The 105,017-nt window shown below is 35.9% G+C and overlaps 4 protein-coding genes across 4 annotated transcripts; 1 reads left to right on the top strand and 3 right to left on the bottom strand.

Annotated features, from left to right (window-relative positions):
- Positions 1–4,811: 4,811 nt before the first annotated feature.
- Positions 4,812–13,018, bottom strand: LOC138326694 (glycine, glutamate and proline-rich protein-like). Its single transcript, XM_069272698.1, has 6 exons — positions 12,867–13,018; positions 11,652–11,711; positions 6,844–6,933; positions 6,077–6,189; positions 5,182–5,326; positions 4,812–4,968 (listed from the first exon to the last, which is right to left on the bottom strand). Exons 1-6 carry the CDS (start codon positions 12,919–12,921, stop codon positions 4,829–4,831), a joined length of 603 nt encoding a protein of 200 aa, XP_069128799.1. The 5' UTR covers positions 12,922–13,018; the 3' UTR covers positions 4,812–4,828.
- A 9,761-nt stretch (positions 13,019–22,779) lies between these two features.
- On the bottom strand, positions 22,780–32,787 carry LOC138326693 (cysteinyl leukotriene receptor 1-like). The gene is made up of 3 exons (XM_069272697.1): positions 32,429–32,787; positions 24,520–25,653; positions 22,780–23,657 (listed from the first exon to the last, which is right to left on the bottom strand). The coding sequence occupies exons 2-3, from the start codon at positions 25,623–25,625 to the stop codon at positions 23,333–23,335; spliced, it is 1,431 nt and encodes a 476-aa protein (XP_069128798.1). The 5' UTR covers positions 25,626–25,653; positions 32,429–32,787; the 3' UTR covers positions 22,780–23,332.
- A 12,233-nt stretch (positions 32,788–45,020) lies between these two features.
- LOC138326692 (fucose-1-phosphate guanylyltransferase-like) lies at positions 45,021–81,984 on the bottom strand. Its single transcript, XM_069272696.1, has 3 exons — positions 81,828–81,984; positions 61,576–61,749; positions 45,021–51,180 (listed from the first exon to the last, which is right to left on the bottom strand). Exons 1-3 carry the CDS (start codon positions 81,907–81,909, stop codon positions 49,562–49,564), a joined length of 1,875 nt encoding a protein of 624 aa, XP_069128797.1. The 5' UTR covers positions 81,910–81,984; the 3' UTR covers positions 45,021–49,561.
- A 2,210-nt stretch (positions 81,985–84,194) lies between these two features.
- Positions 84,195–102,649, top strand: LOC138326696 (protein Red-like). Its single transcript, XM_069272699.1, has 18 exons — positions 84,195–84,306; positions 87,935–88,004; positions 88,766–88,888; positions 89,267–89,332; positions 89,461–89,530; positions 91,130–91,227; positions 91,451–91,565; positions 92,207–92,391; positions 93,479–93,528; positions 93,905–94,068; positions 94,534–94,645; positions 95,189–95,243; positions 95,743–96,088; positions 97,473–97,538; positions 99,056–99,087; positions 101,204–101,287; positions 101,403–101,558; positions 102,196–102,649. The coding sequence occupies exons 1-18, from the start codon at positions 84,297–84,299 to the stop codon at positions 102,368–102,370; spliced, it is 1,977 nt and encodes a 658-aa protein (XP_069128800.1). The 5' UTR covers positions 84,195–84,296; the 3' UTR covers positions 102,371–102,649.
- Positions 102,650–105,017: the final 2,368 nt, after the last annotated feature.

The raw sequence follows: 105,017 nt of genomic DNA, 5'->3' as shown, positions 1-105,017 counted from the left end.
TTTCAACACTGTTGACTACTGGCATTTTACAACACTGTTGACTACTGGCATTTTACAACACTGTTGACTACTGGCATTTTACAACACTGTTGACTACTGGCATTTTACACATTTTACAAACACTGTTGACTACTGGCATTTTACAACACTGTTGACTACTGGCATTTTACAACACTTGTTGACTACTGGCATTTTACAACACTGTTGACTACTGGCATTTTACAACACTGTTGACTACTGGCATTTTACAACACTGTTGACTACTGGCATTTTACAACACTGTTGACTACTGGCATTTACTGGCATTTTACAACACTGTTGACTACTGGCATTTTACAACACTGTTGACTACTGGCATTTTACAACACTGTTGACTACTGGCATTTTACAACACTGTTGACTACTGGCATTTTACAACACTGTTGACTACTGGCATTTTACAACACTGTTGACTACTGGCATTTTACAACACTGTTGACTACTGGCATTTTACAACACTGTTGACTACTGGCATTTTACAACACTGCTGACTACTGGCATTTTACAACACTGCTGACTACTGGCATTTTACAACACTGTTGACTACTGGCATTTTACAACACTGTTGACACTGGCATTTTACAACACTGCTGACTACTGGCATTTTACAACACTGTTGACTACTGGCATTTTACAACACTGTTGACTACTGGCATTTTACAACACTGCTGACTACTGGCATTTTACAACACTGTTGACTACTGGCATTTTACAACACTGTTGACTACTGGCATTTTACAACACTGTGACTACTGGCATTTTACAACACTGTTGACTACTGGCATTTTACAACACTGTTGACTACTGGCATTTTACAACACTGTTGACTACTGGCATTTTACAACACTGCTGACTACTGGCATTTTACAACACTGTTGACTACTGGCATTTTACAACACTGTTGACTACTGGCATTTTACAACACTGTTGACTACTGGCATTTTACAACACTGTTGACTACTGGCATTTTACAACACTGTTGACTACTGGCATTTTACAACACTGTTGACTACTGGCATTTTACAACACTGTTGACTACTGGCATTTTACAACACTGTTGGCATTTTACAACACTACTACTGGCATTTTACAACACTGTTGACTACTGGCATTTTACAACACTGTTGACTACTGGCATTTTACAACACTGTTGACTACTGGCATTTTACAACACTGTTGACTACTGGCATTTTACAACACTGTTGACTACTGGCATTTTACAACACTGCTGACTACTGGCATTTTACAACACTGTTGACTACTGGCATTTTACAACACTGTGTGACTACTGGCATTTTACAACACTGTTGACTACTGGCATTTTACAACACTGTTGACTACTGGCATTTTACAACACTGTTGACTACTGGCATTTTACAACACTGTTGACTACTGGCATTTTACAACACTGTTGACTACTGGCATTTTACAACACTGTTGACTACTGGCATTTTACAACACTGTTGACTACTGGCATTTTACAACACTGTTGACTACTGGCATTTTTACAATACACTGTTGACTACTGGCATTTTACAACACTGTGACTACTGGCATTTTACAACACTGTTGACTACTGGCATTTTACAACACTGTTGACTACTGGCATTTTACAACACTGTTGACTACTGGCATTTTACAACACTGTTGACTACTGGCATTTTACAACACTGTTGACTACTGGCATTTTACAACACTGTTGACTACTGGCATTTTACAACACTGTTGACTACTGGCATTTTACAACACTGTTGACTACTGGCATTTTACAACACTGTGACTACTGGCATTTTACAACACTGTTGACTACTGGCATTTTACAACACTGTTGACTACTGGCATTTTACAACACTGTGACTACTGGCATTTTACAACACTGTTGACTACTGGCATTTTACAACACTGTTGACTACTGGCATTTTACAACACATGTTGACTACTGGCTACTTTTTACAACACTGTTGACTACTGGCATTTACAACACTTGACTACTGGCATTTTACAACACTGTTGACTACTGGCATTTTACAACACTGTTGACTACTGGCATTTTACAACACTGTTGACTACTGGCATTTTACAACACTGTTGACTACTGGCATTTTACAACACTGTTGACTACTGGCATTTTACAACACTGTTGACTACTGGCATTTTACAACACTGTTGACTACTGGCATTTTACAACACTGTTGACTACTGGCATTTTACAACACTGTTGACTACTGGCATTTTACAACACTGTTGACTACTGGCATTTTACAACACTGTTGACTACTGGCATTTTACAACACTATTGACTACTGGCATTTTCAGTCGGCTGTTATACAGGCATATACATGTATATATGACTTTATATTTTACATTCAATATTGAAATTTTAAGATCTATTTATGTCTTATACAGCTATGGTCATGTAAGGACGGCCTCCCATGTATGTGGTATGTTGCGTGTATGCTGTGCGAGGTGCGTGTTTTGGGAGACTGCTGTATATTCGTGTTGTGTCTTCTTTTATAGTGGAACTGTTGCCCTTTTTATAGTGTTATATCACTGAAGCATGCCGCCGAAGACAACAAGCAACACACCCCACCCGGTCACATTATACAGTGATATTGGTGTTTTTGCTGAAGGTATATATATATATATATTTATAAATACTGATGGGTTTGATGTAAACACTGGATGTATTCCTGCTTTAGGAGACATGATGCTTTTGCTCGGCAAACGGTAAATATGATGGACCTGAATTCGTTTATTCAAACCTGCGTGTATTAATAACGATATATCGATTGGTCTTTAATGATCCAATTGTTAAACTTGACACCTGTGGGTAGTTGTAACTCATCCCTGTCTAAGACGAACGTTTTCTTTTACAGCAGACACATCCACTGTCAAGTGACAGATAATAGGAGTAACGCAGTGTGTGTTGGGACTTCAACCTTCAGTGGCGTCGGTAGCAGGAAATGAATGTGCACGCCAATTGTAGTCCGAGCGCCGAAGGCGCGAAAATTTTGGTAATTGTGGGGATGGAGGGGGGTCCCCCCTGAAAAAAAATCACCATTTAGAATGACTGAGATGAATTTTACGACGTATTTTTTATGATTTTAAAGCGTTCTTTACGTGGTAATTTTTCGAAAAAATAACATTGAAAACAGATTAATTCATATTGCAGATTGAAAGTTACCTACATTTAGAAATTATAATTATAAATGTCGTCCTATCTTTATGCTAACATGTACTGTATTTTTGCCAAACACGGCCGTGTCTTTGGGAACTTTCTTACTACATTGCAATTAAATGGTACAGCTGTAGGCCTAGAGCAACTTTGATAATTTTGTAAGAAAACAGAGTTTTAATAGATAGCCAATTTCTTTATGCATGCAGGTGCACGTGCTGATAATCTCATTCGATAATTTCTACACATAAAAACGCATAGGCAAAAGTTCAATTGAATGCACAAAGGGGACTAAATGAAAATTGAATACACAAATGTACTCTTTATTTGTGCACTTATTTTATTGTGATAGCGACGACGACTAGTCACATATCAAAGTTCATTGTAATAACATCCTCTTGTTTTTTGCTTTTTTTTGACCAACGGAAATGTCAATAACGGTATCCACGTCTATGGGCATGTCGTGGTGCACATGTAACAGAGCCAGAACCCATGCTCGCTGGTTTTAAGGCGTTTCATAACACTCTAGTAAGCTTCTTTCTGCTGTTGTCGTTGTTGGTGGCATGGTTTTAAGATCTGAAAGATTTTGTGTATATTGGGATATAACTCCTTTTTAGTTACCTACTGTCTTGTTCCTGTCGGGTTATCGGCTTAAAACGTCAACTTTCTGACACGACCTCGCACCAACTTTTAGCGAGTATAATTTTAAACCGTGGAAACGGAACAGAAACATAATCTTCCCGAAAAAGTAAACATAAAAAGTAAAAATAAAAGGCGATTCGGATAACAAATTAAAATGTATAAAGTTAGTCTCGGTTACGTGTAGTTATGACTTTGATTTTTTTTTTTTTTGAGAATTGATTGATGTGTGCGCAGTTGCGTTTTTGCGTCAATGGTAGCTACGCCACTGACCACACCAGGAAGAAAATCCGGTGGTCACTGTCCATCCAGGTAAATGTCGGATGCCTTATCCATAGCTCCATAGAACAAGTCAAACAAAACAGATTTACTGAGATTTCATTGCCACACCATCGTATAAAGATTGTATTATTCTTCGGATATTTCTGACTAAAATTTACCTTACATGCATTGTTGGTTGACTATGCTTCACGTTCTATCAGCAGATAAAGACAGCCTCACATGCATGTAATGTGCTGCGTTTCGGAGGCTGCGGTATATGTTCGTGTTGTGTTGGAAACAAAGCTTTCTTCACCATTCACAGCTAACATTGATTTTAAAGTGAGAAAACCGGGATTCGAATCCAGAGTTGGAAGGCTTATGGTAATATGTCGAGATATCTTAACCACTCGGCCAACGTGGTCCCCTAACCAGGAGCAGAAACTATCACTAGGGGACAGAACCAAGAAGCTTCATAATGGAGACGTTTGTAAGAAGAATGACACTCAAGAAGAAAAGAAAAGAAAATATCCTTAATTTAGTCGCCTTTTTCTTTCATGCACTAGAGACAGGGGAGCAATTCAAACGCCCTACCTGAACGGTATCTAATGTACCAGGACATTTTATATTGTACTTTCTAGTTATTTAACAACGACCTTTATAAGCCATTTGACACATATATTAACAATGATAAATTAACTGAAGCCATATATTTTATTAATGCCATCCATAATGGCTGATGAGATATTGAGCACGTGATACAACGTCATTGCTGTAGTCATTTCCGGTTGTTCCAATGTCAAGGTCACTCCAGGTCTGGACGTTTCCGACTCCAGAGTTATAAGCAGCGATTCCACCTAAAATTCAACAACAACCGCATATATCAATTAAGTGTTACAGGAAAAAGCAATCGCTCAGAGCGGAAAATAAGTATCCTAATTTGCCAAACTACACAGGAGACAGGTGAATGATACATGAACTTCGAAATAAAATGTTACGTCGGCCAATACGATTTATTCCGGTATCCTACGTATAGTAAGTCAGTCGAGGGTTGCCAAATTAGTACTTACCTTGGAGTTGTTGCTCCTTTGACCATGTGGGATGTTTGTGGGCCACCTGATTGATGTAGGGCACTAGGACTTCTTGAACCATCTGGGAAATGTGTGCACAGCTGTCCCATGCGTGCTGGGTACAGCTGTGGTAACGGATGTCACACTAGAAAGAAAATGGTAGGTATACACAGGTAAATAGAGGTTTTCGCGCTAGTAAGAGAATGGTCGGTATACAGAGGTAAAAAAAGGATGTCACACTAGAAAGAAAATGGTCGGTATACAGATATAAATAGTGGTTGTCGCACTAGAAAGAAAATGGTCGGTATACACAGGTAAATAGCGGTTGTCGCACTAGTTAGAGAATGGTCGGTATACAGAGGTAAATAACGGTTGTCGCATTAGTAATATAATAATCGGTATACAGAGGTAAATAGCGGTTGTGGCACTAGTTAGAGAATGGTCGGTATACAGAGGTAAATAGCGGTTGTTGCACTAGTTTGACAATGGTTGGTATACAGAGGTAAATAGAGGTTGTCGCATTAGTAATATAATAGTCGGTATACAGAGGTAAATAGCGGTTGTCGCATTAGTTAGAGAATGGTCGGTATACAGAGGTAAATAAAGGAAAACCAGAAATGTAGAGAAGACAGTGGTCGGTAAACAGAAGGGCATCTAATATAATTACATGTACATTAATAGCAAATGTCACTCTAGAAACAGAATGTTCGGTATACAGAGGTAAATAACGTATGCCACATTAGAAAGGCAGAAGACAGTCGTCGATATACAGCGGTAAACTCCTGCCTCAATCATACATACAAAATAGCGGAAATAACAATAGAGAGACAGATAAGATAATGGTTGGTTTACCGAGGTTACTCCTTTGTGACGTTTCTTAGAAATAAAATTTTACCTGTAAAATTCCGTAAGCATGGTGATGGTCTCCCCATCCATTGGTTGAATGCAACAGGCGACCACCACGTGACTCACGGCTGGCTAAGGCAGCGATCACCGATGGTTGGATACCTGGTAAAATAAGAATGAAGCGAAATATAAGCCATAAACTTGGATTGTATCAATAGAAGTTTTCCAAGTTACTGTTGTTTATCATTTTGATTTTGTTTATCCCATAATATTAATTCTCTCTTTATATTGCGGCATTCAGTTGTTCTGATCTACATTCAGAAAAAAACACCTTATCACCGCATGAAACGACATACATAGCTTTTTGCAATAACATAAAATAGAGACCAGATATTATGTCATTTGTACATTTAAGTAATGAACTGTCATCAATGCAATTGAAAATGGCGTTGCAATGATTGTTTCATTGATTAATTAACATTCTATTAACAGTCAGCGTCAGGTAAGGACCGCCTCCCATGTATGCGTTGTGTAATGTTTATGAAATTGCAACAAGTGTTTCGGTGTTTGAATGACTGTATGTTTCAGAAGGCTGCGTGTCTTCTTGTGATAGTGGAACTCTATTGACTACTTAAATATTGGCCACTAAGAGTAGCTGTAGGTGGTTACACTGGGGTGTGTAAACATATACGACAAGAGGCCCAAGGGTTGCAAAATTTATCACATGGTTTTACAATTGTGAAAGGTGTATTTTATAGTATAAAATAGTTTCTAACTCCATTACACCCACTTCTCACCGCCTAAAGGTGTACGTACAGTAAGTGGCTCCAGCCTGGTCGTAACAAGACTTCTTGTTAAGGAGGTCGTTGTAGTCATATTTAACATCGTTATGAGAGGCAGCGTTACCTGTGGAAAATAAAACCAAAAAAACAAAATGACAAAAATAAAAAATAAAATAAAAATGACAAAAATAAAACAAAAATAAATTTACAAAAATAAAACAAAAACAAATTGACAAAAATAAAACCAAAACGAATTGACAAATATAAAAAAGACAAAAATAAAACAAAAACAAATTTACAAAAATAAAATAAAAACAAATTGACAAAAAACCCAAAACAAATTGACAAAAATGAAACAAAAACAAGTTGACAAAAATGAAACAAAAACAAATTGACAAAAATAAAACAAAAACAAATTGACAAAAATGAAACAAAAACAAATTGACAAAAATAAAACAAAAACAAATTGACAAAAATGAAACAAAAACAAGTTGACAAAAATGAAACAAAAACAAATTGACAAAAAATAAAACAAAAACAAACTGACAGATATAAAACAAAAACAAATTGACAAAAAAATAAAACAAAAACAAACTGACAGATATAAAACAAAAACAAAATGACAGATATAAAACAAAAACAAACTGACAAAAAAAACAAAAACAAACTGACAAAAATGAAACAAAAACAAATTGACAAAAATAAAATAAAAACAAATTGACAAAAAACCCAAAACAAATTGACAAAAATGAAACAAAAACAAGTTGACAAAAATGAAACAAAAACAAATTGACAAAAATAAAACAAAAACAAATTGACAAAAATGAAACAAAAACAAGTTGACAAAAATGAAACAAAAACAAATTGACAAAAATAAAACAAAAAACAAATTGACAAAAATGAAACAAAAAACAAACTGACAGATATAAAACAAAAACAAATTGACAAAAATAAAACAAAAACAAATTGACAAAAATAAAACAAAAACAAACTGACAGATATAAAACAAAAACAAATTGACAAAAATGAAACAAAAACAAATTGACAAAAATAAAACAAAAACAAACTGATATAAATAAAACAAAAACAAAATGACAAAAATAAAACAAAAACAAATTGACAAAAATGAAACAAAAACAAGTTGACAAAAATAAAACAAAAACCAAATTGACAAAAATAAAACAAAAACAAACTGACAGATATAAAACAAAAACAAATTGACAAAAATGAAACAAAAACAAGTTGACAAAAATGAAACAAAAACAAATTGACAAAAATAAAACAAAAACAAACTGACATAAATAAAACAAAAACAAATTGACAAAAATAAATCAAAAACAAATTGACAAAAATGAAACAAAAACAAATTGACAAAAATGAAACAAAAACAAATTTAACAAAAATAAAATAAAAACAAATTGACAAAAAACCCAAAACAAATTGACAAAAATGAAACAAAAACAAGTTGACAAAAATGAAACAAAAACAAATTGAAAAAAACCCCAAGAAAAACAAATTGACAAAAATGAAACAAAAACAAACTGACAAAATTTAAACAAAACCAAATTGACAAAAATGAAACAAAAACAAATTGACAAAAATAAAACAAAAACAAGTTGACAAAAATAAAACAAAAACAAACTGACAGATATAAAACAAAAACAAACTGACATAAATAAAACAAAAACAAAATGACAAAAATAAAACAAAAACAAATTGACAAAAATGAAACAAAAACAAGTTGACAAAAATAAAACAAAAACAAATTGACAAAAATAAAACAAAAACAAATTGACAAAAATAAAACAAAAACAAGTTGACAAAAATGAAACAAAAACAAATTGACAAAAATAAAACAAAAACAAATTGACAAAAATGAAAAAAAAACAAATTGACAAAAATAAACAAAAACAAATTGACAAAAATAAAACAAAAACAAACTGACAGATATAAAAACAAAAACAAATTGACAAAAATAAAACAAAAACAAAATGACAGAAATGAAACAAAAACAAATTGACAAAAATAAAACAAAAACAAATTGACAAAAATGAAACAAAAACAAGTTGACAAAAATGAAACAAAAACAAATTGACAAAAATAAAACAAAAACAAACTGATATAAATAAAACAAAAACAAAATGACAAAAATAAAACAAAAACAAATTGACAAAAATGAAACAAAAACAAGTTGACAAAAATAAAACAAAAACCAAATTGACAAAAATAAAACAAAAACAAACTGACAGATATAAAACAAAAACAAATTGACAAAAATGAAACAAAAACAAGTTGACAAAAATGAAACAAAAACAAATTGACAAAAATAAAACAAAAACAAACTGACAAAAATAAAACAAAAACAAATTGACAAAAATAAAACAAAAACAAACTGACAAAAATAAAACAAAAACAAATTGACAAAAATAAAACAAAAACAAATTGACATAAATAAAACAAAAACAAATTGACAAAAATAAAACAAAAACAAATTGACAAAAATGAAATAAAAACAAATTGACAAAAATAAAACAAAAACAAATTGACATAAATAAAACCAAAACAAACTGACAAATATAAATCAAAAACAAAATGACAGATATAAAACAAAAACAAACTTACAGATATAAAACAAAAACAAATTGACAGATATAAAACAAAAACAAATTGACAAAAATAAAACAAAAACAAATTGACATAAATAAAACTAAAACAAACTGACAAATATAAAACAAAAACAAAATGACAAAAATAAAACAAAAACAAACTGACAAATATAAAACAAAAACAAACTGACAAAAATAAAACAAAAACAAATTGACAAAAATAAAACAAAAACAAAATGACAAAAATAAGACAAAAACAAATTGACAAAAATAAAACAAAAACAAACTGACAGATATAAAACAAAAACAAATTGACAGATATAAAACAAAAACAAATTGACAAAAATAAAACAAAAACAAATTGACATAAATAAAATTAAAACAAACTGACAAATATAAAACAAAAACAAAATGACAAAAATAAAACAAAAACAAACTGACAAATATAAAACAAAAACAAAATGACAAAAATGAAACAAAACAAACTGACAAATATAAAACAAAAACAAACTGACAAAAATAAAACAAAAACAAATTGACAAAAATAAAACAAAAACAAAATGACAAAAATAAAACAAAAACAAACTGACAAATATAAAACAAAAACAAACTGACAAATATAAAACAAAAACAAACTGACAAAAATAAAACAAAAACAAATTGACAAAAATAAAACAAAAACAAAATGACAAAAATAAAACAAAAACAAGTTGACAAAAATAAAACAAAAACAAACTGACAAAAATAAAACAAAAACAAGTTGACAAAAATAAAACAAAAACAAAGTGACAAAAATATATCAAATAAAGATTTTTGTTATATGAATTAAAATATAAAAAAGAAGAAAATTATACTAAATTAGAGTATTTGAATGAAAAATTCTGATAAAAAAAAATCAGAAAAATATACTAAATGAACAGAAAAAAGTGACTCACAAATGACTGTTAATTAGAGCACGCAATATTTGGCTGTTAAATCTAACAAATTATATAAAATAAGGTTTTATGGCTAATGGATGAAATTCAGCGAGAACAAGGTGATGTCTATACCCGAGTTCTTGGATCTATTTACACATGAATGGCGGTTTTGTGATAACTCTAAGCTAACCATTTTATGTTTACTTTTAGACGTAATACTTCAAAGGAGATTTGTATTTGTTATTCGTAGGTTTTCCTGTAACACTTTGATTCAGCTAAACAAAATAATGCGCTCTTGTTTTTATAAATTAGACATGTTTATTTTGTGCTAGATATGTAATTAAAGTGCACAAGAACTTTACTGAACTAGATATTATCCAACTTGAGTGATTGCACGGAAATATATGTTCTATTTTAGTTTCAGTCATCTAGCAGTTTCTAAACGTACGTAAGATGAATCGGTCGAACAGAACTTAGCACAGGAATATAGCCGGCCGATTTTTTTTCTTTTTTTTTTTGTAAATTGAGCTTTATCGGTACAAGGAAACAAGTCTGCCCTGTGCTCACTCTATGGATAGCATTTTGGGCAGTTTGCTAATGGTAGATACTAATTGCTAAAATAAAAATGATTAATTAAGCATTTTTTGCTAAGCCATGTTTTTTACTGAAGAAAGAGAAAAGGTTTGTAATTCTATTTTTATTCAGGTCATTGTAAATACCTGAGCTATAAATCCATATGATTAAAGTTGGAATTTTAAAAGTGCCTAAACATTTGTCATTCCAAGTGTAACCTTTGACCCGTAGCAGGAAATACAATCACGTGTGATAAGAAATATGAGAGCGAAGATTAAGTATGATCAGTTCAAGGGAACTTTTCTTAGTAGATCTATTCATATCTTCATTCCGAAAAACAGAAAAAAATCAGATAAGAAAAATTGATAAGTTGGAAAGATACGTCATATGTTGAATCCCTTGAAAGTAAGACATTTCACCCCTAATTTTTCACCGGTTAAGTGTTAATTATATGTGTACTACCGTATTCGCAGTAAGTAGTACCCCTCTACCTATAAGCGCCCAAGGAGAACTGGAAGTTGTACATTTTGTATAATCGCCCCCATCCTATCTTTACAATAACAGATTAGTTCATCATGAGTACAGATAGAGTTAAATTATAGCTGAATTGTTTCGTCTACAATTTAACATTTGGTTTACTCATAACCCCCCTCCCCCGTTGAAAGTACAATTTTAAGCGCTCTGGGCTTTAATTAATGCGAATACGGTATTTGATTGTTCTATGAATAGCATAAAAACAAACATACCTCCATTGTGCTCTCCGGTTGGATGAAGACGCCTGACGTCACCATGGCACGTGTAGGACGCTGAAATTAGTTAAGTGGAAATAAGAAACAGAAATTTCTTTTACATAACCAATAAGCAAAATATAGCATAAATGTATTGTTCTACATTTCTTATGAAACATATAACGTAAAACATTGACAAATTCCACGACATTGTTAAGTATTTTAATTAATATCGTTGAAATATCAAATCGTTGATCAATACGATTAAGCAGGTACAATATTAACTCTGTACCCATACCCGAGCCAAAGTCACGCACGTTAAACAAATGAACTACATGACCACTGAGAAGGTGATAAAATGATTTTTAGGCAAGACAATTCACCTAATAAGGTAAAGACACTACTGTCAGAGCGATTTGAGCAGTTCTAGCCTAAAGTTGCATTACTTTACGAGCAAGGGACAGGGTTCGGCATACAATAAGTTCGACCACAGTGTGTAATGGCGGACAGCGAGCAAGTGTGAATATTTCACACACATGTCACCACCATAGGCGTTTCAGGCATATCACAGTAAAACTGACTGATCTAATTTCCATTAGAACTTGTTTTATCTGATATATATACAAATTTTAATGTTCTCTTAGACTCCATGGCACGAACGCTGAAATTAGTTAAGTGGAAATAAGAAACAGAAATTTAATTTCCCGGATAATACATTTTCTGGCAGCAAATATGTATACAGTGACAGACGTTAACAAACAAACCTGAACACACTCAATAACGAACACACAAATACACAAACCAGAAAATCCCATAGTCCTCAAAACACTCTTTTCCTCCGAAAATGATAACATCAACAGAAAACAAATAACAAAAACAAGGAGAGCAAAAAGCAGACTGCACAAAAATCTTTATATGGTTACATTCACTTTCCTTAATTGCAAAAAGACCTAAACTTCAAAAACAAAGGATATTGTCCACAAAGTATCGTGGTTATGAAACCACTATGAGATCAAACGAATACCGAAAAAAAGATAATAATAAAAAACGGTATTATGTTTTCAACTGAGGGTCCAGAAATGAAAACAAACAACATTCAAACAAAAGTCCCGAAACCGAAGATAAAAACGAACGGATTAAAAAATACCAAATTCACAAGGAAAAAGGAAAGTACTTAGTACCCAAACAATTAAAAATACGTGCTTTAAAACAACAATTAATTAACATTTATACCTGCCCAGGCGCCAGTGCTGAAAGCAAGAAGCGTTATAACCACTAGGGCATTCATTGTCAAAATCAGTCTGAGGAACCGGTGAGGTGTGGAATTTATTGACCAGGCAGGCTGATTTATAAGGACGACTTGTTATCTCGGACAGATAAAGGGTATATTTGGAATGGCAAGTAACGTTTCTAGAATCATGCACAACGCTATTGGTGTATCTCTATTTGTGTGTCGAATAGAATTAGTTTGTGACCTCTGCTTAGTGCATAAGAGTCAAGGTTAAATAGCTGACCTTAAACTAAAGGCCAATGATTCCCCTCTCGACCTATTTTGATTTCAATAATATGGTTCAATGGGATAGCATTTTGATATCAAAGTTACTGCATGCTTTGCGAAACTTGCCACCAACCCCTATTTCAAGGAATGGAAGCTCACGGGGAAGACATTCGAACAGGAGGGAGGAATGAAGTGGCATTGGACAGGCTTGATTATGGACGACTAGATAGCCAGCTCAATAAGTAGGCTAATTTTCGGAGGTTTCGGGTTCGAGACGTGTACTTGTATCTGCTATTCCTTCTCTCCTGTTACAAAATTGTAGTGCGTTTGTTTGTTTGCTTGTTTGATTATTCTAACGTCCTATTAACAGTCAGGGTCATGTAAGGACGGCCTCCCATGTATGCAGTGTGTAACGTGTGTGAAGTGCGAGGTGCATGTTTGGGAGACTGTGGTATGTTCGTGTTGTGCCTTTTTTATATTGGAACTGTTGCCCTTTTTATAGTGCTCTATCACTTTAGCATTCGCCGAAGACACCAAGCAACACGCCCCATTTGGTCACATTGTACTGACAACGGGCGAACCAGTCGCCCAACCCCTTGTTTACTGAGCGCTAAGCAGGAGCAGAATAGGAAAGATAAAGTCAGTTAGGAAGAAGAGAAAAGATAAGATCCTAAATTTAGTCGCCTTTACGATCATGCGATAGTGGCAGCAGGTACAATTCTAACGCCCTACCTGTAGTGCGTCTTCACCAGTGTACTAAACAAGGTCGGGCGATAAGTCCTGTGACTGGGCTTGGCTTGATATTAAATCTGCACCTTAGCCAGACTTAGCATACAACGTGTAAAAATGTTTGTTGTTCTGGCAGAACCTGGTACACGCGTGTTTTTATCTTTCTATCCTTTTAACAGCAGGAATCTAGTGTTATCAAACTGAATTAGATGCAAAACACACCCAAACACACCCACAATACTATCTAAAATAATATAACGAAGCAGTCGGCTTACTCTATTTCATATGTATGCATAGCATGAGGCAGGGTTAACAAGATTTCTTATGAAAGAGAATGTCTTCTTTTACTACTTCACAACAACTCGATGTTTTTTTTAGTGAGACGAAATATAAACTATGCATCAATGAAAGCCTGTCAAGATAGAAGTAAAAAGGATTAAAATTTAAGTTTATAAAATGGCGGCATTCCTGCTGTAAAAACATCATAATCTAATAATTACGAGCAAACGAATGCCTGGAAAAATACAAAACAAAGTCAGATTTTCCCTAATTGCATGCCGTCATACACTCCATTACGTAACAAGGAAACAGTTATCGGAAAACGCAGTCACTCATTGCAAATCAGTGTTAAACAGAGATAAGTATATATATATGTCTCGGCAAGAAACAGAAACAGAACATTGTCCCTGTAACAAGGGGTTAAAATTGCATGTTGTTCAAATTACAGAGCATAAAAGGCGACTACATTTGGGATAATAACATTTTTCTTCATCCTACCAGAAACTACCACTTTAAACGATGTTTGATGCCAGAGCTTTCAAACCAAAAGTAAAAAGTGTGACAAGTTTCAAGGAGGATGAAAAATGTCAGTAGGCAGAAAAGAAAATATGATATCCTTAATTTAGTCGCCTTTTATGCAATAGGGTCAGCTGTCAAACCATTCTAATGCCCTAATGGTATGTTAATACGATTTAGTTTCTGCACATTGATGATAACACTTAGTGACCTTTAGGTTATTTTCATATTTAATCCAATAACTGTTAAATATTAGTGTTGATGTTATAAAAATAAAACTAATAAAGTGAACATTTCTCGTATCTCAAAGTCACTGGTTGGTGGTTTTACATTTATGGAGATTGTCTTAAAAATGTGTTTTTCCCCTCGAATTTTAGACATATTCAGGTAAATTCGGTAAATTCATAAAGCAAAATGCAAAACAAAAAGTCAGGATTATAAAGAAGGGAAGTAACTCTAATAAATTAATATGAAGTTGCTATTATATTTACCACGAGTTATCTCTCTTCGCATAAAAATCCCTTTCTAGATTTTCACGCAAGACAACATATATACTATATTCAGTATAATTTGTAAATTTTTGTGTATTTTTGTTTTCTATTTACATTTGAAACAAGACAACAAACTAAACAAATAAAAAAGTGTATTACAAGTAGGTAATAATTACTAAACTATTACTATACAGAACAAAGTAAAGATTAACACGTGTAACTCATTTCCTCTCCACTTCTAAAAATAGCTGATTCAAAAAGCAACTAAATTTGGCATATTATGTCTTTCTTCTTCCTCGCGTTTCAATGGACACAATGACCCAATTTTTAAAAAGACATTAATCTAATTAACCAAACCAAGCAGCCCACTTTTGACCTAGAGTTAAAATCTCACCTCTCCGAGGAAGCCTCTTGGTTCTATTCCCTGGCCATTGCCAAGACACATTTTCATATATTTAAATGATTTTTCCTGCGTCTATTAAACGTTCAGCATAAATGGATTGAGACGAATGCATTGGCAGCGTGCAATGACTGAGTGAGGAAAGCAAACAACGATATTAACCATTATAGGGATACAACCTGATTTACTCAACAAAACAACCATCTAATTAAGTACCTAAGTTATTAAGTTTTCTTCTACCTTATTTCTGAATTTTGTCCGGCACATTTCTCAAAACATAATATTATCAAAGTAAGAGATTTTTATTGAAACTTGTGCACGCAACCCTTGTTTTACCGAATCGACAACCAACCTGTCCGCCATTCTCTGGCTTATGATTAGCGACAATTTAGATTTTGTCCGATTTCAGTGAAAAGGGCATCCTCGCTACTCCAGCGGTTCCGATCATTTACGATCTCTAAGAGCAGAGATCGTTAGTGATCGGAACCCCTGAAATATCGAAGATGTGAAAAGGGGCACATAGAGGTTTGACAGGATGCCAAACACACTTTTTTTTCAAAAGCCCGCGTTGCCATTGTATCGAATTAGAAGTGAGGCGAAGGAAGTAAATTAACGTGAATAGATTACAGAACGAATTAAGATCTGGAAAATTGCAGTTTTGTGTAAACAAGTTATAGAATGAACGAGAAAATTATTTGAATGTGAATTTAAGTCATCTTATAAGACTAAAAACAATTATGTACGAGTGTTGAGTCCATGTTCCAAAATCTGTCAGACATCTATATTCCATACATGACTAAGAAATAGTTCTTGTAACCGTAAAAATCCACGTGTTAAAATTATTTTGACATTTTTATGAGAGTTAAAAGCTATACCATCCATTATAAAGATACACGTATCTCGTTAATGTTAAAAAAGTAAAAGTTAAAAAAAATGTCTCCAAGCTATCTCGTATGTCTAAAAACGTTTTGGCAGTATCAAGGGCAATTTAAACACTACAGTACCCCATGTGGTCGATAATTTTTTTTCCTGAACTCCAGAACACCACAAGCCTGTACGTGCCAAGCATTCAAGGTGCTTTCCCTGATTTATACCCGGCGTCAACTGTCTATCAACTATCGTTCTATTCCCAGACCGGTTGTGTTGTTGCAGACCAAGGTTAACTTTTTATGCCAGTCAAACCAATCATTTACTGTCGGCAAACACTTACATGTGACCGTAGTATCGACTAACGTGTTTACTTAACGCACAGTACGGGTTTGATTACAGCAGAGTAGTTTAAAATACGCAGAATTCACTTCCTGGTTCGCTGTTCAAATATTGAAATTCAACTGATACGTTCTCCTGATCAAATCAATGTTTAAAGGGACAATTCAGTCTAAGAGAACATTAAAATTTGTACATATATCGGAAAATAACCAGTTCTAATGGGAATTAGACCAGTCGGGTTTTCTGTGATATGCCAGAAAAGATCATGGTAATGAAATGCGTGTGAAATGTTGAAACTCGCTCGCTGTCCGCCATTACACATTGTGGTCGAACATCTTGTATGCCGAACCCTGTCCCTTGCTAGTAGAGAAATGCTACTTTTGTCTAGAACTGCTCAAATCGCTCTGACAGTAGTGTTTTTACCTTATCAGGTGAATTTTCTTGCCTAGAAAATCATTTTTATCACCTCCACAGTGGTTATGTAGTTCATTTGTTTAACGTGCGTGACTTTGGCTCGGATATCGGTACAGCGTACATGTTGTACCTGCTTAATCGTATTGATCAACGATTTGTATTTACAACGGTATCAATTAAAATACTAAATAATGACATGGAATTTGTCAATATTTTATCTTATATGTTTCATAAGAAATGTAGAACAATACATTTATGCCATATTTTGCTTCTTGATTATGTAAAAGAATTAGCCTGAGTGAATTGTCCCTTTAATTTACTCTTCAATGAAGTTGTGAGACTAGAAGGTCGTTTTTCTTTTTTGTTCTCTCTTCCTTCCAAAATTGAAAAAGGTGGGGAAATAAATATCAACATACCGATATGGGTATAATAAATGATTTAGACGAGGGTAATTAATATACACGTGTACTACATTAATTTAGTCGATACTAATAAATATTTCCTGAGATTAATAATTGTTTGTATGTTATATGTCTTCGCAATCTCTCGATTCACCCGTTGAGATTCATATAACGATATATGTACTACCTGTCGAATGTTTTTGGAGGATACAGGGGTCATACTAAGAACGTGGTACCTAAGGTATATTACACTTATTTCTTCAGGAATACCTGGTTCTATCCTCCTCCCGTGTGTTGCGGGTTGTGAATGCTTGTTTTGGGAGGCTGCGGTATATTGGGGCTGTGTCTTCTTGCCTTTTGATAATGCTATCTCACTGAAGCGTTCTTAGCAATGTATTTTTTTCAAATTACATTTGGTTAGAACAATGAGCTTTTTAATACTCTTCTATCCAACTCACAGGTAAGGTAGCAATTACTCGTTATAGATTAAAACGCTTAATTGATGAACTAAGAAAAGTCTATGCTCTCAATAGTTCTGGCTGTTTTGGCAGTTCAAGGAGCCAATATAGTTTTTACACGTGTTTGTTTTATTATGTAAAAAAACTGCAGTGACTGTTAAGCTCCATGGGCACTTGTATCTTATGATATCAACTATTAAATGAACAAAAACGAATGACATATTACATCGTGCCACAGTAGTGCGATTCATTGTGATAAGACTATAAACAATATACTTTCCTGTCTATGCCATTACACGTTATTTTTGTTTCAGAATAGGAACTGTTGGATGTTAGCAAGTGATATTTCTCAAACTTTAGTCCGAAAAGAAAACTATTAAAAAGCCTTAGGTTACATACAGTTTTAATGGTGTAAGTATGAGTCAGAAGACAGAAAACGTGTGGCTGTTAGATTTAACATTATCCTATCTCTGTCTAGTTGCCTGTCGTATAACTGTCATGTAGGTGCCACTCGATTTTCGCAGTGGTTCGTGTTTATGTCATTAACGGGCCCTGGTTTGAAGAAGTTTAAGTAATCATTTTAAATGTGTTCATACATTTACCTTACGCAAAATGTATAATTATTGGAAGGCTATTCAGCCTGTATTAGATAGCAAGGAAAAATACTCAAAATTGATGTTTTGTTTTATTAATATCGATAACAAAGTAAGAGTTAAAGAATAAGGAAAAGGTTGATTAAATTCATAAAAATGTAGATAAGTAGAAGGAAAGGAAGAAGACAAAATAGATAACAAAATGTGATCAATGACCAAAAGACATAAGGGTAGTTTTTATGATGTCTCGGAAAATCAGCATATTGTTGATTTAGCTATCAAAATCTCAAAAAATACAACACTTATAAAGTAAAATCACTATCGCCCTATAAATTTAAATAATTCACACGATGTAACATCCGTTATTATGGCGTGGTCTTCCGGTGACGTCATTTCCGGGTTGTCTTGAGTGCTTTTGAATCATGATTCGTCAATACCTATCATTAGGAGATGACAGTATTGGAAGAAAAAAATGGATACTAGACGATCTCCGAAGGAGGAAAACTATTTTATTCCTCATGTTACAATTTATATAAATGATATCAATCTAAAATGTTTAAAACCTGTTGACCGTTGTTGAGGTTGATATATTGCGTAATTGTCCTTCCTGGTTTTATTTCTTTTATGATATATCGTTTTATTGCCCTATGGAATATGTCCCTTCGATCGTGGGGTCCGTTTCTTTTTATGTTGCAGGAGTGTTCCAACACTGAGTTAACAATGCATATGTAACTTTAAAGCATATAAATCGGGACCTTTCACTACTTGAGGCATGATTTTGTTTTATTATGTCTTTGTTATGGATTTATAGCTTTTTTTTTCTATTTCTTTTATTTTTCTTGTTGTTGCATAATGTTAAGTGTTGTTAGAGGTTAGGAGTGTTTTCGCGGCAACAGCAAAGTGTTTATGTAAATATAAACAGGGATTGTGTACGTGAATTTTGAATGATAAATTGTAAATCAATTACTGATAAAACCGCCAATTACAAAGTTCTTCAGCTAAATTCTCCACCGCAATTAAAATTGTCGTCACTAGACACTTTTTGAGAGTAGCAGGTAGTTTTAATTATCTCTTGAAGAGTGTTATACAAATAAATACTTCTAAATATCTCTATAATATAACAATAATTTAGATATGTGTGTACAAGTGTTGCCGATAAAGCAGTTAACGCTTAGTGTTCTAGAACATTTGGTTCTGTTTAAAATGTTTTATGTTACCTGACGGAAATATCAACTACTCGACTTTTTTAAAAATGCATTTTGATAAAGATTATTAGAAATTCGTTTTTAGATTTAACAATGTTTGTATTGGTAGGAGAAGCAGAAAACTTCTCTCTTCCTGGATGCATGACTCTCCCTCTCTGTGTACAAGCCCTGTGATTGGTCCATTGGTTTTTATGTCGGTTATTTATATTCTTTTAGAATGTAGGTATTACTGCAGGTTTTGTCATGACAAGGCTTTCTAGTCTTTTTGCTGATTGGTAGTTCGATGAATACCTTAATGTGATTTTAGTCATATAAACTTGTATTGTTATCAAGAACAGTGTATGCATTGTTTTGTAAAGGTGATAGGAAAAGTTGAAAATTGAATAATTGTTACGCACTTTCAACAAATGATACAATGTATATTCAATTTTTTTCTCGTTTAAGTGATAGATATAGCATATTTTAATGTATCCAGTGAAATATGATGCTGTCAATACAATACACATTGCACTTCAAATTTGTGAAAAATGTTTCCATTTGTTTATCTATGCCTGATATGATGTTATGCAAAATTCAATAGTAGTTACAGTGGACCCCCTGAACGCCAACAGTACAGAAAACTCATAATCTGGGCGGAAATGTCATGGAACACGCTTCCGTGACTTTATTTCTTCCGAAAATTCGGAATCTGTATTTGCTCCAGGTCATTTTACATCTTATACGTCAGACCATGTCTTGATAGCAGTATATGTATAATATGAAAAAATACATAATTCCGAAATTGTCGTAATAGGCCGAAGATTTATTCATATCGAAAATTGAACATTTGACTGAGACCATGAAAACAGAAAACTGCTATCCTTTGTTAAAAAACAATACGTTTATGATTTAACTTAGGGAAACCCCCTTTCCTTCCTATTATTATCGGCCGGATGAGATTACAACCATCTTATCATATGACACTTGATGTTTGACATTCTTGACTGATGAAAACGAGATAACTCTTTTGTTTATATTTTGCGCTCGGTTACAATATTTTGTTATGGTTCCATCTTTGCGACAAAATGCAAAGTTGTTAAATAAAAAAATGTAAATATAGACAGAGCTACGTCATTCGTAATTTGTATGGATATTGTTAATCATAAATTAAATAAATTTATACCCGTATCTTATTAATAAGGTTAGTTAATACTGTGTGCATGTAAAAACTATTTCATATGTAATTAATTTGATGATAACTATTTCATAATATAATTAATTTGATGATAACTATTTCATATATAATAATTTGATGATAAATATTTCATATATAAGTAATTTGATGATTACTATTTCATATTCAAGTTATTTGATGATTGTTTTAAATAGACATTGCAAACCACATACATGTATGATTCCTTGTATGATCGAAGTCTACAAGTACAGGGAAAAAATCTTATTGTCTTCAGTCGACCGAGACATCTCTATTACGAAATAAATAATAAACATTGATCTTTGATGTGAAAAAACAGCAATAAGCAAAAGAAACTTCCGTGTGACCATGCATCAGAAAGTCTTTTCGAAATTGATCGGAGATTTATAGATTACATAATTGAGGATGTACAGAAAATTTTCCTCTGATCAGGATCTACAATTGCATATCATATATGGCATGTTAATCCATAATCTGGGTGGGAGGTTCGTAAAGATGTTTAGTTAGGGATTAAACCTAACAGGTGTTCACGCCTATCGGAGTCCTTGGGTGATACTATCAAAATGATTATAGGTCTCTAGGAAGTAAATCAGCAAGTATTCCACTGTACAGTGTATCGTGTTAATGGCGATTTAATTGTTACATGTAGGTGAACAGTTGCCATATCTGATATTTCGTAAATGTATATATTGTTAACTCAGGAGTGGGACGACTGGTTCGCCCATAGTCAGTTTAATGTGACCGGGTGGGCTGTGTTGCTTGGTGTCTTCGGCGGCATGCTTCAGTGATATAACACTATAAAAAGACACAATACGGATAAACCCCAGTCTCACATAACACACACCCTCACTTCATACACGCAACAACACATACATGGGAGGCCGCCCTAACAATATCCTATCTGTTATCAGGACGTTAATTTAATCAAACAAACAAACAAACAAACAAACAAACAAACAAACAAACTAATTAAATTGTACTAACATTATTTTTGATGGATATAATTACGTGCAAACGATCAGGTATTTCCCCAAAATAACACCGGTTGTACATGTAAACATCATGTTTCCCAATTAGGACACCACTTACATTCTTAGAAGGCATTAAATTGGTTAATATGGGGTTTTAAAGTGTGAATCAGGCTTATATGTATATGCCTCAAGTGATATTTAATGTTAATTAAACTTACCAATAGTTAATTAGTGTTCATTAGTTGTAGGATAGAATAACTTATTTAACTGCGTAAGACCTTTAAAATAAAAGACAGAATAATGAAGGGGAGAAAAAAGAGAGAAAAGCAGCTGTCAAAACACACAATTTTTTGTAAGTTGAAAATAAAGATAATGAGAAATTCAGGACCCGTTTTTGTATTGTATCCAGAATAATTTTCTATAGTAAAGATAAAACATCCGGGTCTCATTAAAGCATTTCGATACCTTAATGATGTTAATTAAGGAAACTAATGTGGACTTACAATACATAGGTTACGTACCGACAAAGTGGAATGTGCTATACCATTCACAATAAATGATATTTTCTTCACATTTGTTACATTTTACTTAACTCAATGAAATCACGTGACCAACGTAAGAGTATTGGTTAAATACAGATTATAAATGTCAATTTGAACATACATCAATATGAAACTTTTGAAAATTAATATTGTTCATGAGACGGTAAAAAATCAAATAAAGACTTACTTTTTATCAGCATGTATTATAATGAGAAACAGATTTGGTATGGTGAAAATGATAAAACAAATTTTGTTTTAAAAACATAGTATAGTTTTATTAATGTAATATTAATGTAAATAATTCATGTTAATTCAATACAATCTTCAATGGTTTTTGACTGCTTGATATTCCTCATCATCAAAACCCATTCAATAGCCTGTTATATTCTTGAAAACGTCAACAATCTTATGAACTTTACGTCCATATTTTATGAAGAATAATGGAATGTTTTCTCATACAGACGCTATAATTGAGAAATATTTTTTCGTCAAAACATAAAAAGTGGGATCGAGTGGTAAGAAATTTCTATTCAACAATCACTATAATTGTTCCTATGGGATTAATGTCGTTTTAGGAACATACAATGAACTAATTCGCAGATATTGGTGGAGATAAGTTATTCCGAGTTATTTTAAAAATGAAATTATTCGAAAAAAACAAACACACCAATTCCAAAAAATCACAATAATACTGAAAGATATAACTATATGACATCACATTCGACAAAAACATGATGTCATACACTACATAGAATTGTATGACGTCACAACCTTCGCAGCAGGGTTTATATGGTGCCATCTTTAAACTTCTGCATCTGATAAAGACAAATGAGGAACTGCTCCGTTAAACTGTTCTACTCTTTTTGACCAGGATACTTTTGAGAATTGCTTGGATTTTTCCTGTTTCTTTAGAAGCGACGGAGAACAGCCATTATCGAGACAAGCAGACACTGAAGGAAGATAGTCCCCCTTGTCGGCGTTACTACAGCCTGTGTGTAATGCTGGTGATATCGAATTAGTGTTCCCCTCTGCCTCAGAGGCCGCCATAGCTTCCGAATCCTCACTCGTTATACGGGACGATAACGTACTCTGAACACTGTATCCCGAACTCCTTTTCCGAGTAAATCTGAAAAGTAAAAATGAATTATTTGGATAAGACCAAAAATAGGTAAAAACTGTCTAAAGACCACCCATTGGACAAAAGGAAAGGGATAATTATATAGAAGTGAAATTGTGTTGTAATTGACACTTTCGACACTTTTGTAATGTGGTCATATTAAGTAGGTGGTCTTTATACAGAGGTGGTCGCTATGGCAGGTTTTATAGTTAATGTGTGGAAATGAGAATTAAAAGCGAGACAAATTAAAATAAGACTACACTTGATATTACACTGCACAATCGTTTCCCCCTCCTAGGATTCCCTGTAATGGCTAAATGTGATGATGAATTGAGGAGGTTGAAGCCAAAAAGGTGGGGTCAATATTATACTTCCGCTTTTGACTTCTTTATTTTTGCATCGTAGGTATGTATAGATTAATGATTGTCATTCCTACCTGCGGTATTTTAATCGATTTTAACTGCAATTTAGTAAGTATAATGACGGGGCACCCTAACAAACATAATTGTCAATGGGTAGTGTCATTTTGAAGAAGAAGAAAAAAAAACCCCAAAAACATGAGTGGAAAATGTATAACTTTATATTTGCATGCAATCATATTATTTTTCTTATTCCTTATCTAAATAAAATTGACGAAATTTTCAAACAGACCGAATAATGATTTCAGTGTCAAATACAAAAATGAAAAATTTATTTAGTTTTTATTGCCTATCAAAATTACAATCTCTTTGATGTCGGTTTTGCCATCCAGTTATGGAAGTATAGTGGTAATACAAAACATACGTTATTTATTTGGTAAAAACGACGATTTGTGCAAGACATTGTTAATGAATATATCGGAATAAATAAAAATATTGGTAGAACTACGTACCTTTTTGGTGCACGACACTTCAAAATGCTGCAAAGATGGTCTCTAAACTTGTCGTTTGCCGCAATATAAAGGAAGAAGTTCATAGTATAGTTTGAAAATTGGAAAATATATGTCACAGACCAAGCGATATCCTTCTTGGCGACAACTATTTCGTCTTCACTATGTGTGTAAGAATCCACTATAAAATATACACAGATAGGTAGAGTTGCACACACGAAGTAGGAGTTTGTGAGTAGAAGCATTTTGGTAACCCTGATGCTGTATTTTTGTCTGTTCGTGGCTGCGGTTGTACCGGTGCTGGATGATCGTAGAAACTTTATGGATTGTCGATAGACTCGCACAATGCATATATTCATAATTACCATTAACACTGCGGGTAGAATAGACAGAAAAACAAGATCTATATAAACAAAGACATATTCGTCGAAATAAAATGTCTCATTTGTTAGTGATGTGCAGTCGAGTGAGCCTTCTCTGTCAGTCAATCCGTTTGTGAAGAAGAAATGACCGTTTACACAGATCAGAAATATGAATATCACTATTAAAGCTACAATTTCCTTCTTTACTGTCATAACGCGTATATACCGAAAGGGGAAATTTGTTTTCAAGAAGCGCTCAAATGTGAAACACACTAAAATCCAGGAGGAATACTGCATTGAGATGTAGATCACGAAGAAATTTATTTTGCAACCAGCATCAGAGGTCGTTCGAAGGTCATAATCAAATATCTCCCTGACCCAGTACCGACTGAGTCCAACACATAATACTGTAGCGTCCGTGAAAGCAAGAGGGACAAGGAAAAACAAAGAGGGTTTTTTCCATGCCCGCATTCGTCTGAAAATAACTACGGTTAGAGTATTGCCAACCATTCCCACAATGAACAATATCGGAGACAAGATTTTCCAAAGATAAGATGAGATTTCTTCCAAACGTTTTATTTCAGATGATGTTGATGAATCTGACGTTGTCACATTTGTATTATTAAACAGACTTGTTGTTACATTTACAGTTGAGGTATTGGAGAAATAATCAGATTGCATGGTGCCCCCATCAAATGGGGTTGATGCGAAGAAGTCGGTTCGACCATACACTGTTGTTGTAGCCATCTTCGTAACTGCCTGATCATGCACATTCCTGAAATATAGATAAAAACGAAATCTAATGAATAACGTTAAATATTTGAAAAAAATATATGATTAATGACTAATTATAGTAGGTTTATTGAGTATGAATAAAGACAAATGAGGAACTCGTCATGACTATTTTATACTTTATCAGATATGTCAGTGTTTATATCTATAATGATACCCGCTGAGTGACATGGATATAAAAGATTTGATATCTAATGTTTATGTGCACACATCTATGTAAAGGGAATTTTCCTTGATTGTACGTGAATTACGTCATCACTTTATGCCAAGTATGTGTAAGAATAATATTTTAGGCGGTCTTAATATGTTAGTTTAAACTTGTCGTATTTGTACTGAAATAAGTTGCAAAGTTTTTAAAATATAACACACATGATAATGCGTCTTAAATGTTATACATTGCATACATGTACATCTGTTGATGTACATGTACTATGTTACCAAAACATAACCATTCTTATGTTCGAATATCTGAACAATGAAGATTCCTTTCGGAGTTTTGTCGAGCAGCATTGTGATACTCAGCTATCGCGCGGTAATTAGGAGAATGCCGAAAATCATAAGACGACCCGCGTTATGAAACTTAATGAAACTATTAACGGTGAGCTAATACATTTACATTTTCAATATTAAAAGGTTATGGTACAGATGTACCGGTTGTGCACTTTTACTGCTGGGGTTATTTTTTGATGTCAAATATACCCAAAATCAACAATATAACCCAAATGTTAGTGGTGAATAGAAATGCACTTGTCTCAGGTTTAATGATTGAATATGCAAATTAAAGCGGCATTGTGTGTCATATGGACAGCAGATCGTTATAAAAGGGAACATAGAAAATAAATGAACTCAGTGCTTAAATTATTCTAAAATTTCGAAACATTTTTTATCACATAACTGGCTCGTCCAGCCATTTAAAAATGTGATGCTTGAAGGCTCGTTGTATATCAAATTATTGAAGTCGTTTGATAAATGTTATATCATGTAACCACTTATGCAAGATTCTCTTTTTATACATCTTTTACACCCGGTAAAAGTTGCTTTCAAGTTCATACACCCATAAACTTGGTTGATGAAGAAAATGACACAAATGAGTAAGAATGTTATTTACATATGTATATGGTATGTTTGTAACACCACGGATCACGGTAACACTGCCATATCTTTAACATCAGTATTACATAATAGGACCTTCCCCGAACTTTTTTTATTTTTTTTTAACTTAGCAGAAAATGAAAACGAAAATAAAACTTTTAATCATGTTTGCGTACAAAATCCCACCAGGCTTATTCTTATCAACGGTATAATGCGCTACAGTTATAAATGGCTCAAAGAGCAACTAGCGAATGCATGATGGCTTAAATTGTGTTTACAAATGCAGTTGGAAGTATTTTAAAATCATCTTGAGGACATTTGAAGAAGTGACAGATATGTTACTAAATGTGTGTTGATTTATACCTTTAACACTCTCTGGTATCACAAAAGGGCATTATAAAGCTGAGAAGAATAACACAAACGTTCCTGTCAGTCAGATGCTACGACACTTTGATTTGATTAGTTTAATGTTCTATTAACAGCCAGGGTCATTTAAGGACGTGCCAGGTTTGTTGGTGGAGGAAAGCCGGAGTACCCGGAGAAAAACCACCGACCAGCGGTCAGTACCTGGCAACTTCCCCACATGGGATTCGAACTCGAGTCCCAGAGGTGGAGGGATTATGGTAATATGTTGGGACATCTTAACCACTCGGCCACCGCGGCCCTTCTGCTACGACATGTTTATATTACAAACTCTTGTCTTCATAACAATGCTTAATACAATACTTGACTGAATCGGAGAAAATGTTTTTAAATATTGCCTTTCTTATGAATTGTTCAGAGCTTCATAGTGAATTTTTTGTCAAAACTCTTTTTTTGAGAAAAACAATTTGTGGAAATCTATATAAGGGATCCCTGTGATCGTTTGGTCAATGTGTCTCGACATATTGCCAAAAGCCCTTTACCTCCGGATCGTAAGATCTAATCCCACGTTGGACAGTTGCCTGATACTGGCTATTGGTCGATGTTGTTCTGTGGGTACACCAGCTTTCTGTAACTATATAAACTTGGCACACCCTAAATGGCCATGAATATCGATAGTACGATTAACCAATATGACCAAGTGTTTAGTTTAATAAGTTCGATTAAATAATTTTTTTTTTGATTCCAAGTTCATCTAAGGTTCATTTTTACCAACAGGATGACATGAAGCATATTATTATAATGTTACATAATTCGATACTCGGATACCTCGCGTGTCAAATGGCATTTGCGTTCCTTTAGAGATTGGTAGCATAGGGATGCATAGTGTACTATGAATCCGGGTTAGAATATGGACGCGTGAGATATACACACCTTTCTTTATTTGCAATTTCGAAATCCTTTTTATTGTTAAAGTTGATTTTTATGTCTGGCGTCTTGCGTTACTGACGAGTTTAAAGGGAATTTCGATGTCCCATCGAATATTCATTTTTGCATTAATTATTTTACTAATTTCTATCGTTTCACCGTATACGTATCACATTTGAATTAACAACATTCATCTTTACACAATCGAAATAAAAACCTTAACTGAAATAATATTCCATTCGTAGGATAGTTTGTATGGATAACCTCTACAATAGTGGATTCGGATACGGAAAGGGATGTCCGGAACACTATACAGATTTAGTAAAGAACAATTCCTTTTGTTCACGTGTCCTAATTGATCTGATCATGATTTGGCCTAGCATAACAAACAACATATGCATCGTCATGAAATGAAAAGAAATCAGGATTTTTTTTCATTTTGCTTTTTTTCTGACTTTTCTTTTCATTTGCATCATTGCGCATTTATTTGTAATATGTATGTTTTATATTTAAGCATTGAACGCCTTTAAGTTGGCATTCGTAGCCAAAATGAATGCAAACTGGACAGAGTCAAATAGCGCGCTTCATGTTGAATTTGCCTCTGTCCAGTTTGCATTCATATTGGCTATGAATGCCAACTGAAAGACGTTCAATGCATATATTTACATTTGGTTACAATTTTATGATGAAATCCCAAGGAATTTTGCATATATAATGAATTAATCATTCGTTATCGTCATGGATGGAACAGCCATTTTGAACAGCCGTCTTCCGTGATCGCTGGCACGACAATTGTGACGTGACAATGATAATGACGTCATAATAAGCGCTTGAAGTTCATTGTCTATATGACTGCCAACTGCGCTTGGTAAGGTTACTTAGTGGGACTGCAGTGAAAATGTAAATATAACAGAATATACTTATATTAAACAAAATAAATGAGAAATAAAGATGTGTGTTATTACATTAGTCACACCGAACAAGAGGTTATAATGACTTTGTATAACTAAATCGCATACTTATAGACGGGACACTTATAAATACGATATAAATACATAATACCACATAGTTTGTTCTGTGGTACTTAAATAGATAAATATTATATTCTAGTGTTTGCTCAGGAACGAGTATGATATCATATGTGAGCAGAAACAATGTGACTCTACAAAAAGTGAGAAGACCCTCTAGTTAACACCACAAGAAATATAAGCGCTTTTAGAGATCAATGTGCTTATCCTATATCCTATATATTTTGATGTGACATTTTCTAAATTAAAGATTTTCTAGTTTCAGAAGTCTTCCATATCACGAAAAGATGATACTTGTAGATTTAATAAATTTCACATACATTACTTTTGTTACAAAAGTGAAAACATAATTAGCCATGTTTATGACATCCTCACTAATGTTTTTCCCCAGAAGGCTTGCGCAGGTAAACAGAAGTTTGAAGCCTCATTTGCAATAACACTCAACATTTTTATTAAATATTCAACATTATTTCTTAATATTTTCCTGATATGTGATAATTCATTATATAGATTACACACTCCATAATTTAATTTTGTTGTTGTTTAATTATAATTGAAATAATCCTGTAAATAGATGAATGTTGAGGAAACAAATTACAACGATTTCAGTCGGGAAATTATTCGCGTAAAATTCTTTCTACCCGGTTATGCTACATTGTATATTTTATTTGAATTCTCCATGGTAGGATTGGTATTCCAATAAATTACAATTGAAAGGCATTAAAAGTTATGCTGATAAACGACCAATGCTTTTAGTGCAGATTCATGCTCACCCACCAGAGTAAAACACATAAGTTCTCCACATCGATTTCACTTCTATGATTAAATGCCGTACGTGTTCGTAATGGTAGGGCCAATTCGAGTTTTTATTTTTTATTCTCGATAAAAAGTTACCATAATAGACGTTACAAATTCAGAAAAAAAATCCAGTATTGATAATTTAAAACCAAGGATAATCTTAGTGATGTCATGTACAGAACAACGTAGTGAGACTTAAGAAGAATATCAACGACAATTATTGTTGATATCAATATCTGGTTTTTTTTAAAGACGGATAACACTCCTTTTGCCACAAAAGGTGAGTTTTATGTAACTTTCATGGCATCAAATTAACATTGCAGCTGTTGATTAACGATTGAACGTGCCGTGCGCATGTTTTATGAAGCCCGACAATGCGTAATTATCTTTTTGAAGCAACGTTGTAGCCACTATGAAAAAAATAATTAAAAAAAGACGTTAAATGAGTAATATTTTATCCTAAAAATATTGCTTATTATGTTCAAATTCTTTATAAAATTATGAATATTGAGTATTAATCCAAATCTTGTTGCTGATGAAAATATCACAACAGCTTATTTGCATATCTAATTGATTTCAAATACACGTTACCGTATCCTGGCTGTATTTCTGTCAAATGATAGCAGTAGTAGTAACATGTCATGCGACACATAGTTGTTCGTAAGTTATTTTTGTTAAAGCTAAAACGCCACTCATTCTTGTCGAATAATTCAATACCAAGTAACCACTGAATAGCGTCTATTCATTTGTTGTAATATCCGTCCACTGCGTATATTCAAAGCACATATTGAAACAAATTAAACCCGTGGAACTTCAGAAGATCTCGAAATGCATTATCGTTTTCTCGATTTACATATAAATGTTATCAGATATCTGTTTACACCGATTTTGTTGAATTTTTAGCAAAGTGAGATTACGATGAAATGTTCATTTCATCTAATTGTATTGATAGGGATGACGGTTGATGAATGTTTGATTTTTTACATAACATTTCAGCTAAATCAACACATTTATGTTTATTCATATCACATATCATTACGAAATATTATTTCAACGTGATTAGAAACCATTGACTTTAAAAAAATAATGTAGACATTTTCGTAATCTTTCAAAACTTAAAATACTGTAAACCAACTTTCTTTCGCGGCTACTTATTTTCGCAATTTTCATTTCAAAACAAGTTAGCGCGGATTAACATTCGCGGATTTTCAAATTGTCCGCATTTCTAGCAGAATCATTGATGTAAAATGATATTCGCGAAGATAAACTTTGGCGACTTGGCTTGGATCGCGAAATGTTGGTTTACATTAGTGGAAGCTGAAGAAATTAAACTAATGTACATTGTCATGGAAGATGTTTGATGATTGTGAGTGAATACGAATCAAGTTGTTTTACATGTATGTTGTTATGATTCTAAACTTGCTCATGCAAACTGAACACCAGATCATATGACATTTTAGTAAATCTTAAGTTCTGAATTCAGCATATTAAAACTGTAATTCATGCATGTCCAAACAAATGTATCATTGTTATGTATCTTCTCTTGCAACACGGATGAACGTATGACTACAAAATCATACTGAGTTATCCGAACATCGTAACACTCATAAATTGTATAATGTGTTTTTAATTTATGTCATTTTTAAATACAACATAATAAAACATATTTCAAAATTAATGAATATTGGGAATGGAGTTATATGTACTTGCTACGTTTGAAATAACATAGCTAATAATGGAATGAAAAATGACATGTTCAGTTATATATATTGTTTAATTCTAGATTGGGTTTGGGTTGATTTCGCTTAGGATGTGCGGAAGGCTGTAGTACCCGGAGAAAACCACCGAACTCTAATGATACATGTATGTACTATAACTGAAAGAGAACTGCAGACAAAGTCCATAACGTTATACGTTGTAATTATTAATTTCCCTTCACAGAAAAGAGAAAACTTCCAACTTCAGAAAACCTCTATATACAAAAACTTTGTGTTTGGTAACATGGAATTTTGACACTACCTCACGTTTGGCCTTTGGTTATGCGCTTACCGCTTTGAGAAAGGCTATGAATTCTGTCCCCTGGTCGAGACACACCAAGATCTATAAAAGTTTTAGTTTCTGCTTCTGCTTAGCGCTAAGCATAACGGGAGTGGGACTACTGGTTCGCCCGTTTCATTAATTCTTTGAAATAATATATTCAGTAAGTGTCTAATTGGATTGTTCTTGAAATTCAAATTTATTTCACATAGTTTTTGATTGACAAATCTGAAATATGTTATTTATTATAATTGTTTATGCATTGTGAATGATTGTGCAATTTAAACATGCTCATAGGAACTATTGAACTTGACTTTACGTTAGAACTAATGAAAACAGAAATACAATTCACATTGATTTTAATTTGAAACGTAAATATATTCGCATTATTTGAGTACGGTCATATGACTTAGGGATGAATGCTAACATAGAAATGGCTAAAACTTCTATGATGCGAATTATATATCAACTTTAAAAGATGGAATATGATATTAAGCTCAGACGAATACTTACCTTAATGAGTCACTGCATGTTAAGTTGTCTTACACGGTCCCGTCTGTGCATATCCGTACTAACACCAGCCACATACTGATAATATATTTTATCACTGTGTGTTTATATTAATACTAAAACCGGTCCATACACTCCACAAACATTTATGAAATATTTAGTATTATTCAATTTGCACTGTTAGTCCAGACTGATGTTGAGAACAAGACGAGAATTAAAAATTCTATCTATAGATTAAAGTTGTTTATAGTGATGTACTAACGCGGAACCAATGACGTAAACTGTACTATATGTATAAGGCCTTTTAAATAGTAAAACATCAAGTGCAGCACCTATGGATGTCAATTTAGACCACACGTGATACCGCATGGTTATCAAATGATATACCGCCTCGGTCGTGTTAGAAGACATGCGCGGTTTTGTAAACACGTTTTTCACTGGTTATTAGGCGATTATTACGTAGAATTTAAACCGTTCCTAGTTTCTTTATAATGAATTGTCTGTTATCAGATATCTTTTCTGTGTGTATTATATGTAAATATATATTTTCATACATCATCTTCTACATCAGCACGATTTACCCGTGATAGATAACATACCAGTGTGATATTGTTGACTCTACCTACATTAAGTGATAATTCAAACCTACCTGGAATTTTCAGATTAAATTAAAATTTCAGAGAATTGAATCGTTATCATAAATACCGTTTTAATAGAACTTTAAAAATCATTTATTTTACATCGACTGTGAAACCGGTTATACAAGTTATACAAAATACTTTCGAAAAGCGGGTATAAAAGTGGGAAACTGGAGTTCAATGTAAAAACCCACGTGATTGGGAAGGTGATTCATGACCTTCGTGCTGGAGTTCGACCCCCGACTGGCCAAAAAAAGGCGAAGCGTTTAACCACTACACAGGTCACTATATCCTAAGTTAGTCACTGTATCCTAAGTTAGTCACGGTATCCTTAGTTAGTCACTGTATCCTAAGTTAGTCACTGTATCCTAAGTTAGTCACTGTATCCTAAGTTAGTCACTATATCCTAAGTTAGTCACTGTATCCTAAGTTAGTCACTATATCCTAAGTTAGTCACTATATCCTAAGTTAGTCACTGTATCCTAAGTTAGTCACTATATCCTAAGTTAGTCACTGTATCCTAAGTTAGTCACTATATCCTAAGTTAGTCACTGTATCCTAAGTTAGTCACTGTATCCTAAGTTAGTCACTGTATCCTAAGTTAGTCACTATATCCTAAGTTAGTCACTATATCCTAAGTTAGTCACTGTATCCTCAGTTATTTATTTAAGGGTGCATGTGATATGATATAGATTAATGATAAATAGAATCTTACATAGGTCTGAGATGTGGACAAGGACATCTCAACCCAAGTAAAAGATTTTGGCTGGTCAACCCGAGGCTATGGGAGGCTGTTTTGCCCATTGTCAGTATAATGTGACCCGATGGGATGTGCTTGTCACATTGCTATGTATTCGCTTACTAAACCAACAATTGTGCTAATGTTTGATATGCTTGATGAAATCTTGTGTATAATGCCCAAACATGGTTTGCTGAAAACATACTTTTATTTGGCTCTACAAATGACATAATATTTGAACAGCTAATCTATTGAAGCTTCAGGAAAAAAATCAGATAAAAAATACGGATGGTGGTCGTAAATTTCCATACTTATCCGTGTAAAATGTGAGTAGGATTTGTTAGCAGATCACATGATACGAGTACTTGAGATTTGAAGGGTTCACATGATATCGGTAACGTTATGTTTACCTGTTGCAGGTTGTGAGCGGAATTCTTTTTTATCACAATATCATCGACCATCATGGCATTGCATGTCCCTTTTTATCCGGCGAAATTGACTGGAGTAGTGTTACAATACAAATATTAACCCTGCATTTGATATTTACTCTATTCTGTAAGTGTTAAATTTACGACATGCAATACTTTTTTTTCCTTTAAATAAATCACACTTGGAGTTGCATAAGAGCTCGTTACGTTGTATATTTTCATTATTGTAAATAAATACCATGAAATATAACACTCCTCATTGCACTTCAAATGTAACAGGTCATATAGAATTCATTGTTTGATCTCGATCAAAATGAAATAACCTAACGGATTACATATTGAACTTCCTTCATTAAGGAAAATTGATACTGCATACACTGAATAAAACCTAAAGTATGATATTGTCGTCCATGATCTAATGATTCTATTAGGAACTACTGATAGCCATTTTGCTAATGATGAAGCATTTTGGACGCACGAAGGTCGGAAAACTGGAACACTTGACTAAAATATTAAATGCTCCCAAAAGATAGTAATATTCTTAACGTAAATGATTTTCTATTTTGTATGATGATTCCTTTCTCAATTTACTTTACCTTTAAAACTTTTCTATGTTTGGATAGATATTTCTTTATATGTTAACTTTCTTATAAAATATTTGAATAATATTCTCTAACTTACAATACAATAGCAATACATAGCAGCGATGTTCAGCGAAGTGGGGCTAATCAAATTTTCATTCCTTTGCGTGGGTAAAAGCGGCGATTGCGTGAAAAAGCGAGTAAAGTCAGGGATTGCTGGATGTTATACTATATTATCGATGAATCAAAAGTTAAAAACCTTCTGTATATATGCCTCTTTGATAGAAAACTAGAAGTACGTACTTCCGTTTTTGAGATACTTCGCTACTCTGGCCGGAATAGATAACTTTTACGTGCAACAGGCCCCAGTACGATACAACCGACTGTAAATTATAAACTTAAGATAAACAAAGTGACTATCGAATTCCTGTCAATTTATTACACTATTTTGGTATTTTTTGGCCGAATTTTGGATTTAGTCGTCTTCGACCACCAACAACTTTGGCCTCTTAATATCACTGGCTAGTCCTAGAAAGACCACACATATATTTCATATCTGAACATCAAACGTTTTACAATAAACAAAATCCATTTTGTAGGTATATTTAAGAAAATGTTTATTAAGATAACCTTCTATTGCAAGTCAAGGTGCTGGTCGTCGACTCACCACCACAACATTTCACACCTTGGAAGAAACACAACGAAGGAGACACAGACACATTTGATAATGTTCAAGTTATGTCGTGATTCTCATACTCACGAATTAAGAAGAGTTTGACTTTGAACTCACCATAAAAATTACCAACATTTAACAAAATACGATAGTTAACATACATAGGTCTTAATTTTGATAGTTATTTGTAATTGTAAAAGTGATTCTGTATTGATGTTTCAATCTAAACATACATAAGGCATGACAAAAATTATTTTATTAGTTTTGAAAATAACAATACCAATTAACCCATCAACCCTATACTGCTATTTTATGGTAAAATATCTATTGAATAAACATTGTTATTCATTTTAAAACTAAAAGTATTGACTTCTGGGCTATATTGTAAAAGGAGAACCCACAGTAAATGTATTAAATGTATAAATCAATAGGGGAGATAACTCTATTGTCATTAACGTCCTTTTCAATGAAAAACGAAGGTTCTATGGAGCTAAAAATGGTATATCTTGAAAATGTGTGGTTCAATTTTCTTGAAAATTGACTAAATAAAAGCAACTATGTCACTTTTTAGTTTATTATTTTTCTATAAAAAATGAGCTATAATTTTGATCTATTTTCATTTTTGTGAGAATGTTTTTGGTTATTTATATATCTTTTAACCCAATTTCCACCAAAAAATATCACTAAAAATTTATTATGACGAGAAGTAAAGCATTTTTTCATCATAAAGCATTGATATATATCACATCAATTAAACAGTACATGTACCATAGAACATTTTTAAACATTTTTATTTACGGGGCGGAATTAGTGCAGACTTATGCTGTTTTTCCATGTGTAGAAACTACTCAAAATGACAAATTTGAATATTGATTTAGAAAAAATGGATGGTTCAATTTCTTCGAAACTTTGACGGTCAACAATAGATTACAGAAGAAAAAGATATAAGTCACCTAGTTATGGCACCTATTTTAATGATCGAGATCTCATTGGATGAGAAACATATAAAGGGTTTATCTTCTCTGAAAAGTTAGTTACTTTGGTTATGTTCAGCGCCTTATTTAGAGTCAGGGTCATTTATGGACGTGTCAGGTTAAGAAGGAATGTTTGATTATTCGGAGAACAACCACCAGGAGGCAGTACCACACAAGACGTTGGTTTCGAAGTGTAACCGAGAGGTGGAGGGCTTACATTATGTTGGGACATTTTAACCATTCGCCCACAGCGACCCAGATGAGGAGGGCATACTATATATCGGGACATCGTAACTACTCGACGACGGCGACCCAGATGTGGAGAGCTTACAATATGTCGGGCATATTAACCACTCGGTCACCGCAACCCAGAGATGCAGGGCTTACACTATGACGGGACATCGTGGCTTCTTTGAATTTTTTTCCCGTACTTACAATAATTTAAACTGCCATTTCAATTATTTATTCGTGCATTTCTTTCAGACGAGAATGACAAGTTTGAACAACAAAAACAGATTAGGTACCAGATTTGACAACAATGGGTAGTCAAACGATTACGAATGTTCATGGCGAACAACAACAAGATTATATAAAGTTATTTATCTTCGTTTAATCCTAGCACAAACACGTGCATGTTTGCTGAATCGTTTACCACACAAAAGAAAGTGTTTGTAAAGGTCGTAACAGCAGCATTTGATAACGGTGTAACCACTTCAGTTAATGACTTGTTTCTAATCTACACTTCCTCCTAAATCAGGTTATCAAAGGCCAACAACTGTATGATAATGTCCATTGATTTCTACAGTATCAGTTATTTTGAAAGAGTTAAATGAATTTGCGCAAACTCCTTGAACAGGTATAGCATAATTAACACAACAGTAGTGCATGAGATTAAAATAACATACACATAACCTTTATAAGAATTGAAATTTAGTGATGTTGACAGTGTACATACCACTAAGGTCACTACCAAATTTCAGTTAGCTACATTAAAATGAAGCCAAAAGAGGTCTTCCGCAAAAACGTTGTGTGTCGTTTGTTTCATATATTTGACATTTTTGCTCCCACTAACCTAGAAATATACATGAGCGGCTATGTAATATGAAATCAATTAAACGAGTTCAATAATTTGATATGCCACGAGCCTTAAGCCTATATTACATAGTCACGAATGTAAGATTCTTTTTATCGCATAACTTTTATTAATAGAAGTATAAGTGAAACTTTTTATTTCGTCTCTATATAAAACAGCAGAAATCAGGCTCGGATGTGACGATTCTATCTACAGAGACAATCATGCGACTTCATAATATGACGTGATATCAATATATGACGTCATAATGGTGTTATTACACATGTGTCTTATGATATTTATAAGAATGTCGTATGACATGGCTGGAAGGGTCAATTACGTGATAAAGCAATATCAATTAGGTTTTATCGATAAATCATCGAATATCAAGTGTAATTTAAACTGTAAAAATAATCATATACTGTACGTGTACCTGAGTGTAGTTTCAACATTTTAGAAATACAACATAGATATAATTTAAACGATTGATGACATAAACATATGTCTTACATTGCAAATAAACCATCACATCTTATCAATGTTAATATTTACGTTGTATTGACGATGTTTATTTCTACCAATATTTTTTGTGTTACTGTCACATTTTGTTGTAGCTGAGCACATAAAGCTATTGTCACTGTGTGTTTTGTTTGCTAATCAAGGTACCGATAGGTTGTATGACCACTTCAGACATTAGATTGGTGATATGTTTACATAGTTATATATATACCTATATTATCTATCCAGTCATGACTTCCTCTTTAGCTTATCAAACTCAAAGTACGATTTACTTAATGTACCGAGCGAATATATAGGCTCTTAAATTAGTCTTAATTTTATATACGATTTTATGAAAGGTTGTGTTCAAGCTAATGTTAAAAATTCCATAAAAACTGCACATAGCCCATCTTTTTAAATTTTGTATATCAAAAAGACTGCTAGTTGTCACTCTAAAATAACACTGCCTTTCCTTTTTTTGTGATTTTAAAAAGGCCCCTTAGGGCCTTGAATACTCGTGTTCATTTTCATTAGAACTAGCTGCACAAAAAGTTTTTGGTGACTTGAAAATATCGAGTGCAGGTAGCTTTGGTTTGCTTTGGTTTATTGTCCTATTTACAGCCAGGGTCATGCAACAGAGCACATTTGTTTGTTAGTATACTTAGCTATACATTTCCAGTTTGAGAATCCAGAGTCCGATTTAAGTGAAAATTAGTGTATTATAAACAGTTTCGATGATAAATATAACGGCAACATCTTTGAAAATATTGGTTGCCATGGTGACAAAACGAAGGTCTCTTATTGACTGAATTTTAAACAATACTTGGTTTCCCTTTAATAAAATGGGGGACTCTGATTGGTTGAAATTCAAATATTAGTTGTTGTAATTCTTTTCTAATTTAAACATATTTCATTTAAAATCAATGTAATTCTGTTTCATAATAGGAACAGATAATCTTTTGAGTTTAAGTTGCTGAGTTTTTCCAATTATTATTTGATCTTTTATTTAAAAAAAACCAAACTGTTTGTTTCACCCACGAACATATCTCGGTAGGATTATCGCAAGAATAATGATGTTAGAGTATATATGTGAGTTTACAAGTTATATTACTAATTGTTGATTTATTTGGGCATCTATGGTCAATTTTTAATTTAAAGTCATCTAGGACAAATGTTGACTTTTTTAATCTCATTGGCTACATTTCAGCATTTGAAGTCAAACTAATTAGTCAATACCATAACATTAAGAATGAAGCCCTTTTCATTAATAAAAATAGTTTTTTTAATCAAAAATATTTTCAAAGAGTTGTCACAAAAGTAAAATGATACTACCAAAATGTTGAAGCTACGTATTGCTACTCAAGAGCTCTTGAATATGTTCATGCCTTGTCTAGTTCATATCGTTGGCCTAGGATATTGGGATATCTCACTTAAGCATACAGTCAACGCACATCAAACAGCATAGTAACTCAGTCACATTAAATTGAAAACAAAAACACCAATCGTAGCATTTCCTTCATTGGGAACCCTAGAGTAGAAACGACCTTTGTTATGGACTATGGTGTGTTTCGGCCTGGGACATAGAACCTTTTACAAAGGGAGGATTGATCAACCTATTGACCAAAAACCTAAACCCATCGGCCAAAAATCGAAACCCATAGGCCAAAAACCGAAACCCATAGGCCAAAAACCGAAACCCATAGGCCAAAACCGAAACCCATAGGCCAAAAACCGAAACTCATAGGCCAAAAACCGAAGCGACGTTCGAAAGAAAATTCTTTTTAATTTATATTATTTACAACCTGTATAATGCGATAGCCTGGTTTTACCGGCAAAATTTTCTGTTCCTAGTGACATCCGGTTTAGACTAGTTATAGTGTAAATGAATTCGTACATTTAAACATATTTTTTGTCTAAAGTAGTTTCAAAGTGAATCATAAGCATAATATCGCTGTGCTTTTCCCCACTCAAATTTCATCAGTTTGTGATAAAATGTTTGCAACGCAACACATTTACGGCATTGGTTTATACCCCTATGAAAAAAAATCCCAGTGACGTAATAACCGAAATAAAACCACGTATTCTACCCCCATCTGAGTGGAGATCAAATTTAAAACCAGGGGTATAAAAATCAATGCATTTTGATTGGATAATACCTGTAATAACAATATGACCATATCTCAATAAAAATGAAACTGCAGCATGATTAAACGGAGCACATGCATTGTACGAGAATCTCTACTTAGAGTGACACAGCTAAATTCTTTTTACACTTACGTTGTGAAGAACATTTAAAATTCAGTGTATATGCTAAACCCAAGTCACCCAATTATAATCCCACTGGCTAATGCGTAGAAGAATGGGCTTTGTGAAGTTCAACAATTACGATAATTTCTGTAACAATTAATATCGATTAATTACAATATTTTAATAAAGCATAAGTGGCAAACCAAGTAGTCATTTAAAGCGGCAAACCGAATTGTCATTAATTCACAGCTGATCCAAAATAAATCTAAGTGTAAATAAAATCTTTTAAAAGGGCGTTTTGTGTTTTATACCTTACATAACTTTGTCTTTAAGATATTTTAAATATATATGTAAGGTATTTTATATCTTTTATAAGACACGTGTAATGTTGCATTTCCTCTTGGTTTTTGTTTCCCCAACATCCTTATAACTCATTTTTATATACCATGTGTAAATGAAACGGTCTGATATGTAGTATATACTAAAGATAAAAAGTGAATGAAAATTTCACACCCCAACCCAAAAGGAAAAAAAGCATGGCTTGTAACCTGAAAGTATAGTATACATGTAATTGCACTAATTGGTTTGGTGTTAGATAACAATTTTCGGTGTAAGACATAACATGTCTTAGAAACTGTTTTAAAAATTTAGAACTACCTTGAGCATGAGGTATCGTACTATTGTGGTATCAAAGTAACGTATAATACTAAAATATAAAACTTTCCTTAGCGAACTTTGAGATCAAAGTAAATAATGTGCGAAAGTTTATCTTTGCGGATTATCATCTATGATACATGGAATTTTTATCATTGCAAAAGGGAAATTCAATACCAGTTCGCACCATAACGACAAATTATGATGACGAATTCAATTCATCATTTAAAATGCACGAAACAAAGAATTCCTTGTTGATAATTTTAAACAATTAAATACTTACCATGTTAAGATATTAAATGATCGTCTTGGCAGAGTCAAAGCATGAAATAAACCCCATGTCCCCAAATGATTGTTTTATATTAATGAAGAATGAAAAACCGAAGTCAAAATGAAGCGATCATAATAAATACCCTTTTTATACACTGGGTATCAGTTCACGACTCGAAATTAAGACTGACGGATTAGTTTAGTCGAAAATATGTTTGATGGAAGTTTTGATTAGATAAATGCAATAAAAAATTAACCAAATCAAGGCAATAAGATGTCCATATTTCATCTTTATTGGAACGTAATGGTCTTTGTTTGCTGCATATAACAAAACGAAACTGTTGATAAAAGTTAATAAAGGAGTGATCAGTGCATATTTATCATATTGAGCATTTGAGCAGTTTATCTATATGATGGTCCACCTGTGCAATAGGGATTCCCGGACCAAATATATCGAGCATACCTTATCAGATACTGTCACTAGTATAAACACGAGTACAGGCAATATGTCAATTTCTCTTTCAAAAATGAAAATGCATTGATTAAGTAATACAGTGCGTGTGAGTAATAATATGATCAATAGATCCGAAAGTGACACATGCAGTTTGTTAAAGGTACTTCCTGCTTGTAAATTATTTTTTATTGATCACGATAGTCCTAATCAAAAAATTAAAAACATACACTTATATCGATAGGGCGAAAAACTTAGGATGACTTTGTATAACCACTTGAATATGAATATTATGTAATAAAGAAATGACGAACGATAACAAGAGGTCCATAGGGTTTGTAATGCGAAATAATGTTCTGAATACATTCTGGGCCCCACTCATTCTGATCAAGGGGGTCAGAGAAAAAAATTATATTTATTCTGTTCCCTTTCCTCAGAGGATGTTTCTAGCCAAATTTGGTTACAATCCATGCAGAACTTTAAGACTACATAGTAGCGATTTTAAAGAATTTACCTTTGCTTCCCCTATTTAGCGCCGCCCTTCCTGCCCCCTGGGGTTCAGGCCCACACAAAAGTCTGTTCCACTTCCCCAGAGGATGTTTGTGGCAAAATTTGGTTACAATCCATGTAGAACTCTATGATTAGTAGCGATTTAGAGAATTAACCTCTATTTCACCGATCGGGTCCCGCCCCTCCTTCCCGCCCCTTCTACCCCCGGAGGATCAGATCCAAAATTTATACAAACCCTGTTGCCCTTCCCCAAAGGATATTTGTGGCCAAATCTGGTAATATTCCATGCAGAATCTATGACTACAAAGTAGTGATTTAAAGAATGTACCTATAATTCTCCTATTTGGCCCAACCCCCGTGGTCAGGCCCACACAAAAATTCTGTTCCCTTTTTCCCAGAGAATGTTTCTGGCCATTTGGTTACAATCCATGCAGAACTCTATGACAAGTAGTGATATAAGGATTTACCTCTATTTTTCCTATTGGGCCCTGTCCCTCCTACCCTCGGGGGGTGGGGGTGGGGGTGGGGGTTAGAGCCAAAACTTATACAAACTCTGTTTCCCTTCCCCCCCCAAGGATGTTTCTATAATATTAGATGTACTTCACAATTATTTTAAAACTAAAATGTCTCGAATATTACCGGATATAGATATTACCATCTACTATAACCTTTTCACATGAGAATACTAGTAGCCAGTTACCAATGAGCTGATTGCCAATAGGATTACAGTGTAATTTGGTTCTAGGTTGTTTGAATAGGGATGTTCAGCTTGTTGTACTCAGCCACAAAATCTGAATACCTGGGCCCGGCACCATAAAACTTTCTCTGACAAATATTTTACTCAAGCCTATGGAAAATCATATACTTGAGTAAAAAATCTGTCTGAGAATAGTTTTATGGTTCTGGGCCCAGACCATGATTGTAAAGTACAAATTAAAAGAATTAGAAACTTTAGTAAGACATCTGTTAAAATGGTCCTATACCTAATTTTATATCATGCAATATTACAGAACTTATTAGGACTTCATGAGTTATCGCTCTTTGTCTTCCTTTATCCAACTAGAGTCAGTAGCGATGTTAGTAGTACTACCTAGAATCTTATGTTTTGATATCGATATGTTTACTTTTCGTTTTCATGGTAGCTATAATACAAAAGGATTATCAAGAAATCAGAAACTATAATAATTTCACATTCATATTACGTTTTAATCAGCTCTCTAGCCAGTAACTCTATCGTAAGGAAATTATGTTGTCGTAACGCGAGTAAGTTTACCTTGCATCAATATAGTTATGGATGCCCACACAAGAGCGTCTGTGGCAATTCAAAACAATACATTAAACCGATAATGGTGTTAAGAATGGTTACATTACTACATGTTGTAGAGGGTACTTATGTTAATTTTGTTTCAAAAGAGCAAAATATGTAGAACGTTAAAATTGTACCTGCTTCTACCATTTTATAATAGTAAATGGCGACTAAATATGAAATATTATCTATTGTATTCTTCTCAACCTAACGTCTCGTTTTTAGCCTTGTGTTGAGATTGACCCTTGTGAGGAAATTTCCGGGTTCTGTCCCCTGACCAGGACACATCAGAATCTATGCAATTGGTAGTCTTTACTCCTGCTTAGCGCTCTTCTTTAAGAGTGAGACGACTGGTTTACTTTTTGTCAAAATAATGTGACCAGGCGGGGTGCTGTTTAGTGCCAGACGGCATGCTTCAGCAAGATTATAGCACTATAAACACAAGGAATAAACCGCAGCATCCCAAAACATAGCAGGAAATTGAAGAAAAGGATCGAGGCCTACATGAAATGACGTTTTACATGTTAATCAATAGGACCTAACCAACTAACGTATCTATGGTATTATGACCAGAACAATGCCGATAGCTATTTCTACAATGATGAACACTTGTGTCCCAATGTGTGCTAGTGATGTGAAGATAGCAATGTCATTCTGTGATCATCAAACTGCCTGGTGTCGGTACAAGGAAATTTCTTAAAGCTTTCTCTCAAGCTACCATTCCCCGACACATTTAATATATAAAATGTCCACTACCTTTCCAAAACAGCTTTGGATTTTTATAACGGGAATGTGAAACGTAGATGTATTTTGTAGAATTTGCAAAAATGATTAGTTTACCATTAAAGGGACAATTCAGTGAGGCTAATTCTGCTACATAACCAACATATAACAAGAAATATTGACAAATTTCACGATATTGTAAAATATTTTTATTGATACCGTTGACATTCCAAATCGTTGATCCATACGATTAAAGCAGGTACAACATGTACGCTTTGGGCTTTTCTGGCATATCACATTAACACCAAATTATCTAATTTCTATTAGAACTGGTTTGTTTCCGAAATATATGGAAATTTTAATGTACTCTTAGCTGAATTGTTCCTTGAATACTACATATACAGTAATTATCACCTTCTGAACAATGTAAAAATAAACATTTTCATCGGTCGTAATAGGCTTCCTTCCGTCGTCCTAATTACCGCGCATTATTACAGCGAAATAAATCTTCACTATTAACATAAATTGCGTTGGGAAAATTGAATTTGGTTGGTGTTGTAACCTTATCTTAGGCCACCAGCATCTAGATTTTTATGGTAATGTTGCTTTGAAAAACCATTGTTTTGTTTCGGAAAGGCAGTGGACATTTAAAAGACAAATACCTGTATGTTATAAATACATTGTGTTCTTAAAGTTAATTTACAAATGTATGATGCATAGACATATTGCAAAAACGGCAAACATGTATTATGAGTGGGGAAAAAATGAGGTTATTTTTTAGCTTGAAATTTGCTGAAGTGTGCCGAACAGAAACACAATAATACGCAAATACGTAGAATAATCCACGATCGACCAAACGTGTCATTTTATTCGCTTATATATTGTAGATAAGGTAGTGCTTAAATTCCATATTTAGTACATATATATGATTCTTCAAAACAAAAAGAATATAAATAGGATTTCATAGTCAAGCCTAAAAGTTTCGTAATAAAAATGGCATAACGTTTATAGACTTATCATGTGCTTTAAACAGAAATTAAAACAAGAGATCCCAGAGGGATCTTGGCGCCCACCATAGAATGATCTATGTCTGACAATGGAAAGAAGGATCTTTCCCTGCTTTTCAAACTTTTTCAAATATACAACATATGACATTTAAGACAAATCGCTTTATTGCTTTCTGAGAATCAGCGGTGAAATCCAAGATGGCGACAGGTTGGCCATCGTGTTGACCAATCAGTCCCAAAGGTACTATGCACAACTAAAGTCCAAGGGGAAACTACACATGGAATATGAGAGATATCCCTTCAGTAATTGCAGACAACTAGCAATAACTATCAAAATCCAAGATGGCTGCCTGGTGGCCATCTTGTTGACCGATCAATTCAAAAATGCAATATTCACAACTAGGGTCCTAGGGGAACATACACATCACATTTGAGAAACATCCCTTCAGTACTTTCTGAGAAATAGCGATAACAAACTTTAACTATCAAAATCCAAGACGGACGCCAGTCGGCCATCTTATTCACTGATCAGTCCCAAAATGCAATATGCACAACTCGGGCCCAAGGGGAACGTACATGTGAAATTCCCACCAGCACTTTCTGAGAAATAGTGGTAACAAACTTTAACTATCAAAATCCAAGATGGCCACCGGTCGGCTATCTTGTTGACCGATCGGTCCCAAAATGTAATATGCACAACTTGGGTCCTAGGGGAACCTACATATGAAATTTGAGAAAGATCCCTTCAGTACTTTCTGAGAAATAGCGGTAACAAACTTTAACTATCAAAATCCAAGATGGCCGCAGGTCGGCCATCTTGTTTAGCGATCAGTCCCAAAATGCAATATGCACAACTAGGGTCCTAGTGGAACCTACATATGAAATTTGAGAAAGATTCCTTCAGTACTTTCTGAGAAATAGCGGTAACAAACTTTAACTATCAAAATCCAAGATGGCCGCAGGTCGGCCATCTTGTTGAGCGATCAGTCCCAAAATGCAATATGCACAACTAGGGTCCTAGGGGAACCTACATATGAAATTTGAGAAAGATCCCTTCAGTACTTTCTGAGAAATAGCGGTAACAAACTTTAACTATCAAAATCCAAGATGGCCGCAGGTCGGCCATCTTGTTTAGCGATCAGTCCCAAAATGCAATATGCACAACTAGGGTCCTAGTGGAACCTACATATGAAATTTGAGAAAGATTCCTTCAGTACTTTCTGAGAAATAGCGGTAACAAACTTTAACTATCAAAATCCAAGATGGCCGCAGGTCGGCCATCTTGTTGAGCGATCAGTCCCAAAATGCAATATGCACAACTAGGGTCCTAGGGGAACCTACATATGAAATTTGAGAAAGATCCCTTCTGTACTTTCTGAGAAATAGCGGTAACAAACTTTAACTATCAAAATCCAAGATGGCCGACCGGCGGCCATCTTGTTGAGCGATCGGTCCCAAAATGCAATATGCACAACTAGGGTCCTAGGGGAACCTACATATGAAATTTGAGAAAGATCCCTTCAGTACTTTCTGAGAAATAGCGGCAACAAGAATTGTTAACGGACGGACGGAAGGACGGACGGACCACGGACCACGGACCACGGACGAAAGGCGATTTGAATAGCCCACCATCTGATGATAGCCCACTAAAAATAATAATAAGCACGTATAACTAAGATATAGCTTGATTACTATTATTCTAACGAGTTTTCTATCATTGCCAAATTTCACCAGGGTTGCGTTTATAATTAGCACATACATAATATTTGCACTAACACCTTGTTATGTGTGTGGTCTTGGGATTATAATCATTATGCATAAAGAGGTAGAATCACCAGAATATGATAACTGCTTTAATAATATATATAGTACACAATAGTACACAATATAATGTGTTCCATTGTTTTAAATGGTTGGTTGATAACAATGTTAAAACTTAACGTCCTCATAACAGATAGGGTCAGTTGAGAACGGTCTCCCCGTGTGCAATGGTTTGGAAAGCTGTTGTTTATTTGCAAGTCCCTTTTGGAGGTAGGCTTGGGGGGAATCCTTAAATACGTAAAATCACAAGATTATGGCAACCTCTTATATAAATACTAGGAAGCAATATAAACACTAATTAAAACAAAATTAACAAACAACACTTAAGAGTAATAGATAAGCATGAGTTCATGTCCAAAACAAATAAGTAAATGCTGCAGACTTATAGCTCTTTCTACACATCATAGTTTGGTAATATTGTACAATCTGCTGTATTTGGGGATCAAAAATTCCGCAATTTAGATATGAAAAAAAATGATACATACCTAAACCGCAACGGGTTTTGATTTTTTTTTAAGTGGAATGCAAAACGAGAATTTTGTACAATTGCAAAAGTTATTAGGCAAGCTTAATTATTACTACATGTTGAAATAGATTACACAGGGATTCTTGCATTTGTTTGGAGTTGTAACTTCATCATCGGCCACCGATATATTTTTCTTATGTTATATTTGTTTTAAATATTAACGAACAAAAAATGTAGAGAATATAATTTTTCATCTGTTACAATGTACTTTTTATTTCCCCGACCAACCGAATGTCCTGTAGAATCGCGAAAATTCGTCCTCGCGAATATATTACCGATTATACGGTCTAACACGAATGTGCAGCAAACACACAAATGTGCGGTGATTTTCTTCGTGTGACTAAGTGTCTGTACTGCTTCAATCCTAGTGTTTTTGTAGAAATTATAAAGTTTTTTTTCCATATATATATGCTACATTCTTTATACCAGAACAAATGAATTCTGTGGTTTAAGTAAGTAGATATAAGCAAACGAAAGCGCGTACAGAAAGACACAAGAATGAGGAAAGAAAGCGATAGGGTCTGTTAAAGAGAAATAATGATTTAAATGTACAAGAAATCGCACTAAATATCATAAAATAATAAGAATTGTAATTACAGTCTAAAATGAAATGTTTGTTGTTTTCATGGTTGTTGTGAGACCACGAATATTACGAGAATTCCACGGAAAAGGATGTTTCGCCTGCACAGCATCACAAAAAATAGTTATTTACAGTTGAAGATATTGTTAATAATAAGGTGAAGTTTTCAAGTCCCGTAACTCTTGCAAATATTGATGGATTTTGACCAGTATCGAACCAATTTAAGATCTTATTGATACAAAGCAATATATGCCAAATTTGGTTGAAATCGGACAATAAATACTTAAGTCATCGCACGGAAACAGTTTCCCGGACGCCGCCGAAACCGACACCCACGCCGCTGCCTTGCGTTAACGTTGCTGGCGACAAAAAAATAATAATAATAAAAAAAAAAAAAAACAACCCCAAAAAAAACCCAACGAAGTTTGTGTTTATGGTATTGACAGTCTTGCTCTATCGACTAACCACGAAAGACACACGAATATTTCATGTTTATACCGTATATATGGAATCTCCTGATCGCAAAAATCCGTATAAAATATAATCAGATTGAATCCATGAATGAAATGATATTGATTGATCTACTTTAACGTATATTTTCGAAATCCACCAATATTAGTCGTTCATCCGAAAAAAACCCCCATTAGAAACTGGCATAATACTATTTTAGCCTTTAACTTTGTATTCTGGCCACTACATTGAGTAACTTGACTTAACTTCGGTTCGATCAGATGTGAATTGTTCAATGCATGTATGTAGTAGACATTATCGCAAATGTTGATACCACTGCTGGAAAAAGCAACACCTTAGCCTGGCTTTGCTCGAATATCATGGAATGTCTGACAATGACACAACATGTATGGTAGAATACACATATTTTTTATGATAATGCTATTTAGTAGCAACAAACATTCAGGAAGCAATGTCAGATAATGATTAATTCACTCCTGTAAATTCGTAATGAACTATTCCACTTTAGAAGTGGATGAGTTCGAACGTGCATTTCGGGGTGAACAAATATCATGGCAAACTGAACACAGATGGCATTTGTACCATATCAGATCAACATATTTGGAGATCTTTATCATATCGACAGTTACGTCAAATTTAACAATGAGAAATAAATAAACTATCTTTGGTATGCATGAAAGTATGATCCGAATATAATGCATATTTTCCTGTGATTTAAAACACACGTGTACTGGTATGTGGTGAATTTCTGTTCAACTTGTTCAAAGTCGTCAACTAAAAACGGGCTACGTATCATAAATATTTATGTCCGGACTGTTTAGTACAACAGTTTGAACATGTCTCATGGTATAAATTCTGTCTGTAATGTGTTCATGCCAAATAAAACCATTAATAAGCGGAACTGAGAGCAAAAACGTCCCAATAAATAATTGTGATTGTCAACTCAGGTTTGTATGGCAGTCGTTCATTATTTGATGTCATGATACAGATCGTTTCTATACTTCAGCATGTCCTTGACTTCTTTGGAATGCAGAAGGTCATCCATAGAAACCAGTTTTCTTTCCTTGAGTATATCACTTTTCGTTCTTTTGGTGACAGCGGTATGAATCTGCATGGCTAGTTTCAGAGACTCGGTCATTGAATCGGTAACCGGATGTAGACGTGAAGTCCACAACGAGGCCGGTCCGTTGTCATCTCCTTCACCTTTGCTATTCGCACCAGTTGGCAAGATGTCATCAACGCTTACACAGCAATTTTGGCAGAAAACGTCCACAGTAGCGCCTAGAAGTGGCAGCTGACCGGCTTTATCCCTAGGAACATTCTTCTTGAGATCATCATCAATCTTAAAGAGAACAGTTACATAGTTTGTCGAATTGCCTTGTTTCGTGGAAACAGTGTGAAGAAAGACATTTTGGGGAATCTTAAGAGGAAGTTTAGAGTGTGCTTCTTCTCCGTTGGATTTCTCTTCGGTTTCTGACTTAAGATAACAACAATTGCTAACTATGGTATTTTGACCTATATGTACAGGAACCTCGAACCGACAGTATTCCACAATCGAATTTTCCGGAACAAATGATTTTTGTGGCAGCATGCAATGCATCACACTGCCTGGACTCACATCAGAGAGCTTCATCTTTTTCTTGGTTACCGGTTCATCTTCTTCATCGTCGTCTTCGGTCCATCTGTTAAAAACGTCCTTACCGATACTCATTTCTTGTTGAAATTTTGAGTCGAAACAATAATGATGGATATATTCCTTTGTGGTACCGATATGGATGAATTTTGAGGAATTTAGCAGAAGCAACTGGATGTTTGAGTCTTTCAGTAAGTGGAAAACTTTCTCGCGAGTTGGAATCAAACTCGGTGTGGGTGTCGTTACATTAGGTGTATGTTTGGTGTAGTCAATAGTTGCTTTAGGTCCTAAGGCCTGTAAGAAATCCCCATATGCATCGATTTCGCAAGTAATTGGACTATTTGTTTTGAGGAATTTCAGAAATTTAGCTGCAACATCCATACCGAAGAAAAAGGCACTATCGGTGTACGCTGCAGATCCTTTAATAGAAATTCCATCCGGGAATTTCAATTCTTTACCGTCCAAAATAGCTCCATGCTTCTCCATCGATCGAATTGATGGCTTCTGAAGGACTTGGACACAGTCAGATTGCTGTATATGTAAGGAAGTATCGACGTCGTCAAGAGACTTGACAACGTACACGCCGTGTTTTGTCCCGACAGTTAAAGTAGATGGATGAGCCAGCGCTGTGAATCCCGACTTTGCGAACTCCCATTTGCCCTCAGTACCTTCCTTACCCAGATTATACACCAAGAAATCATCCGCACAACAGACGAACACTCCCGGAGGCATCCTGGGTATTAAAGGGAGATAAGTCGCAAGTTTAACATCTAACATTTGGTAAAATACATTGCCGCTAGGGACGGGAGCGGATATTTTACCTAGGATACTAGTACTTGGCATTCTTTTACTCTGCCCGCCAGCATGGATAAGAATTACACGTTTGTCATATAAAGCTTCTTTGTACTCTTTCTCAAGGAACTGAAGACCAGTGAAGGTCGACCCACCATTTCCTGAAATGTGTATACATGCAATCGATCAGATATATATATATATATGTATAATTATATCTTGTAAATGAAAAATACATTTTTTGCATCATAATCTTTTGTCAGAAAGCTTATTAGACTAAGTTTGATTTACCATTTTTCAAACCTCAGCCATTAAATGACCGAAAGCTTACCTAAGTGTAGCAATAGGGGATATGACACCACATATATTTTATGACACCACATATATTTGACAGAAATTTTACTTACCTGGAACTTCGACACTACAAAATCTATTGAGCAGAAAGTATTAACAGAGATTTTACTTTACTTTGGTCCTGGAGGGTCGGCCAACAGATGTATTGAACAGATAGTATTAAGTAGAGAGTGTGCCTAACTTTGGTCCTGGAGGGTCGGCCAACAGATGTATTGAACAGAAAGTATTAAGTAGAGAGTGTGCCTAACTTTGGTCCTGGAGGGTCGGCCAACAGATGTATTGAACAGAGAGTATTAACAGAGAGTTTCCCTTACTTTGGTCCTGGAGGGTCGGCCAACAGATGTATTGAACAGAAAGTATTAAGTGAAGAGTGTGCCTAACTTTGGTCCTGGAGGGTCTGCCAATTGATTTATTGAACAGAGAGTATTAAGTAGAGAGTGTGCCTAACTTTGGTCCTGGAGGGTCGGCCAACAGATGTATTGAACAGAAAGTATTAAGTGAAGAGTGTGCCTAACTTTGGTCCTGGAGGGTCGGCCAACAGATGTATTGAACAGAAAGTATTAACAGAGAGTGTGCCTAACTTTGGTCCTGGAGGGTCGGCCAACACATGTATTGAACAGAAAGTATTAAGTGAAGAGTGTGCCTAACTTTGGTCCTAGAGGGTCTGCCAATTGATTTATTGAACAGAGAGTATTAAGTAGAGAGTGTGCCTAACTTTGGTCCTGGAGGGTCGGCCAACAGATGTATTGAACAGAGAGTATTAACAGAGAGTTTCCCTTACTTTGGTCCTGGAGGGTCGGCCAACAGATGTATTGAACAGAAAGTATTAAGTGAAGAGTGTGCCTAACTTTGGTCCTGGAGGGTCGGCCAACAGATGTATTGAACAGAGAGTATTAACAGAGAGTTTCCCTTACTTTGGTCCTGGAGGGTCGGCCAACAGATGTATGTATTGAACACATGTATTGAACAGAAAGTATTAAGTGAAGAGTGTGCCTAACTTTGGTCCTGGAGGGTCGGCCAATTGATTTATTGAACAGAGAGTATTAAGTAGAAAGTGTGCCTAACTTTGGTCCTGGAGGGTCGGCCAACACATGTATTGAACAGAGAGTATTAACAGAGAGTTTCCCTTACTTTGGTCCTGGAGGGTCGGCCAACAGATGTATTGAACAGAAAGTATTAAGTGAAGAGTGTGCCTAACTTTGGTCCTGGAGGGTCGGCCAACAGATGTATTGAACAGATAGAATTAAGTAGAGAGTGTGCCTAACTTTGGTCCTGGAGGGTCGGCCAACACATGTATTGAACAGATAGTATTAAATAGAGAGTGTGCCTAACTTTGGTCCTGGAGGGTCGGCCAACAGATGTATTGAACAGAAAGTATTAAGTAGAGAGTGTGCCTAACTTTGGTCCTGGAGGGTCGGCCAACAGATGTATTGAACAGATAGTATTAAGTAGAGAGTGTGCCTAACTTTGTTCCTGGAGGGTCGGCCAACAGATGTATTGAACAGAAAGTATTAAGTAGAGAGTGTGCCTAACTTTGGTCCTGGAGGGTCGGCCAACACATGTATTGAACAGATAGTATTAAATAGAGAGTGTGCCTAACTTTGGTCCTGGAGGGTCGGCCAACACATGTATTGAACAGATAGTATTAAATAGAGAGTGTGCCTAACTTTGGTCCTGGAGGGTCGGCCAACAGATGTATTGAACAGAAAGTATTAAGTAGAGAGTGTGCCTAACTTTGGTCCTGGAGGGTCGGCCAACAGATGTATTGAACAGATAGTATTAAGTAGAGAGTGTGCCTAACTTTGGTCCTGGAGGGTCGGCCAACAGATGTATTGAACAGAAAGTATTAACAGAGAGTTTCCCTAACTTTGTTCCTGGAGGGTCGGCCAACAGATGTATTGAACAGATAGAATTAAGTAGAGAGTGTGCCTAACTTTGGTCCTGGAGGGTCGGCCAACAGATGTATTGAACAGATAGTATTAAATAGAGAGTGTGCCTAACTTTGGTCCTGGAGGGTCGGCCAACAGATGTATTGAACAGAAAGTATTAACAGAGAGTTTCCCTAACTTTGGTCCTGGAGGGTCGGCCAACAGATGTATTGAACAGAAAGTATATTAACAGAGAGTTTTGCCTAACTTTGGTCCTGGAGGGTCGGCCAACAGATGTATTGAACAGATAGTATTAAGTAGAGAGTGTGCCTAACTTTGGTCCTGGAGGGTCGGCCAACAGATGTATTGAACAGATAGTATTAAGTAGAGAGTGTGCCTAACTTTGGTCCTGGAGGGTCGGCCAACACATGTATTGAACAGAATAAGTATTAAGTAGAGAGAGTTTCCCTAACTTTGGTCCTGGAGGGTCGGCCAACAGATGTATTGAACAGATAGTATTAAGTAGAGAGTGTGCCTAACTTTGGTCCTGGAGGGTCGGCCAACACATGTATTGAACAGATAGAATTAAGTAGAGAGTGTGCCTAACTTTGGTCCTGGAGGGTCGGCCAACAGATGTATTGAACAGAAAGTATTAAGTAGAGAGTTTCCCTAACTTTGGTCCTGGAGGGTCGGCCAACAGATGTATTGAACAGATAGTATTAAGTAGAGAGTGTGCCTAACTTTGGTCCTGGAGGGTCGGCCAACAGATGTATTGAACAGATAGTATTAAGTAGAGAGTGTGCCTAACTTTGGTCCTGGAGGGTCGGCCAACAGATGTATTGAACAGATAGTATTAAATAGAGAGTGTGCCTAACTTTGGTCCTGGAGGGTCGGCCAACAGATGTATTGAACAGAAAGTATTAACAGAGAGTTTACCTAACTTTGTTCCTGGAGGGTCGGCCAACAGATGTATTGAACAGATAGAATTAAGTAGAGAGTGTGCCTAACTTTGGTCCTGGAGGGTCGGCCAACACATGTATTGAACAGAAGTATTAATAGAGAGTGTGCCTAATTGGTCCTGGAGGTCGGCCAACAATGTATTGAACAGATAGTATTAAAAGAGGTGTGCCTAACTTTGGTCCTGGAGGGTCGGCCAACAGATGTATTGAACAGATAGTATTAAGTAGAGAGTGTGCCTAACTTTGGTCCTGGAGGGTCGGCCAACAGATGTATTGAACAGAAAGTATTAACAGACAGTTTACCTAACTTTGGTCCTGGAGGGTCGGCCAACAGATGTATTGAACAGATAGTATTAAGTAGAGAGTGTGCCTAACTTTGGTCCTGGAGGGTCGGCCAACAGATGTATTGAACAGATAGTATTAAATAGAGAGTGTGCCTAACTTTGGTCCTGGAGGGTCGGCCAACAGATGTATTGAACAGAAAGTATTAAATAGAGAGTGTGCCTAACTTTGTTCCTGGAGGGTCGGCCAACACATGTATTTGACAAAAAGTATTAAGTAGAGAGTGTGCCTAACTTTGGTCCTGGAGGGTCTGCCAATTGATGTATTGAACAGAAAGTATTAAGTAGAGAGTTTCCCTAACTTTGGTCCTGGAGGGTCGGCCAACACATGTATTGAACAGATAGTATTAAAAAGAGAGTGTGCCTAACTTTGGTCCTGGAGGGTAGCCAACAGATGTATTGAACAGATAGTATTAATAGAGAGTGTGCCTAACTTTGGTCCTGGAGGGTCGGCCAACAGATGTATTGAACAGATAGTATTAACAGAGAGTGTGCCTAACTTTGTTCCTGGAGGGTAGCCAACAGATGTATTGAACAGAAAGTATTAACAGAGAGTTTCCCTAACTTTGGTCCTGGAGGGTCGGCCAACAGATGTATTGAACAGATAGAATTAAGTAGAGAGTGTGCCTAACTTTGGTCCTGGAGGGTCTGCCAATTGATGTATTGAACAGAAAGTATTAACAGAGAGTGTGCCTAACTTTGGTCCTGGAGGGTCGGCCAACAGATGTATTGAACAGATAGTAATTAAGTGAAGAGTGTGCCTAACTTTGGTCCTGGAGGGTCGGCCACAGCCAATAGAATAATGTATTGAACAGATAGAATTAAAGTAGAGAGTGTGCCTAACTTTGGTCCTGGAGGGTCGGCCAACAGATGTATTGAACAGAAAGTATTAACAGAGAGTTTCCCTAACTTTGGTCCTGGAGGGTCGGCCAACAGATGTATTGAACAGAGAGTATTAAGTAGAGAGTGTGCCTAACTTTGGTCCTGGAGGGTCGGCCAACAGATGTATTGAACAGATAGTATTAAGTAGAGAGTGTGCCTAACTTTGGTCCTGGAGGGTCGGCCAACAGATGTATTGAACAGAAAGTATTAAGTAGAGAGTGTGCCTAACTTTGGTCCTGGAGGGTCGGCCAACAGATGTATTGAACAGAAAGTATTAAGTAGAGAGTGTGCCTAACTTTGGTCCTGGAGGGTCGGCCAACAGATGTATTGAACAGAGAGTATTAAGTAGAGAGTGTGCCTAACTTTGGTCCTGGAGGGTCGGCCAACACATGTATTGAACAGATAGTATTAAATAGAGAGTGTGCCTAACTTTGGTCCTGGAGGGTCGGCCAACAGATGTATTGAACAGAAAGTATTAAGTAGAGAGTTTCCCTAACTTTGGTCCTGGAGGGTCGGCCAACACATGTATTGAACAGATAGTATTAAAAAGAGAGTGTGCCTAACTTTGGTCCTGGAGGGTCGGCCAACAGATGTATTGAACAGAAAGTATTAACAGAGAGTTTCCCTAACTTTGGTCCTGGAGGAGCGGCCAACAGATGTATTGAACAGATAGTATTAAGTAGAGAGTGTGCCTAACTTTGGTCCTGGAGGGTCTGCCAATTGATGTATTGAACAGAAAGTATTAAGTAGAGAGTGTGCCTAACTTTGGTCCTGGAGGGTCGGCCAACAGATGGATTCAACAGATAGAATTAAGTGAAGAGTGTGCCTAACTTTGGTCCTGGAGGGTCGGCCAACACATGTATTGAACAGATAGCATTAAATAGAGAGTGTGCCTAACTTTGGTCCTGGAGGGTCGGCCAACAGATGTATTGAACAGAAAGTATTAACAGAGAGTTTCCCTAACTTTGGTCCTGGATGGTCGGCCAACAGATGTATTGAACAGAGAGTATTAAGTAGAGAGTGTGCCTAACTTTGGTCCTGGAGGGTCGGCCAACAGATGTATTGAACAGAAAGTATTAAGTAGAGAGTGTGCCTAACTTTGGTCCTGGAGGGTCGGCCAACACATGTATTGAACAGAAAGTATTAACAGAGAGTTTCCCTAACTTTGGTCCTGGAGGGTCGGCCAACAGATGTATTGAACAGATAGAATTAAGTAGAGAGTGTGCCTAACTTTGGTCCTGGAGGGTCGGCCAACAGATGTATTGAACAGAAAGTATTAACAGAGAGTTTCCCTAACTTTGGTCCTGGAGGGTCGGCCAACAGATGTATTGAACAGATAGAATTAAGTAGAGAGTGTGCCTAACTTTGGTCCTGGAGGGTCGGCCAACACATGTATTGAACAGATAGTATTAAATAGAGAGTGTGCCTAACTTTGGTCCTGGAGGGTCGGCCAACAGATGTATTGAACAGAAAGTATTAACAGAGAGTTTCCCTAACTTTGGTCCTGGAGGAGCGGCCAACAGATGTATTGAACAGATAGTATTAAGTAGAGAGTGTGCCTAACTTTGGTCCTGGAGGGTCGGCCAACAGATGTATTGAACAGAAAGTATTAAGTAGAGAGTGTGCCTAACTTTGGTCCTGGAGGGTCGGCCAACAGATGTATTGAACAGATAGAATTAAGTAGAGATTGTGCCTAACTTTGGTCCTGGAGGGTCGGCCAACACATGTATTGAACAGATAGTATTAAAAAGAGAGTGTGCCTAACTTTGGTCCTGGAGGGTCGGCCAACAGATGTATTGAACAGAAAGTATTAAATAGAGAGTGTGCCTAACTTTGGTCCTGGAGGGTCGGCCAACAGATGTATTGAACAGATAGTATTAAGTAGAGAGTGTGCCTAACTTTGGTCCTGGAGGGTCGGCCAACACATGTATTGAACAGAAAGTATTAACAGAGAGTTTCCCTAACTTTGGTCCTGGAGGGTCGCGATAACAGATGTATTGAACAGAACAGTATTAACAAGTATAGAGAGTGTGCCTAACTTTGGTCCTGGAGGGTCGGCCAACAGATGTATTGAACAGAGAGTATTAAGTAGAGAGTGTGCCTAACTTTGGTCCTGGAGGGTCGGCCAACACATGTATTGAACAGATAGTATTAAATAGAGAGTGTGCCTAACTTTGGTCCTGGAGGGTCGGCCAACAGATGTATTGAACAGAAAGTATTAACAGAGAGTTTCCCTAACTTTGGTCCTGGAGGGTCGGCCAACAGATGTATTGAACAGAGAGTATTAAGTAGAGAGTGTGCCTAACTTTGGTCCTGGAGGGTCGGCCAACACATGTATTGAACAGATAGTATTAAATAGAGAGTGTGCCTAACTTTGGTCCTGGAGGGTCGGCCAACAGATGTATTGAACAGAAAGTATTAAGTGAAGAGTGTGCCTAACTTTGGTCCTGGAGGGTCGGCCAACAGATGTATTGAACAGAGAGTATTAACAGAGAGTTTACCTAACTTTGGTCCTGGAGGGTCGGCCAACAGATATATTGAACAAAAAGTATTAACAGATAGCTAACCTAACTTTGGTCCTGGAAGGTCGGCCATCACATGTATTAAAGAATTGATTTACCTAACTTTGGTCCTGGAGGGTCGGCAACCACATGTATTGGACAGAAAGTATTAGCAGATAGTATACCTAACTTTGGTCCTGGAAGGTCAGTTACCACATGTATAGGTCAGATGACTTACCTAATTTTGGTCCTGGAGGGTCGGCCATTACATGTATTGGACAAAAAGTATTAATAGAGAGCTTAAATAACTTTGGTCCTGGAGGGTCTGCAACCACATGTATAGAGCAGAAAGTATTAGCAGAGAGTTTACTTAAAGGATTTGTGCAGCCAAAATTTTTTTTTTTGATAATACGTCAGGTTATTGCTTTGGATGAATGAAAAATTAAGTCCCACCCAACGAATCGCCTAGCTTTTAGTACTATCGGTTGGTTTTGGTCGTGATTTACGGGTAGTGTCGACTACGGTTCAGAGATAATGAGCTAGGTGGTCACGTGGTCTTGTGATGTCAGAGTAGTCCGCGGCTACACAAGGTAAGCCTATTAATATACATGTATACAGCATATATACGTATACGTTAGTTCTACAATTTGAGTTTTTCGAGTAAATGGTTATTCTAGCTTTATGATGTAGATGTTTTCAGTTTCAAAACATTCCATTTACACCACTTCAAAAATTCAAACAAGCATACGGTATATCAAACTTTAGATTAGATAATCAGTCCAATTTGATAGCAATATCAAAATGATGTTCGCATCAGTCTGGACTGAGATTTAGATAGCATATGATGTAAATTTCAGTGTAATAAAAAAACAGTATAATGCAAAACTATCTTTTTACGAGTAAAATCCCAAAATTTAGCATGAATATATCTAGAATCCGTGTTTTTATTTCAAACTTCTGCTATAACGATGCAAACACGGCACAGTTTTTGAGTAAAAATAAAATGTGGACGGTTATCAGTTATGTGATATTGGAGTAACAGTACCGAAGTTATACCGAAAATAATATGTATATCTATATTGTTGCCTTTGAAACTTTATTCATAATGTTTACTAAAAAGCAGAAATGCATCAATGGTATTTCTGATATATGTTCCTAAATTAAAGTTCAAGTGTGGATTTAAATTCATTATTTCAAAATTATACTAAATCCTTAAAATAGTATATTCATTGTCGACCGTTTTGTATATCATACCGAGATTTAATAGTATAATATATGAACATTTATCGTAAAATCCAAAAAGTTACCACATAAAGTGTTCAAATGAAAATTGAAATTACTTGTATACAGGCATTATAAATAGATATAATATCTTGTACCTTTTTAAAAATATACTAAGTGTTATTTAAATAAGTATATTTAGTGTGATAATGTTGTAACCCTTCTTGTATGACTATACATGTACATTTAGATTCGAAACGGTGAAAATACATGCTTAGAATTTTTTTTAATACCTTAGAAATTACGGAAGATTGCTATATGCCACGATTCCGTAATTACAGTACTAGACTGGACTAATTTTTAAGGTTAAACCTTTAGTTGAAATAGTTCTTAGAACCATTTTTGTTTCTGAATAAGGCACCTTCCATTTTTGTTTTACCTGTGTACGACATATATATATGTGTATGTAATATATATTCCTAGGTATGATCAGGTATATTTTATTTCCATTTGCTTTTACATCTTCATTTTAAAAATGGAGGTGACAATAAAAAAACCTAGAGCATAGATGTACGGGGTTTCCATAATTCAAATCACAATCCAATTAACGGATGTCCTAACCTGATTGACAGTAAGACAATAGCAAATACCCGACATAGTCCAACGAATAGCAAATTGCCCGCGGCCAGGTAATTACAGGTGAGTTTGATGAATGGCGTTGTGTACAGGTAAACAACATCCTGGTCAAGGTATTACATAACCATCAAACCAAATGCATGGCTAATTATATATCTAAAATATCGGTGTATCTACTCGTATATCGATTGAAAATTGAAAGCGACCGCACGGTCTGAAAAAATAGTTTGTTTTGCTTAATATCTCAATTATTTGATCTTTTATAATATCAAAAGTAAATTCTTTCTACCACTTGTTGAAACGTTTTACGGTATTGCAATAAATGTATCTCGATTTATTCCGTTAGCAACACACAACACAATGTTTGTAATGATCAATCATCGGTGTGTACATATGTCAAGCATCATATCCTTGATACTTTAATCAAGGCTTTCTTAAATTGTTACATAAAATTTCATTTTACAGTCACAAACTTTGCAATTCACAATGTATCAAAGATACAGACTACAGGAAAATATTATCTAATTAAAGCTTATTCGTTGCTGAACTTCTCGACAAAAAATCTGAACTTTTGTTTCTGTGTGGATTTTCTTTCATAATTACACGAAGATACCTGCTATTAGAGCATAAATTAGAGTATTTGAAACATCGAATTTCACTCTTTTAGTTATATATATTCGAGGCAAAGTTATTATTGTACGATTAACTTCACTCAAAAGTTATCATAAAAAAATCTTTGATCTGCTTTTCCTGTGACCATCGATGTAAGTGATAGCACATCAGTTATAGTACAGCTATAAGCTACGGACTATTATGACGTCACACGGTTTAGAGCTAGAAAATATGCATAATCGGGTGGTCAGAAAATTTGACCTCGATAACGGCGGTTTACAGGTTACTCCGGTCGCGCGCGGCACGGAGAGGTTTCTACACGTGCTAATAAAGCCATTTCCAGCATAAACTGAAATTATCATTTTTTGACTGCACAAATCCTCTAACTTTGGTCCTGGAAGGTCGGCAACCACGTGTATTGTACAAAAAGTATTGAGTAGAGAACTTACCTAACTTTGGTCCTGGAGGGTCGGCCACCACAATATTGTACAAAAAGTATTGAGTAGAGAACTTACCTAACTTTGGTCCTGGAGGGTCGGCCACCACATGTATTGTACAAAAAGTATTGAGTAGAGAACTTACCTAACTTTGGTCCTGGAGGGTCGGCAACCACGTGTATTGTACAAAAAGTATTGAGTAGAGAACTTACCTAACTTTGGTCCTGGAGGATCGGCCACCACAATATTGTACAAAAAGTATTGAGTAGAGAACTTACCTAACTTTGGTCCTGGAGGGTCGGCAACCACGTGTATTGTACAAAAAGTATTGAGTAGAGAACTTACCTAACTTTGGTCCTGGAGGGTCGGCCACCACATATATTGTACAAAAAGTATTGAGTAGAGAACTTACCTAACTTTGGTCCTGGAGGGTCGGCCACCACGTGTATTGTACAAAAAGTATTGAGTAGAGAACTTACCTAACTTTGGTCCTGGAGGGTCGGCCACCACAATATTGTACAAAAAGTATTGAGTAGAGAACTTACCTAACTTTGGTCCTGGAGGGTCGGCAACCACGTGTATTGTACAAAAAGTATTGAGTAGAGAACTTACCTAACTTTGGTCCTGGAGGATCGGCCACCACAATATTGTACAAAAAGTATTGAGTAGAGAACTTACCTAACTTTGGTCCTGGAGGGTCGGCCACCACATATATTGTACAAAAAGTATTGAGTAGAGAACTTACCTAACTTTGGTCCTGGAGGGTCGGCCACCACGTGTATTGGACAATCAAGGGGGAGTTCTTTCCTAGATAGCTTGCTTTCTATGTGAGCAACAAAGGCATCTTTCTGATCATCGTCTCCAGCAGTGATAACCATGACATCCCAGAATTCCTTGCCATGATCTGCACGTGTCTTGCCTGTAATTTTTTAACCAAGAAATTAAGTAAAACCTTGTTATACGTTCATACAGGGTAGAAATGAATCAAATGTTGGCATTTTCTGACATGCTTTTCAACCAAGGTATCTTTCAAATGCCAATATAAAGCTTCCATGATTAATATTTGATTTTTGAGAATTTGATGAGGGTGAACCAGATATCAGTATGTAGCGTGGTAGTTGACACTTGAATTTTATCCTTAGGATTATGGCTTTGACTGAGATGACGTACAGTATGAGCTTGTTCTACACTTGAACCAGTCTGGGACTTTAAGTACAAGGCCGATGCCTGCAACTAGTAATTTTACAGCCGGACTAGTGTCAATTGTAATGAACTAGTCCGGTTGGCTCCCCATCCGATTAAAATCTGTAAATTTACACTACATTTACGAAAGCGGTGGTCAATTGTATTTTTCAACACATTTGTGTCCATTCTGTATGCGGTTATTTCTGTCCGGATGCATCATTTTGTGAGCATTTGCTTCCACAAATGCATTCAGACTGTAATTTAGGTCAAAAATTGTAAACTGGCCCTAACTGCTGTCACTGTTGCTTAAGCAGCTGTATATTTACTTTCCAAAGACTAGTAAAAATTTGGGGTTTACAAGGCCAAATGGCTAGCAGCAAAAAAAAAACCCAACAACATCACAGACTGTTGAACCAAGATCAAAGATAAGGTTTGACCTATTTTCCTTTTTTAAAAAAGTCCAGAAGGGCATGTTTCACTCACCTGGTTAACTAAACAAGAGGCCCATGGGCTTAACGGTCATCTGACTATTGGCACAATACAACATAGTCATTTAAATATTTTTGCCATTTTGACCCATGTGATCTTGAATGAAGATCAAGGTCATTTATTTTAAAACAAATATGGTAGCCCTTCATCCCAGCATGTCAAAGGCTCAATATCAGGTTTCTAGGGCTCTTAAATATTCACAAAAAAATATTTCAAGATTTTAGCCTATTTGACCCTGTCACCTTGAATGAAGGTCAAGGTCATTCATTTGAACAAACTAGATAGCTCTTCATAACAGCATGCTGCAGACCCAATATGAGTAACCTAGGCCTTTTGGTTCTTGAAAAGAAGTCATTTAAAGATTTTAGCCTATTTGACCCCTGTGACCTTGAATGAAGGTCAAGGTCATTCATTTTAACAAACTTGGTAGTCCTTTATCCCAGCATGTAGCAGGCTTAATATGAGAACCCTGAGCGTTTTGGTTCTTAAAAAGAAGCCATTTAGAGATTTTAGCCTATTCAACCCCTGTGACCTTGAATGAAGTTCAAGGTCATTTATTTGAACAAACTTGGTAGCCCTTCATCCCAGCATGCTACATGCCCAATATCACTACCCTGGGCCTTCTGCTTATTGAGAAGAAGTCGTTTAAAGATTTCAGCATCATTGACCCCTGTGACCTTGAATGATCAAGGTCATTGATTTGAACAAACTTGATAGCCCTTCATCCCAGCATGTCAGGGGTCCAATATCAGGTCTCTAGGCCTCTTAGTTATTCACAAGAAGTTGTTTAAAGGATTTTAGCCTATTTGACCCCTGTGACCTTAAATGAAGGTCAAGGTCATTCATTTGAACAAAATTGGTAGCCTTTCATCCCAGCATGCTACAGGCCTAATATCAATACCCTGGGCCTTCTGGTTCTTGAGAAGAAGTCGTTTGAAGATTTTAGCCTTTTTGACCCCTGTGACCTTGAATGAAGGTCAAGGTCATTCATTGTAACAAACTTGGTAGCCCTTTATCCCAGCATGCTACAGGCCAAATATCAGTACCCTGGGCTTTTCGGTTATAAGAAGTTGTTTGAATGAAAAGTTTACGCACAGCGCACGGCACACGGCGCACGACGATGGACAGTGCATGATGGCAATAGGTCATCCTGACCCTTCGGGTCAGATAACCTAAAAACATAAAGAAAACTAAGTCTTACCATTAAAATTCCTTATTTCACATATATATGCAAAACAACAGTGCTTCCAACCAAATTTACCGACCCCTTTTGGCACATCTTTCAAGCCCCCAAAAGGGTTTGAACAAACCACTTGTTTAATTTTGAATATAAACCTCATAAACTACTAACCAAATATGAATATCAGACATACACTTTGGTGCTGCCCCTAAGGCCTCAAAAATAAGCTCAACTATCTGCATAATTTAGAATCCTAACTCCATAAGGATATTACGAATGTAACACATGTGTTGTTTTATATCAAATGGCTCCCTTTGGTCCTGCCTCTCAGGCACCCAGGGATCAGCCAAACCATTTGTACAATTTTGAATTCCAACCCCACAGTGATGCTATTTGTGCAATATGAATGCTATCCGATGCATAGTTTCAGTCCTGAGAAGTCGTTTACATGAAAATAGCCAACTTGATCCCTTTCGTCCTGCCCACCATTATGTCTGATCCTTTGTATAATCTCCACCTTATAAGGATGCTACCAGTCAAATTTCGTTAAATTCTGATAAGTGGTTATAAAGAAGAAGTTGATTGTTAGCAGATCAATGGATGTCAGATACCATGGTATGGCATATACGCTTACCACATTGTCCTTCAGAACAGATAAGCTAAAAAACAAATAAAGCTCTTCCTGTCAACTATTTTGCCACATAAGCCACATAAACTTTATACCATATGTATTAGGGTAATTTAGTGGTTCACTTAAGGGTGAGCTTTGTCATGATTCCAGGTTCCAGATTCTAGGTTGATGTGAACTACATTGTGACCACTAACAAAAGACAGGGATTATATACCGATATATGTATTTGCTTTGGACCCTACCATGTAAACACCTTGTATGTATACAACTAGGTCCCTCAGTGATGTTACATGTTGTTAGATAGTGGTTCTACAATGTCACTTAAATTCCACTGATGTTATGTTGGTTTAATGTCCTATTAACAGCCAGGACATGCCAGGTTAAGGAGGAGGAGGAAAGCCGGAGTACAGGCAGAAAAACCATCAGTCTATAATCATGATCAGTACCTATTAACTGCCCCACAACCTTGCCGCCCAGAGGTAGAGGACTTGTGATAGATGTATTACTATATGTTGCGATATCATAACTACATGACCACCACAGCCATCTGAGAGATCTAGCATCTCAAAAGCTTTGAGCATAAATTGAATCTACACCACATCAGACGTGTCCTATTTAGTATTTTGCAATGATATACCTAGTTTATCATTGTTCCTGCTAGACCTTGGCTGTAAATGGGTGTAAAACTCAAACAAACAAAAGGTTCCTGCCATAATAGTCTGCTATCAAGAGGAAGTCTTTAATATATTCTATCTTACATTTTAGCAAATGTATACCAAATATGCATAGTGACTGTTTGCACATAGCTTATAAATCAACATACCATATTCAACCCATTAAACGTCCATGTCCTTATAAGCGCCCCTCCCCATTTTTGAGGCCTCACTTTCAAATGCCCAGGCATAAATAAAGACCAAAACTACACAAAACTGTATAGGTTTACAATAATTTCGTCTTATTAAGCACCTTGTCATTTTTCAATTTTCTAAATGCCCTGGGCACTTATTGGGTCTGATACGGTAGACACAGTGATGTGATTTACTCAACACAAGCTGAATTACAGTGGGAAATGAGAAAGCTCCATAAAACTATTTTTCATAACAAGCGTAACATTTGATATTTTTAAAGCAATAATTGAAAATCTTAAAGTTTCAAAGATTAAATCTGGCCACTAATCAAAAATACTAAGTGGCCATTTATCAAACCTGACACCTAAAGTTACACTAAAAAAATGTTGTTTCTAATGCTTTTAGATTACCATATATGCATTTTAATTTACAGAGAAGGGCTATGTTTTGTATATCAAGCTTTATGGTCATACCTGTATAAAAAATCAAGAATTCAAATGCCAACCCAGAGAGGCATCCATGTAATTTAAGAAGGTTGAAATTCTGGTTTGTAATGCTAAAAATTGTGCTTAAGGCAGCAAAATATGTATATATTTGATAATGTTTCTCAGGGTGGCATGATAAGCGAAATTTGGGGATACAGTTTCAATGTGCAGTTTCCGGTCAAAAGTCTTTCTGCACTGTTAAACAAGTTTTGTCTGGTAACTGCACAGTTTTCTCAAACATTACATAATGGAGATGTAAAGTAAAGTTATCAGTTTAAAGAGTAAACAATTTTCAATTATAGTATGTCAATTTTGTTTAGAATATATCAATATAAGATCAGGTTAATTCAATGAAAAATTGTAAAAAAATTATTCAGAATATATATAGATATATAGGGAAACTTGACCGTGTGGATTGGGAAGACATTTGACCTGATACTGTAATGTCCATATTACTCAGTCCAAAGTGTTTTAGCATTAATATGTAAACTCAGATTTCAGACTTTTATCTCATTCATTATTTTGTTATGATCTGCTGCCTGGCTGTTAGCATGGCCAAACATTACTCCTGGTTAGTGTTGATATGGCCAACATGAGGACTGATCCCTTATTGTTAGCCAGTCAGAAATTTGTAGAGCTCCAAAAGCTTTTATAATTTAATTTTCAAATTTTTTTAATTACCCAGTATGTTTTTAATGTTTCAATCTGTTTATTCTAAAGTACTTTGGACACTCATTTTTTTTTTTATTTTGTCCGATTGCTATTTGCGATACTAATTTTGTGATGTCTGAGATTCATAATTGTACTGTAAATGATTTTTAGTACATTTAAGCATTGAACATCTTTCAGTTGGTATTCATTACAACTGGACAGCAGTTTTGTTTAACCAACCAATTCACAATTAAAATCAATTATTTTTTTCCTTAATGTATAAACAAGTCTCATATTTTATATATAAAATTCTTTTCAAAGGCTTATGATCGCAAGGCCTCTCTGTGCTGTCATGTTTTCATGTCGCTTATTTTCTTCACAAATCATGATCATCTGAACATTTACATTACTACGTAGTGCTTATGTGCTCTTCAATTCGTCTAGACGCTTAAAATTTTAAATGATATAAGTGACAACCACACACAAGGGAATGATTTTAACAAGTTAGCTATATTTGTTTTGCATGTTTTACTGATCAGCTAATTTCATACTTTGGTTTATCATAGTGTCAGAAAATTCCGATGAAACTTGATTACAGATTTCTTACTCGATTAATTGATCAAACACCAGAAACCAACAATACTCGACGAACCTGATTAATCGGAACACCTCTAGTGGTCAACTCTTTTATATAGTGATAATCCTATTTATTATATGGCTGTGTGTTTTGCTCACTCCTGATTGGCTGAAACTACACTTTCCCACCACGATACAACACGATATCCACCAGAAAATTCCGAACTATGCATTCTGACGTCATCCCAGGTTGATATAAGATTCCGAAACCCCCAGGTCGTACCCAAATATAGAAATCTTGCATTGTGATGTTATGTTAAATGACGTCACAATCACTTCACAGGTTGATATAAGATTCCAATGGGTCCAGGTCATACCCAAATATAGCGTAAAGGGAATTTCTGTGATGTCAAATATCTATTGTGACGTCATCATTCAGCGAGATGTGTCGGGGAGCCGCAGGTTTACTGGAATCAATGTGACCTTGCCAATATTTGTGTGTACATTTTTGTCAGATTTCTCAAATAATAAGTAAAATGTATTTCGTGGTGTTTTCTCTATTTTATTGATATCATCAACCTTCATTTTTCTCTTTGAAATTATTCAACAGGACTATTGAGTATTGGGGAGAGGGGTTGCTCAATATCATGAAGAGGAAATACATATATATATATACATGTAGTTAAATGGTTTACATTATGTAAATGCATTCGGTCCTGCAGGTAGGGCGTTAGAATTGTACCTACTGCCCCTATTGCATGATCGTAAAAGGAAACTAAATTTAGGGTCTTATCTTTTCTCTTCTTCCTAACTGACTTTATCTTTCCTAATGCCTCCCTTGATATTGGCACCGCCTCACTTTTGGTCTTGAGTTGAGCGTTTGCTCTTGTGAGGAAGGCTCTGGGTTCTGTCCCCTGGCCGAGACACACCAAAGTCTATCAAAGTACTGAAAGTACTAAATGGCTCGGTCTCAATGATTGGAGAATATATTTCTAAAGTCAACACTTTTTTTTTGGACAATAAGAAATAAATTTTGCTAGTGTTCCTTCCAGTTTGGACTTTTGAGGATTCCTTGGACACCAAGGTGTTAAATAAGAAACACATACTAAACTCTTGGGAGCCCATTCTAATATTTCCTACGATGTTATATGCCAAATGATTTTATAGCATCTTTAACATTTTCCTTGTTCTTCTCATCAAGTTCCTGGGACCAAAGTATCAGTTAACAAGTATTGTTTTGCAGCAGAGACAGACAAGAGGCATATTTTTCTATGCCAAAATGTCTTAAATATAGAATATGTCAGTCCTCTAGAAGACTTATTAATATAGTCATACCATTTCTGAATGAATTGGTCAATTGGTCTACTTTTAACAAGTTTTTGTAAATATTCTTTTGTAAAACAGCAAGTTGATTGATATATCCAAACATGATTTAAACTAGCTCTGGATAAAATCTCTTAAACATCTTACAGCCATTTAAAAAACGTCTGGTCTATTTTCATGTAAAGTATACATTATGCCAAAAAGTAATCATTCTACATTTTATTCCAATATCAATTGGGTATCTTGTTAGCTCGCCATAGACCATGAATTATTTAATACACTTTCTTAACTTGAGGAAATTACAAATGATTATTTCTACAATATTTGTATTTTCAAATCCCCATACTTCTGATGAGTATAATAAAACTGGCATTACAAGTGACTAAATATTTTCAGTTTAAAATCAACAGGAAGAGATACATTCCTTTGTTTTTTAAAAATAGTAGACACTGATTTAATTGTTTGTTCAGCAGTTTTTCCTTTTCTTTAAAAACGCTACCATTAATGTTAAAAAATATACCTAGATATGTATACCCTAGCCTTCTTATCAAAATAATTCTATATCCCATAACGTAAACTGGTGTTGTTGGGCCAATTTACGTTTTGAGAATATTGCAACTTTTATCTTTCTGATATTAGGTTATAATTTCCATGTAATGCAATATTGTTCAAATCCGTTTAACATTTGTTGTAGAACAGTGACATCGGCATATAAAATGATAAAAAGTTTGGGATACATTTCAATATTATTATAATATATTATAATATAATTTGTCAATAGTTGTCAGACAATTAACATTCTTTTTCCGCCAGATAAGATTCCAAGGTAGATTAAAAATAGGAAAGGAGATATAAATAAGGTACCATACTGTGCATGTATATGTTCAATGTAAATAAACAATGTAAGCTGATCTTGTTAGAATTGCCTTACAGCGTTATAATAAATGCAGTATGTCTCATTGCATTGGATGTAATCGATTTAAGGGCAGTTCATGTGGTGACCGAAAAAGGTAAAATCACCACTTTCAGAGTGATCAGAGAAGATTGATAGTCAAGGAGGGAAAACATAAGACAACCTGTGTTATGCAAATTAATATTTAATTTATTTTGAATAAATTGTGCCGAAGATGATGATTAGTGTATTATTAACCATAATCTAAATATGTTTTCTAAAAATATTAACAACTAATGCCATATTGTGTTATAAATTTAATGTTTTATTTATTCTTTTTATTTCAAGCATGTACATGTCATAAAAATAAACAAATACCAAGTATATGCTTAAATCATATTAAAGTAAAATTCACAAATCACAACACTAATGTGTATTGTATATATGGAATGAAGATGATGATGGTAATTATTTTCAGATCAAAAACTATTACAGTATTAAGCTACCACAGTTGAAAATTATTTCTTTCATTTTGTTCACACAATTTTTCTCCTGGACTGGTTCAAATTGAAATGACACTTGCATGTGGACATTCTGTAAAACATAAGGAAACGATAAATGTATTAACAGAGTAATTACTGAAAAGGCTAATATCATATAATTAAACATTTAAAAAAAAAATAACAATACCAGTTTAGAGTAAATATTATTGAAATTTATTTCCTGTTCAACATTCTGAAACAAAATGGTAAACACATGATCACTAAAAGACAAATTGTGGCAATTTATAATACTTATTTGGTAAATGTTACTTGATGCGAGACTGAATGGACTTTGTAAATGACAACACACATTGCAAAGACAAATATATGGAAGATATTCTTGAAGTAAGACTTAAGGAATCAGCAGAGAGTACGGAACAAATACAGAACTGAATCAAAGCGATTTTGTGGCATCCTGTTATCCAAATAAGAATTAAACGAATTATTATCAAAACAGTCATCATTTTCTTTCTATGTCTCGACATTTTGGAGAATTCACAAAACACTCCCAAAGTCTACTTGATGCCATAATATAGGTATTGATATTAGAATCATTGATGATTATGATGCAATGATATACATATTATACAGTTGTTTCTGATATTAGCTGTATGTCGTATATAAAATGCCCTAAAAGTTTTATGTCGCGAAAAAAATGCCCTTTTTTTGCCCAGCGCCCTGCCCTTTTCAAATCCTAGCTGGAACACTGTGTTGTTCTTTAGTCCTCCTGTTCTTTAGAGTTTTGTCCTTCATAAATTGATTGTAATACAGCAGTTGTCATATAATGTATCTGATAATGTGCACAAAGAAGTATAAGTATACGCATAAGTTTATTTTGCCGAGTAAAAAGTTCAAAGAACTAGTATTGTTCATACCCAAAGATGTAATCGCACTAAAAACAGTGATCGTGTAGGCTTTTGTGTGATTGCATTTGTAAGATTGTGCCAGGTGGTAGAGATTAGTTCCGCTCGAGCGATCACACAATGCAAGTGAGAATGGGGTGTTCTCTGAACGCCAACATATTTATCAACAATAGATAGGTGTTGTTTTAGGAAACAATGGGAATGCAATTATATACTGTTTCATATAAGGTGTCTTTATTTTCACCTGTAAAGTCACCTGAGATTTATCTGTATTTCAGTATCATATAGGTAACATTGGTGGGTTTTGGAAAACAATTCCTTCAATATATTCCTTACAATATTCATGTAATTGAAAAATTATTAATTCAAGATAATCAGTGCTTTAATAAACATAAAATTATATACATTGTAAATGCTAACAATGAATAAGGTACTATATGCGGATTATTAAGAACAATGCATTTTGGGTTCCAGGTGAAATATTTTTTTCAAATCTTATCTCAATTTTATCAGAAATTCTGTATTGACACAGGAGTTCTCCAGGGCTACATTCTTAGCCAACTTTCATTCATTGTGAATGTGTATAGTTGATTTTTTATCACATAGACGTATACCTTTATAATTTGTGGAGAAAAAAGAGACCATAAAAGTTTAAGTTAATTTTGTCTAAAATTTTGACCTGTTGATTATAGTTTAAATTATCTATTGAAGCCGATACAAACAAACATATATGATGTTTTTGAAACATGGATAATAATGAAAGTATCATTGGTATTTAATGATCTATGTGATAAAGGATGCATCCTAATACAAACACTTTTAAAATATGTTGTATGTTCTGTTACCTTAAAAAGGCTAGTCTAGTACAATTAATACATTTTTAAATATTTGAAATCATATATGACATATGTACACGTACTCTTTTGTAGGTAATCAATGCAGAAGCTACATGTACTATATATATATAGGTCACTTAAAAGATATCTATGAAATAAACCTGTTGAAAAAATCACGTTTCAATAGTTAGGCAAAGGGCTTATATTGTTTCAAACTTTTAATCGAATTGGTGTTACACTAAGTTGAAATAAGATCATTCTATTTTGGATTTTTTGCTTAGATATTACTGAATGGAAAAGTTACTTCCATGTGAATTTAGTTTAAAAGGATTTTATTTGATTTTAGTATCAATCTGTTGAAAATCTTATGAGATTGATACTAGAGATTTTAGGTATATCATGGAAATCTTGAAAATTCTTGAAATGAAATCATCATGAATTTAATCTAATTTCATTCATAAATTCTATGTATTATATTTATTATGAATATACGTTTCTGATACTAATTCTGAACACTTATTGAAATAAAAATTAATTAAAATGATAATCAATATACATGTAGATAAGTATCAACAGGTAACTTTTACAGGTAAATTGATTTGTTGGCATTGGTACTCCTTTTAGGAAAAAGACTATAATTACTGTCACAACAAACTACCCTACAGGTAAATCCAAAATGTTGGCGTTCAGAGATACACCCGTGAGAATCGGGAGTATGTTTATGTAAGTTTTAATTGCTAATCTCTGATGATTATTGATAAAATATAACTCAGGATAATTGCTAAACATTTAACAGCTTTCTTCACGTATGTTGTAGATTGAAACAGCTTTTTAAGTGCCGTTCTACGGTAGAATTATGAAAAAGAAATCGGCATTTTCATCGATCTACAAATGTAGTTGTCCAAAATAACCTCACTTCGAACATTTTATGTGTGATTTTTTGTCATTCGGACCAAAAATTTACTTCGTTAATTACGTAGTTTACTGAATATGTTATATTATCAGAACGTCAAGTTCCTGTAGGCCTACATGTGATGAAAGAGGCTAAAATGTTTTTAGTGGCAACCTCTAAACGTGCTTTAATATGTAAATGTGTATCTGATAATGTATACATGTGCATATAAAATTATCGATAATTATGGATGTGGTAAATATTCATACCTTATTAACTGCCGTAAGTTGGAAGATTACGCCACCTTGGACATTTAGAAAATGTTCATCATCTGTCATGCGCTATTTGATCAGTTGACAAAGTTTATCCTAAATTTTCTTAGAGTTGTCTTTCTTCCATTGTTGATTTACACGTAACTGTTACATGTGGCATAACGCAGCCGTGATAAACAAATATCCATTTCGTCCTGAAATTAATTTGCTCCCGAACTAATATGATTCAAAATACAAAAATCATTATTGTAACAATTTTGATGTTTGAGGTGAAACATTGATTTCATTTTTTCCGTTGCGGGATAATTGTCACTAGTAGGGACTAAACGCGTGGGGCGAAGCGAAGCATTTTCGGGACGAAACGTCTTCATGCATTGTAAACAACATTTTCCAATCTAAGATCATTTTGATAGTGTATATGGTAGGGATATGAAAGCAGTAATCTACTATTCCTATTTCAACATTACAGATACGCTTATTTCAGTAACTTTCATATTCAAAATTTGCTATTTAAAATTCCCGGTAAAATCAAAGTTGTTGAATACACTGCCGCTAGGAGCGCTAGTATCTGCGAGCAATTTCTAAGCCAATCATATTGAGGAAATTGACTGTAAGAGAATTTTGCAACCACGATCACAATGGCGAGGTGACCCTCGCCAATAAAAGTGGTAGTTTCTGCTCCTGCTTAGCGCTCAGCATACCAGGAGTGGGACGATTGGTTCGCCTGTTGTCAGTATAATGTGACCGGGTGGGGTGTATTGCTTGGTGTCTTTGACGGCATGCTTCAGTGATATAGCACTATAACAAGAGGCCCATGGGCCTTAACGGTCATCTGACTATTAGTACAATACAACATAGTCATTTAAAGATTTTAGCCTATTTGACCCCTATGACCTTGAATGAAGATCAAGGTCATTCATTTGAACAAACTTGGTAGCCCTTCATCCCAGCATGCCACAGGCTTAATATCAGGTCTCTTAGTTATTCACAAGAAGTTGTTTAAAGGATTTTAACCTATTTGACCCCTGTGACCTTGAATGAAGGTCAAGGTCATTTATTTGAACAAACTTGGTAGCCCTTCATCCCAGCATCCTACAGGCCCAATATCAGTACCCTAGGCCTTCTGGTTCTTGAGAAGAAGTCGTTTAAAGATTTTAGCCTTTTTGACCCCTTTGACCTTGAATGAAGGTCAAGGTCATTCATTTGAACAAACTTGGTAGCCCTTAATCCCAGCATTCTACAGGCCTAATATCAGTACCCTAGGCCTTCTGGTTCTTGAGAAGAAGTTGTTTAAAGGATTTTAGCCTATTTGACCCATGTGACCTTGAATGAAGGTCATGGTCATTTATTTGAACAAACTTGGTAGTCCTTCGTCTCAGCATGTAACAGGCCCAATATCAGTACCCTGGGCTTTCTGGTTCTTGAGAAGAAGACGTTTAAAGATTTAAGCCTTTTTGACCCCTATGACCTTGAATGAAGGTCAAGGTCATTCATTTGAACAAACTTGGTAGCCCCTCATCCAAGCATGCCACAGGTCTAATATCAGGTCTCTAGGCCTCTTAGTTATTCACAAGAAGTTGTTTAAAGGATTTTAGCCTATTTGACCCCTGTGACCTCGAATGAAGGTCAAGGTCATTTATTTGAACAAACTTGGTAGCCCTTCATCCCAGCATCCTACAGGCCCAATATCAGTACCCTGGGCCTTCTGGTTCTTGAGAAGAAGTCGTTTCAAGATTTTAGCCTTTTTGACCCCTTTGACCTTGAATGAAGGTCAAGGTCATTCATTTGAACAAACTTGGTAGCCCTTCATCCCAGCATGCCACAGGCCTAATATCAGGTCTCTAGGCCTCTTAGTTATTCACAAGAAGTTGTTTAAAGGATTTTAGCCTATTTGACCCCTGTGACCTTGAATGAAGGTCAAGGTCATTCATTTGAACAAACTTGGTAGCCCTTCATCCCAGCAACCTACAGGCCAAATATGAGTACCCTGGGCCTTCCGGTTATTGAGAAGAAGTCGTTTGAATGAAAAGTTTACGGACGGCGGACGGCGCACGACGACGGACGGTGCATGATGACAATAGGTCATCCTGACCCTTTGGGTCAGATGACCTAAAAAGGGCAACAGTTCCATTATATACAAGAAGACACAACATGAATATGACACTGTCTTCCAAAACACGCACCTCGCACAACATACACGCAACAAACCACATACATGGGAGACCGTCCTTACATGACCATAGCTGTTAATAGGATGTTAATTAATCAAACAGACAAACAAACAAACAAGCCATATGATAAAATAGATATCTACCTGTTTACAGGTGGATACGGTGATTTATCAACTCTCGAAAGTGATATAACCCTTGGCCTTCGGCCTCAGGTAATATCACTTCCTCGAGTTGCTAAATCACCGTATCCACCTGAAAACAGGTTGATATTTGTATAATATATTTTTGTACCCAGAGGGCTTGTAGGTAAGGGATTCCAAATAATTTGCTCTCTGATCTACATTTGATCTATCTTAGCAATAATCCTACATATAATTATAAATGTCATAATTTTTCTTTGGTAAACTTTTATAACGACAATCTTATTGTGTCCTAAACAGGTTGGGGAAAACCACCAACTTGCGTATTATACGCAAACTAGAGTATTACACCTCAATTGGAGTATAGATTTGTTACTAAAAATAGAGGAAATTGCTTTAAAATTAACTTTTCCAAACTATTTCCACAAATTGCATTCATTTAACTATGAAACACAGCACTAATGCAAAAAATAGATTTATTTCCATGTTGGAAAGTTTTGAAAATTGATGCAAAGAAAAGTTGCTTCAAGTTCCTAAGTAACAAACACTTTTACTGCACAAATTTCAGTAAATTGTACTTTATCTTGGCATATACATGTTGTCACATAATATTATATTTAGCATTCCGGATTCTATGGTCCAGTGTTGGCTCCTATGTTATGTGCGCTATTATATTGACCAATCAGATTTATGTAATAAAGTTACTCCGGTTCAAGAAACCTCATGGCTTAGTTTGTTTACATGTTACATGGTGTCAGAAGTGACGAAAACCTAAAAATAAGAAGAAATGGAGCATTTCAAGCCTCCAAGGACACTGAGTTTTGAAGGTAACCTCTCCGAAAACTGGAGAAGGTGGAGTTAAAGGTTTGATTTATATTTAAAAGCCTCGGGCGGCAACGAAAAAGACGAAGCCACCCAGGTAGCCATCTTGCTTCACACGATGGGAGAAGAAGGCCTAGAAATCTTCAACACGTTTACGTTTGATAAAGCAGCTGACAAAGATAAAATAAATAATGTCACTGAAAAATTCACATCGTACTGCAACCCACGCAATGTTATGGAAAGATACACCTTCTGGGAAAAAATGTCAAAGGGAGGGGGAGAGTATCGACCAATTTGTGACGTCATTAAAAAATCATGCAAAAGAACTGTGAATTTGGAGATCAGAAAGATCTGATGATCAGAGATAGAATTATCTTTGTTGTAAGCGATACCAAATTAAAAGAACGGTTAAGAGACTCTGCAGATCCAAAACTGGACAGGGTCGTAGAGTTATGTCGGGCGATTGAGGCAAGTTCACGTCAATTAGCGCAAATAGGTGCAGGTAACACAGTAACAGTGAATGCCCTCAACAAAAGACAAAATAAAAAACACAAGAAAAAATTTAACAAGCCTCACAAAACCCCCAGCGCTGATACTGCTAGTCCAACACCCCAGTCTTCAAACACTTATTGAAAGAGTTGACATTGTTACTTAAGAGCAGAAACCACTCACAAAGGAATCACTAAAATCCGAGTTCAATGAAGTGTTCAAAGGTGTGGGGAAATTTAAGGACGAATATAGAATCGAAATCGACAAGACAGTCAAACCGCATGTCCAACCACCCCGTAAAGTAGCATTTGGTTTACTAGACAGACTCAAGGAGACCATAACAAGGCTGGAAAAGGAAGATGTACTCGCTTCAGTCGATAAGCCCACTGAATGGGTAAACAGTCTTGTTATTGTGGAGAAGAAAAATGGCGCATTGAGACTTTGTTTGGATCCTCGCGATTTAAATACAGTGATCAAGCACAAGCATTTTCGGATTCTGACTCCGGAAGACGTTGCTGCCGACCTTCATGGTAAGAAAGTGTTCAGTATCCTCGATGAACGTGATGGATATTGGCATGTGCAGCTAGACCACGAGTCGTCGCTACTGTGCTGTTTTAATACTCCATTTGGCCGGTACAGGTTCAATAGAATGCCTTTTGGCATATGCTCGGCTAGCGAGGTATTCCAGAAAAAGAACCATCAAATATTTGGTGACATTCAATGGGTACACATGATAGCGGACGATATGTTCATCGCTGCGGAAAATGAAGAAGAACACGACAAAATAGTGCAAAAGGTCAAGGAAAGAGCCATTGAACAAAACGTAAAGTTCAACGCAGATACAAGAGGCCCATGGGCCTTAACGGTCATCTGACTATTAGTACAATACAACATAATTGTTTAAAGATTTTAGCCTATTTGACCACTGTGACCTTGATTGAAGGTCAAGGTAATTCATTTGAACAAACTTGGTAGTCCTTCATCCCAGCATGCTACATGCCCAATATCAGTACCCTGGGCCTTCTGGTTCTTAAGAAGAATTCATTTAAAGATTTTAGCCTATTTGACCCCTGTGACCTTGAATGAAGGTCAAGGTCATTCATTTGGACAAACTTGGTAGCCTTTCATCCCAGCATGCCACAGGCCTAATATCAGGTCTCTAGGCCTCATAGTTATTCACAAGAATTTGTTTAAATGATTTTAGCCTATTTGACCCCTGTGACCTTGAATGAAGGTCAAGGTCATTTATTTGAACTAACTTGGTAGCCCTTCATCCCAGCATCCTACAGGCCAAATATCAGTACCCTGGGCCTTCTGGTTCTTGAGAAGAAGTCGTTTAAAGATTTTAGCCTTTTTGACCCCCGTGACCTTGAATGAAGGTTAAGGTCATTTATTTGAACAAACTTGGTAGCCCTTCATCCCAGCATGTCACAGTCCCAATATCAGTACCCTGGGCCTTCTGGTTCTTGAGAAGAAGTCGTTTAAAGATTTTAGCCTATTTGACCCTCGTGACCTTGAATGAAGGTCAAGGTCATTGATTTGAACAAACTTGGTAGCCCAGCATCCTACAGGGCAAATATCAGTACCCTGGGCCTTCTGGTTCTTGAGAAGAAGTTGTTTAAAGATTTTAGCCTTTTTGACCCTCGTGACCTTGAATGAAGGTCAAGGTCATTTATTTGAACAAACTTGGTAGCCCTTCATCCCAGCATCCTACAGGGCAAATATCAGTACCCTGGGCCTTCTGGTTCTTGAGAAGAAGTTGTTTAAAGATTTTAGCCTATTTGACCCTCGAGACCTTGAATGAAGGTCAAGGTCATTTATTTGAACAAACTTAGTAGCCCTTCATCCCAGCATGCCACAGGCCTAATATCAGGTCTCTAGGCCTCTTAGTTATTCACAAGAAGTTATTTAAAGGATTTTAGCCTATTTGACCCCTGTGACCTTGAATGAAGGTCAAGGTCATTTATTTGAACAAACTTGGTAGCCCTTCATCCCAGCATCCTACAGGGCAAATATCAGTACCCTGGGCCTTCTGGTTCTTGAGAAGAAGTTGTTTAAAGATTTTAGCCTATTTGACCCTCGTGACCTTGAATGAAGGTCAAGGTCATTTATTTGAACAAACTTGGTAGCCCTTCATCCCAGCATGCCACAGGCCTAATATCAGGTCTCTAGGCCTCTTAGTTATTCACAAGAAGTTGTTTAAAGGATTTTAGCCTATTTGACCCTCGTGACCTTGAATGAAGGTCAAGGTCATTTATTCGAACAAACTTGGTAGCCCTTCATCCCAGCATCCTACAGGGCAAATATCAGTACCCTGGGCCTTCTGGTTCTTGAGAAGAAGTTGTTTAAAAATTTTAGCCTTTTTGACCCCTGTGACCTTGAATGAAGGTCAAGGTCATTCATTTGAACAAACTTGGTAGCCCTCCATCCCAGCAACCTACACGCCAAATATGAGTACCCTGGGCCTTCTGGTTCTTGAGAAGAAGTCGTTTGAATAAAAAGTTTACGCACGGCGCACGGCGGACGGCGCACGGCGGACGGCGCACGGCGGACGGCGCACGGCGGACGGCGCACGGCGCACGACGACGGACGGTGCATGATGACAATAGGTCATCCTGACCCTTCGGGTCAGATGACCTAAAAATCCAATTCAAGGTTGACACTGTCGAGTACATGGGTCACGTGATCACCTAAGATAGTCTAAAACCCGATGAGAAAAAAATTCAAGCGATACTCGATATGCCGAAACCCGAGGACAAACCAGCCCTTCAGCGCCTGTTGGGCATGGTCAACTACTTGTCCAAGTTTATACCGCGCATGTCCGAGATCACGGCTCCGTTACGACTACTACTCAAGAACGAAACACTGTGGTTTTGGGACGAGACTCATGATCATGCTATACGTGAGATCAAACAAACTCTCACAAAGAGTCCTATGCTCAAGTTCTTTGACACAGCGAAACCAATAACGATTGAAGCTGACGCATCTCAAAACGGTCTTGGAGCGTGTTTGCTACAAGATAAACAGCCAATAGCCTACGCATCTCGCTCACTTACCTCTGCAGAAAGAAACTATGCACAGATAGAGAAAGAACTGTTAGCTATAGTATTTGCCTGTGACAAATTTCATCAGTACATCTATGGTATGAAGGTCGAAGTAGAATCAGATCATAAACGAAGCAATCATCCAGAAACCGCTAGCAAAAGCCTCACCAAGGCTCCAGCGAATGCTACTTCGCCTTCAGCGCTATCAAATCAGTATAACCTACACGCCTGGAAAACTGATGTTCATAGCCGACACCCTATCTCGTGCGTATCTGACAACAGAACAAACTGAGCAAGACAAAAACTTACAAGAAGACATGAATGTCATGTTCCATGGTCTCGTAGCAAATCTAGCAGCAAGTAAGAGTAAAGTTGAACAACTACAAGAAGCGACAGAGCGAGATACTGAGTTACAAAATCTCATTAGTGTCGTCAAGTCGGGATGGCCAGAAAGCAAAGCTAAAACACACACCTCAATTCGACAGTATTTCAACATCCGCGACGAAATACACACGGCTAAAGGACTAGTATGCTGTGGTGAGCGTCTAATAATTCCACGTGAAATGCGCAAGGAGTTGCTCAACACAATTCATGAGTGCCACCTAGGGATGGAAAAGTGCAGATCCCGTGCAAGAGACACTCTATCCTGGCCTGGAATGTCGGCGGAAATTGATGACTACATTTCAAGGTGTCCAACATGCGATCGTTACAAGAGGAAACAACAAAAAGAACCTCTCATTCCTCATGCGGTACCCGAGAGAGCCTGGCAAAAACTAGGCATGGACTTATTTGAGTTCGGATTCAGGGACTACCTAGTAGTAGTTGACTATTACTCAAAATATCCGGAAATAAGCCTGTTGGAAAACAAAACAGCGAAAACTGTAGTGGTTCACCTTAAATCAATCCTAGCCCGCCAGAAGCGCCACCTGCTTTCGAAGCACCTGAAATCGACGAACTGATCGTCAACAATAATCCACCTCCAACTCCAGGTCCTGTCACAGTTAGTCCAGAGACAACGAACATTCCGACTGTACTGAACAACAACATCTAGAGGCAGGGTTATGAAAGAACCATTTTGCTTTAAAGACTATGAGAAATACTAATGTGCCATAGACTTTAAGTGCATGGACAGGTGGTAAAGACCTGATCCCAACAGAGGGTTAAGTGCTAGTAACCTCTGACCCCAGGTTTTGTTGTTTTTGTTTATGTTCTTTTGTTGTTTAAAAGTGTTTGAGAAGTTATGAAAAAGGTGTTAAAACAGTAATTGAGTTTAAAATCTAGTCAAATGTGTTTTGCTGATGTATTAGGTATATAATCGCACATTGATGCATGACATTTACTGAGTGTTAACTCTGTAAAAGGTTTGTGTGACACAGCAAGTGCAGAACAGTGTTAGAACATTCATTATTCACAGACTCTACAAGTGAATATCAGATCTAGTCAAAATTGATAGTTATAATCAATAGTTTGTCTATTGCAAATCATTAAGATGTTTCTAGTCATGTTTAAAGTGAATGCTATTAACTGGAGAAATTAAAAAATTCTTTAAAAAAAAAAAAAAGGAGATGTCACATAATATTATATTTAGCATTCCGGATTCTATGGTCCAGTGTTGGCTCCTATGTTATGTGCGCTTTTATATTGACCAATCAGATTTACGTAATAAAGTTACTCCGGTTCAAGAAACCTCATGGCTTAGTTTGTTTACATGTTACACATGTATCAATGCAAATTTTTAAAAAGTATAGCAAAATTTGAAAATTCAGCAATTTAGGTTATTTTTAGTAACAAATCCATACTCCAATTGAGGTATAATACTCAAGTTTGCGTATAATACGCAAATTGGTGGTTTTCCCCGACCTGCTACTGTAACCACACGTTTACGTTTTGTTTTCGATTTATATTTGTTATCCTAGTTCTTGTGTCTCTTTAATTTTGTTTGTAGAAATACAAGCTACTGATAGCTTAACTTGTATGTTATATATTTGACATAAAATAAAAACTCCTGTATCTTGCATTTGTAGAAGAACAGGGAATCGAACCCGGGTCTCCGGCGTGGAAATCTACGGCTCTACCGACTGAGCCAAAGAAGCATGCTCCGTCAGCTGAGTGACAGAGACCGTATTTAACACTATTTACAAGTCACACCGACCCGCTCCTTTTACACTACTCCCCCTGTTTTTCTTGAGATTTCCTAAATCTCAATCCGAGACTCTTTAACCACCTACCATGGGTTATTTAGTTGGGCGCCAATGTAGAAGAACAGGGAAAATACACATTCCTGTCGAGTGCCCCGACCAGGAATCGAACCCGGGTCTCCGGCGTGGAAATCTACGGCTCTACCGAATGAGCCAAAGAAGCATGCTCCGTCAGCTGAGTGACAGAGACCGTATTTAACACTATTTACAAGTCACACCGACCCGCTCCTTTTACACATTTATAGAAATAGGTAATAATTAATATCTAAGATATTTAAAGTTAAAGTTATGTCTTTTAATCCAATAAAAATGTAATTCTAAAATTTCTAATGTTTGATGACAGTAATCGTTGTATTGACAATACAATCATTAATACATGTACATTGTGCAACTAGCAAAAGTAAAAAACAGCTGATATTTGTGACTTTCGGTTTCACAATCATACAGCTTAAAAGCTTTGATACCAACCTCTCATGAACTGATATTGCTTCATGATATTCGACATGTTTTCTTCGATGCCATTTCCAGTCCTAGGATTGTGTCCTTCCATCTCGACAGCCGTCCTTTAACTCCGTATGTTGTAGACAACACCTGTGACACAGTTCACAGGTGTACGCAACCGGCGGATTTAGTCGGGGCTTTTCTAAATGCGGCGAGGTCGTTAATAATATACGGCTACGGTAGAAACACGAAACATAAATGCGTCATGGATATATATATATATATATCTAAAAACAGCAACAAGCTATAAGCAAACACATTAATTTCATATTACTCATTTTTGCTAACCTGTCAAACAAGGAATACATTAATTTCAAATCCTAATTTTAGGTCACATTTTCAGCTCACTTTTTCACATATTATTTTTAAACGTTACCATTTTCGCCGACTGAAATTTTCTAAAAATGTTTATTTGAAAGAAAAAAGGGTCCTCTTGCACATTTTTCGTACTTCATTCTAGAAAATTTTCCGCTGCGCAGCGTATTTCCTAAAACGTGCAAGCGTGCAAGCACATAATGTCAAACCTTAAATAGGCCTAGTCAAAATTCAATACACAGAACTAGACTAAAAATGTCCATCAAAGGATTTTATGTACTACCTAAAAAAATTCTCTTAAAAGATCAATTTGTTTATGTCTTACCGAGACAATATTAATTTATTTTTTATGTTACACAACCATGTGCCGATGGTGAAGCCGGTGTATTCAGATCGAGTAGGGTTGCATAATGTTTTGACGACACAATTATCATTTCTAAATGCAAGCAGCTTTAAATAGAAAAATTACCATGTTAAGAACGCTTTATTATCATTAAAATACATCGTAAAACTCATCTCAGGCATTCTAAACCGTAATTTTTTTTTCCGGGGTAGACACCCGGACCCCCCAAACACCAAAATCTCGCGCTTTCGGGCGCTCGCAAATTCATCAAAACTCATTTAAGCTATTCTAAATCGTAATATTTTTCCTAGAGGAGGCCCCGGACCCCCCAAACACCAAAATCCCGCGCTTTCGGGCGCTCGCAAAATCATCAAAATACATTGTAAAACTCATTTCAGCCATTCTAAATTACTATATTTTTCCGGGGGTCACCCTCAGACACCTAAAACACTAAAATCTCGCGCCTTCGGCGCTCACACGCTAATCTGGCCAATTTGCGTATTCGTTAATATCCTTTTATAGCGACCCCACTGTCTATAAATGTGTACAAGGATTAAATTTACTGATATATGAAAAATGTACATAAAACATATATGGTTGGGAGTTGAATTAATCTCCTCCTGTAGGTGCGGCGGGGGGGGGGGGGGGGGAGGGGTTACAAAATATTGAGGACCTTTGCCCCCCCCCCCCCCCCCCCCCTTACGTTTCATCTTCCTACGCCACTGTAGTCTATCTCATTTTACATTTCCATTTTAAAAACTAAAGCCGTTCTGGAACTTAGGTCATCACGTTTCCGTAAAGATGTATAAGTCAACACTAGACAAAATCAAAATTTTCTGTCCAAATCTAAAGAAGGTGCGTTGCACTATTTTACCGCATAGTTTACGACGGTGGGAAACATACGACGACCCGCGTTATGACGATTAATACTTCATTTATCTACATTTAAAATTGTTGATGATATGTGTAGTAACCGAAATATATAGCAAATAACTCATGAAACTCGGCAAAATTATCAAACTTGCTTTACTGTTACATTTGAAAAATAAAAGACATTACTAATTTAATATATTGCTTAAAGTAAAACCATCTTAGCGATTTTATGAAACTTTATAACGTTAGTGACATAAAGTGTCTACTTAGTCCGCTAAATATGTGACTATATTATTAGTTTTTTACTAATATACATGTAGATTTTCAATATACATTTATAAATAGCCTATATATTATTTGTATATAAAAATGTCTAATAATGTAGGCAGGGATAGCGGACTAGTGCCTACAGTATAGCAGATACTTACAGTAGATACTATGTTTGCGCTTTCACACACTAACGTCAGGCGTGAAATCTAAACGCACGCGAAACAGTGGTGTACAGCTATTAAAGAGGGAAGGGATTTTGTACGTGTCTGCATTTTGTAGACCTACTGTACATCAGAGATTTAAATAGTATTTAAATCTCTTTGTACATGTACAGTGTAACTTTAAAAAAAAACTTAGTCATATCAGTAGAAAATAGAAATTTATTTTAAAATGTTTGAGAGTGCGTCTTAATCCTTTTGTTCCTAAATGTTATGGTATAGCCTTGGAATCTATAAATTTGGGTGGTTTCACAAATTTTGGTGGTCGTTAGCATTTCCGGAAAAGAAATGACCGCAATCCGACTCCTTGGTTATATAGGATTACATGCGCACTAAAGTGTTCCGGTATAATTACTTCCGGAGAAAAAAAGCAGCCACAAATTTTTCTGATCTGGATCGCTTCAACAACAGCACAAGATGCCTGAACGTAATACATTGAATTTTCTGCATGCTATCAGATATACCCTGGAATTTTAATCGATTAATATCAAAAGTTTGTTTTTATGCCGAATCAATCATCGCATTGATTTCTTTCTTATTTCTTATCATTGATACATTGCAATATCTTTCTAAAATCGTTAAATGATTTTATTTGTTGACATTTATTGTGATTAATCCACCTAATAATGGTATTGACGTCGTGTGTTTTTGCCCAAGAAGAAAAAAGAATCGTTATTTGAAAGTTTTATCGATAAATCCGCATTAATCCAATAATATTAGACGTCGATATTTAGAAACTTATGTTAGGTCTAGACATGACGTAATGATTAATAGCTTAAGTGTCACGCCATGCTCTTCCTCTAACGTTGTTGGAGTAGATCAGGATATATCTGTAACAGTATAGGAGACAATGTAGCGGCACCCGTGATTCGAACCCAGGACCTCCAAACACTAGCCGAATGCTCTACCGTTGAGCTACCTGGTCACAGATGATTGACCCAGTCCAATCCAACTACACTCCTCACTTCTTTTTCAAAGTTGTCCTCCATGAAGACATATGAGACCACAGTGGGTATTTTAGTTGGGCGCCAATTTTGTAGCAGGAAAGGAGGAAATGTAGGGGCAAGACTGGTATTCGAACCCGGGACCTCCGAACACGGGACCTCCGAACACTAGCCGAATGCTCTACCGTTGAGCTACCTGGTCACAGATGATTGACCCAGTCCAATCCAACTACACTCCTCACTTCTTTTTCAAAGTTGTCCTCCATGAAGACATATGAGACCACAGTGGGTATTTTAGTTGGGCGCCAATTTTGTAGCAGGAAAGGAGGAAATTTAGGGGCAAGTCTGGTATTCGAACCCGGGACCTCCGAACACTAGCCGAATGCTCTACCGTTGAGCTACCTGGTCACAGATGATTGACCCAGTCCAATCCAACTACACTCCTCACTTCTTTTTCAAAGTTGTCCTCCATGAAGACATATGAGACCACAGTGTGTATTTTAGTTGGGCGCCAATTTTGTAGCAGGAAAGGAGGAAATGTAGGGGCAAGACTGGTATTCGAACCCGGGACCTCTTAAAACTAGCTGAATGCTCAACTGCAGAGCTACCTGGTCACCGATGATTGACCCAGTTCAATTCCGCTACATATTCATGTACCATTTTGCCCAATGCTGGAAACTTTGGTCATTTTGGACAAAAGCTAATTATATATAAGGACAATAAACGTCGAAGCAATCTTTTTTTAGCTCACCTGGCCCAAAGGGCCGGTGAGCTTATGTCATGGCGCGGCGTCCGTCGTCCGTCCGTCAACATTTAATTTAAATCGCTACTAGTCATAGAGTTCCGCATGGATTGTGAAATTTGGCCATAAACATCCTTGGGTGAAGGGGAACAGAACTTGTATAAATTTTTGCTTTGACCCCCCAGGGGCAGGAGGGGCGGGGCCCAATAGGGGAAATAGAGGTAAATCCTATAAATCGCTACTTGTCCTAAAGTTCTACATGGATTGTAACCAAATTTGGCCACAAACATCCTTGGGTGAAGGGGAACAGAACTTGTATAAATTTTGGCTCTGACCCCCCCCCGGGGCAGGAGGGGTGGGGCCCAATATGGGAAATAGAGGTAAATCCTATAAATCGCTACTTGTCCTAGAGTTCTGCATGGATTGTAACCAAATTTAGCCAAAAACATCCTTGGGGGAAGGGGAACAGAACCTTTATAAATTTCGGCTCTGACCCTCCCGGGGCAGGAGAGGCGGGGCCCAATAGGGGAAATAGAGGTAAATCCTTTAAATCGCTACTTGTCCTAGCTTTCTGCATGGATTGTTACCAAATTTGGCCACAAACATCCTTGGGGGATGGGGAACAGAACTTGTATAAATTTTGGCTCTGACCCCATGGGGGCAGGAGGGGTGGGGCCCAATAGGAAATTTAGACGTAAATATTCAAATTCCTTCAGAAAAGAAACAATGAACCTGTATTCAGAACATTACTTGGCATTACAAACCAGGTGAGCGATACAGGCCCTCTGGGCCTCTTGTTTAGCTCACCTGGCCCAGAGGGCCGGTGAGCTTATGTCAAAGCGCGGCGTCCGTCAGCGTCCGTCGTCCGTCAGCGTCCGTCTGTCCATCAACATTTCCTTTAAATTGCTACTTGTCATAGAGTTCTGCATGGATTGTAACCAAATTTGGCCACAAACATCCTTGGGGGAAGGGGAACAGAACTTGTATAAATTTTGGCTCTGACCCCCCGGGGGCAGGAGGGGCGGGGCCCAATAGGGGAAATAGAGGTAAATCCTATAAATCGCTACTTGTCCTAGAGTTCTGCATGGATTGTAACCAATTTTGGCCACAAACATCCGTGGGGGAGGGGGAACAGAACTTGTATAAATTTTGGTTCTGAACCCCTGGGGGCAGGAGGGGCGGGGCCCAATAGGGGACGTAGTGGTCAATCCTATAAATTGCTACTTGTTCTAGAGTTCTACATGGATTGTAACCAAATTTGGCCAGAAACATCCTTGGGGAAATTCGAAGGGGAACAGAACTTGTATAACTTTGGCTCTGACTCCCCCGGTGGCAGGAGGGGCGGGGCCCAATACGGGAAATAGAGGTAAATCCTGTAAATTGTTACTTGTCCTAGAGTTCTGCATGGATTGTAACCAAATTTGGCCAGAAACATCCTTGGGGGAAGGGGAACAGAACTTGTATAAATTTTGGCTCTGACTCCCCCGGGGGCAGGAGGGGTGGGACCCAATATGGGAAATAGAGGTAAATCTGATAAATCGCTACTTGTCCTAGAGTTCTGCATGGATTGAAACCAAATTTGACCACAAACATCCATGGGGGAAGGGGAATAGAGTTTGTATAAATTTTGGCTTTGACACCTGGAAGCAGGAGGGGCAAGGACCGGACCAATATGGGAAATAGAGGTAAATCCTATAAATTGCTACTAGTCATAAAGTTCTGCTTGGATTTTAACCAAATTTGGCCCATAAACATCCTTGGGGTTAACAGAATTTGTTTAAATTTTGGCTTTGACCCCCTGGAGCATAAAGAGTGGGGCCAAATAGGGGAATTAGAGGTAAATGTTCAAATTCCTTCAGAAAAGAAACAATGAACCTGTATTCAGAACATTACTAGGCATTACAAACCAGGTGAGCGATACAGGCCCTCTGGGCCTCTTGTTTTGTTGGAAAGTCCAAGAATATCACATGGCATAGTGGTGCAGTGCGAGGGAGACATTAGGATTAGGAAAATCAGTTTAGAAGAAGATAAAAGATTTGTAATATTCCCAAATTTAATTGCCTTTTATGCTACTATAATGCCGTTATGGGGTAGGGGTGGTAGGGCAGCATGTAGATGTACGATTGTACACCTACCTGGGCTTACAATCTATGAAGTTTAAACCACAGTCTACATCTGGATAATCTGAAGTTATCTAGTTTTATTATCTCTTACTTACTGTATAATGATATAACTACCATTAGTTTGGTATTGATTAACTGTAAACTGATGATGTGCTAATCTCTTTAATATCTGTAATATTAGTGTTAGTTTTTAGGAAACTCTTCAAGTTATAATTATAGTACTCACATCACATCTTTTATTTTTAGGGGATTCCGAAGTGTTTTCCAACCCTCTTCCTCCAACTGACTTCCGCATTGATGACGAGGATGATGAAGGGTAATTTTATTTCACAGATATGATTGAATGAACAGATCATGTTACAAATATCATTGAATTTGACAGACTTTAATTATAAGCTGTATGTTAAAAACATGCTGTATTTGATGTGATAAGACATGTTGTTTTTTTCATCCAAATTTTCAATTTCATATACAATAAACTATTAATAGGTTATGTCCAACACTCTGGTAACTCTAGATCAAATAACCCCTTAGCAAAAGTTGCTAAAACCGTTCCTTTTTCTTTAGCAAAAAAAGAAATGTATTTAGCAGAACACACCTAGTGCCCAACAAAGTCACTTTTTTGTCTTTAAAAACTTATGATATATACAATAGTGCATAGGGCAAAATTTGCAATGCTTTTAATTGCTAAATGTATAATCTAAGAAAATAACGAAGGAACATGAAATTTTCATACTCTTCCACATATCCCTCCCTATTCCTCAAGGCCATATTAACAAGGCCATTATTTTTTCGGTGTAACACTTGGAATGACAAATGTTTAGGAACTTGAATTCCATCTTGAATCATATGGATTTGATAGCTCAGGTATAAAAAATGAAATTACAAATTTAATTTCTTTCTTCAGACAAAAAAATGGCGAGCAAAAATGCTAAAATGATTATTTTTATTTAATTAAGCAATTAGTGTCTTCCATAAGCAAAATGCTATCCATACAGTGAGCACAGCAACAACATTTGTAATAATTTCATTTGTTGATTGGCATCACTAACTATGATGTTTCTTTCATTTTTGCAGCCATCCTCTTACCAATGATGATTTTAGGAAAATGCTCATGACCCCTAGGGCTCCTTCAGGGTCATCTATACCTCACAGTAGTAGTAGTACTAGCAGCAGCACTAGTGCAAGAGTACCGAAAATGTGAGTACATGTTTATACAGATCATGATGTAACTTATTTGTCCCTCTTAACTGTATGGTGTAAATAGGATTACACAATTTGACCTTTTTTGTTTTACCCAATATTTGTTTTACCATACCTTATGATATTTCATACTGAGGACAAGGGAAAAAATGCTAATTAATTTTAAGATAACTTATTAAGTAGAATGCAAAATTGTGAACCACAAAAATTATGTAATTCAATTTTAAATTTCAAAACCGACTATCCTTTTAAAGAAAGTTCTGGTGTTTATTTATATTTTAAAGGAATTAAACAGATATATTAATCAGATGAAAATAATATCCGTCCATGTTTTGATAGAAAATGAGATTCATCCATGTCTTCTTTTATTTCCAGCCCATTGCCAACAAGACCAGAAGAGGATGATGACGATCCAGCGACAAAGAGACGTAAAAAGAAAAGGTAAATATAAACATAAACTGTTAACAAAAGTCTACTCAGGAAATTAAAAAAAATGTCTTTTCAGTTTTAAGATTTCATGACTGATATATTATAAACCAGTTATATTTGATATCCTTGCTGTCTTATAGTTACTATGCAAAGCTCAAGCGATTGGAAGAAGAGCGACAGAAAGAGTTGGAAGAAAAATACAGAGATCGGGTAAGATTTATACTCATGTGATACTAATTACGTCCTCATTCCAGTGAGGTAAATATTCAAAAATTTACTTTCTTTCTATGTAACGCACATTTAGCACTTTTAATTCACTGCATGTACATGTTATTATTAGCTCACCTGGCCCAAAAGGCTCACCTGGCCCGAAGGCTCACCTGGCCCGAAGGCTCACCTGGCCCAAAGGGCCGGTGAGCTTTTGTCATGGCGCGGGGTCCGTCGTCCGCCCGTCCGTCTGTCCGTCAACATTTCCTTTAAATCGCTACTAGTCATAGAGTTCTGCATGGATTGTAACCAAATTTGGCCACAAGCATCCTTAAGGGAGGGGGAACAGAACTTGTATAAATTTTGGCTCTGACCCCCCGGGGGCAGGAGGGGCGGGGCCCAATAGGGGAAATAGAGGTGAATCCTTTAAATCACTACTAGTCATAGAGTTCTGCATGGATTGTAGCCAAATTTGGCCACAAACATCCTTTTTTGAAGGGGAACAGAACTTGTATATATTTTGGCTCTGACCCCCTGAGGGCAGGAGGGGTGTGGCCCAATAGGGGATTTAGAGGTTAATATTAAAATTCCTTCAGAAAAGAAACAATGAACCTGAATTCAGAACATTACTTGGCATTACAAACCAGGTGAGCGATACAGGCCCTCTGGGCCTCTTGTTTTTACTAATATTCAAACGGATGTTTTCACCACATTTTAACAAAGTTAATATATTTTGTCCCTCTTTCCTTTGCGGGCACTAGTTTGATTAGTTCTGTTATCTTTCCTTATGGTCTGATTAAAGTTTCAAATGGTCATTTTGAATTTATTAGCTCACCTGGTCTGAAGGGCCGGTGAGCTTATGTCATGGCGCGGCGTCTGTCGTCTGTCCGTCTGTCGTCCGTCCGTCCGTCAACATTTCCTTTAAATCGCTACTTGTCATAAAGTACTGCATGGATTTTAACAAAATTTGGTCAGAAACTTCCTTAGGGGAAGGGGATCAGATTTTGCAAAAATGGTGACCCTGACCCCCCTGGGGCAGGAGGGGCTGGGCCCAATAGGGAAAGTAGAGATAATTCCTTTAAATCACTACTAGTCATAAAGTACTTGATGGATTTTAACCAAATTTGGCCACAAACATCCTTGGGGGAAGGGAAACAGAACTTGTATAATTTTTGGCTCTGACCCCCCGGGGGCAGGAGGGGTGGGGTCCAATACGGGAAATAGTGGTAAATCCTATAAATCTCTACTTGTCCTAGAGTTCTGCATGGATTGTAACCAAATTTGGCCACAAACATCATTGGGGGAAGGGGAACAGAACTTGTATAAATTTTGGCTCTGACCCCCCAGGGGCAGGAGTGGCGGAGCGAAATAGGGAAATAAGAGGTAAATATTCATATTCCTTCAGAAAAGAAACAAATTAATGAACCTGTATTCAGAACATGACTTGAAATTACAAACCAGGTGAGCGATACAGGTCCTCTGGGCCTCTTGTTTATTTTCTTAAATTTAGTTTAAATATCTTTTACCATAAAAAAAAACATAATTTGTTGATGACCTTGACTTCCATACACAATTTAGTCAATATTGTGATTTATTTTGTAGGCAAGAGAAAGACGAGATGGACTTAATCGAGATTATGCAGAAACGGAAATTATCAGTACCACAGCTGATTATAGGGCTGTGGCACCAGATGCAAAGGCGTAAGGAATTTTAATTTCTCTACATCTATTTTTTCTTTTAAACTGTGTTGATAATATTTTCTCTCAAATGATATTAAAAATGAATTTCTCTTTACCTAAAATTGATTTGCAGTTCTTATGGTATCTAGTAAAAGCTTTCATAGACTTATTGAGTTTGGGATTAACAGGTTCACTTGCAGTTTATAGTTGGACAAATGATAAAAATGTTGTTTGATTTCCCTAGTGGAGAGAATTATGCGGAGAGGAGGAAACAGTTGATTCAGGAATCCAAATACCTGGGAGGAGATATGGAACATACCCATTTGGTGAAAGGATTGGACTTTGCTTTATTGGAAAAGGTAACTTGGTAGACTTCTCATGTTGGAAATAATAGCAAGTACTACTGTACATATGATCCAAACTAAAAATTAGAACCAGGTGTTTCTGAAAAATACTATAAACACATATGTAGCAATATAAAACATATTTAGAGATGCTCCACCGCCGACAGAGCATAAATGATACCCATCATTTGAGCAATAATTGGTATTTTATTTTGTATATATATGTCTAATTAACACAAAACGTAATTTAAAATAATTTATTTTGCTTTTGGTGCATGCACAATCAGTACTGCATTCCATATAGGAAATAGTGTCACAGAATTTTTTTAGGGATACAATTAATTCTTTTTGATATTTTAAATTTTATCTTGAAGTGAAATGAGAAACTCAAACTTTTCAATGGTGGTGATGGCATAAAGTAAGTAATTTTTGTAACCGAAGAAAAATACTAAATCGTCTGCTCCTGTTTTTGAGAGTAAAAAAATACTGTTTGTCAGCGATGGTGCATCTTTCAGCGCATTTCATGTATAGAAACTTTGTGCTAAAATGTGATTGTATCTATTCAATTTGATTGATTTATTTTGTGAAGGCTGATCATAAAACAGATTCAAATGAGTAATTGTATTACCAGAATACCACATGATTAATTTGAATAGGTAAGGGCCGAAATCCACAGTAAGGAACGTGAGGATGAAGAGGTAATGGAAATGATTGTATCTCAGCCTTCTACTGGCTCACAAGCCCCAGACAAACCCCAAGGTCAAGCTCCAGGCCAGGCCCCAGCCCAAGGGCAAACCACTACACCAGCACCAGCTGCACTAGTACCTCCAGCACCCAAAAAGTAGGTCATCTCCGTGGCAGTGATGAGACTTCATTATATTTTGTGAATACTTCTGATATAATATTGTAAATGAAGTTGATGACTTTTTAGCTCGCCTATTCGAAGAATAGGGGGAACTAATGTTGTCACCCCGGCGTCGGCGTCGGCGTCCCATTTTACGTTAAAGTTTTTGAGCAAGTTTCTGTTTCGTCAAATGTTTAAGCTTAAGTCATCATAAATGTTTATGATTTTATTTTCCTAATGTGTATGGATGCTGAATGTGATAATACAACCAATTTGGGGCCTTTTAGGGTGTTTTTGAGTCTGTTAATTTGTCATATTTCCATGTTGGTTTTTGAGCAAGTTTCTATTTTGTCAATTGTTTAAGCATAAGTCATCATAAATGTTTATGATTTTATTTTCCTAATGTGTATGGATGCTGAACGTGATAATACAACCAATTTGGGGCCCTTAAGGGTGTTTTTGAGTCTGTTAATTTGTCATATTTCCATGTTGGTTTTTGAGCAAGTTTCTGTTTCGTCAATTGTTTAAGCTTAAGTCATCATAAATGTTTATGATTTTATTTTCCTAATGTGTATGGATGCTGAACGTGATAATACAACCAATTTGGGGCCCTTTAGGGTGTTTTTGAGTCTGTTCATTTGTCATATTTCCATGTTCAAATAGTAAATACTTAAACATCAACTTCTTCTGAATAGGCGAGCTTTGCTGTTCTTCAACAGCTCTTGTTAAATGACGTGTCCTTTGATTTATTATAGAAATGTGTTACATGTTTTTAACATTAGCATGTTTCTAAAGAGTTTCTGCTGGAAGAATACTGTACTACTAGTTGTTTATTCTGCAACTACCACATGTTTACAAGGCAGTGTTTTAGAAATACTTTCCTCAAAAATAGTACATTGTGTCTTTATTTAACAAAACATGTATGATCATCGTTATTTTATCACAAGAATGGCTTTATTAATGGACTGAAAATATGTAAACTTATAAAAGATATTGATTTAAATAACTTTTTAACATAGTAGAACTTGACAATCAAATTAGCATAAAAGTATATGTTAAAATGATATTGATGTCTTCATTCTAGAGAGGAAAAGGAAGACCCAGAAACTTTCATACAATTCAAGACAAAAATGGGTATGTATGGTTGGTTGGTTATGGCCTTCACCCTAACGAAAGGTCCAGTTGACTGATCAGGATCACTGTCAGAAAAAAAGATTGAGACTGTGTGGTTAATATGTACGAGTGTATTTCCACATATTCACTGCCTCTGGGTCGCGAGTTTGAATCTTATGTGGGGTACAGTTTTCAGGTACTGACCACTGTGTTGATTTTTCTGTGGGTACACCAGGTTTTCTCCACCAAAAAACCTAGCACATCCTGAGATGGACCTGGCTGTTAATAGTTAAACTAGAAAACCAAACATTTTGAAAAATAAACATATTTCATGCGAAAATTATCTTTCTTCATGTCAAAGCAGGTTTAAAGTGATACAGTCATTCATATGTTGCAGGAAGAAACATTTACCGAATATTGTTTAAGAATAAACTACCAGAAAGGAATGAGTTATTCTTGCCAAGGCGCATGGCATATGTTGTGGATCTTGAAGATGAATATGCTGATTTGGATGTTCCGACGACAACAATTAGGAGCAAAGCTGACTGCCCAAGTTTAGAAGTATGTTTATCTTTGAGATTTTAATATTGGACTACTTTATTGTTTTGGGGCATGCTAAAATACTACATGGTACATGTACATTTACAATACTTGCTGTGGAAAGCAACTTTTAAAGTGTTCAGGCATTCAGAATTTTCAAAATACTTTTGCAACAGAAATCAACATTATAACCAAATTAATTGGTTAAGACCTGAAAAACGCCTTTAATTTTCCTAATTGTAAAGCCAGAGCAAATCATTCCAAATTTCCGTAGTTGCGAATTAGAGAAATAGGTTTCCACTGGTTTTGACGCCTGTTTGAGTACATGTATGGGTACCTCTAATACAAATCCTTAAAGATGTAAAAGAAATTAATGGCACAGAAATAAAACTTACTTTAAATTGTCTGATGATGGATTTTTGTTTTTGTTTTTTTACTTTGAACTGTATACAAAATTAGCATCACCATAGTTTCTTTATGTTCTAGGCTACAACTACCCTGACTACAAACGATATTGTCATCAACAAGCTAACACAGATTCTGTCCTACCTTCGACAAGGTCGCAGAGAAAGCAAGAAACTCAAAAAGAAAGAAAAAGGTTAGTCATGGTATCAAGTTTAGACATTCCTCTGAGAAAAGTCCTATGGAATTAGCACAACAAAAAGTTGCCAAAAATATAAATGAAATGATACATTGTCAAAAAAATTGACAGAAAAATCCAATTATCACTGGACTTTAAAGAACGAAAATATTGTTGTTATAGTCAGAAATGTATGAATGAGATAGTGTAACCCAACTGATTTTCACATGCAATTAAATTCTGTATACATGTATTTCGCGCGTGGTTTCAATTTGCAAAAATTAAACAGCAAAATTATTTCTGCTAAAAGAATAATATAGCTTTTAATTAAACTGTAAAGCGCAAAATTAAATGGCTGTGAGAAAACATAAAGTGAAGTCACTGCAAATATAAATTGTTTGATAGTAGTCTATTTATTGTACATATATTACAATGGATGAAAACTTTTCCTATAACATCTTACAGATATTGATTGTATTAACTTATGTGAAGGCTAATTTTTGGTGTTTAATTTGTAAGTTTTGCATTATGAAATGTTCACAATGAAAAATTGATCTTCAGGAAAATTGAAAGATGAAGAAAAACCGAAGGAGAAGTTACCAGGAGCTGACGATAAGTGAGTATTTAAATTGCTATTGTCTATCTTGTATGAGTCAGGTATCGATTGTCTTAAGCATGGTCTTTTTATTTGATTTCTTTGATGTAACATTTAAGATGATGGAGCATAGAAATCAACTTCAGAAAGGTTTATCATTAAAGATTTTCGGATTGCTTTATGTGGTAACAACTTTACTTTTGAACTCAAGAGAAATTCTTCTGTATTTTTCCAATTCTGTGTAAACATTTTTCTGAATTGTACAAATGTACAGTTGTATTTTTCCTCAAAAAGTACAGGGTATTGAAATTATTGTCTATGAATTGAAAATCATAATAGTATAGTGAAAGCATTACATTCAAACATTATTATCAATATTAAGAATGCTACACAACTCGCTTTAGAGGAACAGAGCTTTAACTATTATTTATGTGTTTATAGAAAATAGCCTATAAGTCATTTCTAAGGAACTTTGCAAATTGTTTGCCAGTTATTGCTGAATGTTGTGTTTATTTAACAGTATATATGCTGATGCTGGAGATTATGTGCCAAATGTTTCAAAGTCGAAGGACAGGAAAGACCGGCGAGATCGAGGCCGGGATGACGAACGTGACAGCAGGAGAGACCGTGAATATCGTGATCGTGATCGAGACAGGGAGAGAAATCGTGATCGTGACCGTGACCAGGGGAGGGACGGAGGCAGAGATCGTGACAGAGATAGACGGGATAGAGACAGAGGAGATAGAGATCGAGACCGTGACCGAGGACGGGATCGGGAGAGAGAGTCCCATCGTGAACGAGATTCACACAGAGGAGAAAGAGAGGAGAGAAAGAAAAAATCATACTTTGAGAAGCCGTCAGAGGAGGTACTGCTTATAATACCATTTTTCCTAAATTCAGTTTTGGAAGTATGTTTCGAGTACCTTTATATTACAAACTTTTAAAACTGTCAAGATGTTTTTACGAAGGCAAGTTAAAGATTTCATTTATGAAATACAAAAGGAGATGTTTATGGACATTGTGAGACAGGAGTCAATGTGTGAAGAAATGGTACGTGTAAAAGATTCCACCTTGTAGCTCCAAAAATATAATACAGTCAAACCTCGATGTATCGAAGTTGAAGGGACCGTCAGAAAAACTTCGAATCATCGAGACTTCGAATTATTCGTGGTTGAAATTAGACTGATTTTTTTTACCATGACCAACTGTGGTAGTTGTGTACATGTCGTCTCCGTTCCGTAAACTTTATAATCATTGTACCACAAGCAAAACAAAATAAAAACGAAGTATGCAATTAATCACATGTATTGCTATCGTAAGAAATTTTAGAATCTACCAAACGTAGATTGTAGATTCTAAAAGATCGATATTCTTGGTTTGATATAGGAGAAACTAATTGCTATCATCAGCAATACATACGTATATTATAAACAAGACTTACATGTACTAGGCCTAACCCATGTACAAGTGTTCGTTTGGTGACTATATATTTAAGCGATGGTTAATATTACGGAATGAATATAAAAACGAAAACATGTTGTAAAAACGAAACTAAAAAGGAGGAACCGAAAGAGCTACAACACCTACAAAATACTTCGATTTAGAATGATCGATTTGCTCCAGTATTTATGCCAAAGTTGTGCAATGTAACAGTTTTGAGTATGAGTTACTAATAATGTGGCTCGCTATTTACCGTTCCGTAAATTCTACAAACCGCTACCAATGGCGGCGGCGAACATCAAAAACGACTAACTGTATCTTTGCCGTACTAATGATTTAATAACGCAGCTTGTAAAAACAAAGCACCGGGTATCGGCCTGATTAGTGATATTAATTATCTTGATGATATCAAGCTAGCAACACAAGCTGTCATAATCCCTATTGTCCGGCGAAGGGCCGTCGCGAGACAGCTAGGTGTGACAGCATGCCGCGGGGTATCGGCGAACACCTGATCTGTACAGGTAAATTTTTATTCGAATCATCAGTTACCTATGATTCTATAACAAATGGTCCATGAAAAAAGTTCGATACATCGAGAACTTCGATTCATAAAACTTCGATTCATACATGGGTTAGTTAGTAATGTTATATAGTGAAGAAATTCGGGACCAGACAAAAAGTTCGATACAGCGAGAAATCATTCATCGAAGTTCGAATCATCGAGGTTTGACTGTATTTCAAATCTAAAAGCTTTGTGATACAAAATTATTTTGGTTTTATTATTTAGTACATGTATATAATTTGTTCTAGGATGAAGAGAAGGTTATTCCACAGTCAGCCACAGAGATGGTTAAAAGTATCAACGATAGGTTTAAGGTGAGGGAGAGAAAAAGCTGGAGTGGGGGTTGGGTACCTGTATCATTGAAAAGTTATGGATTAAGTGTTTAGCTCATTCACCACTGAAAATTCATAATGAGTTATTTCAGCATTTGAAATGGAAGAACTCAATTGTGTTTTTAGAGGTGAATTTGTTATTAGTTATAAACAGTATTAGAGACAGTCTGCCCCTAGGTGCTATCATACCAGGTTTTAATGCACTTTCTCTCAATATACATTATAAGGGTCAAGAATTACCTAGTTATTTGTGGAAATTTGATTTGTATGACATTGTTTGGACGGCAATAGGAAATCAAAATATAAATTGAGAAAGTTTAGCGCCATCATAAAAAATTGATGATTAATGTTTTGTGTTTTTTCATGAAAAAATACCCCATTGTGAGCCCTCAAATTTTTACTGGACTGACCTACATAATACTTAATGCTTGCGGGCTGTGGGGATATGCTCACTTGAAGTACTTACATACATTTAAATGCATCAGAAACATTTTATATCGATTTCATTATATACATTTAGGGCTGTTCCAGTAAAACATATATGGTAGGGGGGGAAGGCACTTTGAAATTGGGAGACCCACCGATAGAAGTGATTTTCAATTTTGTTGACCCACACACATATCTATTTTTTTGTGAACAAGACCATGGCATAGAAGCGATTAAATTTTTTATTTCACTCCGATTTGTAGTATTTGGATTTACACATTTTGATTTCTAGCATCACCAAAGAGTCCTAGGACAAAATTGCACTGTATATGGTGCAGTGAACTTTTGTTTGTTATGCTGCATCTACTACTAAATTTGTATAAGGGTACAATCCTTGTAGAACCAGCGTAAAATCTTCTAAACATACTGAAGTGTTTCGCAAGCATAATGCAAAAGTAGACATCTGAACATTCACACTTAAGCTTGTGAATTGCAACTTTTTCCTCGACTTAATACCAGTGAATTTAAATAAAGATCTGTTATTTTGCCAAAACTAATCTATTGTTTCCTTGTACCATTGTCAAGTTTGAATGAATATAATATGTTTTAGATAAATAGTCTATCATTATTATATCAAAATACTAAGAAAATATAATAATTGTTTTGTATTGAAGATGAACAACACATTAAATATTGTCAGAAATTAACATTTTTTTCAATATTTATTTTTGTATTTTTGTAGTCAGGATGACTGAGCAACATTATAAAACATAAAATTTGCATTTTATTTCAAAAGGTTACAAATGCTTCAGATAGACCCACCCACAGAAGGGATTTTATTGAAACGCCACCCTGGCACAGAAGTGATTTTATTTTGAACCCACCATGGCACATACTATTTTTTAAAGTGCCTTCCCTGGGTGCCATATATGTTTTGCTGGGACAGCCCTTAGTTGTATTATTGCACAAGGCCTGTGATAGTCAATTGATTCAAGACATCTTCATTAATTGATTTGAACATTTTCTAAAAATAAAAGAGACTGTATTTAAGACCATTATGATATTTTTCGCAGAGTTATGCAGAGATAGAAGAGGAAAAGGCATCGTAAGTATTGCTGAATATGAGTTTTGGCTGTGATCAGTATAATAGTTCAGAAAAATATCATTCTGTTGAGAAAAAAACCCAGTAAATAGATCTAGTAGTCTTATGTGCAATAGGGATGTGAACAATTAGTAATCATATGACCATAGAAATAACACCTTTAATAGTCACTATTGACGGATGGTGACAACCTAAAGAAGGAGAAGAAGAAAAAGAAAAATTGCATTCAATTCTAATGTTTGCACAAAAATTAAATGTTTACATGGGATCTAGTTGTAAAATGCTTCCAAATCATTTTTAATCAAGTTTTATTAAAAGAAATCTACAGAATTTTATTTTGTTTTATTTAAAATCAAATTTGCTCATAATTATAATTCAATGATACCATTGGTTCAATCATCTTTTCATGTCTTGCTCATTTTTAGCTCACCTGGCCCGAAGTGCCAGTGAGCTTTTGCCGTGGTGCGGCGTCCGTTGTCTGTCGTCCGTTGTCCATCCGTCCGTCCTCCGTCCGTCAACATTTCCTTTAAATCGCTACTTGTCTTAAAGTTCTGCATGGATTGCAACCAAATTTTGCCAGAAACTTCCTTAGGGGAAGGGAATCAGATTTTGCATAAATGGTGACCCTGACCCCCCTGTGGCAGGAGGGGCGGGGCCCAATAGGGGTAATAGAGGTAAATCCTATAAATCACAACTTGTCCTAGAGTTCTGCATGGATTGCAACCAAATTTGGCCAGAAACTTCCTTAGGGGAGGGGGATCAGATTTTGCATTAATGGTGACCCTGACCCCCCTGGGGCAGGAGGGGCGGGGCCCAATAGGGGTAATAGAGGTAAATCCTATAAATCGCTACTTGTCCTAGAGTTCTGCATGGATTGCAACCAAATTTGGCCAGAAACTTCCTTAGGGGAAGGGGATCAGATTTTGCATAAATGGTGACCCTGACCCCCCTGGGGCAGGAGTGGCGGGGCCCAATAGGGGTAATAGAGGTAAATCCTATAAATCGCTACTTGTCCTAGAGTTCTGCATGGATTGCAAACAAATTTGGCCAGAAACTTCCTTAGGGGAAGGGGATCAGATTTTGCATAAATAGTAACCCTGACCCCCCTTGGGCAGGAGGGGCGGGGTCCAATAGGGGTAATAGAGGTAAATCCTAAAAATCGCTACTTGTCCTAGAGTTTTGCATGGATTGCAACCAAATTTGGCCAGAAACATCCTTAGGGGAAGGGGATCAGATTTTGCATAAATGGTGACCCTGACCCCCCTGGGGCAGGAGGGGCGGGGCCCAATAGGGGTAATAGAGGTAAATCCTATAAATCGCTACTTGTCCTAGAGTTTTGCATGGATTGCAACCAAATTTGGCCAGAAACATCCTTGAGGGAAGGAGATCAGATTTTGCATAAATGGTGACCCTGACCCCCCTGGGGCAGGAGGGGCAGAGCCCAATAGGGGTAATAGAGGTAAATCCTATAAATCGCTACTTGTCCTAGAGTTCTGCATGGATTGCAACCAAATTTGGCCAAAAACTCCCTTAGGGGAAGGGGATCAGATTTTGCTTAAATGGTGACCCTGTCCCCCCGGGGGCAGGAGCGGCGATGCCCAATAGGGGAAATAGAAGTAAATCCTATAAATCGCTACTTATCCTAGAGTTCTGGATGGATTGTAACCAAATTTGGCCAGAAACATCCTTGGGGGAAGGGGAACAGAACTTGTATAAATTTTGGCTCTGACCCCCCAGGGTAGGAGGGGCAGGCCCAATAGGGGAAATAGAGGTAAATCCTATAAATCGCTACCTGTCCTAGAGTTCTGCATTGATTGTAACCAAGTTTGGTCAGAAACATCCTTGGGGTTAACAGAATTTGTATGAATTTTGGCTTTGACCCCCTGGAGCAGAAAGAGTGGGGCATAATAGGGGAATTAGAGGTAAATATTCAAATTCCTTCAGAAAAGAAACAATGAACTTGTATTCAGAACATTACTTGGCATTACAAACCAGGTGAGCGATACAGGCCCTCTGGGCCTCATGTTGATATCTGTTTGATCAAGTATCTTAAATGTGTTAAGCAATAATGAGAATACTTTGTTTTCTGTCTCTGATTTGCCTCTTTGTATATTCACAGAGCTGAGGCTAAGAAAGCTGAATCGTGGATGAAGAAGCTAAAAGCCAAGGTTGGAGTGGACAGCTATGCCGAGTGTTATCCCGGGTATGTGTGTTACATATTCAATATTTTCCTAATGATAATTTTCAGCAAGAGGGGGGAATCTGATTAAAGTACAAATTGTAGAAATAATAAGAAGTCTGGTTGTAATATGTTCCAGGATGGAGGAAGCTGCCGATGCGTTTGGTGACTCTGATGATGAGGTTGACTACAGTAAGATGGACCAGGGCAACAAGAAAGGCCCGATTGGTCGATGGGACTTTGATACACAGGAGGAGTATAGTGATTATATGGCCAATAAAGAGGCTCTTCCAAAGTAGGTTTACACTAATTTATAGTTTTCATTTTTCAGAGGATAACAAGAGATAAAATAGCCTTTCATTTTCAGAAAGTAGCTATTTCATACTAAGTATTTATACTTGAATAATGCGAAGACCCTGTTTAATTCAGAGTAATTTGTTGGTCTGGTACAAAATTTTCACTACTTATTCAAATACACTTGATTTTACAGGGCTGCACTGTGCTCCCTACCCAAGCAATTTTGAATTAAGATTATTGAAGATTTTCCCTTTTGCTGTTCTTTCCCCACACTTTTTAACCCGAAGCTGTGAATAAGTTATCAAATAAAAACCTCAAATAATTTTAATTCATGATCGGTCTTTTTAACGCATTCACCCCTGACATTTCATAATGGACTGATCTATTCTTTGATTTAGAAGAGTCTAAATGTGTCTACAGGGGTGAATGAGTTAAACAATTCGTTCTATTAAAGTAGACCATACTGATAACAGTAGGTAGGATTTCAGAACATTTAAGTTTGGATAGTTTCCATAAAAGAGTAATTTTCAACCTAAATAAAAGCAAACTTATTTTAAAGATTAGGTAGGATATATTATATTTTCAATCATCTTTATAGGCTACTATTTTCAATCTATTTCTATTTGCACTTTTAGGGCAGCTTTCCAATATGGAGTCAAAATGGCAGATGGTCGGAAAACGAGGCGTGCTGGACCCAAGGATGAGAAAGCCGAGTTAGATAGACAGTGGCAGAAAATCCAGAATATTTTACAGAAACGGAAGACCGGGGAAGCAGGGCATGATGTAGAACACAAGAAGAAAAAGCACTGAAAAAGACTATTATTGCACAAGGAGAAAAAAATGGAATCTTGTAACAATACATTGGACTTGTAAATAATGAACTGTGAAGGTCACTATACAGGACAAATTTTGTGATTTTATTCATGATAACGAAATAGAAACATTGATCTTTAGACAAGGAAATCTTCCTTCATCATGATTTAGATTTTAAGGATGTGAATTTTGCAAAATTTTTATATCAATTCTGAATATACACTATATGCATTATAAAATGGTGACATCATGATAAATAAAAATTAATTCTGCAAATCTGTGTCAGTTTTTTGGCTCACCTGGCCCAAAGGGGAAATAGAGGTAAATCCTATAAATCGCTACTTGTCTTAGAGTTCTGCATGGATTGTAACCAAATTTGGCCACAAACATCCTTGGGGGAGGGGGAACAGAACTTGTATAAATTTTGGCTCTGGCCCCCTGGGGGCAGGAGGGGCGGGGCCCAATAGGGGAAATAGAGGTAAATCCTATAAATCACTACTTGTCCTAGAGGTCTGCATAAATTTTGGCTCTGACCCCCCGGGGGCATGAGCGGCAGGGCCCAATAGGGGAATTATAGGTAAATCTTATAAATATCTATATGAAAGTAAAAGTCAACAAAATCCACAATAGTGAAAACATTTAAGAAATTCCATACTCGTACTTCTGATCATGACTGCTCAATCTTCTGAATTTATGTACATAAAGTAATAATCTTGAAACTGAGTGAGAATGTTGCTAAAATCATCTGATTCTCTTTGTACCCAAACAGATGAATTACTGGTAAAAGTATTTTCTCATAAACATTAAAGGGACAATTCACTCAGGCTAATTCTTTTACATAATCAAGAAGCAAAATATGGCATAAATGTATTGTTCTACATTTCTTATGAAACATATAAGATAAAATATTGACAAATTCCATGTCATTATTTAGTATTTTAATTGATACCGTTGTAAATACAAATCGTTGATCAATACGATTAAGCAGGCACAACATGTACGCTGTACCGATATCCGAGCCAAAGTCACGCACGTTAAACAAATGAACTACATAACCACTGTGGAGGTGATAAAAATGATTTTCTAGGCAAGAAAATTCACCTGATAAGGTAAAAACACTACTGTCAGAGCGATTTGAGCAGTTCTAGACAAAAGTAGCATTTCTCTACGAGCAAGGGACAGGGTTCGGCATACAAGATGTTCGACCACAATGTGTAATGGCGGACAGCGAGCGAGTTTCAACATTTCACACGCATTTCATTACCATGATCTTTTCTGGCATATCAAAGAAAACCCGACTGGTCTAATTCCCATTAGAACTGGTTATTTTCCGATATATGTACAAATTTTAATGTTCTCTTAGACTGAATTCTCCCTTTAAATTCAGAATTGATAGATTGTATCTAATGATAATTAAATAGGATTTATCGGAGTTGGGAATTAATATCTTTTATTTTTTACCTTATTTTGATTTAATTATTTTAATTAATTATGAAGTCAATGACATAAAGCACATGTCTTTTATGTTCTTAATGAACTTCTTCAATTGTCCGTCTTAAAATGATTATTATACATGTATTTGTAAACAAAAATGTACATTACAACATACTGCCCCAAACTTTAAAATTGTTTCCACTTGGAATGTTAGATGTTAATTTTCTCCCTTAACTAGTTAAACTCAGAATATGCAGGTCTAGCCCAGGTAATTACCATTGTAAATACTATTGTATTATATTATTGGAAAATTTATTTATAAACTTTATATTTATATATCTTATTTACCAAAAACAGTTAGTTTATGACAAACAGTTGGTACAGCAAGAAAATTCAGAAAAAGTGTAAAACTTTCATGTAAATTAGATTCTGTCTCGATCTTTTGAGCTCTGATCATTAATGCCATGGTAAAAAAAAATAGAGAAATAGCTGTTGTTAAAGGATTTGTGCAGTCAAAAATGATAATTTCAGTTTTTGCTGGAAATGGCTTTATTAGCACGTGTAGAAACCTCTCCGTGCCACGCGCGACCGGAATAACCCGTAAGAAGTCGATATCGAGGTCCAAAATTCTGGCCGCCCGATTATGCATATTTTCTAGCTCTAAACCGTGTGACGTCACAATAGTCCGTGGTTTATAGCTGTACTATAACTGGTGTGCTATCACTTACATCGACGGTCACAGGAAAAGCCGATCAACGATTTGTTATGATTACTTTTGAGTGAAGTTAATCGTATAATAACTTTGGTTCGAATGTAAATAACTAAAAAAGTGAAATTCGATGTTTCAAATACTGTACTCTAATTTATGCTCTAATAGCAGGTATCTTCATGTAATTATGAAAGAAAATCCGCACAGAAATAAAGTTTCGGATTTTTTGTCGAGGAGTTCAGCAACGAATAAGCTTTAATTAGATAATAGTTTCCTATAGTCTGTATCTTTGATACATTGTGAATTACAAAGTTTGTGACTGTAAAATGAAATTTTACGTACATGTAGCAATTTAAGAAATCCTTGATTAAAGTATTGACGTGCGTACACACCGATGATTGATCATTACAAACATTGTGTTGTGTGTTGTTAACCGAAGAAATTGAGATACATTTATTACAATACCGTAAAACGTTTCAACATATGGTAGAAAGAATTTAT

Source organism: Argopecten irradians, chromosome 7 (genome assembly GCF_041381155.1).
Source record: "Argopecten irradians isolate NY chromosome 7, Ai_NY, whole genome shotgun sequence".
Taxonomy (NCBI): Eukaryota; Metazoa; Mollusca; class Bivalvia; order Pectinida; family Pectinidae; genus Argopecten; species Argopecten irradians.
Note: the sequence above shows the minus strand (reverse complement) of the source record. Positions and strands in the feature narration are given on the sequence as shown.

What these genes read in the sequence shown, in the direction of transcription:
- LOC138326694 (XM_069272698.1), bottom strand. Translation starts at nt 12,921, where the DNA reads ATGAATGCCCTAGTGGTTATAACGCTTCTTGCTTTCAGCACTGGCGCC. An exon ending in ATGCTTACGGAATTTTACAG is followed by an intron (nt 5,327 to 6,076) that starts GTAAAATTTTAT and finishes TTTTCTTTCTAG; the next exon opens with TGTGACATCCGTTACCACAG. An exon ending in AAAGGAGCAACAACTCCAAG is followed by an intron (nt 4,969 to 5,181) that starts GTAAGTACTAAT and finishes GTTGAATTTTAG; the next exon opens with GTGGAATCGCTGCTTATAAC.
- LOC138326693 (XM_069272697.1), bottom strand. Translation starts at nt 25,625, where the DNA reads ATGGCTACAACAACAGTGTATGGTCGAACCGACTTCTTCGCATCAACC. An exon ending in AAGTGTCGTGCACCAAAAAG is followed by an intron (nt 23,658 to 24,519) that starts GTACGTAGTTCT and finishes TTTACTTTTCAG; the next exon opens with ATTTACTCGGAAAAGGAGTT.
- LOC138326692 (XM_069272696.1), bottom strand. Translation starts at nt 81,909, where the DNA reads ATGGAAGGACACAATCCTAGGACTGGAAATGGCATCGAAGAAAACATG. An exon ending in GCAATATCAGTTCATGAGAG is followed by an intron (nt 61,750 to 81,827) that starts GTTGGTATCAAA and finishes AAAAAATTACAG; the next exon opens with GCAAGACACGTGCAGATCAT. An exon ending in CCCTCCAGGACCAAAGTTAG is followed by an intron (nt 51,181 to 61,575) that starts GTAAGTTCTCTA and finishes TACACATTTCAG; the next exon opens with GAAATGGTGGGTCGACCTTC.
- LOC138326696 (XM_069272699.1), top strand. An exon ending in AAGAAAAATACAGAGATCGG is followed by an intron (nt 89,531 to 91,129) that starts GTAAGATTTATA and finishes TTTATTTTGTAG; the next exon opens with GCAAGAGAAAGACGAGATGG. An exon ending in ACAATTCAAGACAAAAATGG is followed by an intron (nt 93,529 to 93,904) that starts GTATGTATGGTT and finishes CATATGTTGCAG; the next exon opens with GAAGAAACATTTACCGAATA.